The 137,882-nt window shown below is 37.9% G+C and overlaps 1 protein-coding gene across 1 annotated transcript; it reads right to left on the bottom strand.

Annotated features, from left to right (window-relative positions):
* Positions 1-23,677: 23,677 nt before the first annotated feature.
* Positions 23,678-97,940, bottom strand: LOC150081641 (LHFPL tetraspan subfamily member 2a protein-like). Its single transcript, XM_090379501.1, has 5 exons — positions 97,389-97,940; positions 28,404-28,628; positions 27,190-27,441; positions 25,193-25,306; positions 23,678-24,960 (listed from the first exon to the last, which is right to left on the bottom strand). Exons 2-5 carry the CDS (start codon positions 28,585-28,587, stop codon positions 24,818-24,820), a joined length of 693 nt encoding a protein of 230 aa, XP_090235627.1. The 5' UTR covers positions 28,588-28,628; positions 97,389-97,940; the 3' UTR covers positions 23,678-24,817.
* Positions 97,941-137,882: the final 39,942 nt, after the last annotated feature.

Raw genomic sequence — 137,882 nt, 5'->3', positions numbered from 1 at the left:
TTTGATAATGGGGGTTTCTAGTAGGCTGCAGTGATCCCCTCAGGAGAATGGATTGGGTCTTTTGGGGGTGAGAGTCTTAGCTTGTGTAGGGCTACCCAGTTCTGAGGGATTTGAAGTGCCTGGTTTCCTCTGGCTTCCAGAGAAGTTCTACTGTCAACCTCAATGGAAATGGTCACATCATCAGCAAAGGCTTGTATAGCTACAGGACCTAGGTCCAGCCTAAGGAGCTCATCCAGGACAATGTTCCACAGAAAAGGACCAAGGACTGAACCCTGGGGGCAACTTCTGTGGATAGACTCCTCAACGTACCGATTACAATCGGTACGTTGAGGAGATTGTAATTTTCCTATTTGATAATTAGTTTTGGATGCATTTGTATAAATTTAATGGACTATTTGCATGCCTAAGTCTGCAAAGAATACTTGCCCACCAGAGTCTGTCGAAGGCGCCTGCGAAATCTATTGCTATTAGTAGGTAGTATTTGAAGGTAGAAGTTGAGACTGCAGAGATGATCGTTTGCAATGCGTCTTCTGTGCAACGCCCGGTCGAAATCGAAACTGGAAGGTGGAATGGAGCCGGGCTTTGGTGTAATGGTCTTGGAGCCATACTAGGAGTAGACGTTCAAACAGTTTACTGACCATGGATAAAAGGGCAATGGGTCGATATGACTCTGGTTTTTGGAGAGGTTTAGACGGATTTTTTATGATCAACTTTACATTGGCGTTTTTCCATTCTTCTGGGAAAGATCCATGGGACAAGCACTTATTGAAGAGATTGAATAGAAACTGGATGTTGATTTGGGAGGTCTTTTTAAGGACTTCGGGTTCAATGAGGTCTGGGCTGGGGCATTTCCTCTCCTTCATTTTGGTAAGAGACTGCTGCAGTTCATCGGTGGTAAATTGGTCTTCTACAGCATTTTGAAGTAGGTGTTGTTTGCCTGGCATATTTCTTGCTGTTGTTCTGTCAGAGGGTCAGTATCTGTACCAAAAAGTGTGTCCAGAATATTGGCCATAGATTGCTCCCACGATGTAGTGATAGTGCCCGTGGTGTGAGAGCAGATTTGATAACTTCGCTGCTGGGGAACTTGTTGGTGGTGATGTGGTACACCATCCCGCAGGGTTCAGTATTGCCAGTAGTTTTCACGAGTCGTTCCCAAGGTGATCTTTTACGCCGCCTTATAAGGGAGGTGTAGCCGTTTCTGACTCTTCGATATTCTTCACGGAGGGTGTTGACCTCTTTTGGGGGCCAAGAGGTACGAGCTCTCTGAAAGGCTTTTGTTTAGGAGTGTACAATTCGGCGAAGGTGCTCCAGCTCTGGGGACCACCATGGGACGGCATTAGGCATTGGTCTTTTCCTTCTAATTGATTGATTGCAGGCCTGGATGATGATTTCTGTTGTGAGCTTTTGATGTTGGTCGGGGTCCAGTGCTGGAAGATCAGAAGAGTTGTGGTCCTGGATCATGGTCTGCAGTGTGGAGCAAAAGATTTCCCAATTGGCCTTGTTAATAGCATAGCGACTAATATTATAGTGAGGTGGTGGAGTTGGACCAATGGATCTTGTGAGTTGAAATGTAATAGCTCTGTGATCTGAGGTGGTCCAGCCATTGACCTGCCACCCAGAAATTTTGCTGGAAATGGATCATGTGGCTACGGAGATATCTATTGTGGATTCCCACAGAGTACCGAAATAGGTAGGCTGGTTATTGGGCTTGTTCAGAACCAGGAAGGGAGAAGTGGCCAGAAAATCTTCAAGAAGCTGCCCATTGTGGCACCTAGAGCGATCAGTGGTCAGGCTGTACCAGGTAGGAAAGCAACAATTTATATCTGCCCTAAGGATAATCTTGTTGTTGGGAAGTGTAGCAAGGACTGTACGTAGATACTTTATTGTTGGAATGATATCTTGGGCAGGTCTGCAGTAGAAGGAGATGAGGTAGAAGGGTCCCAAGGGAAAAATTACATGGGCACACGCCGCCCATGCAGTGGGGAGGAAATCCTTGTAACCATGATGTTAGGGTTACGGACAACCATGGCAGCCCAGGGCGTGTCGTCATCTGTATGTATGATTTTGAAAGTCAGGGGGTATCCCCTGACTAGCTTTGAATGGGTATATTGCTCCTGTAGAATTTGTCGAAGATGAAAATGTCAGCATTTTCCTCTTCGACCCTGATTCTAATCGGGGCACTTACTGCAGGGGCTCGCTGGGCGTTTAGTTGGATAAACTTTATAATATTGCTGTTGAATGATTTGGGGCGTGCTGCCATAATCGGTCTTTATTTGTTGGTTCCTCTTAGCTTTTAGATAAACAGGGCACTTACTGTCCCTGAGAGAATGTGCTGCATCAAGCTTTGCTGCTTTGCAATTTGCGCAAACTGCATCTGTGGACTTGTTTGGGTAAGAATTATAGTCATGCCCTTTTTGGACACAATACCCACAGGTAGACACGGTTTGCATGCAAGTGTGGGTTGCATGCAAAATGCTTCCGATGCTGCCCAAAACGGCAGCATCGGAAGCATTTTGGAACGGGCACGTGCTCCTTGAAACAGTGACTGCTCCAACCCATAAAGACTCTGTCCTGTAGTTTGAGGATGTTCCATGGCTGTGGAGAAAGCTCCACCACCCAATTGTATAGCTGGGGACACTTGGAGCTAGTGTGATATTTTGGTTTGATGTGTTTCTTGGCATTACTTATGTCAGTTAATTCTTGGAAATTTCTGAAGAGTTTATCTGTGATGTTCTCTGGAGTGATATCCGTGCCCACATCAAATATACGTATGGATGGGCCTCTCCTTTTAGGGATTTCTGCTGTGAGACCAACAGTCAGTTCTGTGTGAACTGACTGTTGGATTGGTGATGATAGAGTGTGCCTCTTGCTTGGTTGTTGTTTCAATGATTACTCCAACATTTCTTGTTTTTCGGATGGACTTTATTCTTGTGGGTTTAAAGTCCTTGGCCAATTTCTGGACGGTAGTTTTTACTGCTTCGCTACTGTCTATAGTCGAGTTTTCGACTGGCTTTATTATGACCAGATGTGGCGTGCTGAGTAGTAATTTCTTCTTCGTTGCTGGTGGTTTGATGCTTGCGGTTGTATCTGGAGTTGTCCTCAGCGCTTGGGCGTAGGATAGGGGGCGCTGTGGCATTTCTTTTCCCCTTCCTTCAAGGTAAGCTTCTAGCTTAGCCTTGGTTCGCTCATGTTCTACATGAAGATTTACCAGAACATGCTCCATTCCTCTATTCGTGACCATACTTCTATGATTTTTCCTCTGACAATGGTAGTGATTTGATTGTTCTGTTCTGCCATTATCGCCTCCGTGTTTAGGCGCAGTGAATGAATTTGTTCTGTTATAGATCCATCCAGTAACTGTATGGTGTTAGCATCTGTATTCAGTGATGTAGAGTTTTCGGGGTCGTCATTCTGCTCTGGCAGCACGTTAGCTTCTGTGTCGGCCCTTGGGGCAGATTTGCACTGGCATTGGGCAGAAACGTAACGCTCTTTAGCTACCTTTGTCATTTTAGAAATTAGTGACCGTCCTGGGCAATTTCCGCACAGGGATCGGCCGCAGTCACCATTGCAGATTATTACGTGTTTTACCTTCTTTAGACAGGCCTGACAGGTGTGTAAAAAATCTTCTGACGACGTATTGCTCACAGAGTGGTCCGACCATAGTGGCATAGTGGCATAGTATTTAGGTTCAGGCGCCACCGGTGGTTTCCCACATCTGCACCATATGTACTCTGTGATGAAATGCAGAACTACTGCACAGCCAGAAAAAAAGTGTAATGTCTGGTTAATGTAGTATTGTGCTTTGTTCTGTTGTGTCTGGCTGCTTGGCCGCGGGGCCCCTACTAGGACCCTACGCTGCCGCCACAACCCCTGGGAGGTGAGCCAGGCTGCCCATTATACTCTGGCTGCCTCTGCCAGGGTGGCCTGAGCTTCCTGACAGAGGCTATAAAAAAAAAATGAAAAGAAAAGAAAAAAAAAAAGTTGAGGCTATAAAAAAAAATAAAATAAAAAAGATAAAAGTTTTTTTTTTTTTTTTTTTTTTCTGAATGGGGGAGTAAGAGAAGAATAGAGAGAGCATATGGGGAGTAAGAGAAGAAGAAGAGATCAGAATGTGGGGAACAGTAGTTGGAGTGGACCAATAGGGAAGGCAGTCCACTCTAAGGTAGAGGATGGAGAAGGGAGTTGAAAATCACAGGAGCAGGTGCTCCTGTGTGAAGTGGTCCGACCAAGAGAGGTGTTGCTGATGGTCATGTGACCAAAACAACGAAAACAATGCCCTTTGATCTTAGTGGTTGGGGAAGAAGTTATGGCCGCCGCCGATGTACGTAATTATTTCAACGAAATCTTCATGAGTACCTATTTCATTAATGACAAATCCAATCTTTCTAAAAATTAAATATAACTAGACCGTAATGAAGCAGTTTCAATCCTACATAAAGTCAAAAATCTAAATATACAATAAAGTTACAAACTCCTTAATAAAAAAACCTATGTTGAATAACGGCCGGACCTATATGGCGTCGCCATGCTGTATGCCGTTGTACATAGTAATCACACGCTGCAAGTCAAAATTTTGAAATAGTCATAACTTCTCATTACCTTTGCCGATCTTGACTCTGAAACCATCTACAGATAGATGTTGACGAATAGAACTTGCTGAACACAAAATAAATCCACTTTAATCACTTTGAATAACTACTTAACACTATAATCTGAGGAGCATAAGAACTGTGAGTCTGGCCAGATTCAGTCAGCGACCTCTACTCTCCTTCCGAATACACCTGGTTCTTCAAAAACCCCCACAACCAGAAGTCGCATGGGGTGAGGTCCGGTGATCGGGGTGGCCAAGATGTCTGGAAACAACAGCTGATGACCCGTTCGTCTGTAAAGTGTTTGTTGCCTTCGCAATCTTTTGACACAACGGTGGATGTGGTGTGGCACACCATCTTGCATGAATATGGTAACCTGAAGGCACCCGCGTTTTTGCAGCTCTGGTACCGCGAAATTTGCCAACATTTCATAATATCGCTGTCCAGTGACGGAACAGGTGCAGGGTCCAGTCGGTGTTATCTGTTCAAAAAAATATGGCCCAATCATGAGTGTGGCCGTGAATCCACACCACACTGTCATTTTTGGAGAATGCAACGGGACCCCTTGGATAACTCGAGGGTTTCTGTTGCCCAAATGCGACAGTTGTGCGTATTCACTTGTCCATTTAAGCAGAAGTGGGCTTCATCACTCCAAAGGATGTTCCATGGCCAAGTGATGTCCACTGTCATTTGCGCCAGAAACTGAAGTGCATATGTGAAATGAATATCTGCATCACCATGCTTTAGCTGCTGTAGCATGTGCATCTTGTAAGAATAGTACCGCAAAACCGGACGCATTACTAGCTTTACAGTGGCATATCCACTTCACGAGAAACAGCTGGCACACTTGCGCTACCACATGGAGATTTGACTTGATAAATCCACGACAGCCATAGCCACATCTTCAACACGAGAGGAGTCCACTCGTTTTCGACCTCTACCTGGTTGAACACCAAGATATCCTGTCACTTCAAATTTCACAATCATTTTGCGGACAGCACATACAGCCATAGGTCCACGTGGTCCTTATGCGCTTCTGACGCCGGAATTCTGTTATAGCCGCAGCTGCATGGTTGCTGTTCGAATAGTACGGCTTCACTAATAGCGCCTTTTCCTGCAACGTTGTTGGCATTGCTGCTGTAGTGCAGCAAACATCTACTGTATGATTTTGAAAAGTGCTTTGCTTTTATACGTACAGTAGAGCTGAGTAGTGGCGCTGTGGCAATAACTTACGATTATGCAAATAACATAAGTTATTTTATTTTTATATAATTTTAACAACCCTGTATGTCCTATTTAATATTAATATGCTTCCCTTTTCCCATCGGTGTCAATATAACTGGCAATAATTTATTTACACTTTAAAAAAATGTTATATATTTTAATTTTCTAATGATTTCTTAACTGATTTTTAATTTTTATACGTATGGTTACACACTTGTGGATATTACAGTTCATCTCGCTGTAATTGCAATCACAGATAACCTTAAAAAAATAAATAAATAAATAACGGTTAATAGGGCTACCGAAAGCCTTTCGTTAGCCCTATTATTTATCAATGGTTACAACAACAAGTTTTTTCTCCTCACTTCTTTCGAATTATTTGAAATTTTTAATTCAGTTACAGGGGTAACCAACCCCTGGGGTACGCATGCACTTGTGGCACGCGCAGCTCTTAGTGGAATATCGCTCGAAATAAAAAATGATACAACAGATTTGAAAAATCGTAAATGAAACTAAATACACTGCATAGTCTAAATTCCACTTTTAAACTCCAGAAATTATGGCTCGAGTTTCGACATGACGGGAACGACAGGTCATATGTCGCCTTTTAGCATTAATTAAATTCGAGTTAATCAGCTCCTGATGGCATCGTATCGATTCTGTAAGGACGAATATATATTCAATAATATATATTAAATAAATGTTAAAAAATATTAAATATATATTAAATAAATATCCGTATAAACGTGAAATTGAACCAAAAAAAAAAAAGGCGTAGGGGCGGAAGGAGTAGCCTCTGGATCCGCCCATAGATGGCACGCGACGCATTCCAACATATGTGGCACGCTGGAAGAAATGGTTGCGCCCCCTGGTCTATGAAGTTATTACGTTTTGCATTTTGAATATCCGTTATTATACTAACTTCACAGTTCCTTTAAGTATATGCATTTCAATTGGCACGATGAAATTTTTTTCTCGAGTGAAACACAGTTTTGTAATGTATGGAAATGAATTTTTTCAGACAAAAAAAACAAGGCACTAAATCGTAAAAAGGACACAACAACAAACAGGAGGTATTATTATCTGTATGATTACAGAAGCACCACCTGCTAGCCATTTTCTCTTCAAAGCGCAATTTTATTTTTTAAACTTCTGCATTCAAAATTTAGTGAACAAATGTTTCCAGTATTGTAAATAGAACGTTTCCTATTTAAACTTTCACCGTGAATATTTGTAATATTCCTCAAACGAATCGGACAAATAAATCGCTTCAGCTATACATACAGGCTGAATCTAGATACTTTTTCATATATAAAGAAAGACGATAGCGAAGTGGGAACGTTAAAAAGAATGGTTTATTTATATTCGCTGTTTTATAGCAACGATAAATATTTAGTAAACTCAGATTACTGTCAGCTACGCAACCCAACTGGGTTAGCAGCATAATTATTTCACAAACACTAGAGGCTCATGAAATACAGACGATGGTATTGTTCTAGGCAATATTATTTCTGTGGATACTGGAATTATTTTCTTCAATAATATGACGCAACCGTGAATATTGCAGTTCCAAGGGATCTTTATACCATGCTTTACGTTTATTTCACATGTTTAAATCGGTTTAAGTGGTGGTCATAATAATAACAATGGATGGTATGTAAAATGCACTTTAGAACCGACTTTTTTTTTTTTTTCCTTCTTCGTCTTCTTTACAGGAGAAGATTTCGGAATTGTTGATACTTTAAAGAGGAGCATTCAAGATGGAAATTTGTGTTTTATACTGTAAAACCTGAATCCATCTTGATCTATGCATTGTTTTAGAATGTATTTGTTAGCTTACACAGCAATACATTGGTGAAATACTATTTCATGATATTTTTGTTGGTAGGAACTCCGTCCTCCCCACACCGGTTGGATAATACCTGAGTTCGAGTCCCCTCGATGATGTGTGGAATTTTTATGGGCATTTTTCACAATGTGGCTGAGTTAGTCGGTCTCAGGCGAGAGTAGCATGGTTTTTTCTCACGGAAACTCGGGTTTTTCGTCCGGCAAAGAGAAAATCGACCTCAGATCACACGCAATTTACAGATAATATACACGGAGCAATATGGCCTTAGTCGCCAATGCTCCTGAAACCTAATAACAACAACTGGGAACATGGACAAACACTACCAACTGCAGACAGGCTTCCAGGATAGCTGGCGTTTTTTCAATGATATACAGAAATTTTCTAGAAGGGATAAGGAGGTGATTATTCCCTTGTACGAGGCTATGGTTAGGCCGCATTTTAAATACTGTGTTCAGATCTGGAGACCTCATTTTAGGAAGTACTATGTAGATCTGCTGAAATGAGTGCAGAGAAGGGCAATGAGATTGATGAAGGGAATGAACGGGTGGCCTTACCAAGAAAGGCTTCGGTTCTGTAAAGTGCAGCCTCTGGCAACGAGGCATCTGAGAAGTGATCTCATTGTTTAAGGCTTTGAATGGCTGGAGCAAGCTTAATGCTGATGGCATTCTTCTTCTTCTTACTCAGATTAGACACATGAGGGAACATAAATTCAAATTGAGGAAAGTTGGCTGCAGGATAGATGTGCAGAGGTTTGCCTTCAGCCAGCGACCGGGTGGTTGATTGTTGGAACAAACTTCCACCTGTTGTTGTTGTAGAAGTGGGTAGTTTGAACAAATTCAAGGAAGAACGAGACAAATTCTAGGAGGGGATGAACGGGTGAGGTGGGTAGGTGGTTTTGTTTTTGGTTTATGCTCTCTGAGCTTGCTTTCATAGATCATTTTCTACTAATGCTAACTGTTCGGAGATCTATTCGACAGATTTAGAGCGTCCAAGGCACAAAATCAATAGACGGGCCTATACTGTATACACCTTTCCAAGAGAAGTAGGGCCATCGAACAATTTTCTGAACCCTAGCGCTTCATGCGTTTGTGTATAAACCTGTTCCCGAATCTCTTCTACATAAGCAACCTCCCTTCTCCAGGTTCATGCTCAATTTTGGCTTGATCAACTATTTTCCATGTGCTAAGATATTACAAACATACAGTAGGTTGCTAAGTTCAGAAATGCGTGGTACGCCAAGCGACGCCCTATGGTGCCCCCCAGCAGATGAAAACGTTCAAATATAACAATTAAAATAGCTATAATATATATAAATTTTAATATAATTTGGAGCTAGCTAAACTAGAAGATAACAAACAGATAGCCTTTGCCAATTATTGACTGGTCAATAATTGGCAAAGCTATAAACGTATTTTAATATCAGTAATTTTCTTCATCATTATCATTTTATTTTATTTTACTTTACTTGCATTTATTTTATTATTAATTATTTGTTTATTTATAGGGTATAACACATTAAACCAACTCAGGCTATCTAAGTCTTTTAAGGCCTCATGGCTCTCTGGGTACCCTTTCTTAATACTTTTATTCTAAATCTTTCTGCTTAAAATCTTAATTTTATTCATAAGGATTTATCTTTATTGGCTTAAAGGTTAACTCTGAATGCTTTTATTATGCTTAATACTCTTATTCAATTCATTTGACCTTAGGGTTCTCTTGGAAAGTTTTTATTGTACTTTAAACACTGCTCAAATTCCTTAACTTACAAACTGTTGTAATTAATAATTATAATAATATAATAATAATTAATATATATATATATAATTAAGAAAGTAAAAACACTTGAGAGATAAGGGTTTTAAGAATATCATTTTCCCTCAAAAATGATGTTCTTATGTGTGCTACTGCGCAATATAAAGTTAACATTAAAATAGTTAATCCGAGTCTTTAAGAAGAGCTATAGCACTTTTGTAGCCTACCCATTTAGCTAGGTATAACGTTAGAGTTTGATGACTGACATCAAGAAGGAAGAAAAATATTAATGGAGGTATTAAAAAAACAAACAAAAAAAAAAACTTAATTTTCTTTGTCTATCTGCAAGATGAATCACCTGTCTGAGATTACCGAAACATACATGAATACATAAATACGTTACGTTATCTATATAATATCGGTGTAGATATACCATAGACAACTCTTAAAGAAAACCTACGATCTTAGCGTGAAAGGCATAATTTCATCTGTATCTCATATTGTGCTCATCCCTCGCAATGGGTTACCATGTATTGCACTACCCCAAATAAGTAACCCTTCACCAATAGAGAAGACTATTGTTATTTTTTCTCGGTGGGCGTCATCACCCAGACGGACCATTTCAAAGCTAGTTGGCTTTTCATCGGTGAGTGCCTTTCACACTACGATCGTAGTTTTTCTTTTAAGAGTTGTTTATGGTATATCTACACCGATATTATATAGATATAGAATGTTAAACTCTTAAAATGTTATGCCTTGTTGCATTTAGTTTATTTAAATAAATACGTTATATATGGAAATCAAGAATGGTACCGCGTGGTCGTGTTAGATAAGCATAGCGCGTGACCACGCTTAAAGAGATGCTTGTTTTACTGCAATAAAACAAGCTTCTGTTACGTATTTTTATATTTGTTACGTATTACACGTAACCCGCATCCCTCTTCTCCCGTTGGCTGAATAAATATCATTAGGAGGGAAATTATTTTAATGTATAGAAAGATTTATATATATAAGTGTATATTTTAAATAAAAAAGTATACCTTTTCTACTGTAGGATAGTGTTATTTTTCAGTTTCTAGGGAGATAATCCAGTGTCTTTTGTGTCTTTTTTTTTTATTTTATTATGAATGGGTTGCCAAGGAAACATGACGTGCGACACTTGATACCACGAGTAACACAGTAACCAATTGTAGCCTAGTGACAGGCTAGTAGAGGGCTACCATGTGCTGCACTACTCAAGCAGGTAAAAAGTAGCTATAAGAGGCGAATTCTTCACGGTGACCCCGACAAGCTTTATAACCAGACTTCTTATCAATCGCTCTACTCATAAAATTGCTGGAAGAAATCGCGAAGGTGCAGTGGAGCACACATGAATACAAGTGTAAAAAATGAAAAAAAAACAAAACAAAAAAAAAAATGCGAAACTTTCCCTATAGATGAAATAATAAGTAAAGGCTGCAAGAGGGGAACTAAAAAAAAAAAAAACAGATGCCACGCGCACCAGTAATGTGGTGCTCTCTAGGCAGAGGATAAGTGCCCTGACTATTCGACTCTAATTAAAAAGAATAAAAAAAAAAAAAAAAACAGAGAAAAAAAACTTTTATTCAGGTGCAGAAGTAGAAAGGGGACATTTTATTTTAACAGTGCGATGTCACGTGAAAAGAATTATGAGTGTACGTATTATGATGAAGCCCCAGGCGCATTTATAAGTATGGTAATTAAAAATGTAAAAGTCTAATGAGTACTTTGTTATTATATTATTTTGTTCTGCGCTGCTAAAACGTGTACAGAAAAACAAATGCATAATTTGGACAGAGGTCCATCACGCACACTGAATTATCAGTTGTCTGCCATCCCTTTGATTTAAAACAACAAAAGAAATACAAGTTCCAACTTTCCAGGCAGCACGAATAACTGAATGCTTCTTTCGATTTTTTTTTTTTTTTTTTTGCAGCCAAGTAAGCCGCATTTACTTGCAGATATGAACGTTAAGGCGATCACAGAAATCACAAAAAAGCTTTCTGTGAGATGGCTGCGCTTTAACGTGGTTTTGTATGTAAGAAACCAAACTATACATGAGTTTGTTTTCTTACATGCAGTTCCTTCTTCCCCCCTCCCATTTTTGTTTTCTTTTTTGCCTCCTACATTCACTATCGCTCTTCCTTGTCATTTATTTTATTTATACGTTTCTTCTGCATTTTTTTTTTTTTTATCCTAGCAGTTGTCTATAAATATTCATCGTGTCGGCTTACCCAAATTTAGATTTTTTTCCCCTCTAATCTCCTCCAAATTTCGAGTTTTTATCTCCGTTGTTTTCTCCCATTCTTTCCTTCTATTTACTTTACATTCCATTTTAATTCATTCGTCTTAGCGGTACTCGGAAATAATTATACACAGTTCTGCATTACAATCTCAAATGCGAAATTAATTTTCTCCTTTATGTAAAGGTGTACACTAAGGTCGTAACGCAAATCTCTTGACATACCACACATGATTACAATAACTAAGGGGTAGCTAACAATCACATAGGGTAGGAATTTCATCGTTTCAGGATGCGAGAAATTTTGGCAAGGTGCCAAGATTGAACTATTGCAGAGAGAGATGTTTCACTAGACATATGTACATCAGTGAGTTCACTTTTCAGCTAATGACAAAACTTTTATCCTGAAAGTAAAAAGAAAGTAATAGTCTCACTCGCAGAAGGAATACATACTACATAGGCACTCTAACAGTGCCTATGTAGTATTTCTAACAGTGTGATCCTACGACTACGTCAGTTTAAGCATACTAAAGTGCTCGGTAGTTTATCGGGAAGAATTCACAATAATCCATTATTGGTCTTACAGAAGTTGAGGAACGAGAATAATTCTGAAACGCCCACTTAATATGTTTCCCATACATTCACTGCGTGAGTTACATATCTGTTAAATCTGTACTGAATCGCCTGCTTTCATATGTTAAACTGGATGCACGCGATATTTCGTTTTCACTACCTCTTCCACTTCTCCTTTGTTATAGATAACCCTCTTGCAAAACACTGTGCGAGTGTAAGTCCCAAAAAAAAAAAAAATATATATATATATATAATAATAATAATAAGGTTCTTTATTAATTTAAATCGTCTACATTCGTGATTCCTTACACAGATAACCAGAGGAATCTCACAATACATTGTCCATGCGAGTGCACAAATATAATTATATAAACCTACAGATTTTGTACACAGAAACTGGTAGTGCCATCTAGTGTCAAACAAAGGGCCAGCAAATGCGCGGAGAGCAGTTAAAGCTTATTTTTCTACTGAGGACAAGCCACTATTCAAAAAAAAGTATTGCGTAGTGGTTTGAGAATACATCAAGGCAAGGGCCCCTCTTAAATTGTGGGTTTATGGGACCTCCGGGTAAAGAATACACGTAGTCTAGGGCTGATCTGTAATGATCCTTGCCATTTAGGGAATTGAGAGAGATATAACCAAAGCCACAGCAGCTAGCACATGCCAAATTAAACAATAAACCGCTCCCCATGTTCTGTGACTTAAATAACGGATGCGCGGTTCGCTCCTTAATGAGGACGAAACTGCGCATGATGTTCGTTGCATCCAGACTATAGGCTCTTTTGCTTGTGTGCAGAGAAGACTGCGTCATATACGAATACATTCGATAGTCGGATGAAACAATCATTGCTTCTCGTAATTTTGTTCTTTCTAAAAATATGAGGGGAAAAAGTAATCTAAACATGTATCCAATTCTGATGCTTACGGGGCTATAGCTGTTCGAATTTTCAAAATGAAATAAATTTAAAATTTGACCATTTAAAACGCCCTAGTTTATGTATCTTTGCGTATGACCACTTGGCTACGGTAGAGGGAGAAAAATTTTCTGCTTATTCTCCAGGATGACCAGAGATCAGGAGTCCACAAGATATAGAGAATACAAGAATATTATATGTATTGTATTTAGTATTGGAAAACAGGCCTTGAGCTTCGGGTTGCATATCATACAATTTTCTAGTGACGACCGACTAACTGAGTTAAAATAAATTTATTAAAATAAATAAATAATATGTACATAGAATACTAAAACAGAGATAAAATATAAAATAAAATAAAAGCGTTAAAATATACATTATGATAAAAGCATTAAAATACGCAGTAGCTTTCGAGACGAAGTGTCTTTTCATCAGCTTAGTCGGTGCGTGGTGTACTCCAGTATATCGTTGGTTACAACAGCAAAAGTCAGTTGAGCATGATCATGCATCACCATTTTGCTGTTGTAACCAACAATATACTGTATACTGGAGTACACCACGCACCGACTAAGCTGATGAAAAGGCACTTCGTCTCGAAAGCTACTGTGTATTTTAATGCTTTTATTATATTGTATTTTAGCGCTTTTATTTTATCTCTGTTTTAGTATTCTATGTATATATTATTTATTTATTTCAATAAATTTATTTTAACTCAGTTAGTCGGTCGTCACTAGAAAATTGTATGATGTATTTAGTAGTTACAGGTTTGAACGTTTACTCAAAGAGCGTGCTTTAGTACCCTCGACCTTGACTACTCGGCTACGAAGGCATAAATATTCTCTTTGTAATCCGAGACGACCATGCGTTCAGGGCTCACAAGGTAGACGGAATATATGAAACAGCACCGTATTTAATAGTCCTGCAGGCTTGAACCACGGTCACTCAAAGCACATGTAATTACGTACTCTCGCGCATGACTCGACTACGGCGGCCCTTCAACCAATGTCAAATATTTATCCAAAAAAAAAGTCAACTATTTGATCGTGGTTGCAAATCTATAAGGAAGAGATCTTTTATTTATTATATATATATATATATATATATATATAGCGAGCAAATAGAATACGTGAACAGAATTTATAAATAACTAAACAATAGAATCTAGGAGCGAGAGAAATACTGGAAATACTAAAAGGAGAAGAGCTGATTAATGCCATCAAAAATAACATGATAAAACATTACATCAGTCTTAATATGTTAAAAGCAAGTAATAGATAAGTTAGTGGCATCAGAACGCTATACTAGCCATTACTGGTCCTTAGTTCAAACCTGGAAAGGATACATATAAATAGAATAAAGTAGAGAAAATAATATAATATAATAGATAAATCATAAAGGTAGAAGATAACATAGATAAGTATGGTATGTTAATTATAGGAGATAGTAACACAATGAAAGGGACTTTTTCAAGGGCTAACCCTTACAATGTGTCCTCCTATAATTAACTGAGCTATCAGTTTCTGATATCATCTGCCTGTTAAACGTTGCCGAATGGTGATAAAAGATATCATTGGGGTGGAAGGTTTAAGTTAAAGTTAAACAAAAGGAATTTTGTGGTAGTTAACAATAGGTGGAAATTTGTGGTAGTTAACAGGCTAGATGACTTTAGCCCGACCGATAGCTAAACACAACGAAAAGTATAGGCAATTGAGAACCAATAGCATCTTATTAATGGGTGGTACAGTAGCTAAAGCTAAAAAAGGAGAACGGAAAAAGGGTTTAAGAATAGGGATAGTACCTCAATAGTACCTATTCTTAAACCCTTTTTCCGTTCTCCTTTTTTAGCTTTAGCTACTGTACCACCCATTAATAAGATGCTATTGGTTCTCAATTGCCTATACTTTTCGTTGTGTTTAGCTATCGGTCGGGCTAAAGTCATCTAGCCTGTTAACTACCACAAAATTCCTTTTGTTTAACTTTAACTTAAACCTTCCACCCCAATGATATCTTTTATCACCATTCGGCAACGTTTAACAGGCAGATGATATCAGAAACTGATAGCTCAGTTAATTATAGGAGGACACATTGTAAGGGTTAGCCCTTGAAAAAGTCCCTTTCATTGTGTTACTATCTCCTATAATTAACATACCATACTTATCTATGTTATCTTCTACCTTTATGATTTATCTATTATATTATATTATTTTCTCTACTTTATTCTATTTATATGTATCCTTTCCAGGTTTGAACTAAGGACCAGTAATGGCTAGTATAGCGTTCTGATGCCACTAACTTATCTATTACTTGCTTTTAATATATATATATATATATATATATATATATATATATATATATAATTTTTTTTTTTTTTTTTTTATTGAGTTTGATTTGTACGGGAAATCGGCTGATGCAAAATAAATCAACTTTCCATAAGGTATTTTATGGATGAGAGATGGTTCTACTTGTAGCTTCTAGCTTTTCTAGCATTTACTTCTAATTAACGCTGAAACAGTTAGTAAAAAAAAAAAAAAAAAGAAAGAAAGAAAGAAGAAAAATAATAAACTTTCAGTGAAACATTTAAAAGCAGCAATGTGATAGTTTTGTCAGTTCACGAAATACTACAAAAAAAAAAAAAAAAAAAGTCGAATTCATTCCTGTTTTACGCTTTGCTTCCCAATAAAAATCGACAAACCGATTGGAGACTTCACATCTGTGGAAAATATCGTAAGCTGGTGTCCTCGACTGGTAACGAGTACTGTACTTCGAACAAGCAGCCACCACTACATTGAGAAATCTGTTTCCTGCCTTTAAGAAAGATTAGCAGATCCAACTTCCACTTCAATCAGTGCCTGTGCCAGTACACCCAACATATAAGACTTGACAAGAGTTATGTCTTACTTTGGTTCAAGTATTTATGCGCAACTGAGGACGTTGACGAAGGTTGGCTTAAAATTCATCAAAAGATCCAGAAGTTTAACAACAGTTTTGTCGAACAGTGGTTGGAAAACTATATCATTTCAGTGGATATGTGGAATTGCCACAATAAATAAGCACGGATCTCAAGGAAGAGGTTAGAACTAAAAACTGAACACCTTAATGGTCAAACAAACATCCTACGATTATGGAATTCACTGAACGAGTAAAAGACGAAGCACATTACAAATTCCTTCAACCAAGCAGATTTCAGGTTTGAAATCGATGAAAAGAAGAAGAAAAACAAATCTCAAAAATCCTCTATCAGAAAACGCTCTCGAATGACAAACAACCACTGACATTTTAAAATATATATGAATGAATTAATTGCAAACCAGGCTGTACTTTACTAGTACAAATGTTTGCTTAATAAGAGTGTTACGAATGAATTTTATTCTGTAACTTTTTTTTTCTCTTTTTCTCTCACTTGGCCCTTAACGAATAAGTTGTGTTCTAGTCTTGTATGCGTGACCACGCTCTGTGTTTCCGATCATGCTATCACCACCTTCTCTTAATTGATTCCCCACGTTTCGCCAGGATGTTTTCATAACAACTAGTTGGGTGGGACAGAAGGGAAAGTGGCAATACTTTTATTTTTTTTTCCCAGTTCCGCAAAGATGATGAAATGGGAGTCAGATTCTTGTTTGGATGAGTGAAAGCTGAGCCGGATTTAGGCACGAGCCAAATTAGTTATGGCTTGGGGCTTCAGTATCCCATAAGGGCCTCGTGATTTCCTTTTATAAACATCTCATTTCACCTTTCCGTACCGTACAGCATGTAAACATGTTCGAGATAATTTACGGATTCGTGAACTTAACAAATTCGTGAATCGCGACCATAGTTCACATCCCGTGTAAACTCGGTTTAACGGCACTCCATTTGGAAAGTCACTTTCCAGATGGAACATACATACTCCATTATTTCTTTATGAAAAGTGTATAAAGAACATGGCAAGAGGATATAAAAATTCCCATTTAGAAATATTAAATTGCTTCGAGTAAAATTCTAGAAATCGCATCTTCAATCTCTAACACTTTGATCAACTTGTTACCCGGTCTAAATTTTCGTTTCTTAAACTTTGAAATTTGTTTCCCCTCTCTGTCTTTACTTCATCTTGCCATCCACTTTTTTTCCTTAAATGTATTCAGAATTTCCCTTCGTGTTCGTGTCTGTAATATTCGTAAACATTTTCCATACATTATGTATGCCCCAGACCGGCATCATCTCAATGTTTGCGTCAGCTGGCGAATCATATAATGGAAAGAAAGTTAACTGAGTGCGTGTGGTAACTACTTCTCCATCCCCCGCCTCCCACCAAGAAACGATTGCAAAAACGCATTAAGAAGTGTTGGAGAACATGTTCGGCGGTTGTGCGTTTCGCATATGACCGGTTTCGTTGAAAATAATTATGTCCATGCTAGCGTGTGCAGAATTCGCATGGTAACATGCAAGAATGTTTTCTTCTTATTTTTTTTCTTATATAACAAGGTCCAAAAAACTGTGGTCAATGAATTTACTCTAACTTCTAGTTTACTGAACACTGTCTGCCTGTTCCAACAACGTGAGTAGTTACGCATGCGTATTTAATCAGATATTCCAAAGCCAATCCATTTAAAGAATGCACTGGGACGACATCTACAACTCCGAAATACTGTATGACAAGCCATCGATTTCTTGGTTGGCTAAATTTCAAAATATGGATAAGAATACCTTAGCTTTATTTATTTCTGGAAGACTCAAAGGCTCCAACATAATATGAAAATTGAACTTGCACAAATAATGTCTCGTAGAATACTGGACCGTCTATTAGGTGCATAATTTGGGACTTTCTGCAATACTTACATGAGATTGGAGCACTGACTGGCTTATGATAACATTCATTCTGCTGAGTCCTAATACCGACTTATTCTGACATCTGAAAATATCCTTTTACGCCGTAGTTCCCGTTACGTAATGATTAGTCCCTGTTTCAGTTGAAGCTGCTCTTTGGGCAGGAGGACAGAGTACCTTGTAATTGTTCGCATGTTTCTATGGCAACCAAAAGACTCAATAAAATGGAAGATATTGGATATCTTGTAGCGTAATTACTCCTAAAAATCCTTAGTAGTGAGAGCAATTTTTATTTAGAAAGAAAAAAAAAAAAGGATCTGTTGGATTAACTAACCATCAGATATAAGGAGAAAGTTTAGTGAAGCGTAGGACGGATTTCTTGCCGATAATACAGTATTGTGTCTTGAATTTCAACGAAGGCTTTTTCAAGGAATTAGCTGTCTTCATAAATTATCGCTCTCTGAGAATAAAGGCAGCTTTAAGCACACGCGAGGCAGTTGTGTGTTGCCCATGGTCTTATGCAATGCTTTAACTTTTAAAAAAACTTCGCCTGATTAATGGAAAAGTGATTAAAATTTAATTATTTTAAGTTTTACACCCGTATTTGATAAGATTTTTCGAAGTTAATACAGTGAAAACTTCGATTTTACGTTTTAAGGGATTATTATTTTAAGGGATTCAAAAAGAAAGAAAAAACAATAAATAAAATTAATTTATTAATTGGTATATTTATAATATACTATAAATGTTAGTTATTATAAATTTTATTTATAATAACTAACGTTTATTAGTTATTATAAATTTATAATTTACTATAAATTAATACATTAATAATAATCTTTAATTTTTTCCAGTAATCCAGTAATGTAAATCAAAATAAAGATGATGCGCAAATAATTTTGTTTTGTGATAATGAAACGTACGCAACATGGAAATTGCTCATTCAAATGAGACATTCTGCCATTCATATTTATGGAAGATTCGTCCATGTAGCATCTTTTTGCCTGCAAATCTTGCAAACTTCTGCAAGAAGAGACGTGTCGCCTCATAGCTGTGGTTCACTGAGGTCTCCAAAATGTGGGAGGGGAGATGACTATATATAATCTTTTTTTTTTACATCTTTCACGGCGTAGGTTGTTGTGCTTCTGACAAGACGAACACCAACCGGAAATTACTGATATAAACGCTACTAAAAGACGCCATTAACCCACGGACGTCAATTACAGGGAATGCAGACATCCCCCACGGCTTTTTAACTGGGGGAAAAAGTACAATTGAAAGCACAATACATATCTCCTCCTTTCCCTTCGCTGCTAGAAATCAAAAGTCAGCGCCTACAGCTAATTTCTACTGAACCTTTAAAAGAAACATACGATAAGGATTTATTTTTCCCCATTTGCTGCAAATAGCTTTAAAAGACATCTACAAGTGGCAATAAATCCAAGAAAACATTTCAACCTTATTGACAATAAGGATTCTTGAGACAGCAGAGAGAAATTCCCTTTGTTCAAGAAATCTTATTAGGAATTCATGGAGGCAGGGTTGTAAATAGCGTGTGATAAGCGGATGACAAAACGAAAGTGCAAGTGTGTAGTAGGTGTCATGTGATGGTGGAATAAAGTGAAGGTGCAGTTCCGCACCTCAGAAGCGACAGATAGAGACAGCAAGTTGGGGAAAGCCAGCCTACGCCATAATAGGACATAGATGGCTGCCTGGAGTGACAGCCGTACGAAACAAAAATGACGTGGAGCGGTGGAGTGAGAAAGGAGTTGTCAAGAACGCTACTAGGTTGTATGGTCATCCATAGCAAATGCGCATGACAGGGCCTCGTTGCTAGGTGACAAACGATGAACTGGGATGAGTATAATTCCCAGGATGGCCAGGGAGTAGTCGAGAAAAAGTACATATAAAAAAAGAGAAAAACGAAAGTTGGAAAACTGAGTTCCATTAAAGATGTCATTCAGGACTTGTACTGACGTTTACATTTAGAGAAGAATTTCTCGTGTGCTGTCTTCAGAGACACCTGTCGAAACGTCACGAGAACTCAAAAGAAATAAATAAGCAAAATATTATGACATGTGACATTACAATTTTAATTGAACAATGACAAATTAGGACGAGTTAAATTAAAGCGTTTGTTAAAAATTACAACAGGAACGCGACTTTTTATTAACGCAAAAGATTTTATACATCTTTCCCGGAGTTTTAACACGTTCCAAGAAGAGAAGTACTGTATAAGACTCCAGCCATCCTAGATCCATGAATACCCATTTATATTTGGTAAATATTAGTAAATTTATTCTTTTTTTACAATCTTAAAAACATTACAGCTCTCAATATCTTTTACAGCTATCTTTTATTCTCCACGCTAGATGGCAGTACTGTGTTACTAATTATCATTAGAGGATGCAGAGTAAAATATTACTACTGTATTAAAATGCATATCTGTTTTTTTTTTTTTTTTTGTTTATTTAAGTATGAACAGATGTCTGCAATTCTTATACTTCCCCACTGGCTCTATTTACCCAGAAATCCGAGGAACGCGTTGGTTCAAATATTGCAAGTTTGCTATCTCAATTTAGCAATGTTTTGCCACGAGATATAAGGTCATTAACATAAACTTAGCTTGCGGCTCTTTCCGGTTCATTGTCTGGTTGTTGTTCAACGTTCGGAGAGGAAAGAAGCGTGCTAATTGACCAAGTATTATCGGAGAACACAGACTTTAATAATGGCAGTAATTAAGGAACACGTAGTGTACAAATAAAAGCGAAGGAAAACTACAGAAAATGACGGTAATTTTTTTTATTATTTTATAAGAGTACCAGTCTATGTTGGTACAGTAATGCGGAGTTGATTGCTCCTTGCTATGGATTCCCCGTGGTCGATGTGTTTCTTGCTGCATCAGGATTTCAAAAAAAAAAAAAAAAAAAAAACAATGTTGCTGTCTTGCGCTGTGTTGTATCTGAGAAGCGTTTGTTTGTTTATAATATCCAAGCGTGCATCATTCATCTAAATTGCAAAATCACATTCTCTTGGATGTGATGCGTGAACACGATGGCTGACGGCACGCGATTTGGGGATTAATACTTTTTTTTTTTTTTTTTAGATATCCGTTTTGTATTGCTATAGTTAAATCAGTTAAAAGAAAATGCGGAAAAAAAATCTCAATACATTAAAATGATTAGTCGATGCTTTTTCATTTCAGAGTCCGCACTTTGTAAAAATAGGGATGTGAATTGAGGAAGAGAGAATAAAAGATGGATGCAATCGCATGGGACATACAAAGAGAGGAATTGTTTATCAAAAATGTGGTGATCTATTTTATATATCTTATAGAAAACGGTATGCGTACCAGAACTTAAAAAAAAAGGGGGAAAGGAAAAAACAGAAAGAAAGAAAAAAAGTGTGTGCGCGAGGGGAAGATTAAGTTGCGTGTCATAAGTCCCTTTCCCAACACAAGTTTCTAGTGCTACTGCAAAGGTCGGCTAAGATAACATGATGTTAAAGAAATTACGTGCGACTAAGGGTCGAACGTTATTTCATAATTCTTCACCTTATTTTCAGAAAGGTCAGAGTTCGAATACCGCCAGGGCCGTGCAAATGGGGGTTGGGGCATTGTATGAGTCGCATCCAACCCCCGATCTAGGGGGGAGACCTCAATCAGAGAGTCATCAAAGTCTCAACATAAATAAACGAGGCCCCGTAAGCCCTTACCATCCGAGTCTCCCAAGAGCCTTTTGCACGGCCCTGAATACCGATGATCACTAACCGGTCGTGGTCTTTTCAAGTGGGGTTGAGTAAACGGTCTCCAGGGGAAATGAAGGGTTCCCCGATGTTCTAAATCATGCAAAAAACACTACATTATTTGCAGCTACAATATTCCTATGCTCCGTGGAAAATATTTATGAAGCGGTTTGTCTCAACACTTATTTCAACTGATTCTACCAAGGTAACCCAATTCAAACCTATATTATAAATAACTCAGCCAAGAAATTAAGCTATATCCGTTATAAATAACGGAGTTGTTGCTTAGTTTCTTTTAGATAAGTTTACAATTTTCGCAATTTGTCTTAATACAAGGTTTTTCTCGCAATGCAGGTGCTTGCGAGCGACTGACATCAGCAATACATTGTACAACTTAGGGGAAAAAAAAAAAAAAAAAAAAGAGTAAAAATCAAAGCAAAAAAAAAAATTTAAACAGAACTAATACAAACCTATAACAAAAACAAAACTTTTGAAAACGAGAAGTAGTTTTATATTGCAGCCAATTAATATTTAGAAAAATAAAAACTAACACTAGAAAGTGAATTGAAATAAAAATAAATAAAAAAAATTGTCCACATTCACGTGCGCACCCTTTTAGAGCTGATCACGCCCGATACCAATTAGCTTAATTGATCAGACAGGGCCGATAGCTGGTTGCTACGGCAGTTCGAAAAGTTTTGTTTATGAAAGAGCCGCGTTCATGTATGACTTTATTTCCCTCCTCCACTTCGTGATCCTTTTTTTTTTTTTTTAAAAAAAAACTTTGAAAGGAATGGGCGAAAATAAATGCCATTTCAAAAGCACTGGTGAAAGAATAAGTTTTCTGGTTCTGTTTATCGAACATGAAATACCTTCAGACAAATAAAAATACAACAACACGTAGAGTCTTCAATGCCTGTATACAAATATTACTCCATATTTCAACGGTAGCAAATGGAAAGTAAACAGTATTTTCTTATATATTAATAACTCTGCTAAAATATACTATCGAATTTAATCTTTTCTTTTCTTTTTTTTTTTGTAATATGACAAATAGTAGTGACGAGCATAATCAAAATAACCGATCATACCAAATTAGCGTAAAATATAACGCGTATGCAAATTAGTCGATTACGATATCGAGAACAATAGTGAACGTACAGAACTATTTCCTGGAATATATTCTGTAATCATCTAATTTGCATAAAATCGATTATGAAAATGCCATAATCATTTATTGGTCATAATTAATTATGATTCTCTGTGATGACCATCACTACCAAAATATAGCAAACCTCACACAATAATAATAACAAACTTAACTAGAAATAAAAAAAAATCGGTTAAAAAGCAGTTTGAAAACAGCAAAAACTATAATAAATAACGCCATGTCTTTTTAAAAACTTTTTATTAAAGTTTTTTTAATAAAAGTTATAAGACTGAAAACAAATAAATAAAATTTTCTGTTTATACTCCGGGACGACCACACGGTTAGAGGACTTCACAAGATAGAGAGAATGCAAGAAACAGCACCGTATTTAGCAGTCATGGCCTTGAACCCCAGCACCCAAGGCACGAATACCTGTATCCGTTGGATTCACCCGGCCAGGTGAATTCAACGAGAACTGCTGCTAAAACACACGAACTCGTATAATCCTCAATCTGGCATCTACTTGTCCATAATACACAAATATTTGTTGTTTCCGTTTTCATTTTTTAGATCCAATGAATTCTTACTTATAGAAGTGAATGCATAATAAAATGGCACCCACATTCCCCGCAGTGCATGATGGAATTGAAAAACCGTTGTTTTTTCAGGACTTAAATCTAGTGGGAATTAAATGAATTCCTCATATGAACAATAAAGTATACAATACAGCAGAGATATAATAATATTTATTAAATAAATTCAGAAAACAGCTTTGTTTTAAAAAAAAAAGTGATTGTTTTCAGGTTCACCATCTCGTTATTGAAGGAAAAGAGTATCAGAAGTCTGAGACACTGCCCGACTTTGTACCAAAAATGAAGCTTTAAATGGAACGAGCAGTCACAAAGAAAGAGTACGTTGAGATGTGTCACTACTGTCAGACCACGCATCACATGCTGTCATAGGAAAGAATTCGCTTTCGGCTTCAACTGTTCCAGAGTGACAAATGTCACCACATCCACGAACTTTACAGGAACTCACCAAAGTGGCAGATAAAGAATAGATTTTGGATTACGGGAAGGTTCGAGGCTGTTTCTTCTTAAAATGCTGTAATCGTGAAAATTTCTTAGCCTTGAAGGTTTCCGATTTTTCCCACAGTAGCGAATTTTATTATGAATTATTGTCGAGGTACAAGTCAACCTATCAGTTGCTGTTCAAAACGTCTGTTTTGGTTTCCCGAAAAGGACGTGGCTACCCTTTATTGGCAACTTCTCTTACATCTTCACCAATGATTGCACAAGAAATTGAAATCATCGCAATGAAAAATAAACATTGATTGAATCGTGTTCATTGAAAGACTGAGGCTACTGATATCCCAGAACTTCTCTTACAGAAAATGTTATTTAATAGTAGTATCGTGCATATCGAGTAAGTCAGTGCGCGTATTCGATTTTTAAATTTGGACCACGGTGGCGATTGTCCACATCAACACTTAATAGAAATACACCAGTACATTACACTGCTGTAGACAACGACGACTTAAGTTACACACTTATCGGATCACTCCGATTCTCCTGAATCTCAGGCACCGTCCTTAGTCCTAAAAGATTGGGTGAATATAAGGCAATAGTTTCGAGATTCGGACCGAGTAACGTCCTCCTTGTTATTTTAGAACTCCTTCCACTGAGGAAGTCCAACTCAATTGCAGAAGAAAATTAAACTTGCACACCCTACAATGGGAAGTTGAGTTTCATCCACTGCCACAGTAGTTTGAGGTTTCCGAAGCCATACGTTTTTAAAGAAAATGCTTTCTGTTCTTAGAAAAAATGTCTTTGTAAAAAGAAAGTGAGGGCGTGTCCCCACCACTGGTCATAACACTACTTTGCAGTCCAGTTTCTACTCTACTTTGCAATTATGTACTTTTTTTGACAATTTGCAAGTAATTTTTAATCTGGAGGTCGGTCAGAGGAGACAGATCACATTTCTTCCCTCTAAAATCCGGCTCTGTACTTTACTGCTGGACGCAGACATTTCGGCCTGTATCGACAGCAGTGCGCAAATGAAAGTCACAATTGTACCAACGATGGCCAGGTAGAAAGTCCAACCTAAAAGAAAAAAAAAACAAAACAAAACAATAATTTAGTAACATTTTACTGGAAGAATTATATCTTTAAATATCAAATCGCAATACTTTAAAATAACATAAATTCATTTAATTAGTAATGACAACGCTGTTAAATGGGGAATGCCGTTTATGTTACATCATCAAAAAGTTTTTTTTAACCTTAGTATTCATTCAGAATTATGAACTTTAGTTGTGTCCAGGTGTGTCCTTACCTAGGGTGCAATCTCCGAGGCGATAAGGCTCAGTTCTTTGTCCACATACCACATGCACTCTTCGGCTCCCCCAACCTGCAGGGTAAAGCACCAGTCCCAGAATAAACAAAAGGCCTGCAAAGATAAGATAAACAATAAGACAATAATTAATCGATACAAGAATCTGTCACACAAAGAAAGCATTTTCAAACAGAAAATAACTCCAAGCAGTGTTAATCCACCCTTTGTATGAGTAAACACCCATTACGTGGCGCTAATATCGACCTGTTCATCGTGTATAAAAAAAGGTTTAGGGAAAACGACTGTTGATTCAATCCCCCCCCATGGATCGGATATTCGGAAAACAATAAGTTTTGTGTGCTGTTGGAGAAAATTTCCCGTGAGTATCATAACCTGTTGAAAGAAAGCCTTAGCCCCCTCTCCCCATCAACATGTTATAGGGCTGGCACAGTTTTTCCTAACAGGAGACACTTAATAGTTCTCCGAACATCCCGCGTAAATCCTACTTGCACCTTTTTTATGATCCATAGGTTGGGGACTGAATAAACATATACAGTAGACAGGTGCCAATGCCACACCATTGGAAGTTCACTCACGCAAACCATTCGTGGTGGCAATGCAATCGCTGTTTTATAAACCCAATGCTTCTGTACCAACAGAATGACAGTCCTTCAACCAATCAGAATGCTACGTGCTGCAACAGACTACTCCCGAGGGCGTAGGAGTCCGTACTTCTGCCAAAAATATAATCAGTTATGTTCTGCACTGGTATGGCCTATAAGCACAGGCCATACCAGGCCAAAGTTAGGCTCTTGAAGATGATACTTTTTGACTGCTAAATTCAGTTTTCATTAATCTGAAGAATCTCGTTTTTAGCAGTTAAAAGTTATTCTTGAAATGTTTTTCTAATAAAATTTTAAGTGTTTGGACTTTCTCCTTTTCTAGTTCAGAAATCAAATTCCACTGCTCTGCTTATTCTTCGGAACACTCGGGGTTAAATTTACTCTCAGTAGGCGAGAAGAATACTACGAAGGTATGCAGAATTATAAGGCACATTTCTGTTCTGTTTCTATTCTGGCCTGCGAGTGAAAAAAGTCTTTTGAACATTGTCTTAGTAGTTCTCACGGCGCGAACTGCGCCTTTTTTAACGAACCGCCCTGTGTTGCACTCGAATAAAGAACAGAGAACTAAGACCACGATAAAAAGACTTATCTTTTTCGCAGGCTAGAATAGAAATAAAGGGGCGGAAACGTTCCTTCTATTCTACATATTTCCATAAATTTTCCGGTATAGTAAAGGAAATATATCGTCCTATCCCTCTGACCGAGTTACATCGGCAAATTTTCAGTACTTTTTGAACTTTGAGAAAATCTTTCCAAGTCGAAGAGACTTTCTTAAGGTATAGCGAAAAATCGTATGCATTTGGAACACTCGCTTTTCTCCTTTTTCTTCATTCGTAATCGGAATTTTTTCTTTTTTACGTATCTGCTAGCATAACAGTCGGTTGGAGAATTTTTTCCCCTTTTATTCCATTATACAGCCGAATAATATTTCTTTGTTCGTGGAACTACAAGAAAAGGCTCTTTCTACAAATAAGTGAACGCAGAAGAAACAGAACTAACAACCAAAAAAAAAAAAAAAAAAAAACTCTGTTTTTATCTTCGACTGTATTCCTGATAGTGCAGAAAATAAAACATGCCCGATTTACAACTACATTCCACGAACTTGCAGCAATTTTGCTGATGTGACTGACTAACAGTAAACAGTATGAATTGTTAGGCCTAAACATTCATCGCGGTTTGATACACTGTAAGACTTCATTAGTGTGCAGCACTCTGGCAATCTGAAAAGATAATTCTAAGACCACGATAAAATTATTAAATGGATGTTGTTTGACCCTCAGATAGTTTCTCCTTGCAGCAGTCCGGTAACCCGAAATGCGTTGCATAAAAATCGCTTTATATTTTAACGTACAAATAAAAAGAAATAAACATTACCTGCGATGGCTTGGACGGTTCCGGAAATGGTAAAGATGCACTTCCTGGCTGAGGTGCGGACACAGCAACAAGACAAGGAAGAGACGACACTTAGGGCAACGAGTCCCAGTCCACCCACAAACAGTATTAAAGCTGCCTTCCAGAAATTGGGGAAATCGTCCGAAGGCATTCCGAAACTAGTAACAAAGGGGGCGCAGTTGTCGGTGAAGAGCTGATCAAAGTTGTGCAATTTTATACAGCCATTGTAAACACCTAAAAGCATGAAAAAAAAAAAAAAAAACATCGATGAGGAATTAAATTTAACGCGAACCAAAATTTAAAGTTTAAAATTTAAAGAAATTTTTAAGAGGTGAAACAAGAAAGGCACGTTTTAATACCGGATAAGATGCAATCGCTGTTTGGTAAAAGCGCTACAAAGTTTTTTTTTTTCCCTCAAAACATCTCGGCAGCACCATTGTACCTCCCTTCTGAGGCAGTCCCTAATGAGACATAAAGATCTAATGGCTGCTTCGTTGCAATTTCCGCAAAATGAACATCGCAACTCGATTGTTGTGGTCTCATTGTTCCCCTAACGACAAAGTTCCACATCGTAACTTTTCAGGAGAAGGGAAAAAGCCGATTTCGATATCGACCGCCCGTTTTGTCTCTTGAAGATCGTAACAAAGAACGCTATCACGTCTATCCGCGGTGTTGTGGTCATTTGGCGAACAAAATGACATCCCCATTATTGTCACATACGGCAGCCCCATTTGGGGGCAAATAGCCACGCACGAATGAAATGGGCATCGGTGTTGTCACTTAGAAACATAAAGGTCGTTGAAGTAGTAACGATCAAAGTTATTCAACAAAGAGCATCGGGGAACACAAAGTGAGGGAGAGGAGGGGCAGATACCTGTTGCAAAGTCATGCGGACAGCATACAGGGCATACTTTGATATTTTTCTTGAACCCCTTAGTCTTGACCACCACTTCAAATGAATCCAAACTGGTTCGAGGATAAATTTACCCCAGAACAGTGTGGTGATTACAAAAAAATTAAAAATTTTAGCACCCCGCCCAGCTATTCGCGGCACACCAGGGTGCCGCTTCACACCTTGAGAACCATTGCTTTTGGCAACAGTAATGTATCCTTAAGAAGCAAAACGTGTCCACAAACGTTCATATTATGTACATTTGATTCATTTATTTTATAATTGCACAAAGAAGTGAAGTTACCTAGAGTCGGAATCAACAGGTCACCGTCTGTCGCCTTCCCTTTCTGCGAAGGGTGCTTGCCAAGTCGTCGCGGCGGTCCGATCAACCAAGTGGGAGTGATTACGGCGGCTACCATTGCTAACGTCGTTGCTAGGGAAAGAAGAGTCCACAGAAGCGTCCGTGACGTCACAATGACGTAACACATGATCACACTGGTTCTGTGGGTGACATATCGACGTGCGAGACCTGCGGGGAAGAGAGAAAAGACACCAAATGAGAGAACATAATTCAAAGCTCCCATTTAATTAAACATACCCCAATCTTGTGTGTTTGAGGCAATGAATCATTGGTTAGTGAAGTTCAAAGTTGTTACTCACTCTAATAATTGGTTTCTTCTTTTTTCTTCTCTCTATTTCTTTACGTCCATTCGTTTCATTTTTCCTCATTAAAACAAACGAAACGCCGATCTAGTAATTTAATTGCAGTATGCTAATTTGACGACAGGTGGAGGCACTTGTAGTACAAAACTTCCGTATTGTTGGAAAAAAAAAAAAAAAGCGCTGTTCCTGTAAAGTGTTGAGCTTGTTGTTAGGAGCTAGTTCGGAATATCAGTATTCGCGAGAAGGGCGGTTCCTTCTAAAGGCGGTTTAATAATACATTATCTCGATGAAGACGACAGAAGCGAAAGCATGCGGGACATCCAGTGAGCAGACTGGCGTTCCATTTAAGCTGCCGAGGCCCTTTATACGTTTTCAATACCCTGCTTTCGGGACCGAGAAATAGAAAAGTCACTTTCAATGTAAGCGATGCAGTGGGAGGTAGATAAACACCGCGCAGATCTACGGAAACAATCTCCGTCTCACGTCTGCCATTCTTTCGTCTTTGCCATTCACATCACGGCTGTAAGAAGCTAGTTTCGCGCCAGAGTCGCTAAGCGCGTCGATAACGGCCCAAATAATGGGAAACAGTAACAAAATGGCAATTTAGTGGCGCTTGATAGCAGCCAGTAGTTGCACGGATTGGACAGATCAAGCGGCAGCCAGTTAGGTACACAGATAAAGTGACAGATATGGTTCAGAAGCCGAACAGAGAGGCAATGCCGACAGCATTCATGTCAACGACCCCGACTGGGGGATAATAACCAGAAGACAGTCCGTCAGTGGTGTATCCAATGTTAGAAACGTTTCTTGGCTCGCTAAATCTCAATTACTAAGGATTAAAGGAAGTGCAAAACGAGGTTGGAATGGAGCACGAAGGCAAACGCCTTTCCTTATCTCTTCGCTCTCTCTCTCTCTCTATCGCTTATTCGTCTTCCCGTTTCAAGTTGTATCGAACGTAACCACAACCACTAAGGCTATCGAGGGATGCGCAGGCTTCGGAGATATTTGTACAAGGTCCGTAGTGTCCGACTGCATTTCTTCAATCGATTCCAATAGTTTCCCTTTCATGTCCTTTTTCTTATATATTGGGAATAGCCAACAGTAACACGCTGACAAATCAGGAAAATAAGGTGGCTCCGGCACGACGGACAAAAATTTCCGGACGGCAAGTGACGTGCCACAGCGCATTGTCCTTCTGAAAGAACCAAACACCTTGCCATTTTTCGGGTTACTTAAGGCGGATTGTGTCTCTCAAATGTTTTAAAACTTCTTGGTGGGCTGCATTAACAGTGACACCTCGCGGAACGAATTCTTATAACATCGTCCCCCTCCCCGGTGTCAAAAAACGAAATCAGCGTTACCGTCACGTGCGATTTGATTGCCGTCAAAGACTCTTCACCCTGTCATAATTGTTTTAATAATGCAGTATCCGACGCAATTTGCTTGAACAACTCAGATGAAATGAGGACTGGATGCTGTCTTTAATTTCGAAGGGAAAGAAACCTGCGAAACCACGTGGAAATCCCCCCATTCCGTCTTAGTGTCATCTCCTTAACTACAATCAGCACTTCATTTGTTTCCATGGCTGACCTTCCACATTTAAAGTTTCAGTACACGTAACCAGGGCCGTGCAAATAGGGATGCATTGAATGCGCCGCACCACCTCCTCCGATCTAGGGGGGGGGAACCCCAATCGGGGAGCCATCAAAGTCTCAACATAAATAAACGAAGCCCATTAACCCCTTTTGCATCAGGGCCCTGCATAACAGATGGGTGTTCACCTAAAGCAGCTTTTCGATAAACTGGTACGCAACGCGAACATTTGGTGTGCGCATGCTTAAAAGATATCATCATAATCTCCCTAACTCCAATCTTCACCACCGCTATGTGTTCAAAAATTATATAATTCATCGAATTTTTTGATTAAGCCCTATTATGCAAATGTTTAATGCTTGTCTCCACTTCCGTCCCATTACCTGAAGTCCTAAACCATCATCAAGCATACGGATAACCATCCAAATAATGGGAATCATTGGTAGCACGAGAATCCATACGGTGGCTTCAATAACTCCATAATACGAAATTATCTAAGTTACCGCTTTGAAATGTCTTAAGAGTCATTGAATGGTGTATAACACGAACGACTACGGAGTGATGGTTATTGGGCTGAATTACGGGATGACCGACGTCATGACAGGCATCTGACATCGTGATTTCCGGAAAAAAAGATTCTTGGAAAGTATAAAACCGTGTCTGCCAATCAGAAGGGTCACAACGATTAACACGCATTCAGAGAAGGCTGCACTAAATTAAGATGCATGGCCGATCCAGCATCCATAAAGATTAATAGCGTGTCACTAGTGTCACGGGGAAAGTAAATTAACGATACCACTGAGATGTACGTTTGCAACTGCTCGCTGGAAAAGCGGGTCTTGTGTGAGATACACACAGAAAGTTAGCGAATGAGTTGCTGTTTGAATGAAGAACCTTACTTGTCTTATCTCCAACAAAGGCAGTAAAATCCCTGTGGGAGGATCCACTCCTACGAACGATCAGGGTTTCACAATACCCATAAACTGCACGCTCTACAATGCATTTCCTATTGGATGGTCTATAAAAAATAAAAAAAATCTGCGAACCCGGTAATTCACGACTAAATGCTTCAGGACTCTAACTTTGTGCGGGGAAAGCAAAATAATAATTTTAGCGGGATTTGGATCCCTACGAGGTCTAAGTTCATGCTGTAAGGGGAAGGCAAGCAGGACGATGGTCCACTTGAAAGTGCCGTGAGAAAAGATTTGAAATAGGTGGGTGTGGTCTGTCTTCGTTTCAACCCGGCGGTGTTGAGGTCTTCTCTTATTCATGGCATCCTTAAATCATTCTGTCGTGCCACGTGAGAAGAAACCGAACAATTACCATTACTCGTCTCAGTTGTATTCATTAAGACGGCACGCGAAGAGACGGAAGCAGCCATGGCTGCGGTTGCATGCTGCAAGAGATGGTGCTGTATATCACAAGAAGACCTTGTTGCCATATGGAGGCATTTTTCCGTGCGACATATTGAGGTCACCAAAAGTAACTGATGACCTCGTTAAACTATCAACTAACCACGAGCGGGAGGAAGGCATTTTAGTGGTCTGTGGCTGCTGGAATCCCCATTTTTCTTCACCATCACCAATTAATTCTTTCTTTTTGGTATCTGTTTATTAGATTAAAGCAATACGTCAGCCTTTTTGTACGTAACGATCTAATTTTGCTTTTGCCTTCAAGCAACAATGTTGACGCACACCGACAGACTGCGCGATACACTCAGTAACCGAATTACCCTTCGCCACATACATCTCAGGAAAAAAAAAAGAAAAGAAAGAAGAAAAAAAGTCTGCAACGTCTTCTGTTAAGAGCTGCCTTCGTGGTTCTTTGTTCGCAGAATGTCGTCTGCATTTATGATCCTAATAACCTCCTCCACTTTTCTCGGCAACTTTCCGAGAGATAGGCAATAATTGCATTGTGGACTGTTTCCTATCTCTTTTTCCGAAACTATGCAACCACTTCGCTAAAACGATGAATACACTGCTGGAAGTAATGAGTCATTTTAGAGCCCAGGGTGATCACGCGCCTTTGATCGTCGTTGGGAGAAACGCAACAAATAAGAGTGGTCCCTTCGACGGACTTGGCAATTTAAGTTAAAATGTGCAAAAGACATGTTTGTTTGCTCTAAAAGAAAGCTATGAAACAAAGGATTCTAAATGAGGGCATTAGCTTTGTTTCATTTATCTCTTTATTCGTTCAGCCTCTATCGCACGAGCGTTACTGGAACGCATTCATATAGCCCGAAAGGCTTAATTTTCTGGCTCATTTTCAGATTATTGTCTTCTGTATTCTTTTGTTCGTACAGTGAATGAATACGCAAAAGTTCAGAATTTATTTAAACCGGGAATGATATTTCACACATTGTTAGTGTAATGGAAAAAGTAATCAAGGTTTTTTTTCTCCCCCACGTACACATTTAGAAGTAAAAACAGAGCAAGAAATAACTGTTCTATTTAGACTGTTTCACTTCTGACAATCCTTAAATTATCCCAAGCATTTGGAGTAAAGAAACAAGAAGCTTCTATACTTAACATTTCTTCTCCATTTCTGTCGAGCATCGATCGCAATTCGCATAATTTAGATATGAAATCATTTGGGGATACTAAACCATTGACAGCCAATCAGCCCAACTGGACGGTGTATTCTTCATGAAACAGATAAGTGGTCACACGCGAGGGTCCATAAGGATACGTGCTTTCAGTGACCGGGATTCAAGCCTATGACTGCTAAATATGGTGCTGCTTCTTGTATCCTTTCTATCTTGTAAACTCCGTATGGTCGTCCTGGAGTATACACAGAAAATTTATTTATTTTTATTTAAACAGAAGTCACTCCAAGTGATTTTAATTTGACGGTTTCCGAGAAATAACCTTTTCATTAGCGATGATATTCGCTTCACCCCCATTTGTGCCACTAATGGGGGGGACGATTATCGGCCTTAAAATGAAGTCAATAAAATGCACTGAATTAATGAGGAACCTGAACTCATTGCACTGATGATTTTGCCTAAGTGAATAAAGCAAAGAAAGTAGGAGTATTTCGTGTTCATTGTAAGTTGGCATTGATGATAACGGATGTGCGTATTGGGATTAATGAATACAAATCTATTAATGTGCGGCCAGGAGAGAGAAAGTGATCCAAAGGTACTATTTGAATACTCTAGGGTTTGGTTTTCGGAATTTTTTATTCGGTTGCCGGTTAAATTAAAATTAAATTAAAATATGGGGAACGAAGCTCCCGAATCCCAACTCTGAAGGGAACCCTAACCATACTAACATGTAAGAGGCACATTTGGTTTCTAAAATTAGAAAGGACATGATTTAATTTAAAACATGTCCTCGTGTTTTCCTCCGACCCCATCCAATCTCTATTGGCCTAAATCCAACACTACGATTAGATGGCACCCATAATTCAGCACACACACACACACACACACACACAATTTGGAGTATTTTATGTACATATACTTGCTGCCTTACATCTCTCTCTCTCTCTCTCTCTCTCTCTCTCTCTCTCTCTCTCTCTCTCTTCCTGATTGTTGGTTGGTTGGTTGTTTTAGGATTTTATGGAGCATTAGCATCTAAGGCTATAATGCGCCAAGTAATCTCTCTTCCTGAACTCAATTAAAAAATATCCAGTTTATTAAGGGCATTTTCGAAAATTGCGGACGTAGCATCTTTGTGCTATTTATTATATTTATGTCAAATTCATCCAAAGGAGATCCTGAACAGAAGAGTAAAAATAAAGATCAAAAACGAGAAGATGAATATTCATAAGTGGAATCGGGTGATACGTACACAGACTACCAACTCCAAACTGCCAGCTTTCTGAACACCCCAAGCGACTGCCGCAATCCAGCTTTAATTTCACTCTTCACATTAACCGTTAATGTGAAGAGTGAAACCACTCTGCAATTGCCTGGCTACCGGCTCAATGCTGGCAGGTTTCAAACATTGAGCACTTTCTTAGGCGATCATCCATCAACTGGCAGATAATTTCACACTGGAGAATATTTCTCCTTTCCGGTCTACATTTATGATTTAGTAGTTTAATCTAAGTCAAGAGTGTGATCATCCACACATGATGCGAAAAGCCTGGCAATGTAAACAAACTGTTAGATTGCCGCTCGCACATAAAAAACCGTACAAAAAGCAAAAGTTTCGCGGGTGTTATCGATTATCAGAGTTTTCTGATAAGAAATTAATAGGAAGTCGCGGCACAGCGAAGAGAACAGAACTACTGCTCCCTTCACCTTTCGGTGTTTTGGTTGCTCGAGCACGACCGCTGTCTGTATTGAGCGACTGCTAGTCAAAGGGCGGTGATGTTCTGAACAGTGCACTTATCCGGCAACCCCCGTTATCGTTTCTGTAAGTAATGGATGCGCTGCTGGGAACTGTTGTCTGCTTGGAACAAGACATAAATAAGGTGAGCTTGGAACCACCCTTTTTTGGTCAAAGCATCAAACGAAAACAGATTATCGAGAATGCCCAGACCTCTTAAACACTAAATGATATCTACCATGCACACAAAAGCAAAAAGTCGACTCTTTTTTTTTTTTCGAATAGCTCAAAACAAAAAAGATTCCCTGGCACAACATTAAACTGGACGAAATCTGGAATAGTTGTACATTGTTTTCCCGTATTATTATTAATAACTATTCTGACATTTCTTTCAAAAGTACTGAATATGAATCAATCAAAAAGGTTCTGTACTACTCAATTACAGTATTCATTAATGCACCGAACCCATAGGAAGAAAAATGTGTTAGGAATATAAAAAAAATACTGTACGCTCCTCCAAACAGCAGCAGCCGGACTCCTACTGCGCTCCCGACCACATCAAATTATTTTATGAAAACACTAAGTCTTTCAACACTTACAAACTGAAAAAAAAATACAACAAAAAAGACAAGATGGTATCCTTATGTTTACAATCTTATAATCGCTATCACAAAGTGATATTCTTTAAAAACAAACTACAAAAATAAAATTTCAATTAAAATAAGAATTGCAATTTAAACAAATGCTTACAACAGTGTTATTTTATGATGCTTTTCTTAAATAAGCTTAAATGTTGTAAATTAACAGAAAAAAAATTATTAGTGGATATCTGTGAGATCCATGTGAGATCATTAACAGTATCAATACGGTGCTGTTCTTGTAGTCTATTTTGCGAACTCCTCTGACTGCAGTAAAACAGAAGATTCATTATTTATTTTAAACAGTTAAAATCAGGATTGATTGGGTCGTGCAATGAATTATCAATTCACCATGTTCATTCGCCCGCATGTCAACATCGTTGGTATCTCGGGTCGGGTTTGACAAAATGTCTGAAAATGGTGTCAGAAACGAGCAAGCACAAATGGAATAATTCACTATAGGACTGGCTGTGGCCCTACGAACACTAATACACATATTTTAAGATCAGCCTGAGCCCGTATTGACCACAAAAACTTCAAGGTCCAGCCAGCGCCAGCAACAGAACAGTTACAATGAACTTATAAAGTCCACTGGCCCCAGCCGTATTATAAACAGAAATTTATTTATTTTCGATTAGAAAAATGGTACTGCGCTAACCCACTCAAACGGTGATTGCAAATCTCAAGCATGGCCATGTTCATACGCCTTTTTGATATGCATTTGGACTCGCACAGTAAATTTTGCTTGATAATCTCTCCTTGGGCTGCTGCTGCTGCGTGGGAGGTCTCTGGTTTCCTCCCCCCAGCCCACCCCAATAACCAACTATTTGAATTCCATAGCTTCGTAAGCACGAAAAGGAAACTACTACGAGGAAGGCAAGACATTCCAGAGCACTTTCGCGTAAATGATGAGACACAACTACGGACTATGTGGACTTTGCAAACAGGAAGCACCATCTGCCTACAGAAGGTCCGGACCGCTTGGAACTCGGCTTCCTGTGACAGCGTGAGGTGTATTAAAGGGCGATTCAGCGGGGACAATTAATCATCTGGTAAGCCAGCTCCTCCCTGCTGGGCGGAATGGTTTAAATGGAGGTTAATAACAAAAGAGGTCGCTATTCAAGGAGACAAAGACGAGTAACAAAAAGAGAGGTAAAAAAATTGCGCGTTAGACCAATCATTGTCGCCTGCAGTACAAAGAGCAGGGTCGGAAGTGAGTGGAGGAGTGATGAATGCGTGTCGATGGGACTCGCTTTAAAGCCCGTGTAACGTAGCAGGTGTATTTGTGTCGCGTGAATAGCAAGACTTCCACGAAAGCCTTTTACACACAAAAACACTTTTTAAGTAATGGAAGGATATTTCGCACGAGCACAAGACGCCGGAGGTTTATCGTGTGTGTCAAGTAAGCCTTCACACTGTTAATAAAGTCACTGGAAGACTTCGTATCTGCGACGCATGCCCACTGCTTGCATGTGCAATTTACCACGTTTGCAACTCGCGATGCTGACGCGAAACAATTTTCGCGGCTTTTTTTTTTGCTTGCGGCCATTTTTTAGATCTCCGTAGCTAAACAAGTTTAAATCCTTTTCGAAGCCACCCCGAATGCTGAGAACGGATTTTCACCACGCATGCTGTTTGAAGAAAATAACATTTCTCTCTTTACACGAAAGATCAGTGGGATTTCGAAAGATTAAACGAAATCAGCAGCAATACTCGGCATCAAACTGTACCAACGTTTCGATCTGATTATGGTTTCCAGGATCCCCACTCTGGTCCTGCAGGGAGATAGTGCCACGAGCCATCTTAGTTACGTTCTTTTATTCGCCACTGTCTTACTGCTGTAAAAATCAGGATGAACAGTTTAGATTGAGTTCACTTTTAGTTTTTATGACGTGTATTTTTTGCGAATGAATTTCAGGAATATTTAGAAAATGACAAAGTCGAAATAGAGCGAATAGTACAGCAAGTCCAACTTACACGGTTTCGTTCCGAAAGTAGAAAAAAAAAAGTGGCGCTTATAAAAACAAAATACTATTATAATAATATATCGCAAAGTATTAAAATAAATAAGCCCTATATATCCGATACTAATAACCGTAGAAGCGAATTCTGTTTAAATAAATAAATAAAAATACTCGTGGATCCGTGAACTCCAACCAGTGTAAATCGGAGACTTAATATACTGAACAAAATGGGTTCACGAAAGAGTAAACACTGAAAAATACAATAAAAGAATTCATAAACGACTTTCAAGCATGGTTCACAGTTGTAACCTTAGCTATAAGGCCTGCTCCGAATACAGCCTTCTGCATAGGAGGGCATATACAGATGAACTGGCAATTATACATAATTATATTTACATAGTTACATTTACAAATATACATAGTTGTATAAAGTGTTACATTAACTGTTTCGCGCAGTATGGAAGTGCACCGTGTTCCTATAACAGAAAAAAACAGATGCACAGAGTACTGAACTCAGCTAGCTACAAATATACATCGTTACATTTATATACTGTATATGTAAAGTTATATGAAATGTTGCATAGGCTGTTACACAGTATGCAATTTACAGACAGTGTTCCTTCCTGTAACAAAAAATACAGGTACGCAAAGTACTGAGCAAACGGTTAGAATTGTAAAGTACGATATGTGTCCCTTATAATTAGATTATACTAAGCCTTGTCTGCGCCTACTCTTGGTATCAATTTTTAGAGCTTTACAGATCTTGAGCGTGTTGTTAAGAACGTCCAATCAATGCCCGTTAGGCTTCTCAGTGGGAGAAGGTTACTTCCGTTGCTTCTTCCCTGTCGCCATGCAGTGGTAACCACATCTGAGGTGTTTGGAGGAGAGATTCTCTCAGTAAGTAGTAGCGCAAAGATAAGTAGATTCCTGGTAAGGACTTGTTTCCACGAGGTAGCGCCAAAGTTGGTATGGAGAACAGCACGTGAGATGGTGAAGGGTCTTCTTCCGACTCGGTTCAACCATCAATGTACTCAGTATTCGGTGCAGAGGACCATATGGACGATGCGTTGAGTGTAATGGGCATTGACAGACTTGGATGTAGTTTACGATTACCTTTGGGTCATGGCATCCTGCCAACTCCTGTCAAATCGCTCATAATGCGGAATACATCTTTGCCTTTGTGTGAAAAAAGTGGAGGGAGATGGTGGTGTTTAAGAGATTTAATCCCGGTGCTCCCGATGAACTGTGACATCTTCATTCACTGATTTCGTTTTTGTGATTGACAGTTGGGCTGATTTGAGGGGATGAAGCTCTAGACCAATTGCTACAAGGTAAACCTCCAGCCGTTTAATTTGGTTAGCATCATGCAGAACTGCCTCATGAAGTTACTTCTGATTTGATTTGTAGGAAGAACTTTAAGTCATCCTCATAACATAGAAAATTATATGATGTGACAAGAAATGGTTCTAAGGCAACTGCGAAGGGGAAAGCGGAGAGAACTACCCCTTGTGGAACACCCCGTAGTAAATACCCAATTCCTGATATAGGTGGTCATGCGAAATAATCAGCTTCCCGTAAGGTAGTAATGCTCATAAGAACTGCAAAATTCCACCAGATATTCCGAAGTAAGTTTGGAGGGCGTGCAGAAGTGCCGAGACGTTAATATTACGTTAATAGACGATAATATTAGACGTTAAAAAAAAACAACTTTTTTTTTTTTTTTTTTTTGAATACGATCCACACGCAATAATTAATGCAGCAAAGCTGAAATGTCATTTCTGGTCCCCATTTCTTTGAAAGCAGCACACTTATTTGCCCCTAGCAAGTGGTTAATATAATACAATTGTTCTATATGCAGCAAAAATAAATAACACTCTGGGAAAGAACCAAAGCCAATCAGGGAAAAGGGGGGGAAGCTTTTTTCGGCTTTGGGCCCCTTAATGTAATGCGGTGGTCACACTGGCATAATTACGCGTCTACTTTAAGCCATAATTTCCGACAAATGTCAATTTATCGATTGTCACAGTCGGGTAGTGTTAAAAACGCATGCAAGATCGCTTCGTATCGCTGACAGAATATTTTTGAATGGAATCAAAAAAGCATATTGATGGATATCAATTCTAGGCTTAAGTCATTAATAGCAATTTATTAATTAGGCGGCTCAATAGTGTTTAATTTGCAATAAAAACTATTCAGTTCTGTGACCTTCGTCGTCTACAGCTACTCCTTTATCTTGCACAGCGTCTGCGAAGAAATTCTAAGAAGTAATTAAAGTTTCCATTAACCAAGTCCTTTCAATCTTATCTAACTTAGCATAGCGTGACACCGCACCATTTAGCACAGCAAGGCCTAAAATCCCTTTTAGCTCTATATCAGGAGAGAGAGAGAGAGAGAGAGAAAAGAAAATTCAAGAAAAATCACACGAAACTTTGCAAGGAGCGACCAAACTGGCAAACAAATCGGGGAGGGATGGGGGCGAAACTCTTAAAAAGCTGTAAATGGCTTCTTCCATAAATTAAGTTCAAAAAGAGTGCAGAAAACTTACACGCCACACTGCACATGAAACTGCTAAATTGCCATTCCAATGCTCACTTTAGCATACCATAATTAATCCAATAACCGATAATTAACTTTACAATTAATTACTTAAAACCGGTGTTCTGTCAGTTGGGTCAGCGAATATACGCCCCATTAACCAGAATCCAACATAAAGCACAGCAGACTACTAACCACCGTTATATCTTCTTGCACAACATCACTAACCGAAACACTACGTACATGTACATATTTATTCAGTTCATTTAACCAAATGGTTCTGCCCCTAAACAGCAGTGTTCGTAGTATATGATTTCTTATTTATCACAGTAGATCTTTAAATTCTGTAAGGGCCGAGTTTTGGTTTCCTAACGGCCACACATTCATTACTTAAATGTATACTTGTGATCTACGACTGTTATATAAGTTTTCGGAGAAGCTTCATCTGACACCAAAAATTACTATTCCATCCTGTAACATGTATCAAATAAACGAAACAGATAAGTGGCGTCTTAATTCAGAAAGAGGTTGACAGTTACAAAAATCTTGACTTGGTATGGGACAGAAAACTTTCCTTCCAACATCATTTTAGAGACTTAAGGAATAAATCATTTCTTGCTCTTTGAATTGCTCGACAAGAGCTGGTTGGATTTCGAAATATAAACTCCAGTTGCTGTTTATGCCTCAAAGATTTGGACTTCTACTCCACCAACATGTCTAAAGTTGTCCACCCGTCTGAAGTACTGGATATTAAAGTTGCTTAATCGAATCTCACCCCCTCCCGCCATTTACAAGATGGCTTTATTTTCATTCTTGGAAGCAACCTCCTGGATGCTTATTATTACCACCCGGATCATCGCCAACCTTACAACGGAAAAATTTAATGTGCTGGAGTTTCCCAGACTCGTCAAGCAACCTCAAATATGTCCCTTTGTAGCTGGACTGTCTGGGTAACATGTTCCCAGTTAGCATGCTCAGATTTGAGTTTTCGAAAAATCTAAAAAATGGTTTTCGAAGAATCCTACACTCATTTTCGGTTCTAAGAACCATCGCCAAATGAATTTACAGGCTAGATTTGTATGTTTTTTTTTTTTTTTTTTGTTAATAAAGTAAAAGTTTATACAGATGTCGTCCACTTATCAAGTGTTAAGTGAAACTTCCCATAAAGAGTTTGTTAAATTTCCTAATGTAGAATACATATTTTAAATATGTATATAAGAATATAGCGTCTCTTTTGAATAAATATATTCAATATATGTATGCTTTTGTATAATTATCGGTAATGATCCTAGCATATGAATTCTGCGAAATTTATTTATTCACTGATAGATAATATTCTTTCTAAAAATTTAATATACTATAAGTAAATCTCAAGAACGATGACCTTCCAAACTCTACGGTGATAATTAGAATTTTTTTTTCATAACAAAGTTACATATAAATTACTTTTTATTGATTGTTTCTACGTAAAGCAAGGTAATATTCTCAGTTCGTTTTTCATCACAGCGAAGTGAAGGCCTTTAGATCACATCCATTTTCGTGTAAGGGCCTTCTCACGCAGTTATTCTTAATTACTAAGATTACCTTAGGCACTACTTCAGTGAAGCAATTTCTGTGTCGATGGACGGCAGAATTTGAAATGGTCTCAAAATTCTTAATCAAAACAAATGCTATCAATTCTCAAACTTTAAAAATAATATTTTTAAACTGAAACGAAATATAGCAGCGATTATCATATTAGGAACTGCAGTCCAACTCCAAAAATATTCTTGCAAATACGCCGAGAAGCTCTTCGCAATCCAAAATATTGGATCGCCGAGAAGCTCCTCCTCCTCCTCTCGGACATAACTTACTGAAGTTTTCCATTTTTGTGTTGAGAATTTTGAATTGTAGCTGACAAACTGCACACTAAATTGTTTCTTCACTCAAAATGCAAGAACAGCTTCTTACAAATACAATACACTTCTGAAACTGTGATTATTCCGCAGATTTTTTTATTATTATTATTTTTTAATATTTGCATTCGAACTATTGGAAGCCAGAATTCGAAAGTATCTTGGTTGGGGGTTTTCTAAGTAATTAAAGACTCCGCCAAAAACTCTCCTACTTTTTTACTTTATTTATTTAATATTATTTTTTTATTAATAACGTTTTGTAAGAGGTTCTAAAAACTTCTTGGACCATAACGTAAATCTCATTAGAAAGAAAGTTCGCACAAACGTGAACATTCAAATACATTGAAGACAACTAACTGAAGTCGCAGAAGCGCACAGAAGAAAAAAAAAAAAAAAAAAGGAGGCAGATGAAATCAGATCTACTCCGAAAGCGAAGCATCGAAGAAAGAAAGAAAGGAGAATCTCGACACCTCGAGATTCCAGCTGTTTACCGAAAGCTATTATTGCGCATGCATTGCCCAAAACTTCCTTTCATAGAGTGTTTTGAAGTGCACTGTGAAGTCTCCGTTGAGAATAAATGCTTACTCATGCTCGTCTTTCGTTTATTTATTCTGTACAATTCCTTTATTTAATATCAGCAACTTCCCTTTCCAATTCTTAATATTATTTTAAAATGAACTTAATCATCAGTCGGTTTTATTCAATGACATTAGCGTAGGTAAGAAGAACACAAAGGAACGAAGATATCTATTTAAATACACCATGATGTTTCTATTCGTAACGCGACAAAATAAAATCGAAATATTGCTGAGCTTTTGCTGCGTATGAAGATCTGTTTTCTTATGTGCGGCTATAAATAGTATTTTGAATCGATGCAAAGTATATGCATGTTAGCCTGTTTAAATAAAAGCACGGATCTCGCCCCCCCCCTTTATCAAATTTCCTTTGTGCGCTGCTTTGTTTTTATCAGTCCAACTACGGTATTTTACCCATCATGCATTTCTATAGCTCACACAGAAGGTATTTTATGTCTTACAATTTACTTCTCTCCTTTAAAACAAAAGAAGATTAAAATATAACGATAATTAAAACTTTAAAGCAAAAGACTACTAAGATGAGATTATTTTAATTTTAACAATCAAACAGGCAATATTTACATAAGAGTTTCAAAATTAAAAACACTGCATACAAGAAGTAATTTAATACAAACACAGCAGTTAACGTTCATTAAACTTTTGCTGAAAGCCGGGTGAAAACAATGGATCAAATGACTGAATAAATGCTGTAGGGCGCTTGCGCAAACAGAACGTGACCAGCGTTAATGTTCGTGTTATTAAACTTGGGGAACAGGATATTGTATCCAATCATCTTTTGAAAACTGTCTTCATCTGAAAATTTTTCGTAATTACCCAGCATTTGTCATGCCCCTCAAAGTTATTTCCTTTGCGCATTTTCATTAATGAATTACGTAGATAGTTATTGCGCTAAAGATTGAATTTAGCAAATTAAATTTGCTTAGTCCCATAAAAAGATAATCAACATTTGTGCTGACATTTACAATCTTTTATAGCTATAAAATGGGTACAATAATTCTTTTGATAACCATTGAGTCCTGTTAGCTTTAAATAAATGTTTCTTTTATAATGGGTTTTTCTGACAATCTGTGACAATGCTGAATGTTGTTTTAAGAGAACATTACAATCATATATATATATATATATAAAGAAAGGGGGGGGGGAGGAAGAAAGAAAGAAAAAGATAAATCGTACTTGAAACCAGTATATTACCGGACAATGAAAGACGCACAAAAACACTTGAGCGATGAAAAAATATTTCTATACTACAAGCACAGAACCAAGATTTTTAATCAATATCAGTTACAAATATTAAATACACATGCTATACTATTCGTTATGCACACTGCACTTCCCGTCCAAAATATTAGATATCCAAAAATATCTTGGATAACAGCCAAGAGCCTCAATTTATAGCTTATCTATCGAGGGAAATAAAGACCAACTAACTCATCCCAGTTTCAAAAACCACAAGTTTCTCGCATCTTCGACGGAATTCGAATTCGAAGTGGTGTGGGTCAACTAGTAGCCAAGGTGTAATTTTAAGCCATCGTTAGTAATAACTGCTATGATTTCTTCTGTAATGAGGGTAGTGGACTGCGCGCCGTACACCGCATTTTATATATTTTCATATTTTTCAATGGGTTTCTGATTTGGAGACTGCTAAAATCAGGGAAGATGACTGAATCCACAATCAAGTCACTAGCACGAAAGTATTCAACCTCATAGCCTTACGTAAAGCTCTGTAATCCCTCTCCCGTAGTGTTCTTCTTTTTTCCGTCAGAACTCTTCCTCCCGGAAGTGGAAGCCCTTACTTACTTCGAACCATTACTTGAGTAGTGAGTTCTGAATACTGCAGCTCGGGACAATCCAAGATTTAAGTCAGTTATATCATTCGTTTTACGCATCTCGAAGTTAAATTTTGATTGTTAACTATGCTGAAGGTATTTAAAGTATGGAAGTTGACATTTGAGTCATGAAATTCCCTGATTTGAATATATATAAGTGCTTCATTTTTACCTGGTCAATGTACATTGCAAAGTTCAAACTGGTAAACCCTCGATAAACTCGTAAAATCCTAAGAATTGACAAGGGAGCTTTCAATAATTGTCAGTGGGGATTGATTTTGAATTAGTCACTGTAACCCAGGCCATGGGGCATCAATGCATCACGTTAGCAAGCTGTCAGTTTATTTTACGAGATGAGGAAAAAAAAAAAAAAAAAACAGAGATGAGGTAATGATCCGTAAACTTTGTTAGTTCCTTTAAAACAGGAAACTTACCGATTTGTTGAAAACTTTAATGATTTACAAAATTAAATATCTACAATTCTTAATTTTGTAACAGTAAAATTTTAAAACAAACTGCTTGTTTTAATGACAGTTGAACTATGAAGGTTTACAAAATTGAGGGAAATAAAGGCCAATTAACTCATCTCAGTTTCAAAACCACAAGTTTCTCGCATCTTCGACGGAATTCGAATTCCAGTGTCCCAAAACAGAGGCACAACAGCAGACAACGAATTTTGAAATGCAAATCGCTTGAAAATTTATAAACCTCTACTAGTTCACTACCGCCGTGGCCGAGTGGTCAAACGCGAGGTAAAAGGTTAAAGTGTAGTCATTATCAACCCACTGCAGGATGGAAGCCTCCTCAACAATTCATGCTGAGGGAAATGGACCATAATCTGCCACGCTGGTCCAGTGCGAGTTGGCAGATCGACCGTATTCAGCAATCAGGGGCTTGAACGCTGGTCTACTCAAGGAGCGTGTGCTACTATACTCGCGCTCTGACCACTCGGCTACGGAGGCCATCAAACGCGAGGATGACTGCCAAATATGATGTTCTTCTATCCTCTATCATTTAAACTCCCCTGACCCTATGTGGCCGTCCCATTGTATGAACAGAAAATTATTTAGTTATTATCAAAGAGATTATTATCCAAGGTCTATGAATATCAAACATGAATATCAGAAGAAGCGGCTCCAAAAATTTTTACTGTGTGGGTAAGACAGTCCTACTGCTGTCGTCTACTCTCATAATGATAAAGCAAAAAAGTATAAAAATAATGTTAAATAATCTGATCAGTCCATCTCTAAATTCCAAAATCTTTTTGTCCCTCGCAATCGCCTGTATTACTTAAGCCCAGAACCCACCCTGACTGCAGGAAAAATCCCTCATAAAACAATGTTCAAACCACCATCAGTAACTCAGCTACTTTGCAGATGTTGCATAATAATTATACAAAAAATATCAATTGAAATATTTTCAGTTCAGCACCACCAAAATATTTCATTGGTGCAACAAGTTTGCTAGCTGACTAAATATTTAATTGATCAATCGGAAATAATTATATGTGGAAACTTCAATTCCCTTTTTGTGCATTTCAACGTCATCATTAACGATTCAAAACCTCGAAATAGGCACTGATTTTTCTTTTTTACTGCCAATCTTTAATTTAATTCATTAATAAGGGTTCAAACCAGGCTCATTTGTCCACCTTCGTGAAAATTTAATTAGCTTATTCCTGTGGCCTTGGGGAAGAAACATTACTGATTCTGCGCATTACCTCACATCCGATCGATGTGCAACAGTGGACGAGCAAATAATTTTACTCCAACCTGAAGCACTCCGAAGTTACGTTCACTGTGCATCCACATCGTGGTGGAAACGCCTCGGTTCGAATCCCGTCAAAGGGGGAGGAATTTTTATCGCTTTTTTTTTCACAATACAGTATATTAGAAAGTACACAGCCCACCTACAATCAATGGTATTGTATTCTGTATATTGATACAACAAAGGATTTAATCCATAATAGTTCTAAGGTAATGTACATTCACTCATTGACGTACATAAAACACTCAAACATTATACGTCATTAGAAGTAAATACAACCTCTGTAAGAAGAAATTTTAAACTCATACTGGCGTACCCTGCCTGCACTATAAGTTTATACAAAATCTAATTATGTCAAAGGTCAAAATACTAGGATTTCGCCGAATGTCGCCACATTCGGCGAAATTTTATTTATTAAATTCAAAGATCGATATTGGGTCTATTCCAAGTATCCAATTCCATGGCATGTTATGGTAACGCATCGAACACTTCCTAAATTAAACACAAAATCAATATTCTAGCGAAAATAAAATGCTCCTTGATGGTGTTCATGTCGTGGTCTTGTGACTCGTTAAATTGTAATCAGCCACAGTACAGATGATCGTCACGACCTCTGTTGGCAATAATTAGAGGGCAGTAATTAAAGAAACAGAGAAGAACGTGATTATTCCTTCAATGAGCGGAACTTGGGCGGCTTCTTTCGACAGGGAAATTCAAAAGAAACGCGGAAAGAGAGAGAACGAGACAACTTAATTATTCTCATATCTTCACACCGCGCGCAGACTAAAATTATCTTTCTTTCAAAACACTAGATGGCATTCAGCCGAGAATTTTTTTTTTTTTTTTTTCACCGAATCTGTGCCCATTTTTCTCGGAAAACTTTTATGAGTTTGTCTTATCCGTTCGTGAATGAGAACGAGAGAGTGAGAAAGAGAGCATTAATTACGAAAGAGAGATCAAGCCCATAATTACGGTCGTTAAGAATTTCGTCCATTTTCTACTCCCAAAAGCAGATCCGCCTTCTCGACAGCTGCCCTAGGCATCAAATTTATCAAAACAAGAACCGAGCTTCCAATGCGATCATACGACGATCGATTTTAGACTTCTGTTTCTTCTCCCTCCCTTCGGCTTTGTCCCGTAGAAATCCGACGCAGATAAGGAGAACGATCCAAAAGACAACCGTGGTGGTGAGTTTTGGCGAATTGTTCGTTCTCATTCGTGGTGATGAACGACCCACTTTTGTAGTGGCATGTCGGGGAAATTAATGACAGACGACATCGTGCTTAATGCTTACGTTTGTTCGTTTCGCTCTTCAGGGGCAGAGGTTACATGGCAGCGAATGATTGCCAACGTTACTTATGACAGGTCGCAGATGACACAAATTCATCTGAAAGCGCAACTGGTACGTCCATAACCTCGGTTCTTCTTCAGGTCATGGTCCATAAATAATATACGAGCTGTTCGGAGTATTACTGAAGGCTTTTGCCTACTGCGAGGTTGGGTGTGGTGATGGTGGGGGTATGCTTTATACTGATTACTGGCTATCCATTTTAATCAAATGTTCACGTTGAGGCAGATGGCAGCTTTTGCGATACGTTCTGCTGACTAATTTGCATAATCTAATCGATCTTGCTACTATCAAAATCGTTACATAATCCAACTGCAATCTTACTAATCTAAGCATGGATGCTACGTCATTTCCGGAAAACTAATCATTAATTAATTATTGGAAATTGTAATTTCGATCACTTTGGTTCTTATCCAGGTCTCATCTGATAGTTTAAAGTAGATGATTCTCACCAACCGGTGCAATACCACCACTTTGCTTATTGGAGGCTTGAAGTGGTGAAACTAAGTCATCTCAGACAGCTGATCGTTGTTTCTAATATAAGAGGGAGCAGAAAATGTAGAAAGAAGTCTGTTATGAGGGTTTCTAGGATACATCAACAATATTTTAATACCAATTAAGAAATATCCAAAATAGAAAACTGTCTACAGCAGTGGTTTTTCAAATGTCTTTTACAGAACCATGAGATTCTGAACCAGGAGGTCTGAAAACATCGTTAATTTGACTTCTGCCTTTAAAGATATTAGGTTTTCGGATCTGAAGAAGGATTCCAAGGAAGATTTAGATTTAATCAAAGCTTACGCGGCCAGAAAAAGATTTAAAAACTTCACATACGCCATTCTAAAAAAAAAAAAAAAAAGAAAAGAAAACACACAATCCTATTGTTATACTTGAATTAGTGTACGAGGTGTGACAATAAAGTTCCCGTGCTGTCCTCATGTTCGACGAGTTTGAAAATAAACGGGAGTAGTATGTTGTAGTTCACACTTCCTCCAGCAGATAGTAGAACAGAGACTGTCCAGTAGGCTGACAGGTTGCAAGTAAAAAAAAAATTTTGTTAGTAGCGTTGAAGTTCCATATCAAAATTTTGCAATGTAGCAACGAAACGAATATAAAAATGTGCTTTAAACTGGGAAAATCTGCAACAGAAACGAATGAAATGTTAAAAAATGTTTGTGATGATGAAACGCTAAGTCGTACCAGCGCGTCTGACTGATATAAGTCAGAGGTTCGAAGAAGTTCGCGATGACTCAAGAAGTGGTCGTCCATCAACTTCTTGATGCAAAAGGTCGGGAAATTGTGGCAAGAGATCCTCGTTTGATCCTCAGAATGATGGCTGATGGCTGATATGAACAAGGAGAAGAGTCAAATTCTGCATGAAGATTTAGAGAAAAGGAAGGTCTGTGCAAAATTTGTGCCGCAAAGCCTTACGGATGAGCAGAAACACCGAAGAATATCATCATGCGAAGATTTCATCCGGGTTTGTCATGATAATCCTAATTTCCTCAATTGTATTGTCGTTGGAGATGAGCGTTGAGTGTTTCAGTAAGACCGAAAGATGAAGCATGAGTGCATGCAGTGGACTTCAAAATCATCAAAAAGTTTCGTTTACAAAAAAGTCCAGGATCAAGACGATGCTGATCACATTTTTCGACAAACAGGGTGTGGTTACAAGGAATTTTACCTAAATGGGAGAGAATTAATGTCGTACAAGTGCTTCAAAGACTATTGAAGCGCATTATCCGGATGAAGCCGTAATTTCGAAAGAAAGGCCGGTAGCGCTGCGACATTATGTGCCGCTAGTAGGCGAAATAAAATTTGTTGTCCTAAATATTGAATATCGATAAACGATAAATGCACGACAATACCCTTGCCCATTCTACACTTGTTGTGAAGGCATTTCTGACGAAACATGACATCGTACAGATCAACCATCCACCTTACTCTTCCGATCTAGCACCAGCGGACTTCTTCCTCTTTCCCGAACTGTGCCCTCAAAGGAAACAGATTTCAGGATGTTGAGGACACCTTCTTTGGATACCTTCGCTGACTCTTTTCAGAAACCTTTAGAAACGGCTTAATAAGTGCATTCAATCAGGTGGCGATTACTCAGAATAAAAGTAAAATAATTTTTGAGCTCCTTCACTTTGTGTTCTCTTTATTGCACCACTCCGGGAACTTTATTGCCACACCTCGTATAAATCCATCATAAAACGAAGAAATTTGATTATAAATTCATTGCATGACAGTAGTTCCTCAGTCATAAAATGCTTTGGGGGGAAAAGTTTCAATGAATTCGTGGGGCCAATACTTAACGCAATTTTTTTTTTTTAAATTCCCTTCCGAATACTTTTTAACCACAATTCTGATTCTCCCCCTTTTTCCTGTAACCGCCCTAGTTCCGACATTTAATAGTCTCCCCCTACCTCAACCATATTCTCCCTCTTCTTCAACCTCTCTCGTCCTTATTCTGAGTTGTGGAATACCGAGGCAACATCTTGTTTAATTATGGCGTTCGAGTAGGATAAGCAATAAAGGAAAATTTCCACACTGACGGCTAATTGACTAGAAAAAGTATACTAAACTGAATAATCCTCTCAACATTGACCTCTGCTGAACTGCAGGCAACTCCATACAACCCGCAAACTAATCCTCCCCTTTAAATGACTCTTGTAATCACGGTGACACGCGATAAAAGAAGGACAAAGAATGATTGAAATGAATCTGGTACCTTTCCCGGATTTTCTTATTATGACCGAGTAACCATGGCAATATTTTGTATCTTAGGTTTTTTATTATTTATTTGTTTTATTATTTTTTTCTTAAGTTGTAAACGACAGGATTCCTTATTACTTAGATACCTTTAGAGGCTTTTCGCACTTGATTAATTGGCTTCTCGCTTTGTACGCTGACCGATGCTAGATGGGGGGGAGAACACAGCTCCTGAGTCACCACAAGGGAAAAGAGAATGCTTTATCTGCTCGCCCGGAATGAAGGAGCGTTTATTTATTTGGAGGAGTAAGAAAATACAGTGCAATACTTAAGCTGGCAAAATAAAGCACAAGATACATGGCACGAAATGTAAATGTAAGACGGGTAATACGCTGTTGGGGAATCCTTTAAATAGCATCAAAACCCTGAGGACATTTAGCGCACACAGCAGCAGAAAAATTAATTAAGACGTTGCGAAAATATGTTTGAGCAGCTGCTCCAAAACGTAAGCTACTGTGTAGTGTGTTTTGTAATTTTGATCTCAAATGCGGTCTTCCAAATTCAAAATAATTTTCGAAAATATGTTTTTAATTATCGGGGTGAGGCAAAAGTTTGCCTCATAAATTAAACTGTTGTTATATTACTCTTCAATTTTACTTGCTAATTATTGTATTCGGTTTTATTTAAAGTCAAGATGGCGGATTCCAGCAATTTTTCAGTTGAAAGATTACTGGAATCCATCGTCATCCGGACCCAAAGAAACATCCGAGTCCATAAGAAGCAACAGATAGTCAAGATGTGATAAAAAATTTATAGTCAGAGTTGTAGACTAAAATTAAAATGAAAAAGGAAGCTATTCAAGGCCGATTCTATAATCACTTGCTTTAGCGCAAAAAGAAAACAAGCATAGCATGGATCTCGTGTCTGAGTATCACCAGTAGGATTTAGTGACAAAAATTTTGCCCAACACGATCGCTGAGGAAGATTGCTTTGGTAAAATGTTTTCCTTTTTGAACCTATGTGATTTATCCTTTCCCCCAAATGTATTTGAAGGATATCGTGCGTATCCGTCCCCTACAGTTCTGGTTCGAGTACAGCCACAGACCGGAAAGAATTTCTAAAGATCTCTTCAATCGGGGGTGGGCTGTAACTAGTCTTTGAGGAATGTATACACCTCCTCAAAGCTAGTCAATTGATACATAGGCATAACGCTTAAATTTCTAAAACTTGGAGCACGCAGTTTGATCCAATACGAAAACGAAAAACATCTGTTGTTATTGGTAACGCGAGCGGTCAGCAGTGGAATAGAGTAGAAGACGCGATTAAGTTGACGATGATTCGGTCCCACGTGACCGCTAAATGTAGCAATGCTCTTGTATTATCCATCTCGCAAACTCCTCTGACCCTCTTGACCATCCCGGTATAAACAGAAAATTATTTTATTTTAAAATATAACAAATACTTTTAGTGCAAGGAGGAGGAAATCTGTTGTTTGGTTACCAGTCAATGACAAAAGTACCATGCCACGTCCGTCACTGAGAAAGGAGGCTCGATGAGTTAGAGGGGGCCCAATGGCTCTTTATGGTTACTAAAGGGCCCAGCATCTTCGGCAATTTCGCAGCGAAGGGGAGAGAAATCCAGAATTTGTAGTTTCATAACTGTTATCAACGTCCTGATTTAAACCTATGCGAGATTATATTCCTGCGAATAACACGAACGCACGAGCGCACACACACGGACATCAATTTTAAAGGCGAAAATATCAAAAAAAAAAAAAAAAAAAAAGAAAGAAAGAAAGAAAGAACACGCGTTAGACAGTTGGAAGGGCGACGCAAAGGTTTCTCCAAGTCCTGGTTTACTGGTGTCCAAGTTCAGTAGCAGTCATTTCAGAACAGCTGTTGAAATGCGTTGTCATGGGAGACAGCAACAGCGTATTTGTTTGTTGTTATCATTGCACACTGAAGCATCAATCCTAACTGACCCGAGACAGGACTGTTCAATAAATGGAGATGTAATTATCGTCATTCACATCGGAACTGGGAGGAAGGGTGAGGAAGAGCTGCTGTGCTGGGCTGACACTTTGAGTGACAAGTGCATTCTGACTGCCACGTGAGCATGTTCAGAGGCAACCACCTGCCACCACATAACCAGCAATTTGATAGACACCTATTTTCTGTGAGAATGACGGCAATTCCACCCACCAGACACGCAATGGAACGTTGTTAGTGGAGTGGTCGTCTTGCTGCACGCTTTTTGAGAATAATGCAAGCGAGCGTGCGCACACAAACACTAAGCAATACTGCCTCGACATTTCGCCTGAAAATAAGCAAGATTTTGATATACAAGCATTAAGAAAGGTGATCTGTTCAACCTTATCAAAACTGTTCTTGAATATATGGCTCTTCACGATATTGGCATCGAGTTTTGCATTTATAAAAATATATTAAAAATCACATCTCATTTGAAATCTCAACCATAAATTGAGTTCATGATATTAACCAGAATTTAATGAATTAATTTTTAAATACGAAATTAAGTAATTGGTGGGTTTACGCAAAGGACTAACTGACGCTGTAAATCAGAATATTAACGCGCAATGATAACAGTTGAATCAATAGTGTAATTATAAAGAGTTTCTCTTAATAGAAAGTTGAACGATGTGATATAAATAAATAAAAATGGATGGGCGCTCACTGCTTAAATAACTAACTACCGGACCCTTAAACTGGAACCTTTTAAAAGGCAGGCAAATTTTCTTGAAAACATTAAAGGAAGAAACTGAACATCACTACTCAGTTCTGACTAATATTTTCTGACTATACTTGGTGTTAAGAGCTGATTCTGGGATGTTAATATCACTATTTAAGAAAATATTTCTTTACCGATCTTAAGATTTAATTCGCAAGCAGAATTGTGGACAAATGTAACAAGCGTGTTAAAAATAAACTTTCAAATTAGAATCTAAAACTATCATGCGATGGAGAATAATTCAAACAGTAATTTTAAGCTGAGTCCACTATGGAGTTTACTTATCACCATCTCGGTCTAACGCTATCTCTAGAGTCCTCCTCCTTTTTTTTTTTTTTTTAAGGTCCTGGCCACTGAAATCTCAGGAAACTAGGTGGCAGGACCCATACTGATGTATCTGGTCTGCCTCCACGGGACCAAGTGTGGGCAACGGTGGGCCCCAATAGGGATCCAATGGCTAAATGGCCAGATGAACAACGGTACATGACACTACACTTAACAATATCCATACACTTTTAAATCTCTGGCCTTTACAGCGTAAAATTAACACACCACAATGTATATTACGCGGACATGGTTGAAACCCCTGGTGCCGCTAGACCCTAAACACACTTTAACTTTATGGAGTTTACTGTAGGAGCCAAATTTATTATATTGTATGTAAACCTTCATGAAATAAGGTTTCGCCAAGACTACTTAAATACACAATCCTTCCATTATTTAATATACATAAAAATAAAAAGTGTAGGCCACTAGAGGATTAAGGTCCTTGAGGTATAGGACCAAAATTGAAGGATCCTAATATCACCTATCACCAGTCTAGTAAAAGTCTGAGATTCGGTTTTCGGCACATACCGGAGAAGTTTCCTCTAAAGGCTTTTTTTCACTCGAGGTACGATACACTGACGTCTCATGGCCTTAGTTGCTTTGGTTCCAATACAAAAACAACTCGTTTGTTATTGTTTGTTATTTGGTTTTTAGGAGCATTAGCAACTAAGGCCATATTGCTCCGGGAATATGCGGTGGTCATTCCCTGACCTTTCCGCATCCTCCGTATTTGGTGGTAACGGGCTCGAACCCCGGTCTAATCAAGAAGCGTGTGCTACGCACTGCTGCTGCTCCTTCCGGAGGCGCCTAAAAACAGCTCAACCCATCGCTAATTTCATATCAAAAAGAACATATTATGCTACTTAAGACGTTTGAAAAGTCTTTAAGCAGCATAATAATTCAAGCGTTTTACCTAAAAACCTTTGAATCTTATGCCAGACCTTTTGTGAAAGAGTAAATTGATAGTCAGTAGACCCTCCCCCCTCTCTAAATGAGAATATTTCCCGAATGAAGTATTCACCGAGGTCTCGAGACTTGAATTCCTTTAAAAAAAAACATAGGGCGGTCTGTGGGAGACAATGTCGATTCGTAAACCTCACATCACTTACGAACTGCTAAAAAAAATAATAAATAAATATAAATAACATACACTACAGTAACTAAGTGAGATTCAATACCAACGTGACACTCATAACATATGATTAACCCTATTAAGATCTACGATAGATAGAGTTAGTCCCCCAAATAATCCCCTAAATGAAACTGGTTTCAGATTTCTATTTTTTTTTTTTTTTTTTGATTTGGTAGTTGTTGGCGCATCGGCTTCTGTGGCCATATTGCACCTCCCAAGGTTTTTGCTGTACTTTGATCCAAGCCCGAGGCGGGAATCGAACCCGCGACCTTTGGGTTGCCGGGCAGGTACTTTACCCACTCGGCTAGCCCGGTCGGCCTCAGATTTCTATATTGAAATCAGTCTTCGGATATTGATTTTGGGTTTAAGGCCCGAAGACGGATTTCGGTATATATAAATCGGAAGAGCAGCCAATTTCATTTAGTTATTGCGTATAACTCTAATCAGTCTGTTCTCTTTCATACTGATAAACGAATTAAATATTTATTAAAAAAACTAAAATAAATCTAATTAAACGTGGTAAGGAGATTTTCATTAAAATGAAATATGCAAACTGAACTAATTTGGACATTTTAGAAATGAGATACTATAAATACACTTAAAGTACACTTGCGTCATAATATAATACCCTACCGTGGCAAAATTAATCGAATTGTATCAATTTGTTACCACTTATAACTTTGTTCTCCAGTATAGCCAGTATCATCCTCATTTGATTAAAAAAAAACAAAAAAAAAAAAAAAAAAAACCCGTTAAGTACAGTCGTTTAAAAGAATAGTTTGAGAAAATCTAAGGGTTATATTTCATAATATACATGCAAAGAAGACATTCCGTCTTTTTTTAAGCTACTCATTTGTGCAATGAAAATAATCTGCATTTCCACGCCCGGTATTTCGTTTCTCCTGGTTCCTTCTCACAAATATTAGTTTAACCCGTTGTTATTCGGGTTAATGGCGTTTTGAGCATAACGATATCGTTTGCTATTTTAATAAGTTGAAGGCCAAGCTGCTCACGCTCTATAATAAGCTTCATTAATTTTAATTTTTTTCCATTTCAGTTCGTGCCTAGAAACACTCGCGCAGATGTTTCTAATTAAGTCTTACCTTTCTCGCTTCTTCCGTCACCGAACCGTTGTAAGGTCAGAGATTATCCTCTACGTTCAAAAGACTGTGTACGCGCGTTTCTTCCCCATTCCTTCCCCACCCTATATGAAAACGCCGTTCATATAGACTATTTCCTCAAGAGTTGTAATCGTATTATCCGAGAGTAATCGAGTTATGCGCATGATTGTGCCCTGCGCTTGCAATTTGCCAAAATATGTTCAGCTTTCGGCCACAAATATTCAAGGCCACCTGCTCTTATTAAACATCACTAATCTCTTGTCGGGTTCCCTTTTCTAATTAGAAATTTATTTCCCTTATGGCCCACAGTTTGTATCAACTCTCCCTGCTACATCAGACGAGGGTTCGCAAAGTTTCGCTTTAAATGGAATCGATCCAAGAACAACCAGTCGCAGTAATGGGTACAGTACCTACTGTTACATAATGCCCTGTTTATCGCTGGTGTTTCTAACTGTTCGCATCGATTATTTAAAGCTAAACTTTGCAAATTTAATGTTCACTTCTATCGCTCTGCAAATTTTGTCTGCCTGACTTCAAGAACAAAAGTTCTCTCGGTCTTCAGTAGAGAATTGTTTCTTCTTTATTCATGGCATAAGCTGGGAGACGAATTCCACAGTTTAAGAAAGAATGGCGATAAACAATTAGTGATAATCAATTATTAATTTACTGTGCCGTAATTAATTTCTAAAAAGCAATGTTCACTTCTCTCTCTCTCTGCGTACGTGGAGTGTATTTTATCATTAATGGAATCAGTTCAACAGGAAATGCACCAGTTTATAGCTGCCCCAATTTTTAATTCGTGTTCGTGCTTGCTTCAAAAGGTCTCCTAGCCCCCCTCTGGATAGTCGAGCTGGAGTATTCTGAAATTTCTAACTCCGAACAGCAATTAATATTTTTCAGCCTGTCAAGCATAATTCTTTGAGGAATGGACTTGACATTAATTTACATTTTGGGGCCAAATTCCCATCGGATACCAAGGAAAGGGAACAGATTTACTAAAATGAAGGGGGGCATAGCGAGGCCTCGTAATTGGAATGGATATGCTATTAATTACACTGGATAAAAAGTTCTGTGAAAATAAAAAATGCTAGTGTCCAAGGATGTTACTTTAAAGCAGCAAAATCGGTAATTACTGACAAGACAAAAAAAGACGACATAACTTCGCATCCAAGTTTGTGATAACGCACTACGGGATTTCAAAGGTAACCGTGTGAACAGGAAGGGGTAGGTTTTACTCCATTCCCTAAGGAGAGTCAACGAGTGCTGAAACATGTCGGGATAGAGGAGAACCCAGGTGGGATACATGCTTCCTGTTTTTCAGGGGAAGTAGCCTGATCACCCATTTTCTTAAAGTTACAGCGTGCTCTCTTCCATTTTGTTGTTTTAGACCTTTTTGAGTTAAAGTTTTTTTTTTTTTTAACGAAATTCTCCTTTAATTAACAGTAGTAAAGAATCAGACATAAAATTCCGAATTAACTAGCCCACTAAAATAGAAGTACAATTCCTTTAACGTATTTTATGCGCTCATATACGCATTCTGCGTATATGAGCGCATATAATACATTAAATTAATTGGATATTAAACGCATATAATACGTTTTGTTACGTGAATATGAGATTTATAGGGAATAACCGTCAGCCCATTACCAGGCGTTGCTATACTTACTTTCTTTCGAGTACTAAACTGAAAGGTTACCTTGATCTGTATAGGAAATTATTTAGTTTAGAAGTATATATGCGTACTGCTATACTCCAACAACATGAATTTTTTTATTGCTGGCAATTTGCCAACAATTGTTCCATTCGATTACTTCAGTTGGATTCATCATAGCTATTTGTTCTGCGATCCATCTTCATTATTTTTTGCTATCAACACAGGAAGGCAGGCAGAGACAAGAGGTGAGATACTGACACTGTGAACCCAATCGATTTTGTTATCAAAAGGCAATGATATTTGTTTAACGGTAAGTTTAATTTGAAAGTAGTCAAATGGAAGTAGCAAAGATCAGTTAATTACCTCACGTGTGCAGGCACAGTTCAACGACAAAAAAAAATCTGAAGTGGGTCGCTTTTTACACGCTTTAATTCATCGGTTAATTGTCGAAAGGATGGTTGTGTTTTGCCAGATATGATACATTAAATAAAGTCAGGAGACATTAAAACTATTTTCCAAGTTTCAATTATTAGCCAGTCATCTACTGACATCAGAATTATTTTTAATTTGTCCAGAATTAAATTTCATTTTTAGCCTGATGACAGAATCACGCAGCTGATCCAGAAACGTGGCCTCTAAAAATCAGTTCGGCCGATCACTGTATTAAATGTGGAGTAACTCAGAAGACAAAGCCTTGTCATACACTGGTGTTCAAAGAAAATGCATCACCTAGGAATTTCACGTTTCTAACCCTTTTTCGCGATGTATGTTACATTAATGACTATCATCACAAATAGAAATATAAACAAAAGATTTATTAATAGTTAAGGCAAAGCTAAGTAATATTTGACAGGTGCTCTCAAAATATTTCAAAATGAACATTTTCAACCTTTATACAACAGATTTGGTAAACACGACAATTATGGCTGAAATGTTATCAGAAGCCCTCGATTTGCTTCAGTTTATCATTTTAAATGGAAAACAATATGAAAAGTTCACCAGGTGCAAACTAATATTTAGTTGAACCGCCTCTGGCCCTGATGACAGCAGCACACCGTCGAGGCATTGACAAGATCAATTTCTGAAGATAATCAACTGATAGTTCGTGGTTCCAAACATGAATTATGGCTTCCTTAAAATTCACGAAGAGTCTTTTCTTTCTTTCTGGCAACTGCAAATTCCACAGGATGCCAACAGTTCTCTGTATGATTCAGGTCCGGGCTGTTTCCTGGCCAGCCAAGCTGTAATGGACCGTTCGTTCTTCCAACCATTTTTCACCTGTAATAACTGTAAACACATTACTGGCGAACCTCTAATGAAGCTGAAGTAACTACAGAAGTGCCTACTTACACTTTTCGCCCCCCGATGACAAGGAGCAGAGTCGTCCTGAAAGATGCAGTTATTTGGCAGGTTGAAATGGTCTCTAATGGTTGGTAGCAATTTGCCTTCCAATATAGCCAGGTATCCACTGGCATTTACGGAACCTTTTATAAACCAGGTGACCTACTCCGCCATAAATACGAAATGAACCCCTATATCATTTGGCTGGTAGGGAATTTCACTGTGGACACCATACAGTCTGGATGGTATTCTTCACCACGTCTACGGCGAATCGTTTGTCTCCCATCAGAGCCATGCACGTTGAATTTCTTCTCATCCGAGAAAATAACTGACTTCCACTGCTCGGGGGTCCATTTGACATGCTCCTTACACCAAATGAATCGGGCCTTTTTCATTTTTTGTGTGGTTCAGACAGAGGGGCTTCTTCTTAGGACGAAGGGATACAAGTCCATTTTTGAAGAGGCGTCTTCTGACTGTTACTACACTTGCTACCACTCCTGTATGTTCTTCCCATTTTCTTTTCGGCTCAGACGAATAAGCTTTACGGTTTTTAAGGCGTAAGCACTTCAAAACGCGGTCCTGTTTTGACGTAGAGACTTGTTTGTGCCCGGTTCCTTTTCCATATAAGCAGAACCGGTATTTTTGAGTTTGGAAAGAAATCTACTCACTGTCGACTGATTACAAGACACTCTATAAGCAATATGACGGGAAGAACATCGTTCCTCACGTAAAGCAACAATAACACTCTTTCTTCGTGGCGTCAACTGCACGTAACTCGCCATGATTGCAACTCTTGCAGAGCGTGCTTATATAGCTGAAAGTAACAGCTGATGCAATATTACGTCATCACCTACGCGTGTCAATCTTATCTGATGCAATCTGTAAGAAATATTGCCATATACTTACGTTATTCGGACGACAATTACAATTTTTTCGGGGGTGATGCATTTTCTTTGAAGCAGTGTATATGTTCATTGCTATACTAGGACAATAAGGTTATATATAGCAATTTGGCAAGATTTGTTCAATTCTATTTACTTTGATTAATCTCGTCAATAACTAGTTCTGCGACCCATCTTCATCATTTTCACTATTAGCACAGGATAGTGTAGATTATTTTAATAGAATTCAAGAATACTCATTTTTCACATGGAAATAGAATTTTGTACGTTGGCTCAAACATTGTTAACAAATTGAATTATTTCTGCCAATACAGTTCTGCACAAGAACAGTGAATGTGCTGGAGCGCTGTTCTGCGCACTGCTCATTTTCTGAGCATTTGGGCAACGTATTGCTTCAGGAAAAAGTTTGTCACGCATCATCCCACAGAGCACCATCACCTTGGGACAGCTAACATAATATAACCTACTAACTAGTTAGTTAGGTTATGATTGTGCTAGAATATTGTGCACTATTTTAATAATCTTAACTTAGACAAGGAGGGGCATCATTAGCGGGATATCAGACATTATTCTGACTATGCCAATGTGCAAAATAGCCTGCATCGTTGCCATAAGAGCTCATACTTTCAAGTGATACATATGCAAATTTTCAGCAATAAAGATCTTTTGTTCTGGTTTTTTTTTTCTGGGGATGGGAAGCGTTTTCTTGCCTTTGCCCTTACTTTTTGTATAGATAAATAAGCTTATAACAGAGCAGGACAATTTTCTGACACTGAATGTAGTCTGTTTTCAGTCTATCTTTTTCATTCTAATATACACGAATAGAAATAAATTAAGAATACTTACACTCCCAACACTGAAGAAGTCGATACGGGGCTGGCCCCAAAATTTTTGGGACCCTGTTCAAGAATTACTTGCGTGGCCCTGAGGTCCTGTGCAAAAATATATATGGGATATTTTTGTAATAATGATTTAATTTTAATTTTTCAAATTTAACAGCTCTTGGAGTGACGATAATGTGGGTAATTTATTAAGATGGCGGTAGGCTCGTTGATAGAAATGTGGCGGGGCCCTGTTTGACAAAATCAGTTTAACATGCTTGTGGCCGGCCCTGAGTCGAAAGATAAGCCTCAAACAGCGTTTCATGATCAAAACTCGACAATGTTTCTTTCTTTTATACACAAAGAGGACGGTATACTAGAAACTATCTCTTTATGACCTAATTACCATGGCGATAATCCAAACAACTCCAACTAGAAATAAGGTGGGGGATGCGAAATGGCTTTTGAAAGTTCAAGTAAATATGGCCGCACATAAGAAAGCAAACTAATCAATAGCAATAATTTATAAAATTATAATTCCTTGTGTGTTAAAATAACTGTAAATTATTTTATCACGCAAACATACTCTCATATTATCACTTTAAATACTGCTGCATGCTACTGTACAGTCTTATACGAAGACTGCGCACTAAAAATCCATATTCATCTAGAACCTTCAGTCTAAAGAGCCAATGCGGGAGACATTTCTAGCAGAGATGAATACATTTCCACTGAGGTGGCGTTATTTTTATAGAATACGTTTGGATCCCTTTAACCTAGATTCAATCAACAAGATCTTTGCTGCATTATCATCAGGAAAATGCTTACCACTCATAAAGGTCTCGGCCTATCCATCTACGTAATATCAAACGTATGTTTTATGCAGACAAGCGAAATGAGTATATACATGTGTATATACACATACATATTATGATTTTTTTAAGGTCCTAGCCGCCGAAATCTCAGGAAACTAAGCGGCAGGACCTGCCAGAGTAATTAAGACCAGGGTTACTGGTCTGCCTTCACGAGGCGAAGGTGGAGCAACGCTGGGCTCCAGCAGGGGCCCAGCGGCTAAATGACCAGATGAACAACGGTAAATGACATTACACGTGTACAATACCCACACACTTTTAAATCTCTGGCATTCCGAGCAAACTGGTACACCCACAATGAAAGCAACGCGGAGATGGGGGAACCCCTGGTGCCGCATGACATCAATATACCTTACACCTTACCCACTCATAGATCGCGGAGATGGGGGAAACCCCTGGTGCCGTCAGACAGCTAAGTGTGAATTTATGAATACGGTGTTATTCCATGACCAATTCCTCCATTTTCTCCTTTGAAGTAGCAGTTGTTCAGCAAACTGGAATTTTACTGTCATCAACAACCACACATTGCCAAAGTTTTGGCAGGTACCACTTCATACAATAAATACATATAAAAAAAGTCCTGAATTGCATATACCACTCTGCGACAACAAAATGGGCTTCCTATATGCTACATTCATCACCTCATGAATAGTTTCAGATTTTTCCTTTCTCGTGAAGAAAAAGGAAGCGGAATGATGGATCAGTAATTAGTTTGTTATTGGGTTTTAGGCGCAATTTAGATCATTGGGCCTAAATTGCGATTTAGGCCATATGTGCAGTATATATTATGTCTGTTAAATTGCGTGTGTTCGATTTGCCTGTTTGCTGGACGAAAAACCAGATTTCTGTGAGAAAAAAAAAAAAATACCAATCTCGCCTGAAACTAACTCAACCAAGCGGTGAAAAAGGCAGATAAAAATTCCTTACATCATCAACAGGATTCGAACTCCGGTGTTTTCCACGCGGTGTGGGTGTACAGCGATTCTACCAACTGTGAAGTAGAATACCAATGCATCAGTACTCCAATTTTGTTGTAGGGTCTGCAACAAACCATTGTAGGGGAAAAACATTCCTAATTGTCTACTATAGATCTTCAAAACACAGAATAGGGCGTTTCTGTGTGTGGTTCAAAATCTTTACCGAAATCCTCGCAACTCCCACAATTGTCAGACAATCCGATGTTTGTTGTTTTCGTTTGAAAAGTACGCTGCTTCTCCACCAGTTTCCATTTTGATAGTTTGGTTGCGTGTTTTTGTTAAATCCTATTGGTTTGGCTTATTTGTTCAATTCAATATGAGTGAAAACAAAACCCTGTGACACTGAAGTTCCTGCAGAGAACAGGAGAAAAAAAAAAAAAAGAAAAGAAAAGAAAAAACCCAGCAAAACTGCTGTTTGGTGCGCTCATTTTGGTGGCAAAATGAAACATAACATGCCGAATTTGATGGATTCAAATATTAGTTTCAATACCATCGTTATTTTTATCAACTAATTATCGACAATTGGGTGAAACTAGATATGACAACGTACTGTCTGTTATTCTGCACCTTTTCCCCTCTGCACTCAACACACACGTGGACACAAAAAGTATGCAGTGCTGGAATTCCATATATCGCTGCCTGGGTAACGTGATACCAGCTGCTCCACTGATAACCACTTTATAACCACTATACAGACACAGGAAAAAGAGGGTACTTTGCTCGCAAGCCATAAAAGTTTCTTCGCATGATTTCTAGGTCTGGGTACATTTAGTAACTCAGAAAATTCTGGTAACCAAGCTGTATTAGAAGAAATAAACAGAAGCACAGATTAACCTTGATAGAAAGCAAAAGAAGAGGTTGAAAAACCGAGCTCTATTTAGAAAAGTACGTATTCGATGTGATAGATTTCGAATATTATTTGCTTCTAATTTCTTCCTTAGTTTTAATTTTTTAACTCGCGATATTATCTCGAATACAGAATATTATTGCTTAACCCAGATAAATTTCTATTTCAGAAATTTATCCGGGTTAAGTTCTCGGCATGTTCTTTATTTGCATATTTCCTTTTTCCTTTGAAGTTCCGAGAGTTTATATGTTCCAAAAGGAGCAGAATTAAAGTACATAAAGTTACTTAAGTAACTTGCCTGGCAACCCAAAGGTCGCGGGTTCGATTCCCGCCTCGGGCTTGGATTAAAGTACTGCAAAAACCTTGGGAGGTGCATTATGGCCACAGAAGGCGATGCGCCAACAACTACCAAATAAATAAAAATAAAAAAAATTAAGTAACTTAACGTAAAACTCGTTTTGGCAAGAATATTAACTTGAAAAGAAGAAAACACAACCAACTTTTAATATAGTTGATGATCTTAGCCGTAAAGCTGTTTTTAACGGGTTCTTTTATTTATTTATTGTATTAATGGGGTCGATAAAAGACCACATTAATAACAACCAACTTTTATTATTAAGCTTGAAAGGAAAGAAAATATGCAAATAAGGAACTGTCGTCGATCATTATGTAAATTATCTTATACGTATATTACTAAAAGCACTTAGTGTTAAGATTAACAAGTACGAAAAAGGAAGTAAATCAGCTGAATTCGTAGTTAGCAAATCGATGCTCTCTGTAGCACAATTGGATTTCTCTTGTCTGCTGTTATTATCTAACGTAGTAACGGTACTGCTGACCTCAATGCTGCCTACAGAAGAAACAAATAATGGAGAAAAGGGAAAGTTCTTTGCTCAATTCAATTCTTGAAGGAATTAACATCGAAATTATATAACTTACCTTACTATGGCTGCAAGTTTTAACTTTATATCAGTATAAGCTAGTCACAGCAGATGACACTGGGTTTACCATAACCAAAAATAGAAAGAAACGAAAAAAATACTTCACATCCTACCGAAAGCTCGCGTGATTCTATCTATCTATCTAGATGCTTTAAAGCTGCGATTGTAACAAATCTTCTTTCTGCCTTTATATTTTACAGACGCAACACACACATTACACGTTCCGATGACAGCACGATATTCGAAAGAATACGGGTCATCTATAAAGTGACTCACGCACCAACGGCTATTTTACCACGTGACGCATTCCACAGTCCGGCACGTAAAAGGGAATAACAGAAGGGCAAAAGAAAGAAAGAAAGAGCCACACTTTTCAAACTGGTAGCACGACCACATTGCACAACACAAACATTTGACATAACGTCAAGAGTGAACGCAGTGTTCACGATTGCTATCACTTCATGTTTTTATTACAGTAACTGGCGATAGTCAACCACCTCGAAATTTTGGATCAGGATATAGTTTAGTTTAGTTTGAATCCAGTTTCTTTGTTCTGCAATGCAATCTTCCATGTTTTACAAACTGCTTATAGCATATTGCATAAGCACCTGCGGTCTTCACCATAAGGTGCATACTGTCCGTTCGCCAGTAAAAGATAGTTCGGTGCCTTGGCAACCGGATCAAACCATTTTGCAGAAGGGTTAGGTAAAGAGGAACCTGATTGAGCAGTATATATGACGTGTACTAGTATGTACTGCCGGACACCTGAATGAGTGACAAAAATGTCTGTATGGCATGGTCGAAAAGTTCTTCACAGTGAAGGGAAAAATATAGTGAATAATGTGCTTAAGTTATTAACGAGCTGTACTTCCTGACCCCTATTTCAGAGAATAGGAGTGCCTACTTAGCCACGTCCTCAAATATCTTCCTGTGGAGAACAGACTATAAGTACATGTGCTTTGTATTTATTTATTTGAGTGACCGTGGTTCAAGCTCGCGTGATTACCAAATATGTTGCTGTTTCTTGTACTCTCTCTGTGTTTTGAACTGCCCAAACCATGTGGTTGTCCCGGAGTATAAACAGAAATTTTATTTATTTTTATAAAAAAAAAAAAATTCTGTTTATACTCCGGTACGAACATATAAGGTCAGGGAGTTGTCTGCCCTCATCTAATAACTGGACTCCCAGTGGATGGAGCTTCGTGAAATTTTATATTTGGCTCTTTTAGAAATATTTGTCGAGTTTTCCCAAATTTCATCAAAATTTGGCCAACAGAAATCTATTAATTATTATTATTGTAATTATTTATTTATTTCATAAATATCTCACAGGCTATCCTTATACTGTACGTTGTAGCTAGGGCTTACAATACCGGTCAAAAAATTAATACAGGTATTTCGGTATTTTTAATTTATGAAACCGGGATACCGGTATTCCAAAAACAAACGTTTTTCTCAATAAATTTTGATGACAGTTAATAAAGTAAGGGAAAAAACAAGTACTGTAATTACTTGAATTCAAGTTTTAAATAAACATTTATTGCAATAATAAATATTCTGAAAAAAATCATTAAAATACAGTTATTCTAAAACAAAAAATTACATATTGTTACTGCAAAGTTTAGTGATGTTTAAGCATCCACACTACCTGTCCGTATAAAGTGAGCTCAGATTGGGTTAATGTAAGAAGTGGGGTTCCCCAAGGATCAGTATTAGGACCACTGTTGTTTTTGATTATCTTAAATGACATCTATGAAGGGATGGAGGGGTGAGGTCTAAACTTGCAGATGATGTACAGATCAGTAAAGTAGTTAATGATCGCCGCCAAGCAGAGCTTCTTCAGAGTGACAGACTTCTAGGATGGTCAGAAAAGTGTCGGCTATATGCTTTAATTCAGCAAAATGCAAGGTCTTACACCCGGGGAACAGCAACCTCAAAATAACTTATACACTTGGTGGAGTTGAACTAAAGTCAGTAGTGGAGGAATGGGACTTGGGAGTTACGATACTGTCAGACATGAAGTTGTCTGAGAATTGTGGACAGGTTGCAATGTTTGGCGTCCTAACGATGATTTATCGAACATTTGCTAGTAGAGATAACGACGTCATAATCACATAAACGTGATTTTATAACCTTTATGCGATTAAATTATAAACTTTTCTTTTTTTTTTTTTAAATAGTACCGAAAAACCGGTATTTTTATATCAATACCGGTATTTGAATACTGGAAAAAAATGACCGGGATCTCGATATTGTAAGCCCTAGTTGTAGCTGAAGCACTGGATATTATGTTTGATACCATGCACTGATTAGAGGAATGACTGGGCTATGTGGTGGATGAGCAGAAACGAAATTTTCTCGGTTCTCGCATAAAAGTCGTTGCTTTTTGCTGTTATTTTTTTATAAATCATGAATTATTACTATTTGCTAACGCGACTGAAATTTAGAGAATGAATACATTAACTTGTTCGATATGGCCTCAAAGAATGTTGTCGCAATTAGCGGGCTATCAAGCCTCCGTAGCCGAGTGGTCAAGTGTACACGCTTTGAGTAACCGTGATTCAAGTCCACGTGACTACTAAAATAAGGTATAATTCTGGTATAATTAAGACTTTATCTTGTAAAGTCCTTTGACCTTAGGTGGTCGTTCCGCAGTATAATTAATGAAAAACGTATTCACTCATATTTATTCATAAATTTTAGATAGCAATATAAATAAAATAAAATAAAAAATAGCTCAGAGTACCATAATAATACATTTAAATTTAAAAAAAAAACTTGTTTATAAAAATATTATAAAACTTGTATATTTTATAAACTTAACACAACTTTTTAATTTTTTTTCAAAGTTGGAAACATAATCCGAAACATTTTAAAAGGTACTTTGTACCGACTTATTTTCAGCACTTATTTTCAATACCTCGAACTGATTAACTCGAAGTTATTATCTTTGAATGCACTGATAATATTTATATATTATTCTGCTGATTTTTATTTTTTAATCGTAAAACTCTGTATAACGAAAAATCTAACGAGAGAGAGAGAGATTTTCGGTATTGCAACTGTAGAAAAATATAACAAATGAAATCGCAGCGATTTGAGTGTATGTTAACTGTTTAGCAATAATCTAAGTTAGCAATCTGTATGTATCGGGTGTGTGTGTGTAAGAGAAAGAGAGAAGAACACAGAGCAACCATTTATCCATTTCTGGTTAATGTTGCTGGTGTAATTCACAGTCCAGTGACCAACAGATGCCTTCCAAATAGTCGGCACACGGATTATGCGTTGCTGGAAACCAACGCACACACACACACACACACGTATAAATCTCTTGTACAACCATTTCTGCTCCACCCATTTATGGTCCATTGTGGAAATGAAAGTTGTAGAAACCGCAGGAGCGTAAATTTGACTTCGCATTTTGGTAATGAAAGTTACGGTAGAGAAGAGTTTCGCTCGGCCCATGCCTCATTTCTTACGACTTCTGGTTTCTATCACTTCGGCGAAGTGGCCGATGGTCAGTAGTTTTATTTGTGATGCACCCCGACACGGTATTGCAAGGAACAATCAAGGGAAGTGGTACATGAATGCAAGGCGAAGTCGCAAAAGAATACAATGTCTTAAATATTACCGCACTTCTCCATGACGATTTTACTAAAAAAAAAAAAAAAAAAAGTCTACTTCGCAGAACATTATTAGCTCAGGTTTGTCACCAGATGCACCCAAGCAATCCTGCGTTCACGTGCCCTACTTCGTTACATCGTTGGATGAGTACATACGTATTCCGACGCAATTTTTCATTACTGCTGGAAATGTTCCATTGCAAGGCTCAGAATATAACTACTAACATTTTATTTCTCCTTTTTGCACTTCTCTGATATTAAAAAGAAAAAAAAGATAATGTAGACGACTTCCATTTCACGTTTTACGGTAAGCTTTTATGGGAAGGAGAACTCAAATATTTGAGTTCTAAATAGAAACACGAACTCTTGCAAAAATAATCAGGTGTTGTAAATCTCCGCGGTGTGTAATTATCTAATTACAGTAAGCACCGCAGAATGACTCTTCCTGCATGTGCAAAAAAAAAACAGAAAAGAAGTTTTTCCAGCATAAAAATGACGGGAATTACGTGTGTTTAATGTGCACTTTTTACATACGCTAAAAACAACTTCCTTAGATTTTTTTCCCTTTTGTAATTGCTGTTTTGGTGACATTCTGAAGACTAACGGCATAAACATTATTTTTTAACTTTCTAAAACCGTTGCATTTAAGAAGGCACGAATAACAAATTCTGTTTATTTTAAAAGAAATCATTAAGAATGCCATAACGAAATGACAATTATTGTAACTGTTTGTTCTTTCTAATTAGATTCCTTGTTTTAAAGGACTGCATATATTTAATTTTGAACTTTAATTATTCCGTTACTTTGCAGGAACACAGAGAAGTCAAATAAAACCTTATCTTCCTCTCCGTCCCCTCCCCCAATTGTCAAACAGAAGAATTCAGCAATCCCAAACATTTCTAATCAAACTGAAAACAAAGATTTTCATTAATGATGATCGCAGGCACCAAAATAGCAAATCTAAACTATACCTTCTTTTGGACAGGAATACAAACTACTGAAGAAACGCGGATATTCAGTTCCGTGCATTACTCAATTAAACTCAATCACACGTGCATTCTCAATTAAACTCAATCACACGTGCATTCTCAATTAAACTCAATCACACGTGCATCCTAAATAAATAACTCGAACAGTCACTTGAGTTACTAACTCTTATAAAGCACACCGAGTTGTTCTATACTACAAATGCTTCTTTTTTATTATCTAACCTATATTTTTATTTTGGATTGTTTGTAAATTATTCATCAGCGATTGTCAAATGTTCAGAAAAGTTTCATATCTCTCTCTCTCTCTCTCTCTCTCTCTTTCTCTCTCCGTGTAGTATCCATTACGTCCATCAGACTCGACAAACTATTTATCATTCAGGTTAATGGAACGTGGTGGTCGATTTTATCATGAATCAATTATGAACCTCGCTGAAAGTTTAAAAAGTTGTATCATAACTGCAGGCCGTTGAAAACTCGAAAACAATATTTTCCCTGATGTGAAATCTTAATGTTTTTATTTCAACGAAGCAGAATTAAAGTCATTCCCATTTCAACTAAACAAAAAAGTCTGCATATTTTTTTTTATTTTGTCGATAGCGGCATCAAAAAATTTAATTCATTGATTAACACCTAGTAACGCCAGATGCGCCTTAAAATGGAATCTTAGAAAAGGGAGGGAAGGTGTTTGAATAAATTTTTGTTCAGTAACCATTAAAATTAACAAAATGAACTTGCGCTTCATTATTCACGATTAACTTAAACAATCCAAACCTTTAAAATTAAAAACTGACAGCGCAAGAGGCAGCAATATTTCTAACTTTACAGAGGGTGTGTGACGTGTAGTGTCAATAATATAATAATAAACTACTTTGATGATAAATAATAAACTACTGGATGACAGGATACTTGCATTTTTAAATGGAATAAATGAAAGAAACCTTCTGTTTAAGAGATTCAGTCAAACACCAGATATGTTTTATCCCAGTCAGGTTCAATTCACTTTTCGTATTTGTCTCTTAAGCTTCGTGACAAATGGAAATCTAATATACGACAATTTACAGTGGACTATGGCGGAGCACATCAATTGCAAACAATCAACTCCCAATGAATCTCTATTTTCATACTAAAACCACTTTTAAAAGCGATGTTTGGGCGATCTGTGTTGCTAACTTGTAAGCAGTTAAGCTAAAACGCGCGAGTGTGAAATTGCGCCTCATACTGATAAGATTTCGTAGTAGCTGAGAATTTTTCGGCAACGATATTGAATTGTGAAATCCTGCTAGTTTCCTCCTTCCACTTAAAGGAATTGTTTCCCATCTTTCTTCTGTAAGCGAGTAATGCTTCTCAGTACCTTTCTAAAGGCTGACGACTTCATGAAAATTGCCTTTTGTCCCATCCCAGATGTTTCCTCGTATCTTTAAGCTTAAATAACCCTCCCTTCGGAGAATGCAATGAAAACAGCATTTATCGCCATCTGCATTTCTGAACGATGCAATAGGATGTAAAGAGGCATGTCGATCCTCTTTTTTTTTGCCTCCCTTGTCACACTTCGCCAAGTAGACACTCATCCATCTTCACAACTCCCGACAGAGTGCCGTAAAAATGCTAAACGACTCTTTGCTAAGCCTGATGTGTCAGGTGAGCTTTTTACAGATTCCTCCCCATATGCCATTTGCATAATAAACTTTTTATTTTCACCCGCCATCGAGTTACAGTTCTGAACTGGGACCCCTGCACTTCCATTCTCTTCTTATCTTTCAACTAAAGATTATCATTTATCAACTTTCTTTTAGAGTGTCGTGCATTAGTGTCGGTCAGCAGCACGAGGAATCGTGCGACAAGTAATCAATGCCATTAGGTGGCAGCGAAAGTAATTATAGGTCTTGATAGGGTACAGTAAAGATGTTAGAACCTTCAACGATGGAAAAAGATGTTTTTATAAGTTCGCTTCACGGAATTTGCTCTTCTCATCCACTAACATTCCGGAGATTATCCTTACTGGGCACATTTTTGCCAGAAACTTTCTTCTTTGATGAATGATTCGGTTGAAAACGGCTTCTGGCAGTTACTTTGATTTTATTTTAATTTTAGAAAATCTTGAGATTGCACTGTGCACTTCGCAAGCCGATTCTTCTAGCAGTAAAGTTAATATTTATAACATTCCATTTGTGAATCACTGGAATGCTACTCATCAACAAGGTCAGCAACTCACTAAGCGATGGATTATTTAGTTTTTGGGGTTCACGATTTATAAATGAAAGAAATGCACTCGATCTGTAAATGCGATGATAAGATCAGATCCCGTGTTGCTGAATTTTGCATCTGACTGTACAATACTATGAACTGAAGTGCAATTCGTTTGGAAATGCATCAAAAAAATTAACACAATCCTATCATTGGATTGATATATATATATATATATATATTTTTTTTTTTATGAGAACCCCAAACACGAGAGGTATTAGAACCTATAGTACTTAGTACCGTGCTTGGGTTTGAGGTTAAGAAGACGAAAGAAGATATTTGTTGACATTGGACTTAAACTTCTGTAGATTGTAATTTTCAGGAAATACGTATGAAGGAAGGTTGTTCCAGAAAACGGCAGTTGAATGAATAAATGAGGAAGATGAAAAGTTGGTTCTGTGGGTTTGAAGTTGGACAGTAAATGGATGTTGGCTGGTGGCGGCACGTGTTCGGACTGTTTTGGAAGAGAGAGCAGGAATTATAGAAGCCAATTCAGAAGAACAGTGCCCGTGGAAGTATCTGTAGAAGAGGCATGCAGCAGAAACAGTGCGTCTATGAGAAAGCGAGTGGAGAGACTCTGTTAGAGATGAATCATTAATTAACCTAACTGCCCTCTTCTGAATGGAATCAAGAAGCCGGAGAGAGGTTTTGGGGGCACCACCCCAGATGTGGGAACAATATTCCATGGCAGGGCGGCTTTGCGATTTATACAGAGTGAGCAGCTGTTTGGAAGAAAAGTAATGGCGAGAGCGAAAGAGAAAACCAAGTTTTTTAGATGCAGAGGAAGCAATATTTGTAATGTGCTTGTGCCAAGAGAGATTAGAAGTCAGGGTAATCCCCAAAAGAGATATATCATTTTGCCTAGAAATCGGAGTGTCACTAAAGATAAGCATAGGAGTAGAAGAATCCTTTTTGCGAGATATAAGACAAGACTGAGTTTTAGAAGGGTTGAAATCAACTAAGTTGTCTTTGCCCCACTGGAGAATTACCTGAAGATCGGCATTTAAGGAATCGGTAGCAGATTTTCGAGAAGTTGAAGCTGATTGAGCAGGACAAGGTTTCTCAAAATGGAAAGTTGAATGCAATGTGCTATCATCGGCAAAACTATGGATAGGATTTTCAGTCAATGGAAGAAGATCATTGATATACAAGAGGAAAAGAGTGGGGGAAAGAACTGAACCTTGGGGGACACCGGCATTAGTGGAGAAGTTAGAAGACAGAGAGCCATCTACCATCACCCTCAGTGAGCGATCAGAGAGAAAACTGGATAACCAATTACTAAAAACAGTTGGCAAACCATAAGATGGAAGCTTGTTTAGAAGACCTTTATGCCAAACACGATCAAAAGCCTTTGAGATGTCAAGAGCAACTACTTGTGTTTCACCGAACCTTTCCATTGAATTAGTCCATAAATGGGTAACATAAGCCAGAATATCTCCAGTGGATCGACACTGACGGAATCCATACTGGTGATCGTTGATCAGACGGAAGGTTTCTAGGTAGTTTAAGAGTTGGCGGTTAATTGATTTCTCCATTACTTTAGAAAGAGTAAAAGTAATTGCAATGGGACGATAATTGGATGGGAGGGATTTGTCACCCTTTTTAGGAACTGGCTGGATATGAGCAAATTTCCAAGCAGAAGGAAAAACACCTTTGGAATAAGAAAGTGAAAAAAGGCGGCAAAGAATATTAGTAAGTTCAGGAGCACAGGTTTTGAGAACAAGTGGAGAAATACCATCAGGACCTGGAGCTTTCTTAGCATCAAGATTCATCAAAATCCTTCTGATATCCTTTTGACGGAAGACCACAGGAGGCATTGAATGGAGCGTGTTGGGAATGGTAGGAGGTGTTTTACCAAGATCATTAATACATGAGCTGGAAGAAAAATGGGATGCTAGCAGGTCAGCTTTATCCTTGGCTGAAGTGGCAACAGAACCATCTGGTTTGGACAGAGGTGGGAGCAAAGATGGGCAAAAGTTGCGGCCAATAGCTTTGGCAAGAGACCAGAATGCTCGGCTACCATTAGGGCAAGAAGCAAGTTTTCTACTCTTAGCCTGTTCAAACTCTAGTTTGGACTGGTTAATAACTGCTTTGCAACTGTTGCGAGCTTTGGTGTAGGCAGAAAATGAAACTGAAGAATTAGAAACAAGCCAATTACGATATGCAACATTCTTCTCTTGGACAGCCTTAGCACATTTATTGGAAAACCAAGGTTTAGATAAAGGACGAGATTTTAAAGTGGAGTGTGGGATAAAGGATTCCATTCCTGCAAGAATAATTTCACTGACACGATCTGAGCAAACGTTGACATCAGAAGTTTTAAAACAGTAATCCGACCAAGGAAAAGAAGAAAAGAAGTCTCGCAGGTCATCTCATTTTGCATTCTTGTAATGCCAAACAACACGTGGTTGGGAATAGCCATGAGATAAAGGTTCCATTGGAGAAGAGACAATCACCAAGTTGTGATCTGAAGTGCCTAAAGGACCTCTCACTTCGACCGTGTACTTAGAAGGGTTGTTTGTGAGAAAAAGATCAAGCATATTGGCTTTATGATTAGGATTGTCCGGTATTCTTGTAGGTAAATGAACAATCTGTGCTAGGTCATTAGTAATTGCAAAAGCCTCAGCATCTCGACCTGGTGGGTCGGTGTGACTAGAAAACGGAAGCCAGCTGGAGTTGTGAACATTAAAATCCCCAAGGAAAATTACTTCACTGTTAGGAAAGTTGGACTGGAGAAAGTCAAGTTGCAAAGAGAGGAAGTCAAAGAGCTCCAAGTGATTAGTGGAGTTGGGAGAACGGTAGAGACAACAGATGAATTTGACACAGTGAGGTAGAGAGATTTTAAGCCAGAGAAGATCAAAGAGAGGGGATTCCAAATTGCCAAGTCTCTGACAGGGAATATCAGAACGGACATATGCACAAGTACCACCTTTGAGGCGAAAGGAATCATACAGCGAATAATTTGGGCATCTGAGATGAGCAGTAGATGAATCAACCGATATCTGAGATTCTGTCAGAAAAAGTACGTGGGGTTTGGCAGACTGCAAGTGGAAATGGACATCGTTGAGATTAGAATTGAGACCACGTATATTTGTGAAATGAATTAGGAAGTCCTTGATATACATATATCATCACGTAAACAAGTTTTAAACAATTCTCACGCCTTAAAGTTTAAAATAATAATAAAACGCTTAAAACGCTTTTTATTGAGAAAACCTCAGTATATACCCTTAAAGACTAGCTACGTTTCACGATAATACAACATCTCGTCTTCAGGCGTTACGATTGTGGAAGCTTAAAGCAGCAGGTCTTGGTTTTGAGCTAATCTTTTGCAGCGTTATCGATGTCAAAAACTTAAAATCTGTTTCAGTGAGGGGATAACTTTCTAAAGTGAAATGGTTACGAGCTATAACTTCACATAAGGAAAGGTGCAAATTCGAGCGCGTCTAAAGTTAACTTTAAAAATTAACGTGTTTGGAGTGTGCTACCACTGAAAAATCAGTCTATTCTCTGCCTAACCAACAATTAACTGTATCATGTATCACAGTACCATGAGTTCTAGCTCACATTTGGTGAGTATGGGCTTGGTACACCCAGGGTCCTGAGCTGGATATCATCATTCTTCTCTTTCTTGGTGATTCCCTTCTACTTCTGACTCTTGTTCTCTCCCTCTCTCTCTCTCTCTCTCTCTCTCTCTCTCTCTCTCTCTGAGGGTAACTCAATTTTTTTTGGCTGGTTCAGCAAAAGCCTCAGGCTTCCTTACACCTTATGGCTAATTATAATAATAATAATAATGTCCAAAATGTTAGAGCAGGCTTCAGTACGCAGCCACATTTTCACAATAAGGTTACAGCGTCACCGAACGAAATATTGCCTGACCATTGGTTATGGCATGAAGGGGCGGGCTTGTGTCTACCTCACTCCTTATTTTTTTGACTCTAGAGATGTCAAAAAATCGTTCCGCCAGTACTAACAACTTTAATATGAAGGGGAAAAGGTAGGCGAAGCTGTTGGCACAGTTTAATATGATCTGGTGTGCAAATTATGTGGCAGGAAACAGAATACCGCTTTGATGTCAGAGACTGAGATTATATGGTCACATATCCCTCGACTACCCTGAAGTGGTTGGACAGGACTGTAAGTCTACCAAATACAATAGTAGCATATGTTAATATGCTACTATGGCACCACCATATAATCTCCAGGAATCTTGTCATGGATGATAGTTACGGAATCGTCTCACCAGATGTCTGAGATATCATTTCCAAACTTCCATCTCGCAGTAGAAGCCACACCAACTTATTCCCCTTCAAATCGAATTGAGAAGCATGACCTCCTTGGATCACAAATATTTCTATTTTAATTCCAGTGAGGTATTTTTAGATTATCGGTTGACCCTAAGAAGATGAGCAATGGCAAAACCTATCTCATCTGCCGCTCTTGCGGATACTTACGCCCTCATCTAGTTAAAAGAAATATTCATCATGAGAATTCAACCAACAGCCTATCCTCAGATTCACTTACTAAACATCTTACGGATGTAAGTTATTGGTTTAAGAGCGATTTACATTAGGCAAAATCTCTGGGGCCCAGGAGCATCTTATCTCACACTGACACCGGATTGTGTTCATCCAATTTAGAGTTGTGTATAGGTTTCATTCTTACAGTAAGCGCACAAATGTTTTGACAATATTTCTGACAGTATATATAGCACAGTATTTTAAAACTGTTTCATTGCATTATATTGTTTGTTATGGTGACATAACTGAATGGATTGTATACGGACATTTCTTCAGAAATAAACTGATAATAATAATTAAGGTTGGATACTAAAAACTTATTACCTTTCATTTATAGATTTTTTTTAATAATAAGTTTTTAAAATTCCCTTACAAGCGGAAATGAAAACGGACTGCACTTTCGGCAACGACTCGGCAAACGGAAAAGGACAATGATTTTGGGATGCTGGAATATTCAAGGTCTTTTCAACTAAAAGAAACTTTCTTTTCCGGATGAACTGCAAAAATTCAATTTAGACATCGTTGTGTTATCGGAGACAAAGAAAAAAGGAATGCGGAAAGGAAATAATGAGAGAATACTATCATTTTTGGAGTGGAGTCGATAAGAGTGAAAGAGCAAGAGCAGGAGTTTCTATTGCCGTTAAAAAGAAATTGAGACAACATCAAAAACTGGCAATTTATTAATGAAAGAATGATCTCATTCTATTTGACAATGTATGGGAGAGAAATATGTATTTTAAGAATATATGCCCCGACTAATGGCACCGCGATACCTTGAAGGATGAATTTTGGGAGGACCTGAGAGAACTAATAGAAAAAAATCCCTAAGAACAAAGAAATATTTTTAATGAGGGATTTCAATGCAAGAGTAGGAAGTGAACAAAATAGCAAAGTTATTCGGAGAGAAAGAGAGGAACGACAACGGAGATAGACTATTCAATCTTTGTGAACAGTTCGACTTGAGAATAAACAACACATTTTTCCAACACAAGGATATCCATAAATATACTTGGTCGCAGGAGACAAGACAAATTAGATTATAGATTAGATTACAAATTAGACAGTTATAGATTATATTATTTCAAAACATTCAGGTACATACGTATTGAAAGATGTCAGAGTTTATAGAGGAGCCGAAATGTGGATCTGACCATTTTCTTGTTGAGGTGGAACTGGATTAAGAAAATAAGAGTAGACAACCAACTATGAACTACTTCAAGACGACAACATTAGAAACAACTTCACCCAGATACTGGATGCTGCAATTAACATAGGGATAAAAGGTAATACTGAAGAAATCTACAAATAAAAAAGACCTGGATTACAGAGAGAAAGTAAGAGCTGCTGTAGAGGAAAAGAAACTTGCATATCAGAAATGGCTGGGTTAAAGGAACGACGCATATAGGAACATTTATGTTGAAAAGAAGAAAATAGCCAATCGGTTGGTAGTAGAAGCAAAAAATGAATGGGAAAGGAAGTGCGCGACTATTAATAGCAAATTGGGCTTCAAACGATCAGCGGAATCGTGGAAGATCCTTAAAGACTTGAGAAAACAGAATAAACACAACACTGGTTTGTAATTAATACCTTTGAAAGGTTGGATGAAATACTATGAAGGCCTTTTAAAAGAAGACCGCGAAGAGTTCAAGATTGTGGAGGATTTCGGTGTGGAAGATTCGTGCTTAAAAGTTTCTGTTAGTGAAGTGGAACTCTTACTAAAGGAGGGAAGGAATGGCAAATAACCTGGACCTGGAGGAGTTTATATGGAAATTCTGAAATACAGAAGAAGAGGAGTGGCTGTTTTAATACAAAAACTGTTAAATAGTATAATGAGAGGAGAAGAAATGACAACAGGATATATTACATCAATTTATAAGAAGGGCGATCGGAAAAGCTGTTCAAATTACAGAGGAACATGCGTCCTGAGCCAGCTGTTAAAGATTCTTGGAAAATGGATCAGGAACCATTTAGAAGCCCGAATCGATGTGTCAGAAGAACAAAGTGGTTTTTCAGCCGGGTTTTTCTATTATATTTTATAGACCATATCTCAACAGAACGACAGATCCTTGAAAAATGTCAATCAAAAGGAAAAGAAATCTTTATGATTTTCATTGACATTGAAAAGGCATATGACAGTGTTCCAAGAAAACTCTTATGGGAAGACTGAAAGAGACAAATATTGGTGGACAACTGATTAACATTATTAAGACAATTTACAGGAATAATAGATGCAGAATTAAAGTGGGATCAGCTTTGTCACCTGAATTACATACTTCAAAAAGCTTATTACACGGCTGTTGCACGTCACCAACACTTTTCAAAATTTATATCGACATCTGCCTAAGATCCTGGTCAAAAATATGCAATAAAATGGGATTGCCGATCAATAAGAACACCTATATTCACAATGTACTTTTTGCAGACGATCAGGTGGCGATAGTACAAGACTTAAGAAGATGTAGACTATACATGTCGTAAATTATTCGAGGAATATAAATGATGGGATCTAAAAATCAATTTTAGCAAGACTGGAATGTTGTCTTCAGGACACATTCTAAATATTGAAGATTTTAAAATCAAACAAGTCGATAAATTTAAATATTTGGAATCAATCTTACAAAGTGAAGGATCATCCCAAGCAGAGATCAACAAGAGAATTGCAGACGGCAGAAAGTTATCGGCATGTTAAACTCTGTTCTGTGGAGCAAAAATATCCGAAATAAAACAACGAAACTTATATTTCAAACGATTGTACAAAGTCTTCTATTGTATGGAGCGGAAACCTGGACGTTGAATAGGCGAGCGGAAAACAAATTGCTCTCCACAGAAATGGATTTTTGGAGACGCTCAGCAAGAACTTCTAGAAAAGACAGAAAACGGAATGCAGACATAAGAGAGAAAATGGAAGTGAAAAAGAATATTATTGACACTATCAAAGAAAAGTGTTTAACGTTGTATGGATATGTAAAACGGAAGCAAGAAACCAGATATCTAGAGGCTATCCTGGAATGGATACCTCCTGGAAGAAGGAGAAGAGGAAGACCTAAGAGTACATGGATGAATGGAGTACATGACAGTCCCAGGTTTAACCGACCAAGACACCTTGAACCGTACTTTATGGCGGGGGAAATTTCCTACCAAAAAATAATTTGTAGGCTGAGGAAACCCATTGTAAATGGAAACACTCCTCTTGAAGAAGAAGTTTTTAAAATAGGAAATATCATTTGTAACCACTGTATTTTTAAGTCCAAAACAATTACAATTAACTGAATCTTCACCGAATAATGCTTTATGCCATCTATTTCCTAAAAGTTCCTCCAGGTAGAAACACGTATTTCCGCATCATTGCTCTGTAAGTAAGGAAATTTTGTAAGCATTTTTGTGTCGTACTTTAAAAAAAAAACAAAACAGTATTTACCGGCTATCCATAGACGATCTACGTAAATAAATGTTTAACACAATGTTTTAAATGCATATTTTATGCCTTTCTTGAACATCGTTGCTTCAAATAACTGCGCAATACTTTGGTATTAAGTCTTAAACCTTCAATGTCAATGCATGCGTAGCCGTGTCTCAAAGATCTCCGCTTACGAACAGCTCTCCCGAGGGAGACGGTGTACTTTTTGCATCTCGTGGAGATTTAATCCTCTTTCCGAAAGCCAAATCTGTCCGAACAGAAATGCACGACTACCGGCAAATCGCACATTACCACCGCATTCAGATTTCAATTTGTGCTTTGCGTTGTCATAACAACCATCATCTTTTCTCTTTTGTGTTTGCGTCCAAGTTCATCCGAACATCGTTTGATTTCTAGTGAGGTGTCAGAGAACTTCAAAACAAACTAACTAGGTTGTCGAGGCGAGAAAGGCTACAAAATAAATAACAAATATATCAAAATAAATAAATAAAATAAAGCTAGTCACTTGGCACACACTACGTTTCGTATTTTCAGTCGCAATACCGGTTTTCTGCTCTTGAAAGATTTTTTTCCTGAAAGATGCTTTACAAGTATATATAGATCCTAAGGCTTGCTGTGATCATTCTACTAATGAAAGCTAAGGCTACCACTTGGAAAACTAAAACGCGAAATGAACTGATTTCTAGGTCCCACTTATAAGACAAGTGCGTCGAATTTCAGCAGTTTGAACTTTCTGCGATAACCAAATCCTTTCCTGCACCTTCACTCTGAAGGAATTTAGTAATCCTTGATATATTCCCCCCCTGCAATGTCTAAAAATATGAATTATGCCTAATATACTGGAAATGACCATCAGGTGTACATCACGTCGACAGAAACGTAAGCTGGAGTCGACAAATGGCACACCACACATCGGAATGGTGGAGCCACTGTCACACTAGGTAATACTCAACTAGTATTGCCTAGTGTGATAGTGACTCATCACCGTTTGCAATGCCACTTTGTTGAATGGCAAGAAAAAACATATGCTGCGGAAAAACAATGTTTGATCTCCAGAACAAGGCTCCAGCATATGTCCATCTCTGTCATCAAGTATGGATCATGTATTTTGAGGGTGAAGTCATCATGGTGATTGTCCACCTGGATCATCTGGTAGTGTACAATCTTGCTGAATTTACTCTGTTGGCTGGCTATGACTGGAGTACTGCCGCGGATTAGCCGAGTAGTCAAAAACGAAAGTGAAGCAGCACACGCATTTCAGTGGATCAAACGTTAAATTAATCTTTATTGTACGTAAGGACATGATACAATGCACCCATCACAGCATGCTGCCAGGGGTTTCACTTGGACCGCGTGACGGAATATAAACAGCAATATTTTTAAGGACTTAGGCATAGTTTGTCCGGTATATGTCACATCTAAAAAGTTCATCGTCTTACATGTTCCTCCCCAACTTTTACTTCTTGCACATTAATTGCATCTTGAAAAATTTGAAAAAAAAAAAAAAAAAACATATTTGAGAAAAGTACTAATCCCCAAAAACGTCCTAATTGATTTCACAAATATAACGTGGTCGCACTTTTAATTTCAAAGATGTCCATTTTCATCTAAGCTCCACTTACTTTTCTGACAGAATTTAAGTTATCGGTTGCTTCAAACACATATGCAAATTATTCCCTCCATGATTCTTTCCTGCTGTGATATTCCGTTTTAGGAGTTTCCTAATGTGGAATCTCCTTTTCGCTCAAAGTGTCTTTACCCCTTTGTGCCAAATTAATCCGTTGCCTCCATCATCATCATCCGAAAGGCATACGAAACTACGAGCACCGGTCTCCATGACAACCAGATTATTTTCGCTTTCAAACGGCAGCAATGTCAGAAGCTAGCCACGCTTGTGTGGCCGGCCATCTTTTGTGCATTCCGTCCGCTAACTTCGGATCTCTTCACAAGTTACTTCCTTATCTCAGTATCAGAAAAGTTTGAGCAAAACCAACATTAAAAAGTCCTTCCACAGTATGGGATCATTACTTGTCATCGCCAACACCCGAATGTACACTAAAAGAGGGAGAACCCAAGAAGTAGCGCCTCCCCATTTCGCCTCTCATATTGACAACTACCACGCGCAATATTCTGTTCCTAAGCAGCACGCTTGGAATTTTTTTTTTTTTTTTTTCACTCTCTCTGCTTTTACTGAAAATATTTCTCCAATATTTCAAGAACCGCTGGCTTGAAAGCTTGTAGAGGCAACCGCTCGCAACAGTCAATAAAACCAGATGTTTCTGAAAAATCGCTTTTGATTTTCCCTGAAGGGAATCCTTCATATTACCTCCTACCATAATAACACCGAACAAATACGAGATGCTTCGTGGAATTTTATATCTTCTTTTAAGAAGAGACACGGCATTCTTTAAAAAACAATATAGACGCTTTCAAAACGTCTTCAAGTGGACGGTTCCTGCAGGGGATGGAGGAGGGAGGGAAAGAATTTTCACATAATGTCGACATCACCTCGGAGAAGCCCTTTTTTTTTGTTGTTGTTGAAAATTCACTAATATACGTGAGATACAAGAAACACATATTAAAAAGAATGTAGGGCGTTTATATTAGATTGCGCTGCAGAAGCTGTTGCTGATCGGGATAGATCCATCATGCTAGTTATCTTAGAGACAGTATTTGCTCCCTATCCTTTGTTCAGAGAGAGCACGCAATATGTTAGCCATTAATAATTAACTGCTCTTGACAGAGTGAGAGCCAAGCAGTGAAACATTTTAAGCACATTTACGCATACAACAGCAAAGCAACAACAATTTATTTATTGATTCTCATGCGCAACTCTTCGGGTTCACTCAGGTTCAGCTATAACAGCGACGAGATTATTAGTTATGCAAATTCTATAACGGTTTCCAGTTTCTAATTAATAATATAACAATATTTATATTTTTATAAATTAACTAAGGCTCTTTATAACCTATTTATAACGTTACGACAGGAAATAAATCGATGTATTAAGACGAAACAAAAAAGAAAGAACAAAACTGTACGTGCACGCATCAAAAACTGAATTAGTAATAATAGAAACATTCGGCAGATTATTATCAATAATAAATGAACAAATGACGTTCATACTGGATGTAGAAAGGCTCACTGTATTCTGTTAGAATTATTTCCCGGTTAATTTCCACGCATTCCACTATTTCCAGTTCTTTCTTGATAATTTTCATGTTTTACTCAATAAGTCTAAAAATCAGTAATGTTGTATAGACAGTTTAACCTCCAACGCAGATTATCTCTGTTGATATCAACTCTATAATAACAGTGTTGTATTCATACGCATTACGCACTGACTTGCTCGAGTCAATTTCCGTTGGTCGTTTGTAGGAACATTTAAATCAGAATGATCTGATTCCACTCTCACAAAATAATCCTGAATATGTGCTTGCAACAAGACTTTAAATAGGTCTTATAACGCACGACAGCTTGTAATAATTCACGCGTTATTTATTTATTTTTATCGTAACTAATGAATGACTATTAAAATGTCCGCTAAAATTATCCATTAATTATGCCCTGCGAAATGATTAATTGCTCTTTCAAACTTTTAAAGTTTCAAAAGACGCATGCACAACGAATACTAAATATAAGTGAAGGAAATAAGGCATGCCAATAAGTATGGTTAAGAAAAGAAAGTGGCAAGATTGACGAATGAGTAATATAATGGCCGCAGGCTCAGATATTTGGAAAAATGAAGACACAAAAGGTGCTTACGCATTTTCAATGCAAAATACAGTACGCATTTCCTGTACAATAATGTGTTTCCCCGCAAAGATTATTGTATGCTGTTTTCACTGTAACTCTTCACTCCACAGCATCCAACTGGAAACATCTTACAGAAGATTCGATATTTCAATAAGATTTATGAGAGTTCCTTTTCTGCTCCTACATTTTATGACTGATCGTGTACGTATGCGGTGGGCGGAGTAGCTGGGCCAGATAAAATACAACAAATTACGCACAACGAACATCTATCCATATATTATCGAATAACCAAAACAAAAATACGAAGACAGTAAACTACTGCCCATGCGCTTACATGATCCACATGCGCTGCTCCATGATAAAAACTTAATAAGAAAACCAGGCCTCTGATTTCTCTGGGGGAAATGTCTCGTTTACGATTTTGTGCATTCTCTCTCTCTCTCTCTCTCTCTCTCTCTCTCTCTCGAAAGAATCTGTAAAGGTACGGGAAAGAACATAGCTGGAATATCTGAAATCATCTAAGTACTCCAACCATTACCAACTGTACTATGAAAACAAGCAAGTTACGATGCGGCCACGGACTATTGGTCATCTACGTGTAGAGCACATTTAGAAAAAGACTTCGATTTGTTCTTTGCCATCCAAAGGCGAAAAGGAGGTAGTAATTACAAATCTCTTCCAGTCAATTTACAGCCAGAAACAATCTCCGATAATAGCGTCGCTAGAGAATTGCAGCTTTTATGGGTCTGTAGTTAATTGTGAAAAGATTGAGTTGAGATAAACCAACCTTGGAAGAAAACGATCGCAAACTATTCCCTATGTCTGTTTATTTTCTTATTTAAATGTCCAAAATGTGGGCAATGTTTTAGTTAATGGGAACGTTTGCCTTTAACGACGAAACTGCTGCCGAAAAATGAATAAACACTAGATTGTCTTTTGAGCAGTATTTTATGTCATCATAATCCATACAGCGATCCCTAAAGAAGCATCCTATTTCATTCTTAAGTTTCGACTAAGAGGGTACTTAAGTAAAATATAAACTCTCACATTCCATATGCATTTTACCTGCCATAAAACGAGTATTTAACGACGAATGCCTCCAATTTAAAGTTGAAGAACATTTTCCAAGCTTTCTATTTGCTTTCCAAAACTTTACTAGGATATTAATAATCCCCTCGATAAGATCGCACGACGGAAGCGAGTCCGGCCAGATAATTTCCGCACAGTAATTTTAGGAGACGTCTAGGACAAGACAAAGCCGCGAATAAACAGGTGCTCAATGTGCAATGGATAGAGAAAATAAAGGTGCGGCCGTAAGTTTAGAGACTTCACCTTCCCACGCTTCATCGCATAATGCCAGATGTGGAAAGATAAGCCGACGTTAGAGGAACACGGTTACTTAATTAGTAAGGAAGAAAAAAAGAGCTCAGATAACGGTATTTGCATTGTAATTTTGCTGCCTAAAACCCACGCGGAACAAGGGGAAGAGCCAGTTCGTAAAAATGGGGGGCGAGTTTGATAAGCGGATTTAACAGAAAATCTAAAAATATAAAATGCCACAGATACATTGCTTCTCAATAAAGACACGTTAAATACAACCGTCCTCCAGATTAAATTACAGATCCTCCCAACCCGTGCACAATTCGCATTTCTTTCAAAGCAGTGAACTTTATTCTTATGCTTGCAAGTGTCTTATTACATCGCCTTTAGACTTGAAATTAAATTAAAATGACATTTACGTAAATGCAAAGCGCTACCTTTACCAGATTTTACAATACATGGAAAATCTTGCGTATACGTCTTCTGAAATGATACGCCATATTTGTTTCGCACTTTACTCGAGGACACTTAAATTAGGTTCGCACAGACACACAAATAGGGTAAATGCTACACAACGTAGAGCAGCACACCTGACGTCTAGTTCGATAAAAAAAAACAAAAACAAAAAGTGGAAATTCGCAGTATTTTTTTAAAAATAATTCGACTTTGACGTTACTATTTGATGCGCCCCAAAGAGTGAATACAATAACATAATAGGCATATCAAAAACCAGTTGGATCCAGCGGGAACTAAAAGGGCATGGGTCTCTGAATCACGCGTCGTGAACGTCTGATTTATATTTAATAAAATCGGGGCAGGTCATGCTCGGTCTGCTTTATTGAGATAAACACAAACATATGCAGTAAATAAACGGTACACAGTCTAATATTTTCATGATGGAAAGTGCCAGTCCTAAACTCCGACTTACTTGAAGCCGCAGAGTAGTATTCAATTGGAGAGAGCCGATTAAGAATTTGATGGATGCACTTTTTTGAGCTGCGCAAATCAGCATCTAGTGACTGAACGAGATTCGACATTTGTTGTGGAAGAAATGGGTCGATGCAGTGCAGCCAATTTCAGGGGGGCAAGTTCTCACAGTTTTACGAGTGATGGTGTAGAAGGCAGATGTTCAAAATGTGGGGGGCAGAGAGGAGGTATTATCATATGTATTTTCTGCGACGAGTAGCCGGATTTCAACTGTTGAAGAAATGCAGTCAGACTTTGTTCAGAGACTTTGGTCATAGGATTTCCCAAGATAGAGAGAATAAGAAACATCATGCTATTTAGCAGTCACGGGCTTGAACAGAGGTCATTCAAAACACGTGTATTTATGCGCCTCGCGAATGACAACTCGGCGATGGCGTTCCTTAGTAGTACTGAAATGAGTAAAGTTTGAGGGTTCTGCATAACCTCATCACGGATCTATAAAGATGTTTGCGAGCTGGAAAGTTCCAAAATAAAGGTGAATCTCGAATTTGGAGACTGAAGACAATTCTAAAATGTTAGAGGCCGATGGAAAATAAAGTGTTAAAAGGAATGCCCAAAATATTTCTTTTCGATATTTAAAAAGATTTCTTTTTTCTTTTGCATTCAGCACTTCTCTAGTTCAAACTTTCGTCACAACCTCTTCAATGGCTTCATTTGCTGCCATTCCAACTCCATTTTCCTAACCCTTACACACTTCCCTTCCTTGGGCACGCTGACTACTGCATATCTCTCTGTTGGTCCAATTTTTGTCCCCTTTTCCACCTTATGTGCACCGCTGTACGGAAAATAAAAGTGTAGATAAAACTTCTTGCATCTGCCATAACTTGCGTCACAGTTTCTTCGTGCCCCGAGGTGGCAAAGGAGCCGGTGGAATGTCCGGGATGCTCTCTCATTAACAGCCAAGACCAATCACGAAAAATACACACGCGAGTGTACAACGTAAGTAATTATTTCCTGCTTCGGCAGTTACTTTGAACAATCCCATCTTATCCCTTCAAGAACACCTGCAGCAAGCAGTAGACACAGAGTCGGCTAACGATTTCGCCAGTCGACAGGTCGTCACGTGGGATTAACGTAATCTAACCTTCTCCACAAAGTAGCCAAGAGTGGCATTGATCCCATACACTCATTACGACTAAGATAAAAGCATTTAAGTGAGATCGATGAAAAGCTCCCTTCCTAAAATTCCTCACTGCATACCGTCGATGTCAACCATATCCGACCCTTCAGCCACCCTTCCGAGGAGCTAACTCCTGCCAGAGTGAACGTCAATAATTTCTCCCGTCCTGTCAAAACCCTCCATAATTAGGTTAACACTCACTTAATACAAGACAGAAATTTGACAGCTGGTGTAACTGCGAATTCATCGATGTTGCCTAGTACGCCGAAGAGACACAAAGCGCGTGCGCCTGCGTTTAAAATCATCACACCGTATTCAGTCGCATATATAGAGGTCTACGCATAAATAATTAAATCACGCCACTCGAAAGGATCTTGTAGGAATTTGCATCTGTCAAATAAGAAAACGTAACATAAGATCCTGTTACGCTGCAGCCAGCAGCAGACAAGCCAGTTGTATATTCGCTAAAGCGAGCATTGCCTTTCATGAATTGCATTTAATGCGCAGGTTTGCCTCGTAGAGCGGAACTCCTAGCAATTGTTTCTTTTTCTTTCTTTCTCTTTTTATCCGGGTGAAACGTTTTGCATGTCCACCCCTGATGGATCTGTGTCTGACTCCCGCATCACGAATACGGTGACGTATTGATTTGTTACCTGCCAAACAACCTTGATTAGTTTCTGTTCCGTCTGACTGCCTCACGACGGATGGAGATTGCTCCAAGTTTGTTGCCCGAATAAGGCCACTGCCCAGTACAAGCAGAAGAACACAGAACTGCGGTGTGTATGGGGAGGGGGGGGGACGATTTGCCTCCGATATCGCGTGCAGTCATCGTAACTAATGTTCGGCGCATTGGGAAGTCTATAAATGGTAGTTAAATAACTGTCTAATTGTATCTCTATATTTCCGAAAAATTCCACGTTCGTAGCGAAGGTGTTACGCTCCGTGAAAGAAGTTAAAGGTAAGCAGTCTAACAGAAACTGCTGACATGCGTTTTAGGCAAGCATTTTCCATATACATGACCAACATCTCTCTCTCTCGCGCGTTATAATTGCAAGCATCAGTACTCTTCTGCTCTACGAGGTGTGGCAATAATGTTCAGTTCAGCGGTAACGTTTATCTTTATGTCCTCAACATCCTGAAATTTCTTTCCTTTAAGTTTTCACCGTCCGATGATGCTAGATCGAGAGAGTAGAGTGGATGATTGGAGAGGAAATCAATGTCTGACAAATCCATGCTGACTGTTGTATACCTGCATTCCTGTCTAGATAATCCTGTATTATTTCTTTAACCACTGACTTCATTATTTTCCCTGAAACAGAAGTTAAGCTAACAAGTCTGTAATTACTGATCATACCCTTTGATTCCCCTTTGTGAATTGCGAATCGGTTTGCACATCTCCAGTCCATACGGACCTCCCCTAAGAAGGATGCTCTCATAATCATGGCGAAATGTTTGCTTACCCCTTTTGCTGCCTGCTTTCCTTAATATAACTGGATAGATCCCATCCACACCTGGTGTGGATGGGATTATCCAGTTAGTACCAATCTCACAAATCAATAAGAAGCATTGACAAAATCATCAAAACTTGATTGCGATGAGCAGATTGTTCCACATGAGTTCAAATTATTTTAGTTCATTAATTTGTGGATTGAAATAGTCCGAAACAGTACTGTTTAGCTTAATATCATGATTATCCCTCGAAGGCTATCCGGGGTATTGGTGTACCACATCACAAAACAAAGCATTTATTTTTATTATTTATTTATTTTTCATCCCAAACCAGTTGGGGACACTGGTTTGGGTATCAGCGAATGCGTTTGTGTTGATAGGTGCTTCTATTTAAAAAAAAAAAAAAAAAAAGTCTGTGGACAGTTATCCCTGGCTAACATTACTTGCCAGGGATAGCTGTGTACCCTTTTTTTTTAAGATATATTTCCTCTTAACTATCAACTTTCCAAAATTATAAACAGAATCGTGGAACTGGATAAGTCACAAGGACATCTACCAAATGGATCATTTATTCAGAAACAATTTCTTTCTTTTTTGCATAAAAAGTTCACTCGCTCACTTAAAAAATTCATTCGCTTGGATCAACACTTGGTCCAAACGTGAAAAGCAACATTTTGTTTTTACTCGTAAATATTTTTTCTTATCAGTGAATAATAAAGATTAAGAACCACAGAGAATTAAACTTTTATATCCCTCCCTTAATCTCGAAGTTTAGAATTGTTATTACAGAGGTGAAATGCGTGCAAATTACTTCTGGCATATGTTTTTATTTTTTTATAGCGGACGCAATTCCTTGGGAAATAACAAGCATTAACTAGCTTTGCTGTGGAAATTAAGCGCTGGGTGCCCGCAACTGTAATATTCCTAAATTAGTAGGGTTTTAAATTAGTGTTGCATCATTCTGAGCTCGTACATTTGTACGATGGAAAAAAATACAAGCAACTCTTCATCAGCTGATGAATTCCAAGATTAATGAACGTATTTATACTAAAATAAAGCAGTTTTACCACAAGCTATCTAACTTACGCGACCGTGTAAAGTGAAAACTTATTTGTCCTATATGAGTTCGTTCAGGGTCTTTATACTTTCTGGTGTTATTCTGCTCCAAAGCATCAATATACCAAAGAGTTTTTAGTTCTTTTTTGGCCCCCTATACCAACCCAAAACTAGGGCATTCTGTAAGGTGCAACAGAATGCCCTAGTTTACCATTGGAATATTTAGCATTTTTTTTATCTCACTTCGCTATTTATATCTACTGGTCTAATTCTTGGGTCCTCCGTCTTGCTATACAAAGAAACCAAAATACGAATACACGAACAGAACAGTCAGTAGATAATACAGCGAAATTTAAGCATTTTTGGTTAACAGTGAAGGTGTAAATTATAGGAAAATAATTTCGATCTCGTAAGCTTTTTATAATATTAAATAAAACTGGGCTTACTACAAGTACATGGTCACAAATTGAACAGTTTTGCTTCAAGTCTAATATATAAGTGACTGTTTTTAATGTTATTTATTAGCAAAACAATTCATTAATGGGGTATTGATCAATATCCTTTTAATAGCTGATGCGAAATTATTTAATTACTGTATACGGATTGTTAAAAAACACATCGCTTTCGAGAGCAACGTAAGAGAGAATTTACTGGCGATGTGTTCCAATACGTATCCTTAAGTAGCATAAACAGGCAGATAAGATAAAAACTAATCGCATGAAGGCGATGAAAAGTAGGTACACGCAGCAAGATCACCCTTTCAGGAAGAATGGACCTCTGAATCGACGAAGAAGATTATGTATTATCGATACGAAGTGCAAGCTGCATTTTCCAGTTTCTTCCCGGCAAAAAAATATTGCTAGTATGATTTATTGCCACCTAAATTCTGCCGCTGGCCCGGATATTATTAAAAGTTCTAGCGATAACAGATTGCAATATGGAAAAAAAAATGCCCGCTAATCCATTAAAATAAAAAAGAGGATGCAAAAATATACGTGATATCCTATTCTTACGCGTTGTTTGTTCTTTTTAAGTGCAAATTTCGAACCATAAAATGTTTACAGCATCGTGAATTTTTCCCCGAATGTGATAATATACATTCTTAGCTGCATGTATTTCTTCGTAAATCGCGAGTCCACCAAGAATCGATTTCCAGGATCTTTCTTTGCCCTTTTCAAAATTCATATTTTTACAAGTGCCAACGCTTTTGAATATTCTACTAAAAATTCCATAAATGTAGTTCTGAAGCAGTCTACTCTCGTAGAATTTTTAAGCCTTCAAAACAATTACACAAAACAACTTTCAAAAACTAAAAAAAACCCATTCTGTGATGCATTTATTTTCTTCTTTAAAAACTGAACAGAATAAATTATAGCATCGAACGAGGGGGGGGGGGTAGAATTCTGCAGGCGTATATATTCGTCGTTTTGCATTCCGGATCAATGCTCGTCTTTAGGTCCTAGAGGATGTGTACCGCCCACTGTTGTACTCTGGTTGATAATGTCTTTCTTTCTTGATCTAAAAGCAGCCATTAATGTTTGAATTTCATAGAGACGCCTTTCAGCTGAATTATACTTCCCGTTGTATACGCTACTGTAAATTATATGAAATTAAAAATCGTAATTCTATATAATTAAACCACTAAAGCAAAGAAATTTCCGCAGTGAAACTTTTGTGAGCGCAGAATGCTGATTACTTCCTTAGAGGGAGGAACATGAAAACTTCGTCTTGTTAAAGAATATTTACTAAAATATACAATGAAAAAATTTATTGCGATATCCCTCTACAAAGTTCGAATTACAGTACTGCATTCGTTTGTAATTCGCTATTTTCAAAATCTAACAATGATATATGAACTAGAAATCAGGGCGAATAAAATTAAAAAAATTAAAAAACTAATTAAAAATCTAATAAAAACATAACTTGTTTGCGCCAGACTTATTCGGGTGATGACCAAACATATATAAGGAAGGAAAACGAAATTGGTTGTTTTGGCCTTGTATGCACTATTAAGAAAGAAGGTCATTAAAGAAACTGTTGAACATGGCCCAACTTAGTTGAGTTGTCCAAACTTCTGGTTCATACTGTACAAAAACAAAATTTCACCGATCCTTGGATTTGACTTGCTAATAACACCCGGCCTTGAGACCGACTACCTCAAGACACTGAGGATTAAGTCCACGACTAGCGGACAGCTGGTCTCGAACCTCGCACACACCACTCAGTATAGCCTTGCGCTCTTGCTAACATGGCTACCGGGGACCCAGAAAGGCGATGTTTTTGTGAAAAGAGATTTAACCAGATAAACAGAGAACTGGTTAGTTCACTATTTTTCGATACAGTCACTAGTTCTCACTGTATCATAAGTTCAGTTATACCTCTGTCGTAAAACTTAGGAAAAATCCGTTTAACCAACTTTCCCGAATCTTCTAAAAATTTATTTAACTTTCTCAAACTGAATCGGTTTCCTGCCAGAGAAAACTGAAAAAATACAGTCGTGTGGAGAAGGCAGTGTGAAGCGTTACACCGAACTTTTGATCACACCAAAAACAGATTCGTTTCTTGGACATCAACTGTTTGGCTATAGTAGAGAGGATTTTTTTTAGCGTGTCAAGGTCATTCACTAACACCCGTCCCTTCTCATCAATAAATCGCTGTTCTAAGGAACGCATACGTGAGCAGTCCGTATCATGATTTGTGTGGGTGATAGGTATCCAGGATGACAGAGGTCGGATAACGTGTGACCTTCAATCAAGAAGTTCTCTCCACTGTACATGCAGCTCGCAAAAGTTCGCAGAAACTGCTGAGGAATTTCTGTGGGCTTAGTCCCTCTGGCATGAAGAAATCGGATAACTTCGCGCACTTTTTCAGTTATTGGCGTCTCAAACGAGGCCAGCTATTTTGGTCACCTAATGTTAAAGATGTACAGTGGCTTGCGACGAGAAGAAAATAAAATTTCCCTATATGTACCTCTTTATTCGTGCAACGTTTCATAATTGGGGAAGGCATAGTTTCTTCCCCAATGCATCTGCTAACTTACTTTTCAACCAGCCCTTGTATTTTAATTTAGTTAAACTTTAAAGTCTTTTTATATTATTTTTCAGCTCATGCTGTTTTTGGACTGAGTATAACGAAACTAAGGGATTATGCAGCAGATTGATGAGTAAGTGTGCATATTATGCTGAGATCCCAAAATGATAGCAGCCATTTTCACTTGAATGGACTGCAATATCGGATGGTGTAATATTACGAAAAAAAATAATGATAAAATACCGTCCATACTGTTTATATATTGCGCAATAGCGCAGAGAAATCGAGAGTCCTCCTTAAGAGGAAATATGGGAAACCGAAATGCGGGGTCTGAACGGCACCCTCTGTACCACTGATACTGTGCATACAACCCTACTGAGATACTGATGCCCTTCGACCAATGGCAAAATGGTTCGAGGTCTCAAACCAATATAAAATTTCTGGAATAAGGTCGAAAAGAGGATCATATACTGCCATCTCCTAGAGTCCATGCCCAGAAGAAGAAGAATCGCTGGTGTTTTGAAGGCAAACGTGCACAGAAGCCCTACTAGATGATGTAAAATGTTCAGAATAAATTACCCAAGAGAATACGTGCAATATGCAAAAACCGAAGAGGAACCACGTCTAAATACCAAGTGAATGACATTCCGCTTTTGTTACACTACTTCTGAAACACGCACTTCTTTGGGAAAATCATCAACGCTATATAAATTAACACCATGTTTTTAAAGAACAATTCAAGGTCTTGAAAACTACATCCTTCTTACTTATAAGGCCTTGAAAAGTGCTGGTTAATTGTTATAGACGCGTCAGCAACTCAGGCCATATTGCCTCTATATAATATGTCTGTAAATTGCGTGGGTTCTGTGGTCGATTAGGCTGTTTGCTGGACGAAAAACCATGCTACCCTCGCCTAAGACCGACTAACTCAGTCACTTTGAAAAAGATTTATAAATTCCTCGAGTCATTAACGGGATTCGAACTTTAACACCCGGTGTAGGGAGGACGGCGATTCTACCAACTGTGTACGAGGGCGTGAAAAGTGAAATGTACGCCATGTACGAGGGCGTAAAAAGTGCAATCTTTAGATTGTAAACGGCGCGTGTTTTTAAGCTTCTCTGCAATATTTATGTAGGTATTTGCGTAGGTTAGCGACAAGGAAATTCAGAATATTGTATTCTAATGTAGAACAGGAAGGGGTGGGGAATATATATAAGAGGTAAATACTGAGAAAACTCATATACCAGCTAATGAAGTCATCTAACCTCTCCGTCATCATCGAAAGAATTCAAACCCGTACCTTTCTAACGGAATGTTAAATGACAAATCCACTCAACCAGGAAGACCATCACAAAATATGTTATCAGCAACAGAGAACAGTAACACACGCTTCTTGATTAGACCGGGGTTCGAGCCGGTCACCGCCAAATACGGAGGATGCGGAAAGGTTAGGGAATGACCACCGCATATCCCCGGAGCAATATGGCCTTAGTTGCTAATGCTCCTAAAAACCAAATAACAACAACAACAACAACAATATTCTTTCTGATACTTTTTTTTATCAGCTATCGTAGTAAAATTTTAAACATTCTACTTCGCTAATAGTCTTGGAGAAGGTCGAGTTTCAGAATTATTACTATACTATCTTTCCTGACGTTTCCTCTACTTCTTTAGTCAAGAGCCTATACTATTAAGCATATAAGATGTACACTGTGCGGCCAATTTATTAGGTATGCCACGTCATCCAAGGAATCCATTCCTCCATCATCGTTACTTGTCCGTACGATATACAGGGTGATTCACTACCAGTGCGACAAAATTGCAGGAGGTGTAGGGGGCACAAAGACGAATCGGAATCACATAGCATTGCAGGGTCCGAATTGCCTTCTTCATGCGGTAGAGGACGTTGAACGGGAGGTCGCGTGAACAGCGATCCCGCTGGAAGTCAGCATTTGCGAACAGTTTCTGTTGAAGAAACCAAGTAGCAAAAGTCCTCCGGAGTGGATAATCCGCAGGCTCCAATGATTGAACGCGTTGTAGATGGTATGAACTCATTTGGTTTGTTGACAGTATCCTCCGTACAGTGGATTGGGAAATACCCAATCGTTGGCCTATCGCTCGAGTACTCGTACTCGGATTGCCTTCTGCGAGACGTAGGGAATTCTCCTCATTGTCTGGCGTCCTCGTCGTTCGCTCTCGATTCATTGTACCTCTCGTGAAACAACCAGCCTCACGTAACCTGTGCACACGTACGAAAATCGTATGATGAGGAGCACGCCTGTGCGGGAAACGTTCCTGGTACAAGAGCAGAGCGGCGCGCCCGTTACAGTCCGCAGCTCCATACGCGAGGTGCATGTCGGCCAGTTCAACGTTTGAATACTCGTTCATCCTACTGCCTCGGGAACCGGTTCGCAAATGCTGACTTCCAGCGGGATCGCTGTTTTCGCGACCTCCCGTTCAACGTCCTCTACCGCATGCCGAAGGCATTTCGGACCCTGCAATGCTATGTGATTCCGATTCGTCTTTGTGCCCCCTACACCTCCTGCAAGTTTGTCGCACTGGTAGTGAATCACCCGGTATACAACAGACACTTGAGGAACTCTGTGTGTGTGTGTGTGTGTGTGTGTGTGTGTGTGTGTGTGTGTGTGTGTGTGTGTGTGTGTGTGTGTGTGTGTGTTTTTATGAAAACTCCAAACACGAGAGGTATTAAAACCTATAGTACTTAGTACCGTGCTTGGGTTGGAGTTGAGAAGACAAAATAAGATATTTGTTGACATTAGACTTCAACTTCTGTAGACTGTAATTTTCAGGAAAGACAATATGAAGGTTGTTCCAGAAAACGGCAGTTGAATGAACAAACGAGGAAGATGAAAAGTTGGTTCTGTGAGTTTGAAGTTGGACAGTAAATGGATGTTGGCTGGTGGCGGCACGTGTTCGGACTGTTTTGAGAGAGAGAGAGAGAGAGAGAGAGAGAGAGAGAGAGCGGGAATTATAGAAGCCAATTCAGAAGAAAATGCCCATGTGTGCGCTTGCGCGTAACTCAGCGAGAGAATGGGACAACAGCACGACTATTAAGTGATTCTAAGAGCAGTATTACAGTTAGAACAGACATGTCAGTGCAAATATCACGAACACAGTCGTCCTGCTGGAGTATTCCCGCATAACAGTTTCTCGTGTGTATCGTGAATGCTCCAACATCCACCCAACGGCAATTTCGTGGCCGGACACATCTTAATGTGAGAGGCCGACCAAGAAAGAGTGTACCTAATTCTGCTCCTGTCAGACAAAGACAAGTATCTACAGGTACAGTGAGCATAGAAATGCTGACATTGAACATGCGAGGAGTGATAAGGTTCCTGGTCTAAAGAATCCCGGTTCCAGTTTCGATGGCAAATGTATGGTGACAACAGCGCAAATGAATTGAACCCATCGTGCATCAACGCTGCAAGCTGGTGGTGGTGGAAGTGTGCTGTTGCGGAGATTAAAAGAGCCCCTGATACCATGGATCATGTCTAAAAGCCACAGCATACTTGAATATCGTGGACAACCAAGTGAACCCCTTTGTGCTCCCAGTTTATCCACTCGGTAACGGTTACAAGGCACAAATCGTTCGGAAATGGTTCCAGGGGCATGAAAGTGATTTTACCATCCTTTATTTTCCACTCAATCACCAGATGTTAACCTGATTGACATTTGGGATGAGGTGGAACAAGCTGTTCGCAGCAGAGATCTGCCACCAGCATCCTTGTGGAATGCTTTCGGAACCTCTTGGAATTCGTGTCCATACAACTTGAGCCTTTTTTTTTTTTTTTTAGAGCTAAAGGAGGTGCAATTATGGTATTAAATTAATTTTCCCTACGCTACTATTGAATTAATGGCATAATTAGTATAATTAATGCAAAATAGATTAATTTTTTGAAAATTAACCACAATTTTATCGCATGGATAATGCAATTCAATACTTTGACTTAATTCCTAAACTTATTACAAAGGTAACGTTTCAGGATCCGTGTCGGATCCCTTCACCATAGCATACAGGACGACTAAAATGAGGGGAACAAAAGGGCAAATATAAATTTACATACCGGTACTAAACGATTTTCCAGATTAAAATTTACATTCTTAACATACAAAAACTAATCGCCATAGCGCCATTTCGAAATTATGTTAATGCAAAATAGCTTCTCACTAGTTGACTAATATGATATCCTAAATTTTATATTTCCAGTACGGTAACGAATGGGAATTTGAAGAAAGAAGTGCTTTTCCAGAGCAAGAGGAACTAAGTACAGTATACTGTTTAAATGAAGCTCATTTAATATACTAATCAATACTACAGAGCTTTGCATTTCGTTGTGTTCCGCATCTTCTAAAGAACTGCTATTAGTAAACGGAAATACAAATGGACGAAAGTTGCTGTATCAGTGTTCTTTACGAGCACAATATTCTACAAGTTATTCCGTGTTCAGTGAACGCGTTACGTCAGCCTCCATATACGAATCACGAGACCGTAAACACTAAATAATCCATCGCTAATTATGAGTGAGTCACTAATCTTGTTAACGAATAGCAGTAGACAGTCTCATGACCTTCTTACAAGTTTCCCTCTATGGTTGAAGGTTAGTAAATTAATTAATACAAAAAAATGATAATAATCTCAGTCCCTAATGTCACGTCGGCGAAACTGGACTGCTGCCAGAAAATTAGTAGATGTATTCTATCTGTCCTATGAACACACTCCTGATCACGTGGCAATTACACAAAACTGCCTTGGGGGATAGGTTTTATTTTTATTATTACTTAATACGAGTATGAATTTCTGGAAATATTTTTGCGCCTCATATTTGAATACGGGCGGTACACTTTTATCAGTTCTAAAAATTCCCTCAAGTTCTGGTGGCGGGTCCATTACAAACTCACGTTATCGAAAAGCGTTCCCACGTTTTTCGAAATACATCTATAATTCGAATATGCGAAAACACAACTCTCGAACTGGCGTGACTACAGCGATACCCATATTTAATCTGGGATAACTGCAACCCCTAAGTTCTGACGTCATAAAACCCAAAGCCGGATTTACTGAGAAACAGTTACCCATTATCTACAAGACCCAGGGTAGCGGGGGGCCTGGAACAATATGATTACTATTGTTCGAGCTCCCTCACTACCTTATTTTATGGATCTACATATACTCGAATGTGCGCCAGGGCCCAGATTTCCTAAACCGGCGTTGATGAGACCCTTCAATCAATACCTTTTAATCTTTAACTAATTATTCTATTGATTAGTGACAGTAGGTTCATGCTCTGTGGAGTTCAAGTATACACATGTGAAGATAAAAAGTTACCCATACTTTTTTTTTTTGTACTTCCACACGCAATTTCTTGGCAATTAATTAAGAATGTTTTAATTATGTAGCAGTGACTGACGACCAAAGAGCGCTTCCAGTAACGAGGAACATGTAGTGTTTTAACTCTTTATTACCTCCCCAAGTTTTCCTGCTTGACAGTTTGTCATTCAACACTGAAGTAATACCGTTATCCACTAGACGTCATTTCAGTAGCACACAGGTGCAGCCATCCTTTCCCCCTTTATTAAACAAAGTAATTTCTATAGGCTTTGAGTGTTGCATAATTATATTTTTTATCCCCAAATTGGATACGTTTGATCAATAAAAAGTGATAAAGTAGTTTTAAAATCGCACACTAAATAATTCAACGTGCAGCAAAAACCGTAAATTTACTGCTTTGCTAAACGCCTGATTATGATTCCTGAAAACTTATAAACAATTTGCAACTGACGAAATCCATATGTAGTCGACACTTGTAATTTGTAAGTCTAATTATCCTAAGCAATTTACATGAGTTAGCAGAGCGTTCAAACTTACTACAACTTGAAATCAAAATAACAAAGTTTCAAAATATCTCTATTTGAGACAAAATATACAAATACCACTTCCAAACCCAACTACCGTCCAAGTGTTATGACTACGTCAGAAGACTACTGCCGTGTAATCGCGTGTCTGTTGCACGCGAAAATATTATGAAATATAAAAATTGTCGAAAAGATAAATAACAGCCTATTACCGCTACTATTTACTAAAATATTATGCTAATAATAATAATAAATAAACAGCGCATGTATTTTTTCCAAAAGACAATCTATATGTATCAAAAATTAAATATTAAAAATAAATGGAATTCTAGCACTGAACTTTTCTACAGTTTAAGTACAGTGTAATTCAATGTTTTAATAACAGTAAAGATACCTGTAAACTTACCAGAAATTTTACCAAAACATCATCAAAGTACTTTCTTATGGAACACCAACTTTTCTCGCCACTTCCAGAACGAGAAATAAAATTTTAAGATTCATGACCGTTTCCGCAAACTGTAAAGTTCACGTAGCCACCGCTGATTCATATACAAGGTTTAGGATGTCCACAAGATGTCTTTGTATTCTGCAGTACAGACGTACATTGTCGAAAAGGGATTTATGGCATTCGTATTGTGTCAAAATGCAAGTATCCACTTACTGAACGACACTTCTTGCAGTTGGAGCGACGGGCGTCAATATGAACGGATGCAGTATACCTTATGCGCTCGTACAGACTGCTCGAGGAGCTAGGACGCTGTGATCGTAACGGTCGCCTACATATAGGCGCGCTCTTAGAAAAGAGTACTACCACTTGATGAAGAGGGAGGAATAGGGAGGAATAGACATCACTTCTGTGCCCGTGCACGTGGATTTCGGCTCCACGTGCGCAACGACAGGGAATGAGGGATGCTGATCTATTTAAATTTGATAGATGATCAGTCCCGCCCACTAAAATCAGTAGCATCAGGCACGCGTATTTATCCGTTGACAGCACGTGTGCAGCCACTATTCTTAGTCGACTAGCTGGAGAATGAGGTTCGTGCCGCGTGGGAGTGACTGATTGCTTCTTTTAGCGTTTGGCACATGACAGTATAAAAGGAAGTACAAATTCCATTTAGGTGAGGTAGTTCTTTCGCATGGAACTCGAAAGTGGCCATTTCTTGTCCTCAATGACTGCCGGAAGTTTAAAAAAAATGTGATTAACTTTTCAAGCGGAGCAGCCTGAGTTTCTATTAGAGGAAAACATTATTCAGAAAACTACGAATTGCAAATTTTTTCTCGATGGCATTCATTCTGCAATTGGTATTTCAATATGTTTCGTTATTTAATGTTGGTTCATTTAATTCCATGTGACCCATTAGCTCAGGAAATCATAATTTGGCCAACTCGTCTCTCTTCATCTGTTGCGTTTCCTTTCCTGTTACTTCACCAATTTTAACATATTTTCCCTTATATCTAAGTTATAGCGTTAACATAATTCAATTTCAGTTTACGGTTAATTATTACAGAATTACAGATGAACAGATTGGGACGTCGATTATTAAGTAACTGTTCCCAGTTACTTAAAGAACTGTTATTTTGATAAGTTGAAGAAAACACTTTCCCACAAGTTAAAATTTAAATTAGCTTAGTTTATTGGAAAGTTCGGTTAATAATTCACATTCTTTCCCTAAAGAGCTCCAATTATAAAATAAGTGACAACGTTTCTGAATTCTCATATGAGATTCTGCCATCGGAAGGAGGGGGGGGGGGTCGTAAAACATTTTTTTCTTCTTTTACCTGCGTAATAGAAAGTTATTTTCTGTATGAGTTAGAAACGGTGTTTAGCACTGATGTGACAGCTCCATAAACTGTTTTTTTTTTTTTTTTTCGCCAATACAACTAAGGCTGTGAGTATTATTCCAATAAGAAGGAACCGTGCAACCCTCCTGAGACCAACTAACCCAACTACAGTGAAAAAAAAAAGCCCGTAAAGATTACCCCGTCTTCACTGGATTAGAACCCGGTTCTTTTCCATATGGAATATAGCAATCGTAACCACTGTACTACTACGCTAGGGTATAATTAAGAATTGATCATAACCAAACTGTTTGGATAAAAATGAGGAATCAGTTTTAAAATTAGTTTCCTATTTTTCAAATCTCAAATATGTGCATTATCATATCCAAACGCCAAACTGGCACAATAAATGCTTTAAGTTTTTTAATGATATTAATTTTGTTGATGGATGGCGCTACATATTTACACATTTTTGCAACGTATGGGCGACACAACGCGATACAATTTCCTAACACAAATATAAATAACAGATTACGTTACTCGAAGTAGAAAACTTCGAGTAACGTCGTCCGTTCTCCCAACATACAAATAATAATAATTAATAAATAATAATACTAATAATGGGGCTTAGAGGGGAACAGGTATCCTGTGTGTTATCAGACACTCAGCCTGAAACACTGATGGATCCAATATCTCTCTATTACAGAAGATTTAGGAGAAGTCCGGTTGGCCTGCCTCCCTAAAATCCACTCATGCACACCTTCTCGATGGTAAGCCCTGTTACGTCACTTAGGTGGCAACGAACGTGTAGAGTGGTTCTCTTCAAGACGCCTGTTCAGCGTGAAGAGGAAAAGACCAAACCCTCCAGCATGAGAGCACAACAATACAAATGGCCCTCAGTCCCCAGCAGCTTTCACTCTCCCTCTTACGGCAGCGAGAGGATCAGAGTGGAAGCAGAGGGTGCTAAGAATCTCTGGGTACGACCAGGCTGCCATGCACGGAAACTGAACTTGGCCTGTTATAACGTACGATCACTCATCGGTGAAGACAGGATATTAGAGTTGGAAAAGGAATTAGAAAATGTGAATTGGAATATCATCGGTTTGGCTGAAACAAGAAGAAGAAATGAATCACTTATAAGTTTATCAAGTGGAAATCTGCTGTACACCAATGGAAATAGTGAAAGGAGTGAAGGTGGGTTGGGTTTCTGGTCCATAAAGATTTTAAAAACAACATTTTGGAATTCAAAAGTACATCACCAAGGGTGTCAAGGCTAATACTCAAGATTTCTAAGAGGTACAAGCTAAAGATTATAATGCACCAACATCGAGCCATGATGAAGAGGTTGAAGAAATGTACACCGAAATTGAGAGTCTTCTAGATGAGCAGAAAACCCACTACACTATTATTATGGGGGACTTCAATGCTAAGGTTGGAAAAAGGCAAAACAGCGCAGAGAGAGGAACTATAGGAAATTTTGGAATTGGTGAAAGAAATAAAAGAGGTGAAAGACTTGTGGAATTTGCAGAATCTCAAGGACTGTCAGTAATGAACACTTTTTTCAAGAAAAGGGTGAACAGAAAGTGGACATGGAAGAGTCCAAATGGATTAACAACTAATGAAATCGACTTCATCCTCACTAACAGAAGATATATTGTGAATGATGTTACCGTCCTGAATAAGGTAAATGTTGGAATGGTAAGAATGGTAAGATGTACACTTGATATAGATGTAGGAAAGGAAAGGAAAAAACTGACTCGAGTAAATAATACAAAGGTCTTTGAGATAACAGAGGAGGAGAAAAAGCAGTATGTACTGGAACTTAAAAACAAGTTTGAGCTTCTGCAGACTGCTCAGGACCAAGATATCGACGAGGAATATTACAACTTTCTGAAAGTGATAAAGCCCAAGAAACCTATAGGGAAACAGAAATCCAAAGAAGAAAAAATTAGTCAAGAAACACTTGTTATGATGAACCGAAGACGACAAATGAAGAGTAAGAAAAACACTGACAGGGAGAAAATTGAGTATACTGAGTTATGCAAAGCCATTAGAAAGAGACTCAGAGAGGACATAAGAAGATTTAACACAAGAAAAGTAAAACAAGCATTAAGGGAAAACAAAGGATTTAAATCAGCAGCCATGAGCAGTAATACAGAAAGACAAATGATACTGAAACTGAAGAATAGCGATGGTGTACTTATAAACAGCAGAGAAGGCATAATTCAAATAGCAGAAGACTACTATAGAGAATTATACAAGGAGCGAGGGAATGATACCAGCAGTGGGGAAGATGGATTGCAAAGTAGCAACACATACGACATACCCGATATTCTTCCTGATGAGGTAGAACATGCATTGAAGAAAATGAAGAATCGGAAAGCCCCGGGGGAAGATGAAGTTACTGTAGAGTTGTTAAAATTGGGAGGAAGAGACATGGCACAAAAACTGGCAAGGCTCTTCACAAAATACATTAGAAAAGGTGTGGCGCCTAAGAAGTGGAATAATGCAATCATAGTTTTGCTGCATAAGAAAGGAGATAAATCAGAAATTGAAACCAATTAGCTTGTTATCCCACATCTACAATTGTTCACAAGGGTCATTACTAACAGATTAGAATCAACCGAAAGAGCAAGCTGGCTCTTTCGACAGGACAGGATTCTCAACTATGGATCACCTTCACGTAATGTCACAGCTAATGGAAAAAGCAAATGAATATAAAACACCATTATGCCTGGCATTTGTGGATTATGAAAAGGCATTTGACTCCATACAGCATAAGCCAATGTTTCAGGCACTGGAAAGACAAGGCATAGATACTCCATATATTATGATTTTGAAGAAAATATATGAGAGTGCTACATCCTTGATTAGACTAGACAAAGACAGTAGCAAATTTAAAATCGAGAAAGGAGTTCGACAGGGAGACACAATATTTCCGAAGCTGTTTACTGCTGCCCTTGAGGAAGCTTTCAGAAGATTAGACTGGTCGCAGAAAGGAGTCAATGTGAACGGAGAGTACCTAAACCATTTACGATTTGCAGATGACATTGTGGTCATAAGCCACGATCCCAAAGAATTAGAGGAAAATCTTAATCACTTATGCACAGTTAGTAAGGATTTTGGACTAAAGATGAATATGGCTAAAACAAAAGTAATGATGAACAAGTATGCCACGGAAAGGGAAATAATGATTGAAGGAGCAGTAATTGAAAACGTGGAGTCATATACTTATCTGGGACAAGTTATTAGCTGTAATAATGATAAATGGCTGGAAGTCAAGAGAAGAATAAATTTTGGATGGATAGCATTCAGGAAATATAGTCACATACTGAAGAGCAATATCCCAGTTTGTCTGAAACGTAAAATAATGAATCAATGTATACTCCCCACCATGACTTATGGAAGTGAAACTTGGGCACTCACCAAAAGAATGGAAGAGAACTACACAGCGAAGAATGGAACGAATTATATTGGGAATCAGACTGTTAGATAAGAAGAGAAACACATGGATTAGGCAGCAAACTCAAGTAAAGGACATTCTTATCAAAACTAAAGAACTAAAATGGTCTTGGGCAGGACACATAGCTCGAAGACATGATGACAGATGGACTAAGAAAATAACAGAATGGTACCCAAGAGGAGCTAGAAGAAAACCTGGAAGACAAAGGCGGAGATGGATAGATGAAATTCATGAGTTTTTGGGTAGTAAATGGATGGCCAGTGCTCAAAACAGAAGGAACTGGAAAGTTGCTGGAGAGGCCTTCATCCTGCAGTGGATTGAAAATGGCTGATGATGATGATGATGATGATGATGATGAATACTACTAATAATAATAAATAAATAAATTATTAATAATAAATAAATAAATTAATAATAAATAAATAAATAAATAATAAAAATAAATAAATAATAATTAATTAATAAATAATAATAATAATAAAAAATAAATAATAATAATAATAAATAAATAATAATAATCAATTAATAAATAATAATAATAATAATAATAATAATAAATAATAATTAATTAATAAATAACAATAATAATAATAATAATAAATAAATAATAATAATAAATAAATAACAATAATTAATTAATAAATAATAATAATTATTATTATTATTAATTAATAAAAAATAATAATAAATAATAATAATTAATTAATAAATAATAATAATACAATACAATACAATACAATTTTATTTATCAAGAGAATTCGTTTACAATAAATGAACTTGTTAAGAAAAGTAAATTTCTTGACAACAACAAAAGTAACAACAACAAGAAGAAAAGAAGAAGAAGAAGTGACAACAACAAGAAAAGTAAATTTCTTGACAAGTTGTAGTTCTTCCTTTACAAGTTTTGTACAAATTTGTTATCTTACAGAAAAGACTATGAAGTCTCTACACATAGTATATTCCACACTGTAAACAGAGGTAGTTTATCTGCATATCAATTCTAATCTACTGTGTCATTGAGTATCAAGAATTTTCTTATTAGGAATTTTAATTTGGAGATGGGATAACTTCTCCTGAGCCTGAAATCAATGCTAGCCAACAAGTTGTTTATTACATTCATTGTGTGCCTATCTCCAAATCTATTTAGTATCCTAGGGTGAGGCAAAGTAATTGCTTTTGGGTTCCTTAAATTATGTGAGACATTTCTTTGCAGATTCGACTCATTAAAAATAGTGTTAAGATTTTTTAAGAATAGATTTAACTTCAGTTTTTGAACTGGATACAATATTTTATGTTTCAACAAAAATTGCCTTCTCTTATTCAGGTCATTCCAAGAGTTTGTCCCCATTAAAAGTTTCAGAATCCTATTCATTAAGTTGTCTATTGCCCTTATTTCTGTTTTATTTGCTCGTGCCCATATATTTACTAAATAATTGAGTTGGGAGTCCACTAATGCATAATATAAGGTAACTTTTGTTCTAAGATTTAACTTATTCTTAATGTAGTAGAAAAAGTACACATAAAATCTCATTTTTTTGTACAAGTTTGTTATATGCATTATCCAACTTAGACTGTAGTCGATCCATAACCCAAGGTAACAATGATTTGAGACTTCTTCCACAGTTAGACATTTGCAATTCTGGAAATTCTGTTCATGTAGGCAATCATGTTTGTGCAATTTTATAGAGGGTTGAATGTCCAGGGTTTGATGAGGAGGCCTTATTACCAAAAATTTAGTTTTTTCAAAGCTGAGTGCTAATTTATTATCGTGCAGCCAAGATTGTAAATGTATTACATCCTGTTGTAAATCATTCGCCATTTTTGTTAGGTCCTTTCCTATTGTATATAAGATTATATCATCTGCATAAATTTTTATAAAGGAGTTCTTAATTACTTCGAATATGTCATTTATATAGATGTTGAACATGATTGGCCCAGCATGAGTGCCCTGAGGTACTCCTCTCTTTACATTATAAGATTTCCCCTTTGTATTTTCTACTTCTACTGTTATTTTTCTCTTGGTTAAATAATTTGCTAGTAGTTGATTGAGTCTTCCCCTTATTCCATATTTCAGTAATTTCTGTTGCAATATTGGGATATCAATTAGGTCATATGCTTTGGTCAAATCTATAAATAAAATCAATATGAAGTTATTGTTGTTTAAATGTAAGTTTAGAGAGTCTACTAAGTTCTCTAATAATGTCTGTGTGCTCTTGCCCTTCTGATATGAGAATAGAGAGTTGTTTAACAGTCCATATTGATGTAAATATTTGCTTATATGGGAAAATATATAATTTTCTATTATCTTATTTAAAACTGACTGTATTGTTATTGGTCTGTAGTTGCAAAAGTCATCTGGTGGTCCCTTTTTATATATAGGAATTATCTTAAATGACAGTAAGTTTGTAGGATAGCTTCCCGACTCTAAAAATAATAATAATAATAATAATAAATAATAAAATAAAAACAAACCGAACGAAATATAAAAGTTGCTATTCTTCTTCACGATACTGAATGCATTATTATAACTATTTCCTAAATGAGAAAATTATCTCACCCAGCGCATCAGTTTCACGCATACGGAAAGTCAAACGTTAACAAACACTTTTCCATATCATAAATACAATATAACAGCAGAAATGGCAAAAAAGTCGACTTTGGAACAAGGTATATGCGCATTTCGATTATTTTCATAACTGCATACAAATCTTGCTACAATGTATCTTACAATGTACAATCTGAAACACCTTATAGCAGGGAGAAAAACAACACGCGCTTCAAGGTCACTAGGCCTCCCCTTCCATAACGTTAGTACTAAGTGGGAAGACAAATGAGTGACCTGATCCACCTGCTTTAGTCTCATAATTGTACTATAAAATTTCAAAATTTGCTTCTAGCCTTGGCTGTGATGGAACTGCTTTACATTAATGGCAATAAATGATTAATTTATTTTACTGCACAGTATTTCAAGAGCAGTTATGCCACTGAACTTAAAAGGGCATACACCTTTGGGTTCTGCTAATTATGTTGTTAAATGAAAGCAATTGCGGTCCCATCTCATTTCTTGTATTTATTCATAAAATATTTCACTATTCAAAAGTAAACTTATATACTCGCATGCACAACGCTGGCTGCTTATGGAAGGAAAGCGCTTGATGTGGACAATCCCGTGATGCTTTAAATTATATTACGTAACTACGGCGTATTGACAAATGCCTAAAAGTGTGTGCTAAAAAAACTTTAAAAATTTTCAGCATTTTCTCTTCAATTTTATGACGAATGGAGAAAATAACATACTGAAAAAATTATTATTTATTTATTTATTGTTATTTTTTATTTATTTTTGAGAATCTGAAAATCTATTCTAGCTTGTATTAAATGCCACATTTGATAATCAGAGTACCTATCGATAAAGAATATTAATAATAAAAAATTACTCAGTGATACATGCATTTTGCTTTTCATTTACATTTGTTCAATTTCAAGTCCGCTGACCTCCATCGCAAAAACTCAATCTCACAGAGTACTTAAGATATAAAAATACTGTTGAATTTCATTATAATATCTGAAATACAATCTCATTTCCTGGCTTTTTGCAATCGATTAGAGAGAGTCTTCTTAAAAACGTTATGGATGCACAAAGCCCATTATTACGTTAGATGGATATCAGATATTTCATTTGAGTTACAAACATAAGGAATACAAACAAACAACTTAATATAATGTCATGTACAGTATGTTTGAGAAACAAAAACATACATAACATCATTAATTCGAGGACTGTGAGAAAGTTTTATAAACATCACCGGTGTTTATAAGCGCAAATTCCATTTAGACCCTTCGACTCATCTGTTGTACTATTGTCCAGTTTACAGACATTCGCTAATAGTATTAGTATTAGTTAGTATTAGTATTAGTATTAGTAACGGCCGCATGGTGCAAGAAAGCCTATGGCTTATGCTGCACCAGCCAAAAAAAAAAAAAAAAAAAAAAAATACGAACAAAACAATGATAAAAACAAAAAATAAATAAATAACTAAATAATAATAATTAATAAATAAAAAAAAATAAAATAAAAAATAAATAAAAAGGAAATTAAACCTATCATCCTATGCGCTTCCCTTACCCGAAAGTACTATCCAGATGACCTTTGAATTTCCCCAAACTGTCGGCCTCTACCACCCATGAAGGCAACTTATTCCAGTAATTTATAACTCGCTGGCTAAAATAGAACTTCCTGCAGTCCAATCTAAACATTTCCCCCCGTAACTTGAATTTATGTCCCCTAGTTCTAGCATCATTTATAATCTTGAAAATTTCGTCCTCATTCATTTTACTGATGCCTCTCAGAGCCTTAAACACCTCAATCAAATCTCCTCTAAGGTGTCTAGTTTCCAAACTCTGCAACCCACATATTCGAAGTCTTTCTTCATAAGGACGCCCTTTTGCCGATCTCACCAGGCGAGTTACCCTTCTTTGCACCCTTTCAAGAAGCTCGATGTCTTTCTTTAGGTGCGGTCTCCATACTTGAACACAGTATTCCAAGTGTGGTCTAACATAAGCCTTATATAATGGGATTATCACGTCCCTATCTCTACTTGCAAAAGTTCGATAGATCATCGATAGGACACCATGGGCCTTCCTTGCAACCTGTTTACAATGCTCAGAGAATTTCATGTCTGACCGTATCGTAACACCCAAGTCCCTTTCCTCCAGTACTGGGTTTAGTTGAACTCCACCAAGTGAATAAGCTTTTTTGGGATAACTGTTTCCCAGGTGTAATACCTTACACTTTGTTGGATTAAAGCACAGCTGCCATTTTTCTGACCATTCCTGAAGTCTATCTAGGTCTCTCTGAAGAAGCTCAGCTTGACAGTGATCATTAACTACTCTCCCAATTTTAACATCATCTGCAAATTTAGACATCACGCCCTCTATCCCTTCATCAATGTCGTTTATGAAAATTAAAAACAACAGTGGTCCTAATACTGATCCTTGGGGAACCCCACTTCTTATATCAACCCAATCTGAGGAATAGCCATTTATCACAACCCTCTGCCTCCTGCCCTGAAGCCATCCTTCTATCCATCTAAGGATTTTCCCAGTGATTCCAACCTGTTCCAGCTTATAAAGCAACCGCTCATGTGGGACTGAGTCAAAAGCTTTGCTGAAATCTAAATAAACAATGTCGAAATTATTCCCTAAATCCAGCTCGTGAGTGTCCCTTTCGAAATAGCGAACCAGATTTGTTAAACAAGATTTTCCCTTTACGAAACCATGCTGAGTATCCTTGAGAATTTCAATTCGATCCAAATGATCCTGAATTCCACCCTTGATCATTGCCTCCATGATTTTCCCTACTACTGAAGTCAGACTGACAGGTCGATAATTTCCAACTTCACTTTTAGGGCCACCCTTATGTATGGGAGATACATTTGCACTTTTCCAATCCAAGGGATTCTCCCCAGAGTCTAATGATGCTCGCATAATTAGCCTCAATGGTTCAATGCACTAACAATGGTTCTGCTCTAATAGACGGAGTTAGAGCAGACTCTAGATTATTGGGAGGCGAATACAGACAGCTGAAGGCGAACAACAAAAAGAAATACAAAGAATCCATTACAGGTGTTGTTTGTTTACATTTTGTAATGTTCTTGTAGACAAGCCCCTTCAATTTCTAAGAAATCCAATCCCCACCTTTGTTTTCTGCCTACTAGCTCACTCCAGTCATATTTCAGAAGAGAAAAGAAAAGAGACTGTGCTTGCTAGAATGTAGGGCTAGAATTGCAATTGCAGATTTCACGAAAGAATAACGGGAAGGTACTCCATTCTACTGGAACCGTATCTGGCAAAGGAGATTTTTACTCTCTAGTTATGAAACGAACAAACTCCTCTACATGATCTTTTTTATGTTAAACCCCTAGCATTGTCGCTGTTATGGGTATTGCATCAGGCATCCACGTAACTATTCACTGATTGCAATAAAGATGTTATATATCAAATATGAATTCTAGTTAACTGGTCCATCAAATAAACTATCGGCTCAAGAGTGACTGCAATAAATTCCGACATTACTCCAATAAGCAGCCCATTATTCAAAAAATAACACTATCAGCTGCCGGAACGTTAGCCCTCAGTGACAGTACCGTGGTTTCACCTCATGTCACCCGTTAGGAGAGGTTTGGGTTCAATGACTGAAGGAATTTCCAAAGTCCTCTTCAATTGAGGATGTAGTTAGCTGATCTTAGGTGGAGGTCAGAGATTTGATGTAATAAGCCGATTTGCTTTGTGTTTTGGGTAACGGCTTTGGGTAACGTTTAATATATGCCGAAATGTTATGACCACTACTAACAAATGCGCATTCTTCAAGTAGCTTTTTGCAAATCGCTATCATGCAACTCCTTTACAAACGTAATCTTTTAAAGTTTTCAGTCGGAGCTAGCTCAGCCTCATGCAACTCCTCAATGTCGTTTCGGTATAGCTTAACGATACCCTCCATACAGAATCGATGCCACCAGGAGCTCACTAACTTCCCTTACCTGCGCTAAATTACCTCTAGAAGGGAATAAAATACCCGAGTCATAATTTCTGGCAACAGAAAAAGTAACATTTAAACTGTGTTTATCTTAGCCGTATTGAAGGATTCTTTTCGTGTTGTTTGTGAGTCCACCAAATTTTGTTTAAAGATTAACTAACATTCCCTATTTAGAAATTACATATGTACAAAAACATTTAAACTGACAACGGAAAATAATCAAAATTTTACGTTCTGAAAATTTATTAACAGTTTAATTTATAATTATAACCAATGTTGCTAAAATGCAGCAGTTCCCAACTTTTTTGACTCGTGAATCCCTTTCAACATAATATATTTATCGCAACCCCTAAGCCTATATTCTCTGAAATCGTATAAAAGTACTGAATTTTTATTATAAAATATTTCCAGTACTACGTTTTTATAAGCGACATTGCGTAATAAAAAATATTATTAAATATTATTTATATTTTGTAAAGCAGTTATTAATTAGTCCAAACTAAATTTCGAACAGGCTAAGAGTAGAAAACTTGCTTCTTGTCCAAATGGTAGCTGAGCATTCTGGTCTTTCTAAAACTATTGGCCGCAATTTTTGACCATCTCTGTTCCCGCCTGTGTAAAAACGAGATGGTTCTGTTGCCACAGCAACCAAAGATAAAGCTGACCTGCTAGCAACCTATTTTTCTTCCAACTCATGCATTGATGATCTTGGTAAATCACCTCAAACCGTTCCCGGTACATTCCATTCAGTGAATCCTGTGGTTTTCTGTCAAAAGGATGTCAGAAGGAATATGATGAATCTGATGCTACGAAAGCTCCAGTTCCTGATGGTATTTCTCCACTTGTTCTCAAAACCTGTGCCTACTGTTTTGTGTCATCTTGCTTCACTTTCTTATTCCAAAGGTGTTTTTGTTTCTGTTTGGAAATTTGCTCATATCCAGCCAGTTCCTAAAGAGAGTGACAAATCCCTTCCATTCAATTATCATCCAATTGCAATTACTTCTACTCTTTCCAAAGTAATGGAGAAATCAATGAACTGCCAACTCTTAAACTATCTGGCAATCTTTCATCTGATCAACGATCGCCAGTATGGATTCCGTCAGTGTCGTTCCACTGGTGATATTCTGGCTTATGTTACCCATTTATGGACAAATTCAATGGAAAAAAATTTGGGTGAAACTCAAGTCATTGCTTTTGACATTTCAAAGGCTTTTGATCGTGTTTGGCATAAAGGTCTTCTAAACAAGCTTCCATTCTATGGTTTTCCAGCTGTTCTTTGTAATTGGGTATCCAGTTTTCTCTCTGACCACTCACCAGGCGACAGTAGACGGCTCTCTGTCTTCTAACTTCTCCACTAATGCTGGTGTTCCCCAAGGTTCAGTTCTTTCCCCCCACTCTTTTCCTCTTGTATATCAATGACCTTCTTCCATTGATTGGAAATTCTATTCATAGTTTTGCCGGTGATAGTAAATTACTTTCCACCTTCCAGTTTGAGAAACCCTGCTCTGCTCAAATAGCTTCAACTTCACGAGTATCTACTGCAAAATCCTTAAATGTTGATCTCCAGGCAATTCTCCAGTGAGGCAAAGAGCACTTAATTTCGATTTTCTAAAACTCATTCCTGTCTTATATCTCGCAAAAAGATTCTTCTGCTCCTATACTTATCTTCGATGACACTCCGATTTCTAGGCAATTACCCTGACTTCTAATCTCTCTTGGCACAAACACATTACAAATATTGCTTCCTCTGCATCTAAAAAACTGAGTTTTCTTTTTCGCCCTCGGCGTTACTTTTCTTCCAAACAGCTGCTCACTCTGTATAAATCGCAAATCCGCCCTATCATTGAATATTGTTCCCACAACTGGGGCGGTGCCCCCAAAACCGCTCTCAAACTTCTAGATTCCATTCAGAAGAGGGCAGTTAGGTTAATTAATGATTCATCTCTAACAGAGTCTCTCCACTCTCTGTCTCATAGACGTACTGTTTCTGCTGCATGCCTCTTCTACAGATACTTCCATGGGCACTGTTCTTCTGAATTGGCTTCTATAATTTCCGCTCTCTCTTCTAAAGCAGTCCGAATACGTGATGCAACCAGTCAACATCCTTTTACTGTCCAAGTTCAATTCCCCAGAACCAACTTTTCTTCTTCCTCATTAATTCATTCAACTTCTGTTTTCTGAAACGACCTTCCTTCATACCTATTTTCTGAAAATTACAAACTACAGAAGTTCAAGTCTAACGTCAACAAGTATCTTCTTTCATCTTTTTAACCTTCAATCCATACCCCGTACTAAGTAAATTATTTATTTATTTATTTAGATATTTTAGGTTGTAAAAAACAAGTATTATGGAAAACATTTTTTTTTTTTTTTTTTTTTTTTTTAGGAGCATTAGCAACTAAGGCCATATTGCTCCGGGGATATGCGGTGGTTATTCCCTGACCTTTCCACATCCTCCGTATTTGGTGGTCACGGGCTCGAAACATATTTATTTAAAAAATGTTGTTCAGACATGGGTAACGCACTTCCATTATTTCTACTACCGAGGTAGTATTGAATGCATCGTTTATTCATATCTCATATTGTGAGTCAAACTTCACAACGAGTGGCCGAGGTATTGCATTGATTTGAATAAGTAACTTCACCAGTGGAGAAGACTAATGTCACTTATTCTCGGCGGTTACCACCACCCAGATGGCACCGTTTCGAAGCTTGTTGGGTTACTCATCAGTCATGGGCAGGTATCCTGTTGTTGCAATAGTGACAACCCGATTATGAAGTATAACTCCACAATATGAGAGATGCTTGATGGTGTGCATGGTTTAATCTAAAACAATTTCATGACAAAATGTCCAAGAGTATGAAAAATGTTGTTTATGAATGGGTAAAGAATTCCATCATTTCTACTACCCAGGTAGTCTTGCTCGCATCGTTTGATTATATCTCGCATTACCCATGCATAAACAACCTTTTTCATACTCTTAGACATTTAGTCAAGAAATTATTTTAGATATTTATTTAACATGATATACTGTAAGATAGTAGAGTAATTATAAGGAATTGTGGGAGATGTGGTTTATTTCTTTGGCAATTCTTTACTTTTTATTTAATTTTACTGTTTGTTATTAGTTATATTTTGTAGTTTACAATAATATATCTATGTAAATATAAGCAGATGCCATTACAGAATTTTCAGTGCGAACCCCTTGGAATCGCTGCTATAATGATAACTAAATAATTCGGCTATTTTTATTATATTTATTCTGGAAAAGATCCATTACGATGTATACATGTACTGTCTGTATATTAGGTGCATGTAAATGCTGTTAATTCATATATGAATATTCATCCGTGAAGTAGTATATTTATGTGGCCATAAGAAATTGCATAATATTTAAAATGGCGAGATTAATTAACGGAAGTGTCCAGAACAGTGGCATTAATCATAACGGGAAACAAATTCAATAATTCATTAATCAGACAGCAACAAAAAAAAATTACAAAATGAAAGAATTTAAATTTAAGATAAATTTATTTCTCTCCATGACCGCAACGAATATATTATTCGGTATCGTTCGCGTTTTACCTTTTAGATTTGTCAGAGCAAAAACAGTAATTTAATTTGATTAATTGCAGAAAGTTTATACTAAGCATTCAGCTAAATTGATAATTAACGACTCCCGTTATTATTACTTTTAAAAAAAAAAAATAAAACAATGCGCAGGATCCATTAATTATCGGCAGAATTTGCCAAACTCATTGATATCTCCTCACAAAAATGACAACAAATAATTGTGAGAAATGCATTTAGAAGATATTAACCGTTTCCAGGGTATTTAAGTTATAATACAATAGATCGGATTATTGTTTATTTTTCCAGTATAAGAATTTGCAATTCTTCTAAGTCTTATTACTATTTAAAGTTACACAGTGATTGAATTAATGTAGTGTCGGGAAACACAATGTACCGTTAAAATTTTCCTTTTTTTTCTCTCTCTCTCTTTTCCTTCTTTAATCTTTCTTTTCCTTTATTTTTTAGGCTAAAATACGTGTAGTGAAAGTTTTAACAGCAACATTAAAACAATGCAATATCTGAATACCAAAATAATGCATTTTTCCTCTTGTTATAATAAATGGAAAATATATGATACATACAGTTAAGTTAATGGCACTTATTTTAGCCTAATCTATGGAGTTTATGGAGTTTACAGGGTTAAAAAAAAAAAAAAAAAACCTCGTCTTACAGGGTAAAAAAAACTGTTCACATTAAGGCCATAGAATTTACACACTGCAGTTTAAACCTACGGTGTGGACCCCACAATACATTGGACAAAATATTCAGTAATTTACTAATCACTAATTCTTTTTAATGCAAGGTTATGTATGTACCTACACATCATCTTCAAAATGTATACAGTACTAGGATATCAACAATATAACAAAATGATTACACTTCAATTGTTTTTATTAAAATAAACACCAATGCACTAGATGGAAAAGGACCATAGTCTACAATAATAATAAAATTCGCACTTCATATAACAGCGTGTGCTTTTTTTAAATTATTTTTTATGTATTTATTTTTATTGTGGTTTGCTATTTTTGAGGTTATCTATAAAAAGAACACCTAATTTGATAGGGCACATCATTCGTTTAAACCAAGAGTTTCAAATTTCTGTCAAAGCTATTCGTGGTGACAAATGCACAATATGAGAAATCCGAATCCATAAAAAAAACTGTCCATGAAAAAGATATTCGGAAAAATATCCTTTTTTTTTTTAAACTTAAAAAAGTATACACACGAAACTAAAAAACGTTGTACTAGAATATCCGGCTAAGCAACACAAAACTTAACCCTCCCCCAACAAAAAAAAAAAAAAAAATAATAATAATAAATAAAATAAGTGGTGCTGGACAAACAAGCAAGTTTATTAAGTAACAATTCGAAAATGGCCCACATCAATGATTCGTTCATTTGTTCCGATTTTTGAACAAGACCACGGGGAGAGGGGCATATATATAGTAGAACCCGGATAAGAAATTCCCGCATAAGACGTTTTCCCCTGTACTAGGTTTGGTTTCTTAAGTCTCAATTTCAGTATACACTGGTGTTCAAATAAAGTGCATCACCCCTTAATTGTCGTCCGAATAACGTAAGTATATGGCAATATTTCTTACAGATTGCATCAGATAAGATTGACACGAGTAGGTGATGACGTAATATTGCATCAGCTGTTACTTTCAGCTATATAAGCACGTTCCAAGAGTTGCAGTCATTCCTTGCTTGTGTCAAGATGGCGAGTTACGTGCAGTTGACGTCACAAAGAACGAGCGCTATTGTTGCTTTACGTGAGGAAGGATGTTCTTCTCGTCATATTGCTTATAGTGTCTTGTAATCAGTCGACAGTGAGTAGATTTCTTTCCAAACTCAAGAATACTGGTTCTGCTTATAGGAAAAAGGAACCGGACGCAAACAAGTCTCTACGCCAAAACAGGACTGCGTTTTGAAGCGCTTATGCCTTAAAAACCGTAAAGCTTCTTCGTCTGAGCTGAAAAGAGAATGGGAAGAACATACAGGAGTGGTAGCAAGTGCAGTAAGTCAGAAGACGCCTCTTCAAAAATGGAATTGTAGCCCGTCGTCCTAAGAAGAAACCCCACCTAACGCATAAAATGAAAAAGGCCCGATTAATTTTGTGCAAAGAGCATGTCAAATGGACCCCCGAGCAGTGGAAGTCAGTTATTTTCTCGGATGAGAAGAAATTCAACCTGCATGGTTCTAATAGGAGACAAACGATTCGCCGTAGACGTGGTGAAGAATACCATCCAGACTGTATGGTGTCTACGGTGAAATTCACTACCAGCCAAATGATATGGGGGTGCATTTCGTGTTTATGGCGGAGTACGTCACCTGCATTTTATAAAAGGTTCCGTAAATGCCAATGGGTACCTGGCTATATTGGAAGGCAAATTGCTACCAACCATTAGAGACCATTTCAACCTGCCAAGTAACTGCATCTTTCAAGACGACTCTGCTCCTTGTCATCGGGGGGCGAAAAGTGTAAGTAGGCACTTCTATAGTTACTTCAGCTTCATTAGAGGTTCGACAGTAGTGTGTTTACATTTATTACAGGTGAAAAATGGTTGGAAGAACGAACGGTCCATTACAACTTAGCTGGCCAGGAAACAGCCCGGACCTGAATCATACAGAGAACCGTTGGCATCGTGTGGAATCTGCAGTTGCCAGAAAGAAAGAAAAGACCCTTCGTGAATTTCAAGGAAGCCATAATTCATGTTTGGAACCACGAACTATCAGTTGATTATTTTCAGAAATTGATCTTGTCAATGCCTCGACGGTGTGCTGTTGTCATCAGGGCCAGAGGCGGTTCAACTAAATATTAGTTTGCACCTGGTGAACTTTTCATTTTGTTTTCCATTTAAAATAATAAACTGAAGCAAATTCTGATAACATTTCAGCCATAAATGTTGTGTTTACCAAAACTGTTGTATAAAGGTTGCAAATGCTCATTTTGGAATATTTTGAGAGAACCTGTCAAATATTACTTAGCTTTGCCTTAACTATTAATAAATATCTTTTGTTTATATTTCTATTTGTGATGATAGTCATTAATGTAACATACATCGCGAAAAAGGGTTAGAAATGTGAAATTCCTAGGTGGTGCACTTTCTTTGAACTCCAGTGTATATATTTAATAATGCGGAAGCCGTTTTCTTTACTCCGTCAGTGTGAACGATAGGCTTAACCGATCGGGCTGGAAGTGGTCTCAAATTGAAGCTATTTAATCCTAGGTGTGCACAAAGTAAAATTTCAAAATTCCGAATAGTTTTATTTTATAGAACGGGCCAGTTTTGTAGGTACAAACGAGATTAGTTCAACATTCACTTAGATGAAGCCACAGGAAGATGTTAACTATTAAACAAACAGTTGTCTACTTTGATAAGGCATTTTTTTCTGATTAACAATTTGCACTTTAACTATTTAACTAGATTAACAATTTGATTAACATGTTAACAATTTGCACGTTCGCACAATCGTGTCCTTTGTTCCGAAAAAAAAAAAAATAAAAAAATAATAATAATAAAAAATTCTGCTACCAATTGCGAAATTCTCTACTAGCGCTGTCTACCTTTTAAAAGAAAGAACTAATCTTTAGGATTCCATCACAGCTCATTATATGTTTCCCACGTTGCGCACGCGAGCTCATACAGTCATTGCCATTCGTTACGTGTAACGTTCAGAACTCATCATTTTATCGTTATCATTATCAACTTCGAGTTTATTTGTTTTGAGGTTATTTAAGGTTAGTAATTTAAAAATTTAGAAGTATGTCCCAGTCAAAATGCTATTCTGACTGGGCGTGTTTCTGCAAATGCATTCAGGATCGGTCGTTCATTTCTTTAGGACAACTAGAGAAAAACTCTGCTACCAATGCGAAGTTTTCGCAGTGGCTATTGCTAGTATATAATATAAACCCTCATTATATGCCCCGCCCTCATTTTTTTTGTTTTATTTTTAATTCATTTATTCTTTTCCCATTAGAATTCACAGTTTCCGGAATGAGTAAAATGTCAAAATCCAAAGGGTAAAACGCTTAAAATAAGTATTTCCTTGCCTTGACTTTTGTCCCATTTGGTTTAGCCGATCCCATCGTAACCCACACGCAGTTACCTTGGCTAGTAGTGGTTTTATTTTAACAGAACGAAAGAGTATGAATATATGTTACAACCCTCCCCATACCTGAAAAGATAAACACAAGATGGAATTTTGTTGGTGAATTTACCAACAAAATTCCACATTTTTTGGTTTTATCGTCGATCGACAAGTTCTATAGGAGCTGAAACTTGAATGGTTTCATCCTCAGAAGGCGGCCTAACCCATTACACACTATTGACCTTGTCATGTTAAGCTCACGACTGGCATATCGCCTCGTATGGATTTCCCTGGGCTTCGCTTAAAAATTTCTCCAACCAGCTCCACTGCGCCATTACTGACTTTTCTTCGGCCAACACCTCGGCCGTCTGTTTGTGCAACCACAAACAGACGTCCTTTATAAATTTTCAGTGTCATTGTAGAATTGTATGACTACTCGGTGGCTTCTGTTTGAAACGTGTTCGAATTAGTGTAGCTCGCTAAACTAAAGCATGCACTATGCCTTTTCGGGGTCGATAAATTCCGCTGTTTTGCGATTATGCTGCCATCTACTGCAGCACACACATTTTCCGGTTGCTAATAAAAACTTTACGTATCCTCTTTATCACTTCGAAGTGGTTATGAAGTAAAAGACGGAAACAACTGATTTCGGGACAACAACAGGAAAATATTACAGCGTTGGTGCCATGAACGCAGGGCTGGAGGCGAATCGTGATATGCTTTTCAGCGCTGATGGAAGGGCGAACGTATGGAGCAATCCACAAGAGGAACTGGCGCCATCCTGTTGCGCATTGACACAATAAATACAAGCTGCTGGGAGGGGTGTAATTGTACAAGGCATATTTCGGTGGAGTGCCCTTGTTACCCTGATCCCACTGGGGGGCTCCGCGAACACCAGAGCATATCTGGCGAGAGTCAGATATATCCAGTAACCTTGCATGTTCACCCTCTACGGACAGGAATACTTTCAGGATGACAGTTAGACCGTCCAACATGACAAATACGCGAAGGCGTGGCTTGTGGATCTAGAGGAAGACTTCAAGCAAGTGCAATATCTTCAATTTTGAATGATTTTTGAAAATACTACAAAAAGAATCATTTTTTGAAAGGAGGGCTTCTATAAATGTTTGCATCATAATTCGCATGTGTTACATCCTGCCATATGTATATTACAATCAAAATCCAAGGCAGTTACAAAAAGGCCCACTCACTGTAGATGGGTTGGTTGTAATATTTTCCGAAAATTGTTTTCTTAAATAGTATGTAAATTTGAAAAAAGGTAGCACTTTAATATATGAATGCAGAAAGTTGAAGAATGAATGCTTCTTGGACTGAAAATAATGTTCCATTTTCCGAAGAGGCACAAGAAGATAATTGAAACAATGTTAGCCCCACCGATATGGTCTCCTTTATCTCATTTTGATATCTTACTTGGATTATACTCGTATCTTTAGCATTATTCTATAATTTGCGCTGCTATATATTATCTTTGCTGCTAACGCTGCGATATTTAAGAGTTTGCTAAACTTTTAAAAACTCGTTGCAAGAGAGAGAGAGAGAGAGGTTAAAAAACACACACACACACACACACACACACCGTGATTGCTATAACGGATGATTCCAAACTTTACGTCCAGAAAACGCTGTAGTCTGATAGATTATGTATTATGCAATTCGAAAACCGCGTGTCTCATTCGGTCCTCTATTATGACGGCTGTTCCATTATTCAGTTTCAATTTGGTGACGTTTCTATTAACCACCACCAAGTATCGCACGTATATTCTTACATTAACGCAATTCTGATTTGCTTCTGCTTTGTGTGCACTCTTGAGCAAAGTGAGTAAATAAATACAACAGGCCTTATAAATATTGAATTCGCTTTATGTAATTGCATTACGTACTTCATTTGATTAGGAAATTAACAATAATGATGACGATTATAATAAAATTAAATAGTACTGCATAAAATCGAAATATGAATAATAAATATCCCACATCGTTAATATTTTCTTATCACAAGAATACCGTTCATGATTGAAGTACTATATACATATAAATACGGTCTTTTTTAAGGTCAAAGCCTCTTAGAGGTAATTTTGCAGGGAAAAATATACAGCCCATCTTTTCTTTCTTTCTGCCGATCGTTTCTTATTCTTTGTATGCAGTTATATTTAGCTATTAACGTAAAAATTTTAATGAATGCAAGTTTAATTTAATTATAACCGTCATTTTTTCTTCGCTGCCGTAAATGGAACATAACTCCTCCGCGAAGCATTAACTCCTACCAAACTGAACAACATTTCTCTCGCAACATTCCATTATCCCCTAAAAGCTAGTTTCGCTGCAGAGGATTTTTTTTTGGACGTCGCCTTTTGGAAAGTGAGCTACTTTAATGAATTTGCTGCTAATGATCCACTCGGGTACCATCCTCTTTGATGAGGTGATGCTTTCGTAGCGTTTTAACCAGCACTTCGTCTTCTATAATATCTTATTTTGTCCATTAAATGATAACTTTACTAATTAACAGAAGCTTGGTTCGCTCTAAAGATCCGGAATACACGAAAGACATCTTAGCACGGTTCTGTTTTGTCGTTGCTGTTGGGAAGGTAATTTCTTACAAGCTGAGAGGTTAGGTCTTCTACAAAACTACTTAATTGCATTCTCGTGAATTTGTTTAGTAACCATCAAAGGCAATCAAAAGCTTTTAAGAGTAGTTCGGTCGATCAACAACCTCAGGGAGAAGTGGTACTGCGTTTTAAAGTAGACAACACTTCTGAATAACTTGCCCCGTTTATTACCTCGTTGACCGACTTGGGTACCACACAGCCTGGACATGACTACACTTAATCATGTAAGTTTCGATACAAGGAGACGCCAGGACTAGTCTATTGCGAGTCAAGATCGGAAATATTTATCAACATTTAACAGAATCGCCTAATTATACTTTGATGAGCACAAAGCGGCCCGCATATCACATGCGACTCCCCCATAGTTTTACAGTGCGTCCCGCGATATAATTTCAGGAACAAGAAACAAAAAAAAAAAGTATTAAAGTCAATAAATAATATACTATATTCCTATAAAAATATTAAACAATTTTACATCGTATTATTGATAATATAAATTAATACTTTTAATACGAAAATATAAATCAAAGAAAAGTTTCACCTCTCACAAATAATTATAAATTATTGCAGAATTTGGTTTTGTTGCTTTTGTTTATCTTCTGGGCAACAACAAAATGGCGACATAAAGTAAACACTTTCAACGTTTCATTTCACTGTCTAGTTTAACGGCATCGATCAATTTGGAATGTCTTATAATAAATTAATAAAAATTTATTAATTTATTATAAAAGCAAAACATTTTTGACTTCTTTGGAAGGATGTAGAGCTGCTGGAACGACTGCAGATGACAACGAGACTGGTGAGGGAAACAAAGGGGTGCTCCTGCCATGAAAGGCATCAGTTTTGCAAAAAATGAAGCCATTCATGGCGTCTAGTAACCTGTGAGAAGATCTGATTGAGTATTAAAGACTGAATCGATTGAATGCTGATGGGATTCTTCCTCTTGCTCAGACTACGCACATGTGGGGGTATAAATTCAAATTTAGGAAAGATGGTTGCAGAATAGATGTACCGAAATTTGTCTTCAGCCAGCGAGTTGTTGATTGTTGGAAGAAACTTCCATTTTTTGTTGAAGTCTGAATAAATTCAAGGAAGAAGTAAACAAACTATTGTAGGGGATGGACAGGTGATGTGGGAAAGGTTTTATTTGCGTCTCCTAATACTAATATTAATCTCCAGTGAAGGAGTAGGATCATTCGTCGTAAATTATCCTGGGTGTTTCATTCGCATAATATGCAGATCGATCTCTGAACACACACTTGTACGTTATTTTTAAAGGCATCCGAGTTTATTGTATATTTTGTCTATATGGTAGTATGTGTCACAGGACGATTTGCATGTTGAAAAATTCGGAAAATTTCACGGGGGGGGGCCCCTACTTCCTTCTTAACAAGTCTCAACTGAAGAGAACTTTAGAAATCCCTCCGATAGTCAACGGGAATCGAACCTAGACTTCTCCCAGACGAACTGGAGTATTACGCAAACTGCTACATATCACCAAAAATTCCAAAGGTTAATACACAGTGAAAAATGCAATAGCATCATGTTCAGATACAGTAGTCTGAACTGTATCTGAACATCGTTTATTTAAACACGAGATCTGGACTATCTGGCAAGCTCCTTTTTAAGAATAATAGAAATATTCTGAGGAGCAATCAACTTTCCTTGGGCTCCCGAAAACAAAAAAAAGCTGCTGCCTTACAGACAGTTAGTCTGTCTAGCCTTTTAATTCTCATCGCTTCCATGTAGTAAGTAAGGTTTTTCTAATCCCAAGCTACGTTGTACGTTGCGATCATTCGCTATTATTAATTACTTGGCTTTATTAAGAAGGAAGAACAAATCAGACAGGTGCTTAGTGGACGGGTGGAGTTCGTATTATTAGCCATTTATGAGCAGCACGATTTACCGCATCTGTAGTAACTTCTAAATAAACTTCTTTCCAATTTCACTGCAAAAGCAATCAACAATTGGCTGGAGACGGGACAGAAACTTTAAATGTAAAAAAGTAATGCACGACAAGTTTTATGGAAATAAAAATGGCGTTTGAAAACAAATAGTGATGGCGCATCAAGTCCATTTGAATTTCCAATAATTTTTCTAAATAAATAAAAATAAATTTATTTTACGCATCATTATTTTTGCGCACTATCTCTGATAATTGCTCCAATTATCAGAGAAGATGGTAGATGCTTTGCGGAAATTAGAAGGCTATGTCCTGCAAGAACAGTTACGTCGCTGTTAACCAATATTCAGAAAGACGAGAGATCATCTCAGCCAACAAGAAAAGAAAAAGCTTGTGTCCATTTGAGTGTTTTCTGTCACTACAAAAGGATATGCGAATCACGAACAATTAATTCAAAAGATAAGGTAAGTGTAAATTCTTTCGAGATCCGGTGGAGAATATTGTGGGCTGCCAGAAGAACAAATCAGAGCGTGCTTAAGGAGCTAGCAACTCATGAGAGTATTCTGCAGACCATCGTAGGCAGACAACTTAAAAGTACTTGGACGCCGCATAACTAAGCGAGACGGAGATAATCTATTTGAAGGACTCAAGTAAAGCTTCATTAGTCTGGACCCGCTAAACACTAAAGCACGCCTCAACTTATAAAATGCTTTGCTCAGATCTTTTAAATTAGAAGAAGTAACTGAATATAGTTTAGGATATGATACCTGAAATATTTATAAAAGGTGAAGAAATTAAATGGATAAAAAAAAAAGGCCTTATTTTTAAAATCTTACCTTACTAATTCCTTATTTAGATTAATGGATGAGCCTTTAAAATAAAAAAAAAGGAAGAAGTGCACTAAAAGGAAGAGCCTGTAGACCTTAAAAAAGTGACTTCGTGGTTAGCACAGTGGTTGCAATAACCGTTCTTCCACATTGGGATTCAAACCGAGGCCTTTCTAGTGGCTTGCGTTCGAATCCCATCTAAATGGAAAGAACTTTTATCGGCTTTTTTCCGCGTGGACGAGTTAGTTGGTCTCGGGTGAGGGGTTCGTGGTTTTTCGTTCAGCAAATAGCTTGTTTGTTTGTTTCTTTGTATTGAGGTTTAATGGCGCATGGACTACGGGGGTCATAATGCGCCAGTTCATATGGTGTGCCAGCAAATAGCCAAACCGACCAAGAATACGCGCAAATACGCTACACTGACGCCTCATTGCCCTAGTCGCTTTAGTTTTTAACATGCACGCGCTTTGAAAAGAAATATGCATAATAATGAATAGTCAGGCAAGATTCGAAAAATAGAGATTTCTTTGATGATAGAAATTTGAATCAGTGTTTTAAGAAACAGTGACTGTGTAATACTCATTGTTCTTGAAAAATAATTTTGAGAAAACTGCCTTTGAAGGAACGGATAAGGAAACATAGGTAACGTACATAAATCTGCAGTGTCTTCCAAAAAGAAACTTGCCATCCAGAAGCTAAATTCTGCCATTTTTCACTATCGCTGCTTCCCTCTCATGGCGTTTGTCTGAAACACAAGAAGAAGAAAACAATACACATGCCATAGTCAACATATTCGTCCTCTTCATTACTTCAATTAACATTAATACTTCGAATAGTATTTACAATATCCGGCGCAATTCTGTAAAATAATAAAAACCAGCAATAATGATCATCTGAACGCAACTCGCACACTTTTCAATTACGTGACTGAAAGGTAAAGTCAAGTTGGGCCAAGTATAGATAAAAAAATAATGAGGACGTTAATAGAACTTTTGGGCAGAGCAACCATAACAATAAAGTGAGAGGCAGGCAGAGGAGATTACGCAAGACGCAATGATATTAAAAAACTAATCTCCCAGAGCAATATGCAAATGTCTGAGAACAGCAGAAGCTGGAACCCAGATCACAAAGGATTGCAAGAAAAGCTGAAAATGGAATACACCAAAAGAGCTGACAATTCCAGGTTTTGGAACTGTCAACTGAAGCAAATAAAGAGCTCAAACATCTAAACAAAAAGAGAAGTAGGAGACTGCTGCCCCAGAGCTAGTGTTTCTCGCCTGTGAATGTTTAAGTAGCATAGAGTATTGGAACATATGACCGAAATTATTAACCTAGCTTGTCACCTAAAAATGCTGCAGGATCTCTGCTCGATACTGTACATACACGAGTTTTCTCTCTCTCATAAGTCTTTTCTTCAGATATATAAATTCAGTTCAAGAAATATGCCTTTCGGCTTAATTTTACAACTTGTTACTAAAAATTTATTTTTAACAGATAACTACATACACTATTTTTGTATGTAGTTATACATACATATTTGTATGTAGTTTGCTGTCTTGCCCTTTCATGTATTTTCGTAACCAGTAGCTTAAACTGCTAAGATAATGCAATGAACTTATCGATCACAATAAAACCAACTTTGTCTTCATAATACATTGTCCAAGTATCACACTACTTTCAAATAAACAGTGGTTAACCTTTTGGCAATAACAAGTGGACTCGTTGTGAAGGCAAATTTTGTTTCTCCGTTCGCAATAAGATCATTGCAACTTACTCGACAGTTTAAATCGTGGTTACAATGCTGAATTGGCCCTCACGGATAACACCGTCGTTATAATCATCGTCTTCCCACACCGAGCAGAAAAGGCCGCCTGGTTTCGAATCCCGTAAATGACACGAGGAATTTTTATGGATTTTTCTCACAACATGGTTAAAATAGTCAGTCTCAGGCAAGAGTTGAATGGGTTATCCTCCCCCGCCTCGGTGAAACTCGGAGTTAGTATACGGCGTCTGCAATTACAGACGCAGTATACTAACTCGTATAGAGTTAATACCCTTCGGGCATAACACAAGCCTAATCTAACCTAATGCCAAATTGATAGAGATGCAATAGCACAGTTGCTACAGGGGGAACCTCCCCTTAATTTAACTAACGCCCGTAGTTTCCATCACCGCCCCGAGGAGGCGGGTCACGATATTTTAGGAGCAAAAGAGCTCTGGCGGGGCGAACCCTGGGGTAGCCTAAACATCCAAGGAGAGCCCAAAAAAAAAAAAAATTTTTTTTTTTTTATTCGAAAGGAGATAATGGGAAGATAGGAAGAGGGTGGGATAAAAGGGGTAGCAAGCAGAGGGGGGCAGTAGTTGAGGCACTCACCTGATTTGAAAGGGGAAACAGTAAGGGGACCCTGGTACAATATGCCCATCCTGGTTCAAAGGGCAGGAGCTGAAAGTGGGTGGTGGGGTGAGCCACCAGGCAAAAAGGAGTAGGGGCCACCCAGGTAGGGGGAAGGGGACTCAACCACTCCAGCTGGTAGGAATTAAAGAACATAGGGAAAGAGATTCCTATGGTGGAGCGGGCTTTTTTGCAGCTCTGTCCCACACTGACCTGGGGTTATCCTAATGGCCGCACTGACCTGGGGTTATCCTAATGGCCAGTATCAGCATCCCACACCATGCCAGCTGGAAAAAGTTACAGCATGGTGTCAGCTTGGATAAACATGAGGCCCCTGTGAAGTGGCTAAGATAGAACATGCAATTAATAATAACTTTCATTCACTCAACATTCACACAATTTTACTTTTTATAGTTTTTTCTTACACTTTCTATTTTCTTTTATATCTTAGATTAGATATCGATCAGTGCGTTTCGACAGGTGCGTCTTTTACGTAGAGATTTGACTTACTCCGTCATATCTCTACATATTATGTAGAAGTGCGCAGGGGTTGGCGAGCAAAGTCCCCTAATTATTATTATTATTATTATTATTATTATTGGTCGAGGAACTCTAACTATCCTACAGATGTTCAGGATCGTGGCTTTCTGAAGTTCTCTGGGAGGCCAATTGCTGCTAGGTTCTTACGGAGGCTCTTAAGAACCATGCCGGTGGTTGACACGGTGATTGAGATGGTCATTACTTGTTCCATATGCCACATTTCTTTGACTTCCTGTCTTAGGTCTGAGTTCTTTCTGACATTTCCTCGTAGGGTTTCTGGATATTGCTGGTGGACACCGCTACTGAAGCGATGTCCACCAGCAATATAGATAGCCATTTCCTTCTTGTTGATGAGGGTTATGTCTGGTCTTGTTGTGCGGGAACTTCTTGTCACTATATAATTATTTACCTGTGCATTTACATAGGTCACTTAGGAAAAGGCTTTTTGCTTCGGATTCCATAATGCATGAGGAATATTGTTCCATCCGATAGAGCAGAACTAAAATATTTACAAACTATGCAAATATTTAAAATATTTACAAAATACTAAACTATTTACAAATATACAAACTATATTGGTCCCTTCATCATCTCACATTACAACGGAACATCAAATGATGCAGGACATGGTCATGTGTTAGACAGTGAAGCACGATCACGAGGTTGGTGAAAGTTATGGAGGCAGTTGTCTTGCAATGCGTGGAACGTTGGCACGCGTTCCACGTACGCGCTCTACAATATCAACAGCAAGTCTCTGATTCTGCCCAGTAACCCATTTGTGTTCCTGCCATTTAACGTTCACCAACAGTAAGTGTGCACAAGCCTCACTGTCTAATATATGACATGACCACGCCCGGAATCATTTGATGTTCCATTGTAATGTTTCTCTATATTAATGTCAGCTGATGAAGGGACCTATCGTCCTGATGTAGTAGAGGTATGATTGTAAATAGTTTAGTATTTTATAAATATTTGAATAGTCTTGTTATTATTTGTATAATACTAACATTATAAAGCACTGGTCGAAATCTAATCAGAAATTACCTATGTAATTATTTTCCTGCGCATCTGTAGTGACGTAATTGCCCTGCCCTCTTCTCCCATTGGCTGGAATAAATATCACTAGGAGGAAAACCTTTTTTAATGTATAGATATATTGGCTCTCAAGCATGACTTATATCCATATAAGTCAGTGATTAATAATCGAAATACAGTAATCGCTTATTATCACTGGATTGTGAAAATCATCGATTATGCCCACCACTAATATAAGTTTATTACACGGATATGTTACATGTATATTCATGGCCCGATCTGCATCTCTTCCGGGCTGATAAACCCTGAACAATCCACAGAAAAAAATCCTACTCCCTGCGTCTGAGATTGGCTAACTATAGCCTTAATTGAGGCCGGCTTTAGAAATTCCTCCAGTAAACGACGGGAATCGAACCCACACACTTCTCCAAACGGGACAAGGGCGAAACCACTACATTCGCAAGGAGGACCGCACCGTTCAGACACCCAGTGTCGAAACAAACACAACATCCAGTTCGCCACCGCGGGGATTCCGAGGAGTCAGCGGACCCAACGGATGGGTTTGTATGGTTGTTAAAGATCATGTGGTGATCGTTCGGAAATCCATCAAAGGAAGGCAGAATTTAGAGTTTTGCTCACGGGACATGGAATTAATTCTCGTTTATATAGATTTGGACTCGTCCCCTCTCCTCTCTGCTCTTGTGGCTCTGAGGAGACGGTTGAACATATTGTCCTACATTGTAATTTATATGTGGATTTAAGACAACAATTGTCTATCTGTACAAATGTATATAATTTAGATGATTTTTGGCGCCTGGTTGGGTCGGCGGACTCTCTTTCTGCCTTCTCTTCTTTTGCTAATTGTGTCTTCCGGAGAAGAGCGGCTTTATCAAGGAATAACCCTTGATTTCGTTATTTGTTCTTAATCCAGGGGTTCTTAATCCAGGGGAGTGGCGGCCACACATCTGGACTACACAACTGACCCAACGAACAACCTAAAAACGGAAAAAACTAGATTACAGAACCACCTGCTAAAATTATGGCAGAGAAGATGGACGGAGACCACCAAGGGTGAGATAACCAGAAGATATCTGCCTGACCTCCAGAAAATCTACCCAAAACAGCCGACTTGGTACTTCCCAGGGTACCATTTGACATCTCTAATAACAGGACACGGACCCTACAATGAGAAGCTGCACGGATTCGGACTCACAGAGGACCCAAACTGTACGTGCGGGGAGACAGAAAGCTGGAATCACATAGTGTACGAGTGCCCACAATATGAAGACCTCAGAGGGGTACTTATAACAAAAATAAGATACCTACCAAAAGGATTGGAATCCCATTTCATAGATACTGAGGATGAATATAGAGCATTATCCCAGTTCGCACAAGACCTCTTCATCAGGAGAAGGACATTAATCACCATCTACAATGACTGACATCAAGTACTACTATTGAGACACCAGCCAGCACAATGTAAAGGCTGCAACTAAAGATGAGTGACACAAGCACAAGGACGGAGCTTGCCCCATGAGTAAAGAAACTTGAAACAATAGCTGCCAATAGCCATATGGCGATCTGAAGAGGGCACTCTAGCCCCCTTCACCTTTAAACCTACTTCCTTGGGGGGAGGGGGGACATTTTCGTCCTCCTCTCCTCTCCACCCTATATCTTCTACTCTGGTGGGACATGGGCATGTCCCACTGAAAACTGGGGCTACCTACTCTATTGGCCCCATATTTCTGTCTTTCTCCCCCCAGCCTTCTGCCTCCCCCCTCTCTATCTATACGCTAGCGAAAGCCCTACCCAAAAACTTAACATATCTAAATTACCTTACGCCCATAACTTGGCCTAGCAAAACTAAGCGATTCTACCCCTACGTCGACGCGTTTCTGTCTTTCTTTTTTTATTTTTTTTATTTATTTATTTATTTTTATTTATTTTTTTTTTAAGGTCCTAGCCGCCGAAATCTCAGGAAATTAAGTGGCAGGACCTGCCAGAGTGAAACAGACTACTGGGTTCCTGGTCTGCCTCCACGGGGCGTAAGTGGGGCAACGTTGGGCCTCAATAGGGGCCCAGCGGCTAAATGACCAGATGAACAACGGTACAAGGCATCACACATATACAAAGTCCATACACTTTTAAATCTCTGGCTTTTCCAGTCAACTGGTTCACCCACAATGTAAACTACGCGGAGATGGGGGGAACCCCTTGTGCCGTTTGACCCTAAACACACTTACACTTACACTTACTATTTGTTCTTAATATTTATATATATTACTGTATTGATTTTTTTTTTTTTTTTTTTTTTTTCGAGAGGAGTTTCTTCCTTGCCTAAATTGTCTTGTGTTTTGGACGCAGAGTTTTTGCGTCTTTTTCTGGAGACTTGTTTCAGGTTTTTGCCTGGCCGAGTGGGAGAGATGGACCTCCCCTCTCCCACTTCGAACTCTGTCCGGGTTGCCTGAAATGATTTTCTGTGTTAAATTGTATGTATTTTGTAAATACTGTAATTATCTTGTTAATATCACGGTGCTTTTGTTTGATTTGTTGTTTGCTCTCAGAATCGAGAGTAACTGATTTTATTGTGTTTTAAATCAGCAGTTAATCTTAAATGTTTATATTGTACATTACTTGTGTAGTTAGCTCATTATGTTGAAGAGACAGTTTTTCTCTTCTTGCGTTGTCTGTTTGGCTCTGAGGAGTGGGATGGACCTCTCCCTGCTCCCTCAGATCCAACCTTCAGTTGGCTGTTCTGGTTGAGTGAGATGATTTTCCTCTCTAGCCTGTCTTACTGCTGGCTGCTTTTCTTGCTGCTTGTGTTTTGATTTAATTTTGTTTTCCTGCGGGGCTGATTATTTGTTGTATTTTTCTTTCCTGCCTGATTGCAGCTGCAATCAGTTGGGTTTTTGCTAGTACCATATAGTTCTTAGTCTAGCATTTTTTGTTGTAAATGGGTTTTGGTTCTGAGGGGTGGGATGGACCTCTCCCCGCCCTCTCAGATCCAATTGCTTTGTTGGCAATTGACATCCTTTTTTTTTTTTTTTTTTTAATGCTTACCTATGCATTATTGTTAATTCTACGTGTCTTGTTATTTGAAACAAGTTTTGTTTTTCGCAGCTTGTGGTAGCAGCTTTGCACTTGCTGGTTATGTACATATGTTTATAGATTAGATTACTTGTGCAGAGACATCTTCTCTGCATATTAATTAATTATTGTTTAATACTTAACTTATTATTTTGATCTGTTATACTTAGATTTAAATTTAGAATTGCTTTTGATTCGGTTAACTAATTTATTTGTACAGTATTTATTGGTTTTGCCTTTGGCATATATTTGCCTTGGGTGAGTTCTGTTTGTCTCTTTGTGTTTTGTATATATGTTTCTACATTTCTTCTGGATGACTATTTCTGTTAATTTCTTGGTTGACTAATTTTCAGCCAAGATTTTAATTACTTTGTAAATATTGTATATTTTACTCTCTGCTTATGCAGTGTAATTTGTTAATATGTTTACTGCTATGTTTCATATCGGTGACATAAGTATTTATTATTTATCTTAATTTATTCTTTTTTTTTAAGTGGCTATCTAATAGCCACTTGTACATTACCTATGTTCTTTCCTTGAGACTTTTCTTTTTCCCCTTGTCGGTGCAAGTTGGGCTTCCTTCCCGGCTTGGGGAATCTTTCTTTCAAATGTACAAGCCTTCAGGCTTCAAAATTTTACCTCTTCAAGCTCTCTCGCTTGTTAGATTTTCCAACTAGTGTTTTCCTCTTTCCTGTTTCTTCTTTTCCTGAGAGAGTGTTTTGCTCTCATTTCTTCTTCTACTTTCTTTTCTCCTACTTTATCCTCCCTATTCATTATTTACTATAACCGGGATTCCACTTGTTGGAATCCCACTAAGTGTAATTTAGATAGTTCCTGGAGCGCCTCCACGTGGCTAGGGACGGGAGTCGGGACGCAGGTAGCTTGCTCCCTGCCTCCCGGCTGCTAAGACTCCAGGGCCGGCAAACAACAACCATCACAACACACATATATACTTACACACACACACACACTTACACACACTTGCCGGCTATAAATAACCTACAGATGCTACAGCGGTATATAGGGGTAACCCTGGAGGCCGCAATCAATACAAGAATACCTTGTCCTTGTCCTTCGCCTCTGCTACCATCGGTTTGGAAAATATGAGGCTCAATTCTCTATAAAGTTTCTTTTTTTTCTTTTAATTAAACTTGGGGTTCTAAAGGCTACGTGGTTAATGTTCTCTAGGAACTTGGATTCCCCCCACAAAGTATGTGCAAACATAGGTTCCTTGGGCGATTACACAACCTTACACAACCCGATTCCTAAATGGAATAAAAAAAAAAAAAGAAAGAAAGGAAATGGATATTAGAAATACTGGAAAATCTGACGGTTTTAAATGTTTTAATTGATTCAAAACATCTTGCAGAATTCACTGGAGTCATTTCAAGTTTTCAAAAGGGCAATTCTTTTGGGTAGTTAAATCAGGACTTTACACTGGTTAACTAACCAGAAGATTTCACATCTCACAATAAAATTTCTTCTGAAAGAAAATTAAAAGCGCAGCAACACGTGTTCTAACTCTCTCCAAGCGGAAATAAACGTCAACTAACTGCACTTGTGCTGGCGTATCCAAAAGTCGATTTCCGCTAACCGAGGAAATGAAAAGTCCCAAAATGCTTACATCAACATTCAGAAAACAGTCGACGTCTTTACTAGCTGCAGCGTGCGTGCTGCAGCTAGTAAAGTCATCGCCGGAAGGCGAAGGTGAGGTTTGGGAATTTCGCGCTTAGCAACGATGTATCCTGAAAGAGCTCTCTTCCTCATCACATACAAGTCTGCTGCCCGCTTTAAAAGGGTTTATTTACCGATATAAACACGTAATAGTATTAGCTGTTCGGCAGATGGTCCTCACATACGCGTTTTCTGGTCGCCATAGTGACGAATTAATTACATTTATATCCGAGACCACTGCGTATAGTTTATTACAGTTTCGCCGTGTTTGTAATTTCATTCCAGCTTCAGTAAATGAACGGATTACATATTATTAGTGGTGTTAGTCGCTTTACTACGGAATCCTTTATCCTGCTGTTCTCTAAGTTTACAGCCAATAATTTCCTCCAACAGTTCTGGCCTTTCCACCACTAAGATGTTATCGTTCTGCTAAAGTAACCAAGCGAGCTTTGTATATGCGTAGCGATGGAAGCTAATCCTTGATGTAAATTATCTCCACTACTCTGTCGAGAGAGAGAGAGAGAGAGAGAGAGAGAGAGAGAGAGAGAGAGAGAGAGAGAGAGAGAGAGAGAGAGAGGAATATTGTTCCTTCATGACCGTAACATTGCGGGATGTCTGTTTTATTTCAGCGATTCTGGTGAGTAGTATTAACAACGGCCATGAGTTTCAGCCACCTCAAAAGTTTCATTACATGGTGCTGTTAAGCCTGTAATTTCTACTCGTTACTACGACGACGGCACTCTTATGTGCTTCCAACTACCAATCATTATGCAATAGTGATAAAATCTTCTCGCATACATTTGACGATAAAACCTTCGTTCACTGTGACAGCCAGGATTTAAAAGTGGAATTTATAAAACTAGCACTCGTTCCTTCTCTATCGGGGCAATGTATATATTTAAATTATTTAACGGATAGTTCGTTTTTTCTAAACATTTTACCAAAGTCAGGCCTATTGCACTTTGTGAACTGTAGTCTGTTCATAAATAAATACTCTAGTAATATGGACTAGAAAAGGGTGTGATTTAATATAGTGCCGTCAAGAAGAATTGAAGTTTAGAGGCCATCTTCTCTGTAATACGATTTTTAAATAAATAACTTTATTTAAAAATCTATATTAATAAACCATTATTAATTATCAATTAATATATTAATATTATTAATTATTAATTAACATCTATTATTAATTAATATATTAATGTGATTTATTATTAATTAATATATTAATATGGTTATTATTAATTATTATATTAATATTATTTATTATTAATTTAAACCTTATGAAAAAGACCCGAGTCTGATTCTCGTCGCTGAACTAAGCTGAGAAACACTTCGAGGCTGGATGGTGAGGGCGAGCTTTCAGATTTTTTCATAACGCGAAAAATAAATAGTCAAGTGTAAACTAAAATATGGTAATTTACAAATTGTTAGATATTTACTTTAAAATGACATATAATTATAAAAAATATATGCAAAAATATCAATTATCATAATACCGATTATCATAACTGCCATACAATTATAGTGATCGAAGAGTCATAAGGCTGTTGACACCCACGAATAGCAGTACAAAAGATGTAAAATAAGAATCATTTTCATTTTTAGCCATTTATATCTGACGTTTATTACACATTTCACGTGAATTTTTTCACCTCCCCTTAAAACTTCTTCCTCCTGTCCACTCAAAGAATTCCTTCAATCGATCTTTTCTAAAATTTTGCACGTACACTTAGAATGAACACAAGACGTCACGAAGATTATCAAACGGCATTTTTCGTAAATTGATAGAACTATTACTCACTGGTCAAAACACCGCTGATAAATGCCCTCAATCTACGACATACCCTCGCGAAATAGAATCACTTCCAACTTTCTGCATATTTTTTGAATTTTTTTCTTCCAAAATCATCTTTTATGATTTTTTAAATTGCTTTAACGTAGTTTTGCCGCATCGTTTAATAATATACATTAATAAAATTGCAAGCCTAGTTAAATTTTAAGCTGCTTCTGCCAGACCGGGAAGGTTGAAATTTTGCATCTTGGTACCTTAAAGAAAAAATTCTAAAACATAAAAGTTTGACCATAAGGAGTCCGGTATTTATTAACTTTTTAAGTCATGTTATTAAATCCATGCTTCTGAGAGGATGTAAGGAAGGATACAGTGTTCTTTATGCCACATATCCCTACGACTCCTAAGGCTGTCCTCTACTTCAAATGTATTGACTTTCTGGTAATAGCCAATACAACCTTATTCGATTCAAGTTTGCGTCAATTTATGTGCGAACTGTTTCTCGTGATCACTTTTAACACAGAAGAATATACTCGTACAGAAATAATCCGTATATTCTTTCGCTAATTGCAAGACTCAACATATTCCGTAAGGAAGCATTATAAAAGGTTTAAAACATATTTTTAAAAATTATGTGAGTCGAATAACAATAATGAACCCACCGAGGACCAGATAAGAGCAACATAGATCAACTAGCTATTTCCGGTACATACTCATACAAATATAATACACAAATACGGGGAACAAAGATACAACAGTTTGAAAAATAACTTATACAACTTCGTGAAACTTATTATGGAAATTTTTGATAATTTTAATTATTATAACGTAACAGTGCCATTTGCGAGCTTATTAAAAAAGAATGCCATTTCTGAAATATGCAAATTACTTTAAGCGTACCTGAAATGAGTACCTAGCAGAGGAAGGGAGAGATGTAGACCTTTAAATGGGGATATTAGTATTATTTAGGTGTATTCACCATCGTGGCTGTAAGTAGTCCTGGGACTAACTCAGCCACGATGAAAAAGCCCATAAAAATTCCTCGCGTCGTAGACGAATTAAAAATCGGGCCTTTTCCGCCCTGTTATAATCACCTTCTTCCGTCATCAGGAGGATGGCAATTATAACCTCTGTGCTACCAGCGCTTTTCGCCGCAGCCCCCTTTCCCCGCGGCGAAAAGCTAGATGTACAACACAACCCAACATTACACTTCACAAAACAACACACCTCTTGCTTTTACAGAGTACTGTACCACCACACAGAGTAAATGACGCAAATGTGGGAAACCACTGGGGAAACCCACCCAAACACTATGCCATTATGGGCTACCAGCCAGGGGGTATACTCCAGGGCGGTCATCTACGGCCAGAGGGCGTTACAAGATAAAGAACACCGCTGTATTTTATGGTGTCATGTGGATTAGAACACACAATGCGAGTAACATTATATTCGCAATGAACACTTAGCTACGGCGGTCGTGCCTTCAGTTCCGAATCACACTCATCCATGACAGCAATCTGTAGCTCATATAAGGTTCTAGAATGTGGTTTATAAGTCGCAATTTATCTTTCCAGAACGCCCGTGAATGCTCACTGGGATTCAGGTATCCAGCGCAACATGCAAATCGGTCTATGAATACACACTTATACATACTAAATACACCAAAAAAAAAAAAAAAAAAAAAAAATCACATGAACTTGAAGTACCAGAGGAAGTTTTTGTTTAGGAACATTAGCAACTAAGGCCATATTGTTCTGGGGCGGTGGTCATTCTCTGACCTTTCCACATCCTCCGTATTTGGTGGCTCACGGGCTCGAACCCCGGTCTAATCAAGAAGCATGTGCTACGCACTAATGCTCCTGCCCACCTGGCTATGGAAGCGCCACCAAAGGAAGGTACCATGAATTGAAGTTCATGGTACCTCCGGCTTAAGTAGCCGATGCGAAAAAATTCCCAACGACAACAACCTCTTCTGGCCACTCCATTCACGAAATATCCTCATTTTGGTGAAACCGTTTATCAGCTGCGATCTATTGGAAAAAAGAATTATCGTGCATTCGAAGAAGTGGACTTTTGCATCCTTAAAAGGTCCAGAGTTCATGGATTTTGATTCTAAAGATCAATCACAGTTCCTCTCTCGAAACTATGCACCTCGATAAATGCGTTGCACATTTATGCTTGCCTAGACCATCAGTCCACTTTCTCTGTAGAAGTTATTTTCCCACTGTCTATTGGCTGGTTTGGGTTTCACTCCCCCACGATGAGGATACGTCTACATTTTTACGATATCAGTTGAAACTGGCTCTTCTCCAGGATGAGATGAAAAGAAACATGCAACATCTTGCATACAAATCTCTGTCCCACGGCGCATGGGATATTCGGTGGGAGATAATCCATCCTAAAGCTGCTGCAAACTCGGAAAAGAGTACATGAGCTGTCATCTCCCTAATCTGGATGTTCGGGACAGACACCTGCTAGTGTTGTCTTTTTTTTTTTTTTTTTTTGACATTGAGATCCCTTGGCGCCTCCATCTGCAATTGGCTCGCTTCCACCTGTTGGCTGCATTCCACAGCAACAGATCATTCGTACCGTGTCCCTGTGCTATCTGACCACGAAACCTTACTCATACGTTCTTGGCATCAGTGCACAATCAAAACGTGAGTAGCACGGTCAGAACGCTCTATTTAAAGTCATCCACAATTGCATATCAGAATGGACACAAATCAATTAGTTGACCTATGTGCCCATTTAGTTGATTTACAAAGGAAGTGTGAAAATCGACCATACCTTAGCCTTTGTCCAGCAACGTAATACTATTACTAATTCGGAGATATAATGTGCTTTTGATCAGTGTAATTCAGCTATTTTTCATAATCAGGAAATTCTTCCACGATGGATGTCTTTATTTCGATGTAAGTGTTTATTATACAATATCGTTACAGATCAGCATGTATCTGATAAAATAAAAGTACTAACCGATATTTGGAATGGATATAAATTGCCTTATTTCTCATCTAAAGACAAAGTTTGCATCACTGGAACATTTAAATTGCATTACCAAACTATTGCAGAAAAAGCACCGCAATAGTTTGAGATTGCTGTCGTAAAGCAAAATTATAAACTATGGAACACTTTCTGCGTTAAAATTTAAATTCAGCGCGAATATTCTATATTCAATAATTCATTTTCCTGGATGATTAACTAAAAACCTTCATATTTCCAATAAAAGTAATGTCTGTATAAAACATTTCAGGGACGCGAAGTTTATTTATCGCCTTAAAAAAGTAATGCAAAATTAAAGTTAAACAAATTTTCCTTCCGTGGCAATATCCCTGACAGATATGACCAGTTGTGACCGCACTCTGAGGAAACAGCAACACCTTCCTAAAAAGAAGTGTTTTTCTTTCTACATAACATAGTCGGTTCCACACATACAGCTGTTTCGCCAGCCATTTATTCTCATTGATTTCCATTCCAGTAAATGCAAAACAGCAATATGAGAAATGACAAGATGCGAGCATGATCAAGAGGTTAGAAAATTCAGAGCACAGACGTCCAACCTTTCCTTGCCGCGGGTTACTCCGTTTTATAAATATTTAACTACGGGTCGCATCAAGATTATGAAAAAAAAAAAAAAAAAGGTTTTGAACACGCTATTTATGCAAAATAAAAATACTACATTAAAACTAATCTATGAATTTATTTTTTAAATTACTGTAGTTATTATTACAGAAAATAAATTTTATTTCTATAATATATATTATATAAATATCGTATATTTATATATTATATTAATATATATTATATTATATGGAAAAAATAGTAATAATTATCGGATTTCTACTTGTCCGATTTAAATTAAATTTGGAATAGCTCGGAAAATCTCTCCACAGGGACCAAATATAAAATTTCATGAAAATCAGTCCACTGAGAATTGAGTTGTTACATGCGGACAGACGGACATGGTGAAGACAATTGGCGCTTATGGATATATACTAACGCGCCTGAAAAAAACAGGAAAACAGACGCACCACATAAAAACTCAATTAACAGATGGATGAAAAAATTTAAATAAACTGGGTCCGTGAATGACAAACCACGGGAGGCCACGAATCAGCGAAGAGACTGTGACTGTAGTCCGGGAAGCATCTGAAAGGAGTCTACGCAAGTCCGTGTGGCGTGCATTTGCTGAACTAAACATTCAGCAAAATTCTAAGAGTGAAACTACACGAACAAGCTTATAAGATTCAGGTGGTTAAAATGTTACAGGAAGAAGACTATCAAGCGAGATTGAAATAAAATAAATTTTCTGTTTATACTCCGGGACGACCAAACGGTCAGAGGAGTTGACAAGATAGACAGAATACAAGAAGAAGCCGACCGGGCTAGCCAGGTGGGTAAAGTGCCTGCCTGGCAACCCAAAGGTCGCGGGTTCGATTCCCGCCTCGGGCTTGGATCAAAGTACTGCAAAAACCTTGGGAGGTGCACTATGGCCACAGAAGCCGATGCGCCAACAACTACCAAACAAAAAAAAAAAAAAAAAAAAAAAAAAGAATACAAGAAACAGCACCGTATTCAGCAGTCACGGACTTGAACCGCGGTCACTCAAGGCACGTGTACTTATGCACCCGCGCGCCTGACCACTAGGCTATGGCAGCCAATTCCCATGACTTTCTTGAAGAGTTGACGCTTTCTGATGAGGCTACCTTCCGCATTAGTGGCAAAGTCAACCGCCACAATTGCGGCATTTGGGGAAGGGAGAAGCCTCAAGAAATCTGGCACCATGACAGAGACTCCCCAAAAATCAATGTCTGGTGCACCCTCCGGAAGTCATGCATTATCGGTCCTTTCTGTTCTAAAGAAGCAACAGCCAATGATGGTCTTAAAATGCTGCAGAATATCCTCATTCCTGAACTACGACGGTTAAATCTTTCAGACAGCACCTTCTTTCAGTAAGACGGTGCACCCTGCCACGAATGTGCAACGGTTTTTGAATGATGTCTTCCCAAACAAGCGGATCGGTAGAACTGGAACAATTGCTTGGCCACTTCGTTCGCTTGATCTAACCTCACTGGACTACTCTTTATGGAGTCATGTTAAAACTATCGTGTACTCAACAAAACTGTGTTCTTTGGATGAACTTAAGGTCAGGATCACAAATGAAATTCATGAAATTACTGAGCAGCAACTGAAGAATGTTTTCAACGAGTTCGAAAATTGGTTTGCAAAATGTGTCACAAAAGATAGCGGTTATGTTGAAGGTTAAAAAATCAAACTGTATTGTTTAAAAGATTTCATCTTTTATATGCCATTTACAGTGTGCTTTTACCATGTGTACGTCCAAAGTTATTAAAGTTTAAAGTTGCACAACGACTTTATAACCACCCTGTATATGGTGGTTTCCTTATGGAAATAAACAGATAATAATAATAATAATAATAATAATAATAATAATAATAATAATTTGTTGTGTATTGATGCTGTTCTTTCTATGTTAACGCAGTGAAATTGAAGTTTTTTTCCACACTAATCATTAAAGATTCAACTAGTAGGTGAATCTTTAGAGACTAAGGCGAAAGT

This window comes from Mastigoproctus giganteus, chromosome 8 (assembly GCF_048544385.1).
Source record: "Mastigoproctus giganteus isolate SK-2022 chromosome 8, ASM4854438v1, whole genome shotgun sequence".
NCBI classification, from domain to species: Eukaryota; Metazoa; Arthropoda; class Arachnida; order Uropygi; family Thelyphonidae; genus Mastigoproctus; species Mastigoproctus giganteus.
This window is presented reverse-complemented; position numbering and strand designations above follow the sequence as displayed.

Excerpts from the sequence above, each read along its gene's own strand:
- LOC150081641 (XM_090379501.1), bottom strand. The coding sequence starts at position 28,587 with ATGTGTTACGTCATTGTGACGTCACGGACGCTTCTGTGGACTCTTCTT. Across the intron at positions 27,442-28,403 it reads CCTGTTGATTCCGACTCTAG|GTGTTTACAATGGCTGTATA; the intron begins GTAACTTCACTT and ends TCATGCTTTTAG. Across the intron at positions 24,961-25,192 it reads CCTCGGAGATTGCACCCTAG|GTTGGACTTTCTACCTGGCC; the intron begins GTAAGGACACAC and ends TTTTTCTTTTAG.